At 42.2% G+C, this 144,179-nt stretch overlaps 3 protein-coding genes and 1 long non-coding RNA gene across 12 annotated transcripts in view; 3 read left to right on the top strand and 1 right to left on the bottom strand.

Moving 5' to 3' along the window:
- The window catches only part of LOC107389970 (muscleblind-like protein 2a), a 19,070-nt gene extending 11,957 nt beyond the window's left edge, over positions 1-7,113 (top strand). For 3 of the 7 annotated variants that reach the window (XM_015966418.3, XM_015966416.3, XM_015966414.3), the window contains 2 exons: positions 1-34; positions 2,219-2,450. The exon at positions 1-34 is cut by the window's left edge. In XM_015966418.3, the coding sequence (XP_015821904.1) occupies positions 1-34; positions 2,219-2,233 (49 nt within the window). In that variant the 3' untranslated portion in view covers positions 2,234-2,450. Of the gene's footprint in view, positions 35-2,218; positions 2,582-6,984 lie in introns of those variants that run through there. The other 4 variants (XM_015966419.3, XM_015966415.3, XM_070543990.1 and 1 more) reach the window with 2 other exon arrangements.
- LOC139062629 (uncharacterized) lies at positions 4,560-6,166 on the bottom strand. The gene is made up of 4 exons (XR_011516193.1): positions 6,028-6,166; positions 5,415-5,510; positions 5,245-5,332; positions 4,560-4,788 (listed from the first exon to the last, which is right to left on the bottom strand). It is a non-coding gene; the product is annotated as an uncharacterized lncRNA (long non-coding RNA).
- Positions 7,114-9,810: 2,697 nt separating the features above from the next.
- Positions 9,811-48,015, top strand: LOC107389972 (ras-related protein Rap-2a). The gene is made up of 2 exons (XM_015966421.3): positions 9,811-10,269; positions 47,604-48,015. The coding sequence occupies exons 1-2, from the start codon at positions 9,956-9,958 to the stop codon at positions 47,839-47,841; spliced, it is 552 nt and encodes a 183-aa protein (XP_015821907.1). The 5' UTR covers positions 9,811-9,955; the 3' UTR covers positions 47,842-48,015.
- Positions 48,016-59,339: 11,324 nt separating this feature from the next.
- LOC107389973 (FERM, ARHGEF and pleckstrin domain-containing protein 1) lies at positions 59,340-143,956 on the top strand. Of its 3 annotated transcripts, none has more exons than XM_015966423.3 (27): positions 59,340-59,561; positions 72,800-73,006; positions 112,442-112,546; positions 112,631-112,673; positions 112,763-112,841; positions 113,225-113,322; positions 113,578-113,692; positions 116,839-117,007; positions 117,103-117,198; positions 117,276-117,439; positions 117,539-117,607; positions 117,678-117,771; positions 118,892-119,105; positions 124,950-125,137; positions 125,211-125,300; positions 134,424-134,557; positions 135,264-135,345; positions 135,419-135,656; positions 135,743-135,873; positions 135,956-136,024; positions 136,298-136,387; positions 136,637-136,719; positions 138,729-138,841; positions 140,004-140,140; positions 141,170-141,277; positions 142,609-142,760; positions 142,846-143,956. In XM_015966423.3, exons 2-27 carry the CDS (start codon positions 72,827-72,829, stop codon positions 142,919-142,921), a joined length of 3,117 nt encoding a protein of 1,038 aa, XP_015821909.1. In that variant the 5' UTR covers positions 59,340-59,561; positions 72,800-72,826; the 3' UTR covers positions 142,922-143,956. The 3 variants fall into 3 exon arrangements, with proteins under 3 accessions (XP_015821909.1, XP_015821910.1, XP_015821908.1); XM_015966424.3 differs by lacking the exon at positions 140,004-140,140 and adding an exon at positions 139,054-139,217 and having other exon boundaries at positions 59,341-59,561; positions 116,839-116,986; XM_015966422.3 differs by lacking the exon at positions 140,004-140,140 and adding an exon at positions 139,054-139,217 and having other exon boundaries at positions 59,341-59,561.
- Positions 143,957-144,179: the final 223 nt, after the last annotated feature.

Below are 144,179 nucleotides of genomic sequence, written 5' to 3'. Positions count from 1 at the left end.
TGTCCCCTACGCAGCAACAGCGCCAGCCAATCAGGTTTGCTTCTTTTTAAAGCTTTCTGTCATAAATCCTTGAGCTCTTGATAAGTGCTTCGTCTCTAAATCAGGGGAGTTGCTCAATCAGCGTCGAGGTGCCCTGCTTGCTTTACAGTCATACAGCTTCATACCTGTAGATCTTTAGCACAGCTGCTTGACTGCATTTTATTTATTTTATTACAAAAAACTTACTGAGATTTCTTTCACTTGCAAAACAAAATGGCGTTGCATTTATTCTTTGTTGCATGTTTGCTTTGTTTGTTGTCATTTTGTTTCAGTTTTAAGGTTAGATTAGATTCCACCATTCAGGCGTGTGTGTGTGTGTGTGTGTGTGTGTGTGTGTGTGTGTGTGTGTGTGTGTGTGTGTGTGTGTGTGTGTGTGTGTGTGTGTGTGTGTGTGTGTGTGTGTGTGTGTGTGTGTGTGTGTGTGTGTGTGTGTGTGTGTGTGTGTGTGTGTGTGTGTGTGTGTGTGCATGAGGTTTTTATCACGAATAATTTATTATTTTAGTTTAATATTTCCAGTTTTCTTTAAGCTTCTACTTGTTTAGTAGCAATTTGACAACTGGAAAACAGAATTACATTCATGTGTCTTCATGTTTTTAAGCATGCAATAATCAATTACAGATTAATGGGTTAATATAGATTGTACAGCTCTACATGAATGGGATTAAGTCTAAATCAGAGGTGTCCAAAGTGTGGTTTCGGGCCGTGATTTCATGACCTGGCAGAACCAATTCATGTCTGAAACGTTCCCGGTGGGAAGGGACACACACCTAAATTTTTGGTAAAATACGTCTATTTTGTTACGTGCTGCTTACGCAGCCAGTGGAAAGGCTGTGTTATAGCGCATCGTCCTAGGCCGACCAGTTGTTTTGAGCCCACGTTTCATTTCGTGCTGAGTTGACTACTCACCCACCTATGCATGTGCGATTCAGCAGCAAACTGGATGTGGTGATGTAAATATCTTCTTTGACTGCAGCTAGGACCGGAGCTACAGCAGCGTGAGGACTGACCGTCTGCTGTGAGCGCTCTTAGATAGGAGCCCACGGCAGCACCGCTGCTCAACGATTAGAGTAGGAAGCTGTTTGCTTCGTGCTCACGCCCACTATTTTTTACTAACTTGTGGCACTTAGGAATGACTCCATGCCATTTAACGGGCCCGCCATGTCCGTGCCCATGGCCACGTTCCTGAGAAGGCTGTGTAAACTTCTCGGGCCTAGTGGTTGAGTGTCCGTCCTGAGACTGGGAGCTCGGTGTTCAAATCCAGTCGGGTCATACCAAAGACTTTAAAAATAGGACACTCCCCTTTAAGGGGTTGGATTTGGGGGGTTAAACCAGCAAACAGTTCCCGAGCGCAGCCGCTGCTGCAGCTCACTGCTCCCCACAGGGATGGGTCAAACATTGTGTGATGACCAATGGGACATTAAACACAACTTGGCCACACGGAGACGGGCTATCTCCACCCGGCTCAAGCTGAGCTGACCGAAGTGTAAATGTGCCAGTTGTGAGTTTGCTCGACTCCTGATTACATTTACAGAAAAGTTTCATTTTGACTCCTTAGCAAAGGCTGTTGGTGCAGATAAATTGTTTATTTTATTTCTCTTCATATTTTTATAAGTGTGAGGCCTAAAAAAGTGCAGAGAAAAAAAGTTTTCAATTGAAAAAGTAAAAAATACATTTTTAATTAGGGCAGATATATGAGATTCCATTCAGTCACTACATGCTTATTTATTTTGTGTATTTTTAAACAGGGAAAACAAAAAATTTAGAATGAAGTCATTTTAGCTTTTTGTTTATTAAAAAAAATTTCAAATGTTTCAGGCCTGCTAGTACTTGGCCCACTTCTGGAAACATTTGGACACCACTGAACCTTTGATGGATGCTTCTTTTTACTTCCCAACACCCTCATATTAAATAAAAAACATCAAAAATGCACGGGGTGCTTCTAGGGTGTGGAGCGATTGTGAGTACCTCCACTGCTCTTCAGTTTAGGGATACAAGCTTTACAAAAAAAACGTTCATCCTCCTGAGTGCCTCAGGTCCTTTTCTTTTTTGTTACCCTCATATTATAATTTGATGCCTGTGACTTTGGGTTTTAAAGAGCATGCGTGTTTTGTGTTTAAAAAATCATTTAAGCACCTTTTGTATGAAACTTTTCCATGACTCTCCTTTGCCTCTGCAACAGATCATCCTCAAGTAACCATCAGAAACAGAAGCCGGTGCCGTGTCGCTGCTGCCTCTGCTAACGGCCCCGAGCAGCCACTCTGTAAATATTCAGTAAACGTCACACACAACCTGCAACAGGCTGCATGCTGAGAAAACATCGCCACTGAAAAGACACGCCAGCTCAGCTTGGAGGGTTGCGTTGCAATCACAGAAGACTGTTGTAAGTGCATGCCTTGGCACCTGTGATGGCGTGCGTTCTTAGTAATAGTGGCTTCCTGATGGAGCCCAAGATTAAGCCATCATTTTACATTCTGTACAAGAGCCTGTTGAATAACAAAACATATAGCTCAACTATAGAGGCAACAAAGTATGTAGATTTAAAGAAGAAATGATGGTGGATCTAATCTGAGGACAGAAAAGATGTAAGAGGGTTAGATGTAAAAAAAATAATGTCACATTTTTGAGATTGTCCTTCTTGTTCCTTCCTGAATGTGTTGCGTTGTTCGCTGTTCCTCAAGATGAGATTTGAATAATGAAATCAAAGCCAGTGGAAAGCACTTATTTTAACTTTACTCATCATGTCATGAAGCTAGTTTTTATAGATATCCCTTTAAATAGCTCAGAGCGGTCCCCAGAGAACTGGATCAGTGCTCCACCTCTTGGTGTGCCTTTGTACTGCAGGTCCTGATGAGAACTCCCCAGTGGTTTAATATTGGACGTATTCATAAATAAAATTTAATTTTAACAAGTTAATACAACATTTAGACATTTTCTGCTCATAGAAAAAGTCACAGCAGATGTTAAACTCACTAAAGATGTTGTGGTCGTGTGGGCTTTATGTTGCAGTCAGGTGTCAGTACTGTATTATTTGAATGTTACAAGTGCCTACATGCAAATATGTACATGCAAATGAAGCAGATCTAAAAGAATTAGTGTAAAATCGGTTCATTTTTAATGTGCTAAAGCAGACATCAAAGATAAATGTCTTTTTTTTTTTTTTTTTTTGCAAGGCCATGGCAGTGCATTAGTAACGTTTGAGAATCTGATCAGATTTTAGTCTTAAAGGAGACATAACATGCTTTTAAGTTATTCCTTTTTACATCTAAATCATTCAGTTGGGGGTCTAAATACAGTGGAACTGCAGTTCTTTGGTCTGATTTCCTCATCATTGTTGCTCTACAGACCCTCATCTACCCCTGTTCTGAGGAGAGTCTTGAGAACGAGCCGTTTTTGGGTACTGTCTCTTTAAACTGGAGGAGGAGCTGTAAACTCCGCCCCCCTCCATAGTGCAGACCTGTACTCTCCTCCCCAGTCGGACTTTGTAGTTCTATAGAGAAATCATTATTTAGCATAGCAGATTTAGCATAGCATATTAGCATTTTTAAAACATGTGGGGAGGGTAGTTCATCAAGCTGTTTCAAGGCTGCTAACTCTCTCATGCATTTGTCTGTAGTCACACACACACACCCGTCACTGCCGACGGAGGGACCAGCTAGCAGGCACGTGCGCGCGCGCGCGCACACACACACACACACACAAGGAATGCTGCTTGCTTATTTATTTCTATAAAAAATGTTTTAAAAAATGATACAGCTCATTAAAACACCATTAAAAGAATACATTTTATTAAGATCTCTATCTAAATATATACATACATATAATTATAAATAATTTTATAAGTGGTCTTATTTTATATTGGGTGTCTTAATGGCTGAAAATGGATAAAAAGCAGTTACATTTTAATTTAAAGATTTGAGATTCGAGTCAAAAATAAAGAACATTCCTCCAAATGTTCTTTAATGTGATCATTATAATTCTAATGCTTACAACTTTGTTTTTATTGTCTGCAATGCGTAGCCTATATCTTTATTAAATGTGTTTAGCTGAAAAGTGGTAATTCTCTCTAATGTGTACAGAGAGGTGGACATCAGTGCTGCAGTGAAATTCCCAGGATCAGTCTGCTTTGCTAACAAATATAGTTAAATCTTACCTGCATTCTAAATAAATACCGTTAGGTGAAAACATCAGTAGGCATTGAGTTATTGATACAATCCCTAACAGCCAGAATGGAAGAAGTGCATGCTGGGTCATCCTGGATCTGAGCCTGTTCTGTGTATTTACCTACAGGATGCAATAAATGTCTACAAGGCTGAGTTTGGACCATTACATCTAAAAGAAAACATACAATCAGTGATTTTTTTAAATTGTTTACATTAATATACAAATGTTCTAAGTATTAACCTCACAGCAAATAAGTAGAACTATATAATAAACAGGCTTTAGTAGTTAAACAGGCGTTGTGCACACAGGTGCTTTGTGTCTCGGTGCTGGTGGTGTCTAGGTCTCAGAGTTCCTGTCCTCCTGCCGTCTTCTGTTGTCCTCAGGATACGGATTGATGTTTCCTGATGATGAGGGAGGGGCAGTATGTGGGCTTCAAACTGGTCCTGGATAACAGTGGGAGACCTCCGTTGTCTGAATACTGAGACCAGAGGGTTGGTGAGATGCAGATCTTCTCTACCTCATCTAGAAACGGAGTTGGTTCAGGGAAAACTTTTCCAAAGACCAGTTCCATGATGTCATCGCCATATTCTGCAATGATAGACGATAACTTTAATGACATATTTTGTTTACAAGCAGCTTTAGGAAAGTTGTTTCTTTAGCTTTCATGTTTATAGTCACGTTTGTGTTTGTTCACAAGTTCACTTTGCTGCAGTGACTTCATATTCTTACAAATGTAATAAAATAGTGACACTAAAATTATACAAATGATTCCTTATGAAAGGAAGCTCATTAGAGAGCAGCGCAGACAGACTTACTACATGCTGCAGCTGTTTTTACAGGCCAGCTGCTGCTGAATTTGGGGAAAGTTATTCTGCACACATCCAGATCAGATGGTCGATTACAGAAAATAATGTAATTCAATAATTTCTAAACAGATTAAACAAGTAAAACATCAAATAAATCACTCTGCTGTCATCAGACGGAGTGATTCAGGGGGTGAGGTGTTCTTAATGATGAGGGTGGCTGAGGTGTGTCATCACTCACTTTGGTCTGGTCCAGACCGTCTCTTTACTGGTGGGTCTCCTTCCTCAGTAGGTGACGTGAAATGCCAACATCTGAACGTTCTGTGTTCCTTAGAGGAGAAGAAAAGTAACATTAGCAAGCTGGCTAAATTATTTTTTACTAGCATCTCGGAGAAGCAGATCTTCACTTACCTAAACATCAGACCAGTTTGTCCCAGCTGAGCTCATCAGGGCTTTAGTCTGACAGCCTGTCAGTGAAACACGGCTCCAGTCTTCTGGATGTTGACTCTAAAAAGCAAAGGAGCATTTTTACTTTTGTTTTACAGCCGATTTTATCAGCTTTCCGACGCTCACGCTCATACAGACGGTGAGCTTTGCTGCGTCTGACTGATAAAGTTAGTTTTTATATCTGCAGTGAGACAAAAAACTAACCTCACTCCACTCAGAGATTGTTCTTTAAAACTATTAAATCCACTGTGTTGACGCACTTTAATGACTTTGTCACGCTGCATTTTAGCTGATATGGGACTTTATTTACTGGATGCTAAGATTACATCACACTCACGTAGAATAACACACAGGCTCTCTGCTTCTACAATCAGTGGGAGGTTATCATCTGGTGTAAAAGAAGGCGTTGATCAGAAATCACGTTTTATTCCACGAAAATCAGCAAAATCCACATTGATCTGGGTGCTAACTTTACTAGCGATAGCGATAGCAAGCCGGATGCTAACGCTTTAGTGCTGCTAATGCCCGTAAATCTAAAGTAAAGTTTGTCGACATTTTAGAGTGATATGAAGCTTACCGCTCTGCTGCTGTGTCCCGGTGCTGCCACATTCAGATGCAAATGACTCCTTTTAGATAGATGAAGCCCTCAGTACTTACTAGCCTGGAGACAGGAACGAACGAACCACGCGCGCGCGCGCGCACACACACACACACACACACAAACACAAACACACTACTTTTTCTTCTGTGTTTTTTTAGCAGTAGTGTCATCAGCTCCTGGGTTTAAATACTGCCACACCACCCTTCCTTAAAACGAGGAACAGTTTTGAGCTGTGTGTGGCTAAAATAACCAGACATTCTGCATTTTTCCAATAGGACTACAAAAAATCTTAGCGAGAAGAAAAAATGGCGGATTGGCTCTGTGTTTAGCCGAGGGCCATTACCATATTTGGTAGTTATCCTGACTAAATTAATTACTGACGTAATGGATAATGTAAAAACTGAACGGGTGGACAAATATGCCCAAAACTTAATTATTAAATATCTAAATAGCAACTCCAGTGAATAATATAAGCCTTTTTGCTCACTTAGACACTTAAAATGTGAAACACACTGTGTTAATGGATAAAAAAGTGGGTTTTTCATGTTATGTCTCCTTTAAAATGATAATTTCTCTGTGGTGTGGAAATGTGTGTGTGTGTTATCTTAAGAGCTAAAAACCAGTTTAACCTGTTTTTATTTCACTTAGTACCGGTAGATAAGAACGTTGGTGTGTACAAACCTTTACTTCAATGTTATCTTTTAAAGATTTAGCATTTGTTCACTTTTTTTCCTGTAGTTTGCTTTTAACGCGTCATCAGTAGATACTATTATGACTACACTTGCTTATTTTATTAGCTAAGGACACTTTTAAATGTATTATCTTACATTTTGAGATGAATGTAATTTATTAAACTGACTTTAGATTGGATAAGTACATTTCAAATACCTTTATCTGTTGTTTTAGCCTCTGAAAAGCTGTTTTTGTGTCCAGGGATTAAAGGTTGAGGAAGCTGAAAGCATCCCAGACCTGCTTCTGACTCGTTACGTGTCAGGGATCATGAACTGTTGCAGAAACAGGAACACAGAATGGCTTGTGCAGCAGTGCATTGCACAAATTGTATAACCATGTGATGCTAAAACAGTTTGTCATTGATTATTAATTATTATTTGTATAGCACTTTTCTTAAGAATGTTACAAAGTGCTTTATGAGAGGATAAGTGAGTTAGTTCAGATGGTTTATTAAAAGTATGACAAAAAAGTAACATTTAAAGTTGCTGCAGAAAGAAATCTAAAGTTCCTGTTATAGAATATTTTCCTGACTTGTTTAAAATGTCCTGCAATTTGCAAACCGAGATTCTCAAACTGAATTAATTTTTGCATCCGAATGGGACAAGTAACTAAAACAACCTTCCGCTTTCTATTTTAATTATTAACATAAAACTGAAAGTTCACTCTGTTCAGTAAAATATGACACGGCAATGCTCATTTCAAGTCTGTTGAGGGATGAATTTATAATCCAGCAGCTGTTTAAAGGTGATTACTTTAAATTTCAGCTGGTTTTTATTTTACATGCGCATGCTTAAGGTAAAATTCTGAATGTTTTACTATCTTAATGGTAAAACAAAATGGTTCATATTTCACTAAAAATGTAATAAGATTGTTTTGTAAAACTCACTGAGTGTCTGCACTTCTCCAACAGTCAGACGACTAAAAGGAAAAGACTTCTTAAACTCTGCCTTATCTTTTGGTCAGTTATAAATTCCACCTTGTTTCATAAAAATTCATTTTTCCTGAATATTTTAGATAAATTTTAACTAAGTTTGCGAAGATGATTGTATAACAAACACAAATAATATGCCGATATGTTGATAGGATTGTCCGTTGCCTATAGTTACAGAGTTAGCCGATTGCTGAAGCAGCCATGTTGGTGCCATTAGGTTCCATTTGATGTGAGTCGCTCTATGAATTTTAACAATATTTGTGCATAGTTAAACATTTCATGTGGACCGTTTTGTTCCTGTTAACTCTAAATTGTGTGAAATCTGATATACTGCAAATAAATAAGTCATGTAAAAGCAAGGGTGTGTGTGTGTCCTCCGCATGTGCCCTAGCTTCAAAATAATGATGCGCTCCGAGCTTCAGCACTCAGACCTGTGCACGCTGTCAATAGCAAGATATGTATTTGATCATTTTTATCGGTGTTGGAGAAATCTGAAGGTGGTGAGTCATTCTGGCAGATTGTAATTAACACCTGTCTCATGCAGGTGTTCTGACATTGCAAACCTCACACACAGAACATTGTGTATGTAACAAAATAAATAAGAAATGACTCCCATCTGAGCATTTTAGCATTATTATATTATTATATTAGCACACTGACGGTGGGACAGCATTCTAAACGTGTCAGGCTATTAACAGCGCGCTGAAGATCTGAAGTTCAGAGTGCTTCTGTCGGAGGTCAGACGCGGAACCACGGCTCACAGGTGCATGTGAGCACATCTGGGCTGGGCAGAAGTAATTTTACAACATTGGTTTAAATAGTGCCAATAACGAGACACAGTGACTTGAGCGGCTCATGGAGCTGTGCCGCACACACACACACACACACATACTGATTCAACAAGCGCATGCTGCGCTGTGCCGTCAGACTGAAGGAAGAAATTAGGGCTCTGGTTAAACGTTCCTGCTTTAAGAAAACCGTTAAATTGCATTGTTTATGTGCTACCTGGGCACTCTAAATATTGATTTAAAATTAAATCAAAGGAAATTGTAATGGTATTGAATGTTTATTAATTACGATTTCAAAAATAATACATAAACATAAAAATGAAAGTGATGGGGAAAAGGGTCGATCATATTTTTTTTAACCCTGTCTGTTGAGTGACTGTTTAGCGTGACGTCTGATATATATATATATGTATATATATACACACACATACATACATACATACAATGCTCGATACCAAGAGTTTTCCTATCAGTTTGTGAGAAAAAGAGGCCAGAACACAGAGGGTTAAGCAGCATCCATGAAGCATGCTCATAGTATTAACCAATGGCAACGCGAGGCGGCGTGGCCATGGCAACAGCATCCGGTGTTGTTTTCCTTTTTTTCTCTCTACTCTTGGATACGCATCCTGGAGCTGCCCTTGTGATTGGCTGAGCTCTCTTTGGATGTCACTGGGGCAACCGAATGATGGGAAGTTTAACACATGAACGGAAATGTCGGCGCTGAATCTCACTGGCTGCCTGTGATCGGCTCCCATTCGGCCTCCTGTGAGAAGCACAACTGCCGAGGCGACCATTGGGTTGTTCTTACGTCTGTCTCATGAAGGAGGTTCGTTTTTTTTTTTTTTTTTTTTTTGTATTGGGTACGGAAGCCGAGCGGGGACCGGCTGGTTTCGCAGTGGCCGCGGATCTCCTCCACCCGAGAGTATGGCGGCTGGAATCGCTCGGGATAGCGTGGGAGACGCGGAGGCATGCCCGAGAAGGCAAAAAAGAAACAAGAGGTTCCTGTGAGGAAGAGTCGGGGCAGTTTGAGTTTGTGTTTAGTTCTGGACTGGTGACAGTCTAGAGATTGAGCCTTTAGTTGAATCTCAGCTAAAGTGTGTGTGATTTTTTTTCTTTTTTTCCCCCCTCCAGCATCCTCGATGGAGCAAGTTTGTTTTTATGAAGCACACAGAGGGTGAGCTAAGCAGATGAAAACGGTATTCGTCCTCCTTCCTCTGCACGTTTTGGACAGCTGCAGTCCTCGTTTGCGCGTGTCGCTGTCAGTCTCTGGCCTGCAAATGGGGGATTTCTACCCAGAAATCCACGTCGGGGCACCGAGTCTTTGTGCTCTGCCATAACAGCTGAGCCACCGCGCGCGAGGCACGGGGACAAAAATGGGACGCGGATGGTGAACGCGATCGCTCATTTCAATGTCGCGCCGAGACTGATTGCCTACTGATTGATTGAATCCACAATGCGCGAGTATAAAGTTGTGGTCCTGGGCAGCGGTGGGGTCGGGAAATCAGCCCTCACTGTGCAGTTCGTCACCGGGACGTTCATCGAGAAGTACGACCCCACCATAGAGGATTTTTACCGCAAAGAGATCGAGGTGGACTCCTCGCCCTCGGTGCTGGAGATCCTGGACACCGCCGGTACCGAGCAGTTCGCCTCCATGCGGGACCTGTACATCAAAAACGGACAAGGATTCATCCTGGTCTATAGCCTGGTGAACCAGCAAAGCTTCCAGGACATCAAACCGATGAGGGATCAGATCATAAGAGTAAAAAGGTGGGTGCAAAACTAACAAATGCATGTCGGAGATGACATTTCATTCTTATTATTAATGACCTTTTGGGGGGTTATTTAGTTTCAGGGCCTGGTGAACTAAACCTCGCCTACAGCTGCTGTGCCTTCATCCTCTGTATCAAACAAGTGATTTTTCTAGACTTTATGCCATGTTTACCTTCAACAGGACTGATCCGAGGCCAGTCGCAGCATGGTAAATACACCAAGCCAGATGCTGCAACCGCTGCAAAAATACTCAGGAATACCCAGGATTCAATGCTACTGAAGCTCTGCAGAGAGCTTCAAGGAAAGAGCAGCTTTTGCTAAACTGTTGGGTTTGTTTGTGAGGGGGGGGGGGGGGGTAGTACCCGCCAGCCTGGTTCTGCTGAGGAAAGACCATACAGTTTTTAATCCCCACAGAAGGAGAAGGCAAAGATTGCCTGATGTGCCTGCACTGATGGTCCAGAAGTGATGTCATCACGGAGAGCTGCTGATTGATTCAGGGTTGTGTTTTGGTTTGCTGCTTTGTTCATGCTTGCCGGCTGACTTTGCATGATGTCATAAACCCTGCTGAGAGCTTAAATGTGCAGTGTCATGGATGCTCAAATGACCATTCCTGTATGAGCTCTGATGGTGGACGCATTAAAATCGGCTTATGCCTTGTAATATTTAGTGATACGGCTAATTAATTTAGATGATCCTCAGCATTTGGACAGAGCAGCTGAATCCAGCCTTAGTGCGCTGATTTGGTCTCAATTCTGACCACCCTGGAAAAACCTGATCTATTTTTTTTGTCTCCACAAAAAAAAAAAAAAACATTAACTAGAAGATGCCTATCTCTCATTTCAGCTTTTATCACCTCACTGGATTTTACAAATCCCACCAGCACCTATCTCCCCTTACCAATAATATTAATGTGTGGCTCTGTTTGAAAGAATGAGGCCAACATGTTTCCCCCACATGAGTTAAAAATACAGCAAAAACAGGGTATGTTCAATCTGTGAGTGTGTGTTTTAAATGTAGATGTGTGCATGATCACACAACAGATAGAGCCAGGCTGTTGTGTGTGATTTCACACCAAATATGTTGGAGAATCTGGTGGTGTTTTCTAATATCACACTAGAATTTATTTATTTATTTATTTATTAGTGGAACAAAAACATGAACATTTTACACACTACTCCAACACAGCTGTTCATTTTAAAACTCCATGTTTTGTGCAGATTTGAACACTTAAAATCTAAATTTAAGTGAATTTTTTTTGTTTGTTTGTTTTACCTTTGATCTCATGATGAAATGACCTCCTAACAAATGCGACACATATCCATTGGTAGTGTTGCGATTTACCTGTTTGTATGTGTTGTAAATATTCAACCTCTACCACACCAAATGTTAGCTATGTTTAGCTTACATGTACAGAACAGGCAAAAACATTATAAACACACTATAAAAGAATAAAGCAGCATGCGTGTAAAAATCAAACATAGTTTAAAAGTAGGGGTGGGAATTTAACGATTAATGAAAAATATTTATGCGTTAAAAAATTAATGCTTGAGCCCGAGCATTCCCCAATTGTGGGCCAAAGATTAGCATAGCCATTTATCCTCTATATATCAAAAAATAACATCAAGCACCATCTCTAAAGAAGCTGCAGAGCCTGGGCTACAAGACCATACAACCCTGTTTTACGTGCTCCAAACACAATTGATGCGATTATGGCAAATCACTCTTCAGAAAGAAAAGAAAAAAAGAAAAAATAATTGACTTTTAATTTTCTGTTTTCTAGTCGGTAGAAAGCATGCAGGTTGTAACTTTATTACAGCAGGAGGGACAAGTGGACATGCAGCATTCATCTTGTAACTCTCAGCAGAACTTCCCCTGAACTCTACACTAAACCTCTATTTAAATAAGCTGTGCTCTGCTGCCACCCAGTGTTCATTTCAGTACACAACATTTACAATGTTCCTTGTCCATTTTACACTTCATCAAAAACACATATACTGATATTTACACATTCCAACAAATCCTACAATGGTTACCTTTACAATGAGACCAAAGTAATCAAATAGACCAGAAATGTACTCATTTAAGTGCGGGTATGTCACCTGTGCTTCACTTACATTATTTTAATTTTACAAAATGCGTGGGGAAAATTGTCTTGAATGCTTAAAATGTGATTAATCAAGATTAATTAATTACAAATCTTCTGGTTAATTTGATTATTTTGTAATCAGGTCCCACCCCTATTTAAAAGATAACATGTTTACATCTACACAAACCCCTGTGCAAAGGTGCTGCAAACACTGGATATACTCCAATGATTGTTGCTATTAAAGGTGGAATCGACATTCTTGGAAAAAGTCACTCAAGCTACATTTTGAAAAACAATTCAAAGGCCCAACCTCTTTTCTGAGACTCCCCACTAGGGTCACAGAATGGGGCATTGAATGCAGAGCTGCCTAGTGTATTGGATGGAATGCCCGGCATTCCATCCAATACACTAGGCAGCTCGGCTCTGGCTTTGCTTCCTGTTCGGCTGCTCCAAGTCAAGAGCGAGTGATTTGTGCACATAGAGAGGTATTTGAGGAGAGGAAGACACATTCAAAGGAGCATTTTGATGGATAATGTTTGAATATGTTATTTTCTAGGATTGTACGTTTCAGATGCGATTCAAGTGGTTTAATTTTTTTGACAACATATTTAAATTATTGGATATCATCAGTATGGGAAATGTCTTTCAAGCACAATGCCCTAGAAAAACATCTCAGGCTCCACCATCAATTGGCATATTTGGCTTTTTTTTTTTTTTGTAGTTTTAATGTTCAGCCGCTTTGTTGAGACTTCTGTTAGTATCATCTCTGCTCCTGCTTCAGTTTTGCCACAAAGACACTGGTGACAGTTGCATCACAGAGAAATCAGAGAGCTTCATGATAGCATCAGAAAATTGGGACTTTTTATTTTTTTGTTTTTGTTTTGGAGACACTGATTGTTGTAAAGGTTGGACATGTCTGATATATTAAAAAGCTGAGGAAGCGTCTATGGTGGATTGTTCTTGTGTTTCGATGCCAGAACACTGATGACCCGTCACGGCCATATTGGCTGAGGTTAGAGGCACTGTTGTGTGTCGCTCTCATTCCGGACCCAGTCAGCATCCATCAGTGCCTGCTGATAGCATCTCAGAGGCCATGGGCACTCGTGATTACACCCTGGACTGCCCCGTATTTCTCCTGGATGTCATTATTCCTCCCTCTAGCTGCATTTCAGTTTACATGAAGCAAAGATTGTGATTGGTGAATCAGCTGAAGACAAGAGGTGAAACAGGGAGCCACATCAACCCAGGGTGATAGCTCTGCTGTCCAACAGCCATGCTGTTGATGCTGATGCAACTCCTGCTCAATGTGCGTTTTGCCATTTCAGCACCCTGAAAAACTTGTCATTTGATGGCTGTTTGATCTGTCATCTGGTTCAAAGGTCACGGAGCAGTTGCCTGTCTTTGTTTGTTGTGAAAAATGCAGAAAGCTAAAGGTCAGTAAAGATTACTTAACAGTTGACCTGGCACACAGATGCTGTGTTAAAGGCCTCAAGCTGTGTGCTGTGGTTCAAGTTAAACTTTTCAGGAAATGCCTGAAACAGAGCTGGAAACAGCAGGGTTTCCCTTACGTAGCCGTGGCAGCCCGCCACGGCTGAAATCCCACCGCCACGCCTACAAGATCCCAAGTTTTTTTTCTTTTTGTTTTTTTTTTTGCGCCGTTTCCCGAAGAAGCAGCGGGAACTACAATGTTGTCGCTTGTGATCACAGCCGGCGGGCAGCAAGCAGGGCAAGGTGAAGTTACAGCATAAGTTACTGAGTTTAAAATTAGGAAGGTAGCAGTGGATATAATGCTTTTTGGTTTACATGTTTCAATAGCATTAAGATAAACGAGTGTTGACGATCTTGACAGGGTTTCCTCCAGTGCTTATTAGGCCAGGTTTTCCTCCCCCCACCAGGCTAAGCATCACTTATTCATGTAAAAAAAAAAAAATTTTCATGTCTGACTTTAACCGCATCTAATACTGTATTACGGCGTGAGCGCAACAGCAACAACTAATGGGCTCGTCACACGGGAGGCGACATCGCCTCTGCTCCATTCATTTTCAATGAGACATGCGCAGCAAAGCGATAATCGCGGGTCTCTCTCCTACCAAGGGAAACGCGAAAAACGTGCGTGTGAAATTTTGCGCTCCTGCACGTGTCGTGCACGGACGACCCAGCGACGCGATCCCAGAAAGTTGAAACATTTTCAACTTTTCATCGCTGTCGCTCGGACGAGGACCAATCAACGGAGGTTTCATTCACTGACCAATGAGCGGGCAGGATGCTCCATACACCTCCGAGCAAACATGGAGGAGAAGTTGATTATTATTATGTTTTATATAGTAAAATCAGAAGTAAGATTTCACATAACTCTAGCAGCACCTTGTGAAACATCATATCTACCACTTTTTAAACTCTGAACCGCTTAAATAACCTTAATTCCCTCCAACCTGACACAGCCAAACAAAACAACGGAAGTTTCAATTTCGCCATGGAGCAGAACGCGTAGACTGCTTTGCCGCTGGCCGCTGCCGCGGATCGCCTCCCGTGTGTCAGGTAATAAAAGCCACAGCGACAAATTTCGCTGATCGCAGTCGTTTGTCCCCTCCCGTGTGTCGAGCCCATCATGTGAAATCTTACTTCTGATTTTACTATATAAAACATAATAATAATCAACTTATCCTCCATGTTTGCTCTTTGCTCCTAGGGGAAACACTGAACAGTCATACAGGAGAACCTGTCTAGCTTTTAATGGTGATACAGCTTCAGTCCAGACTAGAATGTCTCACCATTGCTTAGGAAAAGTTCAGATATGTTTCAAGATCACACAGGTCTGATCTTTCCAGTCCTTTGATTTATGATTCAGTGCATGTAAATGTGAAATATTGAAGAGAGAGTTCAGATCTTTTGAAGTGGGCTTCTCTGGGAATATTATGGAAGATTACTTCCTGATGCAGAAAGCTCTTTGAGTGACCCCGTTTTAAAAAAGTTGACTTAAGCTAACGCTAGGCTTAGCTAGGTCAAGAATGTTGATTTTTGTCATCTTTATGTAAACCTTTATGTGGTGATCAGCTTTCCATTAGACATGTAATTACATAGTAATATGTGGTTACTTGTAAGCAGCTAGCTGTTGCACTTCCTGTGCAGCCTGGGAGCACTTCCTTATACTTCCTTAATAAAGTATTTTTGAATTGAATTGAATAACAATCATTCTGTAATAACTGTCTACTATGAATTTTAAATAAATTTACAAGTTATTAAGTAGCAAAAGCATGAAGTGGTATGAGCTGATTTTTCAGACTGAGGTTAGTTTAAGATGGTGGCAATCCACGGTGGATTTTTTTTCTACTCTGAAACTAGCAGTTAGCTTGTCAGTCTTATCAAGACGAATTTATTTTACAAACTTTGTGGATGACTCAAACAGAGATTCTACTGGTTACTGTAAGTTATATTCTTAAAGGTAGAGTCTAAGGGGTATGTTGGCAAGAATCTGGTGATACAATATACATCAAAATTGATGGGAGATTATTTTATTTATTTAACTTATATTTTATGATAGAAACCGCTTGAGATGTGACATCTCATTTTCGAGTGGGTCCTCAGATCATACCACAAAATAGCAGATGAGACAGCAGAGTGATTACAACTTACAATTTTAGTCACAACATGATCACAATTCAAACAAAAAGAGAGGGGCGAGGAAAAGAAAAATTCCTGCAAAGCTTTGGCTCACCAATAATATTAGAGATGATAAAATTTATTACACCACTAAATACCAGATGATATTTGCAAGACTACATTTCCTTGGAACAGTGGTGCAGTAGTTAAAGCTTTTGCCTTGCAGCAAGAAGGATCTGGGCTCGTTTCCCGGCCCGGGATCTTTCTGCATGGAGTTTGCATGTTCTCCCTGTGCATGCGTGGGTTCTCTCCGGGTACTCCGGCTTCCTCCCACTGTCCAGAACCATGACTGTTAGGTTGATTGGTCTGTCTACATTGTCCTTGTGTGTGTGTGTGTGTGTGTGTGTGTGTGTGTGTGTGTGTGTGTGTGTGTGTGTGTGTGTGTGTGTGTGTGTGTGTGTGTGTGTGTGTGTGTGTGTGTGTGCGCGCATTATTGTTTTTTCCTGTGTGTCCCTGCAATGGACTGGCACCCTGTCCAGGGTTTACCCCGCCTGATTGCCCGTTGGAAATAGGCACCAGAAGAAGAAATTGGCCAGAAGAAATTATTGGCTTCGACAAGCAAATAAATGCAGAACTGAGACGGAGAGCATTGCGTCATCAGCCGCAATGCATGCTGGGATTCTGGTCGCTGTGATACTTTTTAAAAAAAAATTTATTAACAACTTTCAAACAAACAACCAAACAATTATTTTAAATAAAATTACAGTCATTGCTGCTTTGTCTAAAGCCTGGTTTATGCTTCTCCGTCAGCTCCGCAAGGGACAGACACGCACGGATTGACGGAAGCGTTTTGCTCTTTTACTTCTCCGTCTCCTGGAGAGTGTTGCAAAGCAATTCCCCGGCAGGACCACAGAGGGTGTAGCGCTGTTCTGTGGTATCCTGTCATGTATCGGTCCAAGATCGTGTGTTTATATTGTGTTTTTTGTGTATATAAGAGACTTTTAACACGGACATATTTGTCTCTCATTCTCCCACCGCTTCATGCGCTCCCCACCTCTAAACCCACGTTTCCTGTCATTTCCATCCACAAATAAAACGCTTGCTGCGCATCTTTTCACTCCTCCAGTCACGGGAGAATTAAACGTTCATGTTTTTAGAGTTTTTTCGCGAGGTATTCTTCAAGCTTCTCCGTGTCTGCCGCTAGTTATCCTCGGCTCTCTTTGCAATGGCGCCGCTGTAAACAACAGCGGCGTCCTGACCAACCACAAGCTTGCGTAATCCGTCTCGTTCGACGGATGTTTAAAAAAGTGGGCTCGACTCCGTATGTACTTGCGTGCCTGCCGGAGCCCTACGCAAGGACAGATAATGGTGTTGCGTGTCTCCGCACTGACGCAGACGGAGAAGCATAAATCAGGCTTAAAAGTTTCAGAGCATCAACGAACTGTCCTAAAATTAACAACTTTCATTAGAAAGTACATTTTTTCAATAAAAGCACTTGAGCTTTTTCTCCCGCAGCAATGAATAGTGGATAATACCCTTCACCAAAGTCAGCGGCGATTCGGACTTCGGTGAGGGGTGGATCAAGGGTGCAAAAGGGGTGTGATCAACTTCCGCATTTGAGAATTGAGACACCCAACGCACTCGCACCCCTTGCCGGGATCGTACAATTGAAGGGCACAAGGGAAGTGCGAGCATTGGGATTGGGCCTTAGACTCCCATTGTTGTCCGAATGAAGGCCTTAAACACTGCTGTCACCTAGCAGTTGGAGTTGGAATTGCACCACACAAAAGAAAAACAGTAAATAGTTTCATATAAATTCTCAAGAAAAAAGTAAATCAATACAGTGCCTTTTAATTTTGATTCGGGATCATTGCACAAAATATTGCGATATCTCAGTGTCATCTCTAAAGGAAGAGTAGCAAGGACCCCTCAGGAAAATGGCACATACCCAAAGCAGTGGTCCATCTACTTTTTAAATCCATTTTGCATTTGAGGAGAGGGTTAAATTAATACCGAGGTTTGCAAATTGAGCCTCACAAATAAAACAGCTGGATAGTCAGTTTGTTATCCAGTTGCACACAACCCAACCATCCGCTGTAAACATAAAAGTCCTTTCTGGTGGGGAATGTAAACATTTCTCTTGCTGCCCGGGGCCCCAACACAGCAGGAGATGAACAGCCAGGCCCACGTCTCCTTCTCTCTGACTGAATGTGTTATATGTTATATTACAGCTCAAGCATGCATACATTCCACCACCATCAAAGGAGAACACAAACCTCTGGGGAGGCTTGATGTTTCCCTGGTGGTAACGGTTTCATTTTTCAAAACTCTAATTAAAGCTACACTTCAGCTAATGCATCAAACTGCGCGTTTCAGGAGAGATTAGAGGTTGTTTAGCTGGCATTTAAAGGTACTTTATTAATTTATTTAGTCAAATAACTCTTTGAACCAAAAGTGTCAAGCTAATCCCACTTTGTTGTCACTCTCCGTCAAATGAAATAAGATTCTATTGTCCTTTCAAACTGACATAAGAACTGGAAAAGATGGGTATGAAATCCCTAACCAATGAATCAGTTCACAGTACAGCAGGTGTTTTCCCATATGCTACAACAGATTAGGTAATATTATTGGCCAATATTTGTGTCTTTATGTCCTTTGATTAGTGTTGATCAATGACCTCTAAGTGGAGGTTCCATTCTGGGTAATAGCTTCTTCACCTACCGAAGGTTTCTGCAGACACTGAAGTCACATAACTTCTGTTTGATTCTAAAACATCAGTGGACAGACTGATCGGTCAGCCATTTTTAATAATAATTTGCATTAGCTGTGCTAGAGTATTGTATTAAAGTAGGTTTTTATGTGGGTTCTACATTTGATGCTTAGTGGTCTTGACTTTCAACTTGATGATTGGAGGAAAATGACTTGTCCTCCCGTCTGCACGTCGATATCCATCGACTGCAGCACAAGTCCTATAGCCCTGACTAAATGAGTTGTAACGTGTTTTCATAGATTGTTTCATGACAGATTTTTTTCTTTATTGTTAATTCATTTTTGTCACCAAACAATACAGGTATTGATTTCCAGTCAAACTGTAGATTTTCCATATTTATTAGGAAATCCTTTGAGGATCTGGGTGATAAAACATGTTTTTAAATGTTACTTCTGCTAAGATCTCTAATGCTTTGTGAGTTTTTTCCGTTTGGGGCTTATCTTGATAGTCGAATATCTATTGATAAAATAATACCAGTTCTGTTTTAGACATTAGGAAACAAGGATATCCTGCTGCTGGAACCAAGTTTTGTGATAGCACTTCTAAATCAGGCTGTAAATTATTCAAAGCTAATACCTTTCAAGGCGCTAACCGATTAAAGGTTTTCAATCATGCCAAAGATGGAAAATGTTGTTGTCATTAACAGTTCGACTCTTCTTTTTTCTCCCAATACTCTCTGTGAATAAAATTCCAGTTAGATGATAGCGTTTTTAAATTTTAAAAAGTGCTTTATTTTGTAAAAGGATGAAATTCATGTCAGCACAATAACCTCTTGGTAGCTGGTGGCGCGCCAACGGAACTGCTTTTATACATTAGCTTCAGGGATAGATTAACAGTCTGTCAAGATCAGAAACCCTTTATCCCAAATGCTTTGGTGTTTCTTGGCCGGTGTTTGTCACTTGTGAGAAGCATTAGACTTTAAAGGAATCAAGGGAGTTGCAGAGAATTTGTTTTCATAATCTTCAGACAATCCCAAAGAGGCTCTCAGCAGAAATTAATCAATGAAAAGACTTTTTTTAAGGGCTCCTAGGGTGCAGCTCGTTTCCTTCCTCATCCTGAATCTGTTGGCTGGAATCAAACCCAGTAGCGCTCGTGCTACCAGGCTCCATCAGCGACGTTTGTGTGAGACGATCTGTATCATGCATTATAGATTAGATGTGTCTGGGTGAGCTTGAATGGATGTTTGCAGTCAGAGTGTTCCAGTGCCTTTCCGCATCAGCTTCACAAGCTGAAGGCTAAAGTGTGACAGGCTGTTTGTGTTGTTTTTGTCACAGCTCAAACACAGCAAGGCTCGGATATTTGTGTTTCTTTTACTGTATGTGTTTAAACAAGGGGGCGTGCGTCTTCATTTCCGTCACCGTTGGGTTTATGGTTGACATCCTTTATGCTCAGACCTCGGGAGCCTCCGTATCCGTGGCAGCCACAATGTCAGACCCCTGGGACTGTTGGGCTTCTCCTCTGTTATTATGACTAAATATAGATCCTGTGTTTTCATACCACATGTATTTAAGCCACATTTCTGCTGTGAGGAGGCTCAAATGAGCCAAACGAGGAATGTTTAATATGACCCATCATGGCGTGAGAGGGCATTTTTCTTTTCATAATAATGAAAAAGTGAAACAAGTTTGTTGTGGATTTATAAAAGAATAATAAACAACATTTTCATTCAATCAACAGAAAACTGCTATTTATACAAAGCTAAAACAATGTTTGTAGGCAAGGGACCATCTGGCCAGGAGTGAGGTTTAGACCACAGGGTGTTTCTGACCTCAAAGCCTGTCTTGCAGCACCAGTCTGAGTCTCCACAGAGGAGGATCTGTGGGAACGGAGATCTGAGGTGAAAGTGGGTGTCTTTGTCTCTGGGAACCTGAATATATTCCACAAAAACAAAAGCTCTCAGGGCAGATCTGAGGCTCTGTCAAATCTAAAATGTTTCCAGCTCGTAATGTTTTCAATTCAATTCAGTTAATTTTAATAGTGCCAATTCACAGCAAGGGTCTTCTCAAGGCACTTTGCAAAGTAAACATTCCAGTTACACCTACTTAGGGCATTGAGTTCAGTTCATTATTCCAATTGCAAGTTTTCTATGTAAGCAAACCCAGCAGATTACATCGAGTCACTGGCTTGCTCTGTCAGTGATGGGGATGTAAGAAAATATCGATATGGCAATATATCGTGATATTTTTTTCCTGGAATATTATATCGATATTCAAAAGCCGTGTATCTAATTTTTTGAAGAATGCACATGCAAACATTTGTGTATTTTCTTTTCTTTTGGTGCAATTCAAACGCCGAACACTAGTTGGCAGCAGTGTGCAGTGGATGTTGTTTCCACCACTGAAATGTAAATTCCTCTGCTATGGTTCAGATACCTCATGCAAAACATGTTGCGTATCAGTTTGGACTGTTTATTGAATATTCCTACAGTATATTCAGTAACAAAAAAATCGCTAATAGCGTCTGACTGAATGTATCGCAACATATCATCATACATTGTATCGTCTCCCCTGTAATGTATCGCCAGAATTTCACCAATACACATCTCTAGTCAGTAACTTTACGGCAATGCCTATACTAAGCAGTGCAGAGGAAATCTCCCCTTTAACAGGAAGAAACCTCCAGCAGAACCAGGTTCAGTATGGGCAGCCACCTGTTACGACCATCGACATATACACTGGACAATGCGTGTCCATAGGCTCCAATAATACGTTTCTAAGCCAAAATGGGAGGTGGCCACCACCGCCGTTTTGACCATGTCACAGGTTCCGTCAAGCCAAGACAATTCCAAAAAAGGGAAGAGAGGTGGAGCTAAGGGTGGTGCTGTAAGGCTGGGATCAAATGATGACACCCGTCAAACTGAAGCGATATAGCTACAAGCTAACCCAAAGCTAACGTGGAGGTGGGAGCTAAGCTAATGGAGGTAGCAACCTAGCTACAACCGGAGTTAACTGTGCACAATACCAGAGCTTCTGAGTCACAGATATGCTGGGCTAACCACTGGGTAAAACCGGGTGGAACACAGAGGTCTCCCGAGAGCTCCACAAGCCGGCAGCCGCACAGCAGACAAGCGCCGCTTCGATCAGAGATGCGCAGAGCTGCGGGGAGGGGACCATATGGATAGTCGGAACCCAACTCCACCAACATGTTATATTTCAACCCATTTTCTAAAGTGCAGCATTATATCAATGCACAGGGTTTTACCCTATTACATTTAAATTACATGGTTAAACAGTACATGTTAAAATCTAAGCTCAGCTAGTGCAAGAGCAGCAGTGACCTAAAATACATAAATATAATTTTATTTACCGAAAAAATGAAGTGGAGACTCCTTGGACGCTCTATTAGTGCAGTTAATACCACAGCAAGTCATTTTGTCCAACAATTGCACAAATAATATCCAAAAAGAATGCACAAACGCTACAACTAACGGTCTAAGTTCAGAGACTAAAAATCGTGTAACAATTTTCAGGCAAGGCCGAGGCTGAGGCCTTTCCCCGGAGCTAGCTCTAAGGTCACGTGGGTCTGATGCTCATTAATTATTCAGAATTTTAGGCATTTAATACACTTAAACAGAAGAGTGACAAAAATTCACCCCCCCCTCAGAGTTGTCATGAGTGTAAACTAGATCTATTAAACCAAAAACATGTTTTGGAACCAGGCTGTAAACATGTTTATTTCTGCTGTGAAATTGGTATTTTTAACATGAGAATTTGCTCGCTTCTGACACCAGCCCCCAGCGGATGACGGTGGAACTGCAATTATTCTCACTTCCGTGTTGGCTTCAATTTCAGACCAGTATTATGGGGGCTTGGTCACGACCAACTGGAGGTTTGAGAAGACATAGCAGATACACAAAAAATTAACAGTCCAACTAGTAGTAGCACTTTCAATGTTAAAGAAACTTAAAACTTGATATCAGGATAGAGAAAATGTTCAGTGGTTGGCAGCAGTGTGCCAACGGATGGCCCCCTACAGGAATGCCTGACCTGTATCTTCTCTGGAGAGAAAACATAAAGTTAACAGCTGAAATGACAGGAAACAATGCAGTTGGAAAGTAGTGGTAGAAGAGAGTAGCAGAGTGTGGAAAGTGATTGGCGGGTCCTTCAGCAGTCTAAAGCCTGGGGCACACAGAAGACAGTTGAGCTGCGCCACAGAAGCCCCGTGGTTTTGGGAAGTCAAATGGTCACACTAGGCCGCTGAACGCCATGGACGTCACTAGGATTGAGATATAGGGGGGGCTTAGCCCCAGGAGCTTGACCTCGAACGTTTTTTGTCACACCCTGCAAAAACTTTGTCAATTCATTCATTATCTGAAGAACATTTAACAAAACCTATTATTTTATCACTTTCTTTTCCTTTCCTACTTTTGTGCATTTTCTCTCTTCTTTTCATAAAAAATAACACTTAATCAGTTAATTAGTGGGGTCTATGTTGAAGAAAGATTTTATGTAAGTCCATTAAAAATTAGAAATGTTATATTTCCAAATAAAGCTATTCATTTCAGTCTACTGCACTTAACAGGGGGAAATGTTGTAGTCATTTATTTGTTTAATTACAACTTGTTTAATTATAACTGTTACTGAAATGTTACAATAAAGAACAAATGAATAATTGTAAAACTTTTTTTCTGCCAAATGAGTGTGCAGTTGACAGTTTTAATATATGAATAACACTGCTATGATATGGAATAAAGGAGTATATAATTAACTATTACAAGACAAAATAACAGTATATATAAAAATATCTAGCAAGTAGTAGAACTTATAATACAGAAAGTCAACTATACAGATACAACTTGACATAAGGTTGCAGGTCAGATGATAATTATAGTTTTTTTTTCTCAAGGTCTCTTACATGTTCACTCCTAAATAGAAAACTGTTCAATTTTGCTTGGGAACTTTGTGCTCAGGTAAATGCTCATAACGATGCACTCGCCCCTGTTTTCGCTGTAGATCACTGACCTTGACTATGCAGATCTCCTCAGCATCAACCACCTGATCTCTCTCCTGCTCCTCACTCACTCTCTTAAAAAATCTTCGTATATCCATCTAGCCAACACATTGAAAAACATTTTCAATTTCTAATGCCAAGACAAATGCTACTATGCCATTTAGTTTTCACTCACAATAACTGAAACAGCCATTGGTGGATAGATGGTACAGAATATGGACAACTGTTAGAGCCTAATATAGCCTATGTTTGGTTGCTCATGATGATGGCATTTTCCATAATGTCACATTAGGCTGCCAAAATTTATGTTAAAGTTAGACGAGTACAATATCTCCTTTCTTTCCCATAGGTAAACATAGGAAATATTAAGCAACTGACAACCCAAATGGAAAGAATTCATATAAACATATAGGTTTTAATATATGTTTTGATGTAGCTTTTGAATATATGTGACATATATAAAACTGGCTGTTTATTATAGATACATATATGTACCTATAATATAATATATATATATATTATAGAAAAAATATATAATATAGAAAAACGGTCAATAATATACACTTTCGGCCAGATTCTGATTCAGGTTTTTAGTGTGGAGTGATTTTTGTGCCACCAACTGGAGTGTGCAGTGATCAATCTGCAAGAGCACAACGTCGTATGCAGCCCTCTCTCTGCATGCTCAACTCCATCTCTGCCTGCACAGATCTCCCTGCTGTTGCTCAATTTGCAATTTACAAAGCAATATAGCCTCTCCGTCAGCCAATCAGAGAGCTCTCCATTATGCAATCAAACCATGTCCAGGAAATACTGGCAGGAAAATTGCACTTTTTTCAGATAAAGAGGACTTTATATAATTATATTTAATTAGGTTGATTAACCCTCCTCTTTTCCTGGGACATTTCCACTGTTCACTTCCTTTTACACATCAAGGGATCATTTATGTCTAACCAAACAGAGAAGAAACACTTCATATGTTGAAATTAAAAGTCATTTTTAACTGAAAAGAGTGCAATTTAACAGTTTTAGGAATAGGCAATGCGTCTTTTCTGGAAGTCAAATATGGTCACCCTAATCATGACACATGAATTACAACAAAGTATCTTGCAGGCAGTGGATGGTGACTGGTAGCTAACCAGCAGCAGAGAGCAGTTCAATAAGCTGTTAAATGGGTGTTTTCTGTAAAGCAGTGTTTCCTGGACATGCTTTGATTGGATAAAACAGAGCTGTCTGTGATTGACTGTTGGAGAGGCTACTTGTTGAGGAGAGCAGGGAGAGATTTGCATGTGCAGAATTGATCCCATAGAGAGGGCTGCAGCTGCTGCACACAAGCGCAGAGCAGGTTCTGTTTGTGCAGACTCATTACTGTACTCTCAAGTTGGTGGCATTAAGTCACTCAATGAACTGTCTGGCTGGTTAATCATGTCACTTCAGGGGAGTTTTCCGACCATTTTACTTGACATCAAAGCTTTTCATTATGGTTTGCGGCATGTAAACATGCTAGCGGAGTTAGCATTAGCATGTCGGTGCGGTAGCATTTTCCACTCTCGTCTGAACTATAACCTTGAAATGTTAACGGTGTGCTGCTGTTGCTGTCTTACCCTAATGTGATGTTGAGTGACTTACATGAGCGCTGAGCAGGGTTTGCTCATCGATATATAGGTTTTTCTGTATCGACCCGCCCCCTGACTTGTCAACAAAGCTGCGGGCTTAAGGAAGTGGAGGAAGTTCTTTCTTGATACTTCCTGTGTGCGACGGTGTAGTTCTATATTCATTAATTATTTCTGTTTCAGACTAAAAAACTCATGTACCAACTACACGTGTCGTGATTGTGTTCAGCATGTAGATGTGAACAAATAAAAAAAAGTTAACTGAAAAAAATAAAATAAACCAAAATGATAGGGGGGCTTGTGATTATTTTAGGGGGGCTGAAGCCCCCCTAAAACGGACCTAACGACGTCACCGCTGAACGCTTCTTGGAAAATCGCATGATAGTCACAACATCACGCGGGACTTGAGAAAAGGAAGCAGAAAGTGACTCTAGTTTGACTCTTTGTTTATACGTGATCAGATTTGCCATCGTGTTTTGTGAGACTCTAATTCATTAAAAATGGGTGAGTACGCTATTTATTAGAATGTTTCAGGAACAATAGTACTTTAAAGTTATCAATACTGTAATCAAGTAGCATTTATACGCTCCTCGTCCATGTTTTGGTTTTGGTGGTTGGATTTGTGCCGTAGAGTCGTCTCGTGTCATAATGTTTGTTGTAAAGTACTCCACAAGGTTGTGAACAGCCGCGCCATGGTGCTTGAAATAGAAGTGGTGCCTATCTTCAGCGGATCGGCGCTTCTGGGACGTGTCGTTGCTCTCCCCGTGTAGCCACTCTCAGTAACTATGATGGCTTCTTTTTAAAATGACGACGCGAGCGTGACCTGGTGCAGCGCATCTGTCTTCTGTGTGCCCCAGGCTTAAGCCTATAGCAGCAAAACTACAGAGAAAACTCACGATAGCCTAGCGTCTTAGAAGGAGGCATGTGGGTTAGAGAGAATTTTACTATTGGGCTGTACAACTCATCCAACTACTGGGCTAACATCACTGAGAAATTAACTACATATAAGCTCTATCAGCCCTTTGGTAAAGTGATTCATTTGATTCATTTGCTGTTTGTGTATTGAACTCTTTTTTTTTCTTACATTTTCTATTTTTTTGCACCAAGTATGTTGAGCAAATATGCAACAAAACCCTTCCTGTTTTGTAAAAAGTCGGGGAAGTTTATAAATAAAAATATAAATCACAAATTAACCAAAGTGGCAAATTGTGAATGAAATTCTTGACGGGGTTTCTAAAGAGTCTCAAAACATTTGTGAGAATTCTCACGTCCCTTGTTTAAGTTGCAGAGCCTCCCCTTTTGTTGTTTGCACACATTCAGAATTGAAATTGTCACAGTGAACTCACCTAGAACCCTTTGTCATTTGTAATAATTTAGCCACTAAGGATTTTAATTATATTCCATTTTTTTTCACAGTTGACCCACTTATTTCAGGGGCAGGTTGAATACCAAGCTCTCCCATAGATTTTTCACCTTTTGCGCTTTCTGACTCATGGGAACTACATGACCTGACTTTCATACATACAAAGTCGCTGATTCAAATAGAAAATATCTGTTTCCTAAAAGTTTGGTGTCTTCAACAAGTTTCAAAGAGTCTTAGCACATTTGGAATCTGACTCGAGAAATCTTTGAGATTGAAGTTTCTTTTAAGATCCCAATTATGTGCTTTGGCCTTGGACCCAATTAGACTAGCCACCAGCTCATCAAACCAGACAGAGCTAGAGCTGCAGTTTATGTTTGACCATGTGTGATAGTCACATCATAGGTCTCGCTGTGATGTCGTAGGCAAATTAACTCAATGTGTTCTCATCTATCTGACATGCGCTGAATGCAGCAATCCACCAATCACAGTTGTTCTTAATCAGTTCTGCAAGCATTCCATGACAGATTTGGTTTTATTAAAAAAAACAGTCCTTCTTTTCTGAATTTCATTGGCTATTTGATGTGCACTGTCAATCAACAATAAACTGCTGCAATTTGTTCGAGCTTTTGAACCTTTTGTCCCATCAGCCAATGGGTGAAGACTTTGCCTCCGCAAAAAGGGTAACCCTCCATCTATTAGATCAGGTAAAATTTCGTCGTGTCACGGCTGGAACATTTTCTAGGGGAAACATTCTATATTATGTTGGATCATGGACCTAAGACTTTTTGTCGACTAAACATATTTTGGAGGACACTAATTGGACTCACGGAAGAAGTCGTGGAGTTTAAGTATCTCGGGGTCTTGTTTACGAGTGAGGGAAAGATGGAGCAGGAAATCTACAGGCGGATTGGTGCTGTGTCTGCAGGGATGCGGGTGTTGTACTGATCTGCCGTGGTGAAAATAGAGCTGAACCAGAAGGTGAAGCTCTTGATTTACCAGTCGATCTACCGTATTTTCTGGACTATAAGTCACACTTTTTTTCATAGTCTGGCTGGTCCTGCGACTTATACTCCGGAGCAACTTATATACCAGATTATGTATACTGCGCTGCTGTGGACCAGCTCCGGACCAGGTTTCAGTTCCTCTGCCCCGCTATCACCTGCTGGAGCCTGTGGCGAGCTGCTGCGGGCCGGGCGGCTCCGACCCAGGAATGAGCTCCCCCTGTCCCGCTGGGAGGGTTTCAAACACCGCCATCACCTGCTGCAGCCTGTGGCGGGGTGCTGCGGGCCGGCTCCGGCCCGGGAATGAGCTCTCCCCGCCCGCTGGGAGGGTTTGAAACACCGCCATCCTCTGCTGGAGACCGTGGTGCGCTGCTGCGCCCTGGTTGTTTGTTCTGTTATTGTTACCTGTAGCCTACTTGTCTTGCAATGTGAAATGCTTGGTCTCAGATTTTGTAAGAAAAAAAAATGTCCCCCCAAAATGCAATTTATATTCCAGTGCGACTTATATGTGTTTTTTTTCTTCTTCATCATACATTTTATGGCTGGTGCGACTTATACTCCGGAAAATACGGTACGTTCCTACCCTCACCTGTGGTTATGAGTTTTGGGTAGTGACGAAAGAAGAAGAAGAAGAAAGTATCACTTCTATAGCGCCTCTCAAGATAAAAATCACGAGGTGCTTCACAAAAAAAGAAGTCAAAATGTTAAAAAGAATTTAGAAAATGTTTAAAAATATATTTAAAATGAGCAAAAATAGGCAGTTGTGATTTTTTTTAAATGTTACGAAAGAGAGTGAGAGAACAGGAAAGAGGGAAATCAGCGGATCCTGAGGAAGGTGGAATAGGAGGGGAGAGCAGAATAAGAACCAGATTGCAGATACAAATAGCTGAAATGAGTGTTCTCCACAGGGTGGCTGGGCTCTCCCTTAGAGATAGACAAAGAGCTCGGTCATCCAAGAAGGACTTGGAGTAGACCCGCTCCTCCACGCCGAGAGGAGCCAGTTGAGGTGGCTTGGGCATCTAGTTAGGATGCCTCCTGGACGCCTCCCTGGTGAGGTTTTCCAGACACGTCCAATCGGGAGGAGACCTAAAGGACGGGACACATTAGAGACTATGTCTCTCGCCTGGCCAGGGAACGCCTTGGGATTCCCTCAGAAGAGCTGGCCCAAGTTGCTGGGGAGAAGGAAGTCTGGTCCTCTCAACGTAGGCCGTTGCCCCCCGTGACCCAACTCTGAATAAGCGGAAGAGACTAATTGGACTCTTGTTGATGTAAAAAAAAAAACTGTTTATGTTTGAACAGACTTCCTCCATCCTTCTCACTTGACTCACGAGATCACAAGATCCCTTGAGAATTAAAGGTCTTAAACCAAATAGAAGAAAATCACCTTTGATATTGCTGTTTGATGCCACATATGATATTGTTCCTCTCCACTGTCAATGTTGCACTTCTCGAATGATGCAGGGAGTAAATAAGGTCAAGGTCACGTTTATTTCTAAAGCAACTTATTATTGCTTCCACAACCCAAAGTGCTGTACAACACACAAGATAACATAGCGAGAAAGTATAACTAAAAACCATAAATCCATAATAATCAGCAAGTTAGGATAAAAACATTACATCACACAATTATAAAATCAATAAAAATGAGAAAGAATGACAATGACAAAAATAAAATCATCCTACACAAAAGCCTGGTTGCAGAAATGAGTTTTAAGCATCCAGATTTAGAGAGGTCCGGATCTGCAGAGGAAGGCTGTTCCAGAGTGTAGGGCCGGCCACAGAAAATGTCCTATCTCCTCTCGTCTTTAGGCGATCGTTTGGAACTGACAAAAACTGTGAGAAATAAGTCGTTAGGTCACATGTATAGATGTAATCTACATAGATATGAAATAGCATTGCTGCAATGGACTTTTATTTAGAAAATTACTGGACTTTTACACTGAAACCGCATGTCATTTCCTGTTTAGCCCTATGATAACTGTGGATATTGTCACGTTGCGGCTGATTTGAATCACCCCCACAGACTGTAATGGATTCTATTTGCAGCAGCTGCCACTCTGTGCCGCTGATGCTTCCCGTGTGAAGTAGACGTTCATATAGCATTATATAGCAGCGTTAGAAGAAATAGCAAAGTGAATTTTTTCTAATATCATAGAGCCCTTGACAGAACTTTTCTCCAAATAGCTGTTGAGGGTCTGACCTCATGAGGAAATTACTATGCAGTGATTTTCTCCAAAATGACTGTGCTTAAATTGCTCTGAAAAGCAAATAATCACATCAGCGCCAAGAAACTTCATTTCCCATGATGCTTTGCACACGGAAGCATTGTGATGACGTCACCGCCTAGTACCAGAAACACGCTCTGCGCATGTGCGGGAAGCCGTGGAGCTTTTCCCGCGAACTAAGACCATAAATCTTCAGCAGAGACAAAGAAACCTCGTTCTTTTGCCCAGGATACCTGGCGGTGAGGACACGCTTGTCGAACGCTCCGACTTCTTTGAGCACGCGGAAGCTCTAAGAGCCAAGTTGAGCCCACGGGACCGCTGATCTGCTCGTTTCTGCTCCCCTCCAGCTGATGTTTGAGGACACAGAACCAGCGGAGGGAAACAACAACTCCATCCAGCTCTCAGAAACGCTGTAAGTTGTCAAACTCAGCCCAAAAGGAACTTCGTTTTCTTTGTGTCCAGCCGTGGAGAAACACTCGTGGAGCCAAACAACGGAGAAAGCATCAAACCGGCGGATGACGCTGAAAACTGCGGAGAAACACGGAGAACCGTCAAATCAAAAGGGGGAGGGACGCCTCGCTCTTTTGGTGATCAGAAAACTCATTTTTCTCTCATTCTTTTCTTCTCCCGTTTCCTCTATAGTCCAGAATAAGCAATAAAACCGCGCTATTGCTTAAAAAAAGTAGCTTCGTGTTTTCCTCTTTCGTTCCAAATTCGTCCTTCGGGTCATTTTGAAAGAATAAACTGCTTATTAATCATTGTTTGGTATCTTTAAATGTTCGGCCATGGCCAGGCTGATAAACTAAGGATATTAACTCGTGATTAATCTTTTGTGTTGTTGCATGATCCTTTGAAATGTTTTGAGTGATTTAAGGTTAAGTTACTACTGATTCTAAGTGCTTTGGAAGTTAAAGTGCAAGTTGCCACCCACACTTTAGCCAGACAAAGGAGTCAGCCATCTTGTATTCAAGACTCCATTTTGAATCCATACACACGCACACACACTACTCCTTTGTGAGAACAAAGGACCCCATTCATACATCCTACATACACACAAAACACCTTGAACATTATTTTGAATATACATCCTTTTATTATATCACATGGTTATTATTCATTTATGCCACTGTTTATTCATTTGACAAATTGTTAATTAAACGTTATAAAATTCAGATTTTCGTCTCCAGTAGCTTTGTTGTGTCGAAGAGAAGTCTCTGCTCCAAGGATTCTACGAACTTCAAGAAAGACTGATAAGAGTTTTGGATTCAATTTTTCCCCGGTTAAAGGGGAATGGTGCCCCGTATATCTAAGAATATCTTAATTAATTAATAAATCAGTAAATATTTACATATTTACAGAATTTATTGAAGAATCCAAAAGTAAGTTAACGCTTACGAATTGTTCGCTCCTAATAACCCCAACATAGCTATCTACAACATGAAAGATAATAAATGTTAAGAACTATTCCATAGAACCCCACTTCAAAGTTGAGTCGAATAATCTGTAGTTTTTCATTCAGGTAGCTTCTCAGCTCAAAGTGGAACTCTCATGCTTTTTGGTCACACACTGACCGACATCTGGGTTCAGCTCCTAATTCCCGGTAGTCCCTCTCGGCTGGCGAGCCGTTCCCAGGAACAGAGGGGAGTAGCTGAGATTAAAGTTCACCGGATAATGTATTCATGAGTAGATCAAAGTCTGAAAGTTCAAGCTTATTTAATGCTGAAAGCTGCAGCCCTAACCTCAGAAAGGGGCTCAGCCTGGAATCATATCAAAGCTGGTGCAGTGTCCCCCGTGTCTCCTCTCCAGCATTAGTCGTCTCCCTGTTGCAACAGCAAACAAGAACGAGGGTTTTTCTTTCTGTAAATAATTTACTACCATGTATATTTCATGCAGTGGGAGCAGAAAGTCAAATAATGATGCTGGCGGTGGCTCAGGTTAGTGTTAATGCTCACGTTTGAATCAAACCATGAGTCCCTGCCGCTTCGTTGTGCACAAACATGGATAAAAGAAACAAACTGTTGTTCAGAGCATGTGATCTGCTGCCTCTTTAATGCTTTTGGACTTTCTTATCTTTGTAATCTCCTCTGCTGTGAATAAACTCCCCTCATAGACCTGCCATGACCCCCACCATCCCGTTGTAAAATCCCCATGTGACTGCACTGCTGAGCCGCTCCTTTTTATAATTATAGTGCATCAGCCCATTTAATTGAACTTTCCGTCTTCTCTGGCTGTCCTCGAAGTCGTCCAATTCCACTGCAGTTTGTTGTGTTTCAGCAGCATGGCAACGAGTTCAGAGCCCAAAGGATTAGGGACAACTCCGACCCTCAGGGGTCACAGCTCTGCTGCCCATTTCCTTTAACACTTCTGGGTCAGGCTTAAATGATAAATGACCCGCACTTGTATAGCACCTGTTAGAGTAAGGACTCCAAAGCGCTTTACACTACAGTGTATCATTCATCCATTCACACACACACATTCACACACTGGTGGTGATGAGCTACGATGTAGCCAAAGCTGCCCTGAGGCGCATTGACAGAGGCGAGGCTGCTGAGCACAGGCGCCACCGGTCCCTCCGACCACCATCAGGAGGTGGGTTAAGTGTCTTGCCCAAGGACACAACAGCAGAATTCTCTGTCCGGAGCCGGGATCGAACCTACAACCTTCCCATTACTAGACAACTTGCTCAACCTGCTGCTACTGCTTAAGACTCGGGGCCTACAAACGCTGAAACATGCAAATTTAGTCGGCATTTGGCCTCATGGATGAAAAAGAGAATTTATTAACTAAGGAAACTGTTGGAAAACATTTTTTTCTCTTCTTTTTTTCTATAGATGGTTTTAAATGACCAACATGCCAGGTCTAAACAGTCAAATCAAATGAACTTTATTGTCTCAGTGAGATAATTATCCTCACCTAACAAGCTTCTACCATGCAAACATGTTTTTGAATGAAAGAAAATAGGGAATGTGTCAAAAAGCAAACATAAAGTGAAAGTGAAGATGGAGCAAACAAGACATTGAGCCGTTTGGATTTGACAGCTGTGTGCGCTGTATCTGAGGGTAATGGGAACGTGTGTTTAGGATTTCCTGAGGCGTCATAAATTTTGTGGAGAGACGGATAACTTTCATGGATGTTTTAAGAGTCAGCCCATATTTAATTAGAATAGAATAGATTTTGTTTATCCTGCAGTAGGGAAAGTCACTATTTAGGCAGACAGAATAAGAAATTAAAGCTGCAAGCAGCGTCGTTCGGCCCTCGCAGCTCCGCGCCGCTCCGGCCTGGCCGGCAGCCCTGGGCACCAGGGCACGTCCGCAGAACACAAACGTCGACCACCCCAACACCAGAAACGGCTAACGGCCACCTTGTCCGCACCTCACCCTGACTCAGCATCCCCTTTGAGCTCACCATTACATTTTATGTCTCACCACTAGGGAATCCTCTATCTTTACCACACTGGTGGTGTGATGACAGTGACCAACTTTAATGCTATTCTGACCATGTTTTTTAAAGTTATCGAAGGATAACGTTACCTAGGTGGCGCTGTGACCAACTACAGAAAAGTCCCATTGAGGTCAGCTTTGGTGACATTATATAACATTCACCAACCGTTTGTGCCTCATTGGCTAAAGGGCATGATTGTTCATTGCCATATTCAGTTTCGGGCAAATCGGAGGCCGTTTGTGGAAGTTACAGTCAAATGTAAGGTCATGGCGTCACGCCAGCATTCACCATGGCATCAAAGCCCCTCCCTTTCTGGAAAGCTATCAGATCTGAATGGTCATTAAAACATCATGAAGACAATGTATGACCTGAGTGTCATTTTCACTAAATTAGAGGGGACAAATATGGCCATTTCACCATAAAACAATAGACTTCCTGTTGTCAGGGGGCGGGGCTTAGGTGATGTCAGCTGTCCACATTGTCGTTGTCTTGAGATGTGGTCAGTGATCACACAGACAAAGTTTGAATTAGATCTGATCATGCACATGGGAGTTATTAAGTCAAGTAATGTCATGGCGAAAGGTCAAAGTTTGAGGCTTAGCCACGCCCACACCTTTATACTTATTTAAAATCCGACGGTTGAATTTTTTCCCCTTTGACTTAAAAGTACATAGCATAAGTTTGAAGGTGATCTGTGTAAAGGGCGACGGGCCATCAATGTCCAAACAACGTGTGCGAAAACCACTAAATCGAGTACTTGGACCAAAATGGCCGACCTCCTGTGCGAAATTTCGCTTGGCTCCAAGAGACTTTTTTGTAGGTCCAGAGACCCTACATGAGTGTACCAATTTTCGTAATCCTCAGTCAAACCTTGTCTTGGGGCTGACAGTTTTAAAGGTCCTAGGGGGCGATATTTCAGAATATAGGCCACGCCCACAAATCTCAGCTGCCCAATTCTATTGGGGGTCAGACTAGGATCACTCACCAGACATTTTGTGGCGATGTCACGATAATTGAAGAAATGAGAGGCAAACGTATTGCCATGGCGTGATGGCGAATTTCGCCATGCTCCCAAAGCCCCGCCTTTTTTCAAAACCTGCCAGTACTGTAGACCAAGTGACCTCAACTTGTCAGCTTTTATTTGCCAGAGATTGCTGGTGATTGCGTAAAAGGAGTCCAATAGGGAGCTGTGAAAAAAAGAGTGGCGTGGCGACAGGTCAAAGTTTGAGGCTTAGCCACGCCCACACCTTTATACTTATTTAAAATCCGACGGTTGAATTTTTTACTTTATGTCTTAAGAGTATATAGCAGATGTTTGAAGGCGATTGGTGAAAAGGGCGATGGAGCATCACTCTCCAAACAACGTGTGCGAAAACCAGTAAATCACGTACTTGGACCAAAATGGCTGACTTCCTGTGCAACTTTGCACTTGGCTCCAAGAGACTTTTTTGTAGGTCCTGAGACACCACATTAGTGTACCAAATTTCGAAATCCTCAGTCAAAGCATGGCTTGGGGCTGACAGTTTTAATGGTCCTAGGGGGCGCTATTTCATAAAATAGGCCACGCCCACCGGATGTTCACATCAAATTTTTTGGGGGGCTGGACTAGGATCACTCACAAGAGGTTTTGTGGCGATATCTTTAGAAATGACGAAATGGGAGGCAAACGTAAGGCCACGTCGGTACGCCTGACTTCGCCGCGCCGCCACAGCCCCGCCTTCTGGAGAAAACTCCCATAAAGTGACGCCAAGCAATCCCAACTTGTCTACAGTTACCTGCTACAAATATGGGGTGATTAGTTGAAAGGGCGAATTTTGGACAATTTCCCAGTAAAACTTGACCTTTTAAGGCCTGAGGGGGCGGGGCTTATGTGACATCATCAATCAACCATTCATTTGTCTTCGGGGGGCGATGACGATTGTCCATAGAAAATTACTTTAAATGTAATTCTTTTATTTATGAAATTAAAGATATTTGAATTTTTTTGGCGAGTGCTCGAACTTTGAGGCCTGGTCCCGCCCCTTCAGTATTTACGAAAAGTCAGTTTTATTTCTCATTTTAATCGTCCATCGCTTCTGTTCGATCGCACACTATTTTTGAGACAATCGTGCGAAAAATGACCAAACTGTTCAACCAAATATAGAGCCTAGAAATGGCCAAAACGGGGTAAAAATGGCCACTTTAGTCCAAAATGGCCGACTTCCTGTTTGATATTGACCATGGGTGCAAGAGGCTTTTCTGTGCGTATTGTTGAGTTCTACAGGTGTACCAAATTTCATCACTCTACTATGAAAAAAGGTCAATGCGGAGGGGTATTTTTAATTTTCCAGGGGGCGCTGTTGAAACATTTTTATACCAACTTTCATGTTGACAGTGAAATACGTAAATTTCACGCACTTTCTATATTGGGCCAGAATTTGGTGACTTTTTGGATATGCTAAGACCCCCTAAAGGCCACCCAAAGACGCGGAAGAAAAAAAAAGAAAAAAGAAGAAAAATTAAAGCTGCAAGCAGCGTCGTTCGGCCCTCGCAGCGAAGCTGCTCGCCCTCCTTCCGCACCCCCTCCGCTCCATCCCCGACGCTCTCCAAACCCAGCTCCGCGCTTCTCCGTCCTGGCCGGCAGCCGGGGGCACCAGGGAACGTCTGGCGGAACAGAAAGTCAACCACCCCGACACCAGAAACCGTGAACGGCCTCCTCGTCCACACCTTACCCTGACTCAGCATCCCCTCTGAGCCCACCATTACACGTCTCACCACTAGGAGATACTCTATCTTTACCACACTGGTGATGCGATGTTCAGTCTCGGGCAAGTCGGAGGCTGTTTGTGGAAGTTACAGTCAAACGTAAGGTCACAGTGTCACGTCAGAAATCGCCATGGCATCAAAGCCCCTGCCTTTCTGAAAAGCTATCAGATCTGAATGGTCATTACAACATCATGAAGACAGTGCATGACCTTAGTGTCATCTTGACTAAATTAGAGGGAACAAATATGGGCATTTCACCATAAAACAGTTGACTTCCTGTAGTCAGGGGGCGGGGCTTAGGTGATGTCAGCTGTCCACATTGTCACTGTCTTCAGATGTGGTCAGTGATCACACAGACAAAGTATGAAATTGATCTGATCATGCACATGGGAGTTGTTAAGTCAAATAAGGTAATGGCGACTGGTCAAAGTTTGAGGCTTAGCCACGCCCACACCTTTATACTTATTTAAAATCCGACGGTTGAATTTTTTCCTCTATGTCTTAAGAGTATATAGCAGAGGTTTGAAGGTGATCGGTGGAAAGGGCGAGGAGATATCATTCTCCTAATAACGTGTGCGAAAACCACTAAATTGAGTACTTGGACCAAAATGGCCGACCTCCTGTGCGACATTGTGCTTGGCTCCAAGAGACTTTTTTGTAGGTCCTGGTACACTACATTAGTGTGCCAAATTTTGTGATCCTCAGTCAAAGCATGGCTTGGGGCTGACTGTTTTAATGGTCCTAGGGGGCGCTGTTTCAGAAAATAGGCCACGCCCACAAACTTCAGCTGTCCAATTCTATTAGGGGTCAGAGTAGGATCACTCATCAGAACTTGTATGGCGATGTCACAATGACTGAAGAAATGAGAGACAAACGTATTTCCATGTCGTGATGGCGAATTTCGCCATTCTTCCAAAGCCCCGCCTTTATTCGAAACCTGCCAGTACTATAGACCAAGTGACCTCAACTTGTCTGCTGCTATTCGCCACTGTTTGGTGGTGATTGGTTAAAAGGAGTCCAATAGGGAGCTGTGAAAAAAAAGAGTGGCGTGGCGACAGGTCAAAGTTTGAGGCTTAGCCACGCCCACACCTTTATACTTATTTAAAATCCGACGGTTGAATTTTTTCATCTATGTGTTAAGAGTATGTAGCCGAAGTGTGAAGGCAATTGGTGAAAAGGGCGACGGAGCATCACTCTCCAAACAACGTGTGCGAAAACCACTAAATTGCGCACTTGGACCAAAATGGCCGACTTCCTGTGCGACAATGCACTTGGCTCCAAGAGACTTTTTTGTAGGTCCTGAGACACCACATTAGTGTACCAAATTTCGTAATCCTCAGTCAAAGCATGGCTTGGGGCTGTCAGTTTTAATGGTCCTAGGGGGCGCTATTTCAGAAAATAGACCACGCCCACCGGAATTTCACATCAGATCTTTTGGGGGGCCAGACTAGGATCACTCACAAGAAGCTTCGTGGCGATATCTCTAGAAATGACGAAATGGGAGGCAAACGTAAGGCCTAAGTGGTACGCCTGAATTCGCCGCGCCGCCACAGCCCCGCCTTCTGCAGAAAACTCCCATAAAGTGAAGCCAAGCAACCCCAACTTGTCTTCAGTTACCCGCTACAAATTTGGGGTGATTATTGGAAAGGGCGAATTTTGGAAAATTTCCCAGTAAAACTTGACCTTTTAAGTCCTGAGGGGGCGGGGCTTATGTGACATCATCAATCGACCATTCATTTGTCTTCGGAGGGCGATGACAATTGTCCACAGAACATTTCTTTAACCGTAATTCTTTCATTTATGAAATTATAGCAATTTGAATTTTTTTGGCGAGTGTTCGAACTTTGAGGCCTGGCCCCGCCCCTTCAGTATTTACGAAAAGTCAATTTTATTGTCTCATTTGAATCGTCCATCGATTCTGTTCGATCTCGCACAATTTTTGAGACGATGGTGCGAAAAATGACCAAACTGTTCAACCAAATATAGACCCTAGAAATGGCCAAAACGGGGTCAAAATGGCCACTTTACTCCAAAATGGCCGACTTCCTGTTTGATATTGACCATGGTTGCAAGAGACTTTTCTGTGCGGACTGTTGAGTACTACAAGTATACCAAATTTCATAACTGTACGATAAACTAAGCTTTATGGAGAGGGGTATTTTTCACTTTCTAGGGGGCGCTGTTCAGTCACTTTTTGACGAACTTTCACATCGCCAGTGAAATACGTAAATTTCACGCACTTTCTATATTGGGCCAGAATTTGGTGACTTTTTGGATATGCTAAGACCCCCTAAAGGCCATTCAAAGACGCGGAAGAAAAAAGAATAATAATAAGAAGAAACGGAGCAGATACAATAGGCCTTCGCAGCTTCACTGCTCGGGCCTAATTAAAGCTGCAAGCAGCGTCGTTCGGCCCTCGCAGCGAAGCTGCTCGCCCTCCTTCCGCACCCCCTCCGCTCCATCCCCGACGCTCTCCAAACCCAGCTCCGCGCTTGTCCATCCTGGACGGCAGCCGGGGGCACCAGGGCACGTCTGGCAGAACAGAAAGTCAACCACCCCGACACCAGAAACCGTGAACGGCCTCCTCGTCCACACCTCACCCTGATTCAGCATCCCCTCTGAGCCCAGCATTACACGTCTCACCACTAGGAGATACTCTATCTTTACCACACTGGTGATGTGATGTTCAGTCTCTGGCAAATCGGAGGCTGTTTGTGGAAGTTACAGTCAAACGTAAGGTCACAGCGTCACGCCAGAAATCGCCATGGCATCAAAGCTCCTCCCTTTCTGAAAAGCTATCAGATCTGAATAGTCATTAGAACATCATGAAGACAGTGCATGACCTTAGTGTCATGTTGACTAAATTAGAGGGGACAAATATGGGCATTTCACCATAAAACAGAAGACTTCCTGTAGTCAGGGGGCGGGGCTTAGGTGATGCCAGCTGTCCATATTGTCACTGTCTTCAGATGTGGTCAGTGATCACACGGACAAAGTTTGAAATTGATCTGATCATGCACAAGGGAGTTATTGAGTCAAGTAACGTAATGGCGACTGGTCAAAGTTTGAGGCTTAGCCACGCCCACACCTTTATACTTATTTAAAATCCGACGGTTGAATCTTTTCCTCTATGTCTTAAGAGTATATAGCAAGAGTTTGAAGGTGATCGGTGGAAAGGGCGACGAGACATCATTCTCCTAATAACGTGTGCGAAAACCACTAAATCGAGTACTTGGACCAAAATGGCCGACCTCCTGTGCGACATTGCGCTTGGCTCCAAGAGACTTTTTTGTAGGTCCTGAGACACTACATTAGTGTGCCAAATTTCGTGATCCTCAGTCAAAGCACGGCTTGGGGCTGACAGTTTTAATGGTCCTAGGGGGCGCTATTTCAGAAAATAGGCCACGCCCACAAACTTCAGCTGTCCAATTCTATTAGGGGTCAGAGTAGGATCACTCATCAGAAATTGTGTGGCGATGTCACAATGATTGAAGAAATGAGAGACAAACGTATTTCCATGGCGTGATGGCGAATTTCGCCATGCTCCCAAAGCCCCGCCTTTATTCGAAAGCTGCCAGTACTATAGACCAAGTGACCTCAACTTGTCTGCTGCTATTTGCCAGTGATTGCTGGTGATTGGTTAAAAGGAGTCCAATAGGGAGCTGTGAAAAAAAGAGTGGCGTGGCGACAGGTCAAAGTTTGAGGCTTAGCCACGCCCACACCTTTATACTTATTTAAAATCCGTAGGTTGAATTTTTTCCCCTTTGTCTTAAGAGTCTATAGCAGAAGTTTGAAGGTGATTGGTGAAAAGGGCAATGGTGTAACACTCTCCAAACAACGTGTGCGAAAACCACTAAATCGACTACTTGGACCAAAATGGCCGACTTCCTGTGCGACTTTGCACTTGGCTCCAAGAGACTTTTTTGTAGGACCGGAGACACCACATTAGTGTACCAGATTTCGTACTCCTCAGTCAAAGCATGGCTAGGGGCTGACAGTTTTAATGGTCCTAGAGGGCGCCATTTCAGAAAATAGGCCACGCCCACAAACTACAGCTGTCCAAATCTATTGGGGGTCAGACTAGGATCACTCACCAGACATTTTGTGGTGATGGCACGATAATTGAAGAAATGAGAGGCAAACGTATTGCCATGGCGTGATGGTGAATTTTGCCATGCTCCCAAAGCCCCGCCTTTTTTCAAAACCTGCCAGTACTGGAGACTAAGTGACCTCAACTTGTCAGCTGCTATTCGCCAGAGATTGCTGGCGATTGGGAAAAAGGAGTCCAATAGGTAGCTGTGAAAAAAAGAGTGGCGTGGTGACAGGTCAAAGTTTGAGGCTTAGCCACGCCCACACCTTTATACTTATTTAAAATCCGACGGTTGAATTTTTTCCTTTATGTCTTAAGAGTCTATAGCAGAAGTTTGAAGGCGATTGGTGAAAAGGGCGATGGAGCATCACTCTCCAAACAACGTGTGCGAAAACCACTAAATCGAGTACTTGGACCAAAATGGCCGACTTCCTGTGCGACTTTGCACTTGGCTCCAAGAGACTTTTTTGTAGGTCCTGAGACACCACATTAGTGTGCCAAATTTCATAATCCTCAGTCAAAGCATGACTTGGGGCTGACAGTTTTAATGGTCCTAGGGGGCGCTATTTCAGAAAATAGGCCACGCCCACCGGATGTTCACATCACATTTTGTGGGGGGCTGAACTAGGATCACTCCCAAGAGGTTTTGTGGCGATATCTCTAGAAATGACGAAATGGGAGGCAAACGTAAGGCCTAAGCGGTACGCCTGACTTCGCCGCGCCGCCACAGCCCCGCCTTCTGGAGAAAACTCCCATAAAGTGACGCCAAGCAACCCCAACTTGTCTTCAGTTACCCGCTACAAATTTGGGGTGGTTATTGGAAAGGGCGAATTTTGGAAAATTTCCCAGTAAATCTTGACCTTTTAAGTCCTGAGGGGGCGGGGCTTATGTGACATCATCAATCGACCATTCATTTGTCTTCGGAGGTCGACGACGATTGTCCTTAGAACATTTCTTTAACTGTAATTCTTTCATTTATGAATCTATAGCAATTTGAATTTTTTTGGCGAGTGCTCGAACTTTGAGGCCTGGTCCCGCCCCTTCAGTATTTACGAAAAGTCAATTTTATTGTCTCATTTTAATCGTCCATCGCTTCTGTTCGATCGCACACTATTTTTGAGACGATCGTGCGAAAAATGACCAAACTGTTAAACCAAATATAGACCCTAGAAATGGCCAAAACGGGGTCAAAATGGCCACTTTAGTCCAAAATGGCCGACTTCCTGTTTGATATTGACCATGGGTGCAAGAGGCTTTTCTGTGCGTATTGTTGAGTTCTACAAGTGTACCAAATTTCATCACTCTACTATGAAAAAAGGTCAAAGCGGAGGGGTATTTTTAATTTTCCAGGGGGCGCTGTTGAAACATTTTTTTACCAACTTTCACGTTGCCAGTGAAATACGTAAATTTCACGCACTTTCTATATTGGGCCAGAATTTGGTGACTTTTTGGATATGCTAAGACCCCCTAAAGGCCATCCAAAGACGCGGAAGAAAAAAAAAGAAAAAAAAAAAAAAATAAAAAAATAATAAACGGAGCAGATACAATAGGCCTTCGCAGCTTCACTGCTCGGGCCTAATTAAAGCTGCAAGCAGCGTCGTTCGGCCCTCGCAGCGAAGCTGCTCGCCCTCCTTCCGCACCCCCTCCGCTCCATCCCCTACGCTCTCCAAACCCAGCTCCGCGCTTCTCCGTCCTGGCCGGCAGCCGGGGGCACCAGGGCACGTCTGGCAGAACAGAAAGTCAACCACCCCGACACCAGAAACCGTGAACGGCCTCCTCGTCCACACCTCACCCTGACTCAGCATCCCCTCTGAGCCCATCATTACACGTCTCACCACTAGGAGATACTCTATCTTTACCACACTGGTGATGTGATGTTCAGTCTCGGGCAAATCGGAGGCTGTTTGTGGAAGTTACAGTCAAACGTAAGGTCACAGCGTCACGCCAGAAATCGCCATGGCATCAAAGCCCCTCCCTTTCTGAAAAGCTATCAGATCTGAATGGTCATTACAACATCATGAAGACAGTGCATGACCTTAGTGTCATGTTGACTTAATTAGAGGGGACAAATATGGGCATTTCACCATAAAACCGTAGACTTCCTGTAGTCAGGGGGCGGGGCTTAGGTGATGTCAGCTGTCCACATTGTCACTGTCTTCACATGTGGTCAGTGATCACACAGACAAAGTTTGACATTGATCTGATCATGCACATGGGAGTTATTAAGTCATGTAACGTAATGGCGACTGGTCAAAGTTTGAGGCTTAGCCACGCCCACACCTTTATACTTATTTAAAATCCGACGGTTGAATTTTTTCCTCTATGTCTTAAGAGTATATAGAAGGAGTTTGAAGGTGATCGGTGGAAAGGACGACGAGACATCATTCTCCTAATAACGTGTGCAAAAACCACTAAATCGAGTACTTGGACCAAAATGGCCGACCTCCTGTGCGACATTGTACTTGGCTCCAAGAGACTTTTTTGTAGGTCCTGAGACACTACATTAGTGTGCCAAATTTCGTGATCCTCAGTCAAAGCATGGCTTGGGGCTGATAGTTTTAATGGTCCTAGGGGGCGCTATTTCAGAAAATAGGCCACGCCCACAAACTTCAGCTGTCCAATTCTATTAGGGGTCAGAGTAAGATCACTCATCAGAAATTGTGTGGTGATGTCACAATGATTGAAGAAATGAGACACAAACGTATTTCCATGGCGTGATGGTGAATTTCGCCATGATCCCAAAGCCCCGCCTTTATTCGAAACCTGCCAGTACTATAGACCAAGTGACCTCAACTTGTCTGCTGCTATTTGCCAGTGAATGGTGGTGATTGGTTAAAAGGAGTCCAATAGGGAGCGGTGAAAAAAAAGAGTGGCGTGGCGACAGGTCAAAGTTTGAGGCTTAGCCACGCCCACACCTTTATACTTATTTAAAATCCGTAGGTTGAAATTTTTCCCCTTTGTCTTAAGAGTCTATAGCAGAAGTTTGAAGGTGATTGGTGAAAAGGGCGATGGTGCAACACTCTCCAAACAACGTGTGCGAAAACCACTAAATCGAGTACTTGGACCAAAATGGCCGACTTCCTGTGCGACTTGGTTCTTGGCTCCAAGAGACTTTTTTGTAGGTCCTGAGACACCACATTAGTGTACCAAATTTCGTAATCCTCAGTCAAAGCATGGCTTGGGGCTGACAGTTTTAATGCTCCTAGGGGGCGCTATTTCAGAAAATAGGCCACGCCCACCGGATTTTCACATCACATTTTTTGGGGGGCAGGACTAGGATCACTCCCAAGAAGTTTCGTGGCGATATCTTTAGAAATGACGAAATGGGAGGCAAACGTAAGGCCTAAGTGGTACGCCTGACTTCGCCGTGCCGCCACAGCCCCGCCTTCTGCAGAAAACTCCCATAAAGTGACGCCAAGCAACCCCAACTTGTCTTCAGTTAACTGGTACAAATTTGGGATGATTATTTGAAAGGGCGAATTTTAGAAAATTTCCCAGTAAAACTTGACCTTTTAAGTCCTGAGGGGGCGGGGCTTATGTGACATCATCAATCGACCATTCATTTGTCTTCGGGGGGCGATGACGATTGTCCACAGAAAGTTACTTTAACTGTAATTCTTTCATTTATGAAATTATAGCAATTTGAATTTTTTTGGCGAGTGCTCGAACTTTGAGGCCTGGCCCCGCCCCTTCAGTATTTACGAAAAGTCAATTTTATTTTCTCATTTGAATCGTCCATCGCTTCTGTTCGATTGCACACTATTTTTGAGACGATCGTGCGAAAAATGACCAAACTGTTCAACCAAATATAGACCCTAGAAATGGCCAAAATGGCTAAAATTCGCCATTTCAACCCAAAATGGCCGACTTCCTGTTTGATATTGACCATGGTTGCAAGAGACTTTTCTGTGCGGACTGTGGAGTACTACAAGTATACCAAATTTCATAACCGTACGATAAACTAAGCTTTATGGAGAGGGGTATTTTTCACTTTCTAGGGGGCGCTGTCCAGCCACTTTTTTACGAACTTTCACATCGCCAGTGAAATACGTAAATTTCACGCACTTTCTATATTGAGCCAGAATTTGGTGACTTTTTGAATATGCTAAGACCCCCTAAAGGCCATTCAAAGACGCGGAAGAAAAAAGAAAGAAAGAAAGAAAGAAAGAATAAACGGAGCAGATACAATAGGCCTTCGCAGCTTCACTGCTCGGGCCTAAAAATAATACAGGTAAATATACAAAGGCAGTAGACTATTATTGTAATCATCAGCAATTTGAAAATTGAAAAATATTTGTTTCCAAGAAGAAACCGCATATATAACACAGAACTACAATTGTGCATCCGGGTACTGCACACCTGCTGAATATAGCATTGATGTTAGCGTGTAAAAGGATAATGCCAGTACCAGTTAAGCTGTGGAGTCATACACTCTTACTGCTGTGGGAATGAATGACCTACAGGAGTAGTGTTCTCTTGTAACCAGCTGCTGCTCGTGCAGCGCCATCTTGAAAGAAATTAACAGGGTGGTTATAACGTTTTGGTCAAACTGCATAAACATTTTATAATGAAGTCCTTGTGAGATGGACCAATTCTGGTTTTGAGTGTGATTTACGGCTTTGCAATGGTGAGTTCAGGGACCAAATTATAAAAGTCAGTTTTTTTATATATATATAATTAATTTTTAACATTTTTTTTCCCCAGGTTGCTTTATGTTAGAATGACAAATCATATTTTTGTTTAGAATGTTAATTTGCGGTGTTGATGTGCTTTGGGGCAGGGGGTCTGAGATCTGAGGTTTACTTTAGAGATATTTTTGCTTGGTACAACGTTAACTTTGCTGTCATATTTTGCACAGAGTATCAATGATAGGAAAAAAGGGGATATTAGTGTCCCAAAATGATTTTTATATGAGGGTGAGACCCCACGTATCCCTATGGAATGTTTTTGGGGTTTGAGCACAGGGAGGGTGCTAGTTTAGAAGATGTTCTCTGAAGAGCAGGGTCTTCGGGAGTTTCAACAAAATTGAAAAGGAAGCCGCAGTTCTGGTAGCGCTTGGTAGGTCATTCCACATTTGTGGAACGATGCATGAGAAAAGTCTGGATTGTCCTGATCGTGGTGTAGGCACTGCTAGCCGACGATCCTGTGATGACCGGAGCGGCCGGGCCGAGACGTAAGCCTTTGCAAGAGGATTCAGGTAGATGGGAGCCGTACCATCTCAGACTTTATCTGCTAGTGTTAGCAATTTGAATTTGATGCGTGCTGCTAGCGGTAGCCAGTGGAGCTCAGTGAACAGAGGGGTGACGTGTGCTCTTTTTGGCTGATTGAAGACCAGACGCGCCGCTGCGTTCTGGACCATTTGAAGAGGTCTCACAGTACAGCCTGGAAGACCAGTTAGAAGGGCATTGCTGTAATCGAGGCGGGAGTTGACAGTAGATTGCACCAGGAGCTGGGTGGCATGTTGTGTTAGGTATGGTCTGATCTTTCGTATGTTATACAGCTCAAAGCAGCATGAACGAGCAACAGAGGCCACATGATCTTTAAAGGTCAGGTGTTCATCAATCACAACACCCAGAATTGGAGCAGCTTAGTCGGAATGGGGTCCAGTGGGCATGTAGTAGGGCGACTGCACGTGAGAAGCTTGGACACACAGTTCTCAGTGGCAGGGGCAAAAGAGGAAAATGAAGCAGTAGGGCCTGAGATGGTTGGGCTTGAATGAGTTTGTGGTAGCGAATGTTCAGGAGTGGCCAGTTGAGTAAACTGTTTGCTTATGGCTGCAACTTTGTCAGTGAAGAATGAGGCAAAGGTGTCAGCTGATAAGATTGTTGGTAGGAGGTGGAGATGGAGGGTTGAGCAGAGTTTTGAATGTTGAAAATAGTTTCTGAGAGTCAGTAGAGTGTGGAGCAGAGTGACTCGGTGGCATCATTCACTTCATAAGCGGAGAATGTGCTGGGAGATGGAAGAGTGGAGGCAACAAGAGAGGAGAAGTGGTTGGGTGCCAGGTTGCGGCGGAATGAGACCATTGGGGAGGAAGCAGTGGACTTCCCTTGTAGAGTCAAGCTGAAACGGATGAAGTAATGATCAGAAAGATGCAGCGGTGTGACAGAGATTGTGTCTATGGCACAGTTTCTGGTGAAAATGAGGTTGAGTGCTTTTCCAGCTTTGTGAGTTGGAGGACTTTGTACTAGTTTTAAATCAAATGATGACATTAGTGACAGGAAGCCTGATGAGCTGGGATTGTCCAGGTGAATATTCATGTCTCCAAGGACCATTGTGGGACAGTCGTGCTCAGGAATGGAGGAAAGCAGGGTGTCGAGTTCATCAAGAATGTCTCCCAGTTGACCTGGTTGTCGATATATGACAACCAAAAAGAATTTTTTCGGTACAGTTACCTGGATGGCATGGTATTCAAAGGAGTTGTATTTAGTGATAGGTAGAAACTGACTGTATATCCATTTGTTGGACATTAACTTGCCCGTTCCACCACCTCGGCCAGATGCACGAGAAGTGTGGGAGAAAGTGTGGTTAACTGAGAGAGCAGATGGGGTAGCATTGTCACATGGTTTGATCCAGGTCTCAGTGAGAGCCAGTGCATCGAGTGACAGGTGGTTTGCATATGCGTTAATGAAGTCAGCTTTGTTTACAGCTGATTGGCAGTTCCACAGTCCCATAGACAGGTGGATGTCTTCGGGGGGGAGTTGGTTTTAGCGAGCGGAGGCTTTGAAGGTTGCGAAAGCGGTTTGCTGTGTGTGACCTTCCTCTGAAGCTAGTGATCACAGGTAAAGGATAATGGCACATTTAGCTAGGTGTTGATGGAGCAGCGTCTGGGTCAAGTTTGTTTGCTCTGTGTACCTGCTCTGTGGACACGCACAGGTAGACACGTATGTCTTTACCCCAGAGTGTCTTCACACCGGAGGGACTGAGACACAAGGGCTGACGCTTCCGCTGATGCTTCAGTTATGCCACCAAACTTATGCTATGCTACTAGTTGGAAACAGGTGTTCATGCACCAGCTGATTGCAATGATTGAGACCTAGATCACCTAATGAGTGTTTTCAGGGAGGGGAGAAACAGCTCGTTCACAGCCCCTGATTGCTCTTATTGTTTTCACTTGGCCCAAACAGGAGCTACTAGACAACAGGATTACTCAAGATGAGTTTCCTTCTCTTTTCCCAATGGAAGATAGTGCAAAGCAAAAGTTTAAGAAGACAAAAACCAGCACTAACAGACACTCAAGGCCCTTCGGTGCAGATTCAAGTCAAAAGATACAAGTCTAAAGAGTTAGACTTTTATCAGTAAAAAGATATTGAACATCCATTGTTTACATTATAAGATTAACTGTCGTTGGTTTTAGTTTTCCTGATGTGCAAGGATTAATTAGTTGCTTTTTTTTTACTGAACAACTGATGACATTTCTCATAATCATGAGGTAAACTTTGTGTGCCCTCAGGTACGAGAAGGTTCCTGTGATCCTGGTGGGGAACAAAGTCGACCTAGAGAGTGAGCGGGAGGTATCGTCCGGCGAAGGTCAGGCCCTGGCCGAAGAGTGGGGCTGCCCTTTCATGGAGACCTCGGCCAAGAGCAAAACCATGGTAGACGAACTGTTTGCAGAGATCGTTCGGCAGATGGACTACGCCGCCCAGCCGGACAAAGATGATCCCTGCTGCTCCTCGTGCAATATACAATAGCCCCGGAGTGGGGGCTCCAAGAACAGACATGGCTAGTCTGCAGGGACGATGCTCCTTTGACTTGCAGCGGACAGATGCACACTGAAGACACACACATGCCAGTTAAATTTAGAATAAATTCATGGTTGAATGCAGTGGAAATTAGCTCAGCAGAGCAGAAAAGCTGCAGTGAAATGATAATTAGTAATGACAAGTGAGTAATGCATACATTTTGATTGAGGAAAACCAGGAATTTGCCGCAAGAGAAATAGACAAACGGTACAAAGGAACATGCCCTCACCTTATTTTGAGCTTTTTTTTTTTCAGTGTTCTTTTTTGTTTTTATCACTTCAGTTATAGAGGAGATAAATCTTCAAAGAACAACAAATTTCTATCTCTACTTTCACACTAATGCATTTCTTATTACCACGCCTTTAATGCAGGTAGCCACCTCACATAAATCCAATAAAGAAGTCATTTCAAACGAGTATAGGGGTATTTGTGTCAAATTTTCCTCCTGGTTTAGTTGGTTTTGTAGTAGGTGGAAGGGTTTTCTTCTCATTACTGAACAGAAACAGAAAGGTGACCTGAAAGCACCTCCGTTTTCCGTTACTTTTGCAGTTGATCACAGTGGTAATGAGAAAATAGACAAGTCTGTAACCTCCTCCTAACATCAGTGCAGACACCTCTTCTCTATTTTCTCCCAAAGAGGAATAACAGCAAACCTTTCTCACATGTCCTGTGACTCTGACCACCGATTCATGAGAAATAATATAACGGCTGGTCCATCTTAAAGGATAATTTAACTTTTTTTATTTATTCACTCAACATCATTTCTCCAAACTTTATTTAAGAATGGGGTACATTTAAAGTGAAGATGCCAACATTTGCACCATTATATCTTTCTCCTTTCTAATCAGTATAAATGTTTTCAGAGTGTTCAGATGAGTAGTTGTAATAAGGCAGTGGATAATGGTGAAAATGGTAGTGTAAATAACCTGTAATGAAAGTGCCAGCTCATCTGAAGACACCGACTCGACACGTGGGACTCTACGCATGACTAGAAAAACAACAAAGGACTCATATTGTATGAGATGAAAATAGGCTATGGAATAAAACACATCTGGATCCGGAACGCTGTTTTAAACAGCACATCCATGTTGCCACGGGAACCAGACTTTTCCCCCCGTGTGACCATTTTCATTGTTGGTTTTCTATTTTTTTATGTGACCATTTACTCCTAATCCCTCTATGATTGGTGACACTGTTAACATTTGACACCTCTACAATAAAAGTGCATTCAGCACTTGGAACAACTGGATTTTTGTGTTTTGTGGACATTTTGCTCCATTTCAGATTTTGTTGACTTGTACTGTGCAGGTTATGTGAATGCTCCCTTGCGCACTCAAGGTAAAACCGCCTTCCTTTGGCATGGGCATGAAAATCAGCAGGGAAATAGTCGTGAGTTGGAAGGTGTTGACTTTGGTGGCCGGAAGATCTCTCCGCATCCCAATCCGCACCTATGGTCATGAGCATTGGGAACTGACTAAGAGAACGAGATCACTGATCATGTTGAATCTTCTCCAGCAAGCAGACCCTCGTTCCCCAGTTCTTCAGCCAATAAATTTCAATAACAAATATGATTTAGTAGCTTCGGCTGACTTGATTTTTTTTTTTTAGCAAAAGCAGAGAAATGGTACAGGGACTCTGGCCTGGACCCTTGAAAACCACCCTAGTGGTAATAGATCAAAAGGCCCCTTAAACTTCTGCGTACATTAGCTATCATATTCTAGGCTCCTCCCATTCAGTGGAGAGAGCACTCCTATCAATTGGCTCATTTACACTATAGGGAGCCTAAAGCCGGGTGTACACTGTGCGACTTTTTCACTTTTTTGAGCCGATATTCCACTCGTGCGACAATCCACAAGATGGGGGTGAGTTCTGCGCTGAGCGTCGTGTAGTGTACAGGAGGTTACGAGAGGCGATTAACACCACGTGACCAGCTACCGATCAGCAATCGTGAGCTCGCACGGACTTCTGGCGTGTTTGATATTTTGCTCGTCCCTTGTGAGGGTATCGCACTGTTGAAGCGGCGCTGCGAGCAGCTGCGACCCAAAAAGTATCAGAACCGCTCACGGCGCATGCGCAATCCTGCATCAACACCGCTCGCCCGCTATTTCCCTAATAACACACGTTGTTCTTTTTATTTCTACACGTTTTTTTACTCACAAAGATTGTGAAGAAAGCGTGTTTGTCGTGTTCACGTCAAATTAAACTGATCACAAAACACAAATTTACTTTCTTTATTTCGTTTTCCTCATCCAGCCCCCATAAATCCCTGTGTGTCCTCCTGCAGCACTCCTGAAGGACAACAGGCAAAACAAGACAAAAAAGTCAGAATTTCTAATTCTGCATGTTATGTGCCATGGATTTCACATATGATGTCCGTGAATTTTAAAGACACATTTTGATACCAAGAACACGCTTATTTTCGAACGGGGGAAACGTAATTTTAATTTTTGTGTGAAAATAAGTCCAGAACTATAAATGTGCATCACGAAAGTGACGTCATCGAACCAGACATGCAGAAAACAGAGGGAAAAGGGCTGTAAGTTTAATGAACTTTACATCCTTCCTTCAGGAAGAAAAAAACCACAATAAATCTGACCATGTGATAAGTAGCAGCTACGCTAGAGAAGAAATTCTGTTGTGACGTCCTATATGCAACGTGCGGATGTCCGATTTGTAGTCAAGCTAATTACGAACTTTTACAAGCTGATCAGTCTCAAAGTACATGACTGGCGTGGGTGAAACACCCTTCATTAATTTTTTTTAATAGAAGTGTAACGCGTGATCCAGAGCGTAAGGCAAAGCGGATTAGAAAATAGCTCTTTTAGCCCCGTCGACTTGCATTCCTTTTTTCGTTCTTCCAGGGACCCATGAGCCGACCGGAAAGGGAGGAGACTTAGGCTCCCTGTGGTCAGGGCATCTTAGGCCGGGCGGGGACAGCACACCCTCGCTCGGTCAGGTGGTTTACACAGCCTTCTCGGGAATGCAAACATGGGCGAGGACGTGGGCGGGCTCTGCTAAAGTAGTGTGGAGAAGTCTGTGGTGTTGCTCCTGAGTGCCACAACTTAGTAAATAAAAGCGAGCGAGCGCATTGTTGCTTGAGACTCTGACATGAAGCACACAGCTTCCTACTTTTCTCACTGAGCAGCAATGCTCTCATATCTAAGAGAGCTCACAGCAGATGGTCAGTCCTCAGGCTGCCACAGCTGGAGCGACCGGTCCGGGCTGCAGTCAGACAAGACGTTTACCCTGCTGTGTCTAGTCTACTAACTCATCACATGAGCCTCCGCTAGCTGATTCTTCCTGTGCCAGTCAAAGGCTCCCACTTGGTGTGTGTTTTAATTGTGTAATCAACAGAAATTTTTGTGAGCTTATTATGTTTTAAACACTGAGATGTTTATTTAAAAGTTTAATTTGGTCAAAAATTAAATTCTAAATAAATAACAGCAACAGGAAACTTCCTGAAGAAACTTGACTGCAGGACATTTTACTTTTAGCCAAGTCGCCTCACAGGTTCCCGGTTTTCTGGAGCCTCTCTACGTGATGTTTGTATTTTTGTCCCTGCAGACTCCACCCACAGTCCAAAAGTTTGTCTCTGTGGTGAACCACTGACCTGTCCAAAATGTGTTTCACTGGCTGTCTTCTGAAGATGGACACCATCAAATTTGTTTTTTCGACAGTTTAAATGCAGCATGATTAATTGATGAGCAGAGAGTAATATAATGGTTGCCGAGTCCAGGCCTCCTTCACTGCCTGGGTTTGGCGGTCTGTGTCTATAAATAGCGTCCAGCACATCGTACCACTTCCATGTACTTCACCCATTCCCACTATGGCCATTGCTGTCTGTAACTTTTCTGTAGTGGGCTTTTATTTTTTTCAGCTTCGCACGACACTGTTCGGACGTGCACTGAGAAGCTGCCATGCGCTGAGAAACTTCTTTAAAGACTTTCTCATTTCTTATCATCCCATCCAGCTCGGCCTGAATGTTGCTATCTCCGATGATGGTGAGGAACGTTTGAAGCTCCACATTGGACCAGAAGCTATTACTTGCAGGCATTTTCGCACAAGGAGTACAGTCAAACACAAACACTGGAACTCTGGGATTGTCGCGGGTAGTTACGTAGTCTCTCCCCCAATCAGAGGGCTAGACCTTTTACGCTGTGGCTCCGCCCAGACCAAAAATCTCTGGACCCACAACAGAAGGGGTCCGGCTCTGGCCCGCTACTGGCCCGGTCTGGGTAGGTTTTCTGCACTGATTTAACAATCGAAACAAAATATTTAGCGACCCGATCCTTCCCGTTCCATGCCAGTTTGGGCGGTGGAAAAGACCTATAATAAGACAGGGAGGCTAGATAACTCTGAGCTGGCGGCAGGACAAACCTTCCTCCTGCAAATCCAAATAGCTCAGCAGGTGGCCCCAAACCAAGTACCAGGCTGTGATTTCCCACTTTTTCCTCAGTTTTGACACACAAACACGTTTCTGAGCAAATTCTGTTTCTTAGCATGTTATTTTGGATCCAGATCACTGGATCATAAACAGAATCCTCCGTCTCCCAGGTGATGAAGCACAAAAGTTATGTTTACAGCAAATGCATGTTTATGTTAAGTTGTAGTTGTTGTTTTTTTCTTGCAGGGGTCAGAAGATCGTTTTTATGTCACATGCATTTCTTTAAAAATACAGTTTTTGATCAAATCAAAGTCTAGTTTGAAATGAAAACAAGACAAACACAAAAGTCTGGCATTATTCAAGCTATGCAGGTTCTGCAGCTGCCTCCTTCACGTTGGTTGATAAAGGTTTAACAACTTTGTTCTCACATTCACAGTCCCAAGATCTCATTTTGAGAGAAAAAACAAGTTACGGATGTTTAAATGACTTGATTTTGCTTCTGAACCAAAGAGCTGGGAGAAGACAAAAGTCCCTGATGTTCCCTTGGACCTGATGGTGATGGGTCTCTCTGGGGTTCATTAGGAACAACAGAAGCTCTCACTCACTCTGCTGCAGGATCATTTGCACTGGTGGTTACATATAGTCACATAAAATAGAAAATCCCTGCTGACTAGTGGAAGAGGTTTAATGAGAATAGATTACAGAGTGCTTCACAGGGTTTGGCCTAACAACGAAAATAAAATTCTGACACTTCTCAGACAAGTTGTTGCAAAAGTGCCTCTGAAGAGAATGAAAGGCAGTACCATGAGATGATGGATTCGCAGCAGGATGCAGAATGAGAGGTAAAAATAAAAATTCAGCTTTAAAACAACCCCGAGCCTCACAAGAGAGGGAGTGTGAATTGAACCGGCGCTGACTCACTGTTACCTGTTCTCTATGAACGCCAGGAGCTCCGTGGCTCAGACACGGGCAGCTGCTGCGTGTTTATTCCACCCGAGATCCTCCGCATCAACATGTCAAATGTCGAGATGAAAGAGAAGATCTGCATGAGTCACTGTCTCCATCTTACCCACCCCGTCACCTCTCCTGTCTGCAGCTTTCCCCCACTGGGATTTCTGTGTGGGATAACAGCAGCTACAGACCGTGACATAAAAAAAAGGAAAAATGTCATGTCTGTCGCTTTTTTGACTCCGGGGCACACAAGTTCAAGAGGCTGTTATTCTAGGGGGCTGAGGAACACCCTGCCAGCACAGCACTTTCAGGGATAAAGGAGATCCCAAAGCACAGAGCAAACAAAAGGGTCTTTAAATTGCTTTAATCCCCTCATTGATCACTGGAGCATTAAAGTCTCTATGTGCTACAGACGGGGGAAATTAGACTTTTGGGCCATACAGCTCTGAGAAAATCAATAGGAAATGATGTAGAGTAAATATATATCTATTAAAATAAAAAAAGTTTATTTACAGTTCATTGATGCCTCATGTTGTCATTATGGTTGGATCTTGTTCTTTCAGCCCTCCTCTGATGGCTTTTTATACTAAAACACAGAGTTTATGGGCAGAAACAGGATGAAGGAACAAACAAGCAGAGGGTTTAGGCTTGAAGTCATAATTACACACAGGTTCTCTGCAGCCAGCAGCTCTCCTGATGAAACTAACAGCTGATTAGTGCTTCCACTCGTGTCCAGCATTTATACTGGTGGTTTCCAAAGTTGGGGTTGGGACCCTGGGGCAGTTCTAAGGCGGGTCCAGGGTGGGCCAGTGCTTGGACTGCCCCTATTGGCCCCCTACTGAGGGCGGAGCCTAAGCGTTGACAGATTTTTTGTTAGATTTAGTGAAATGCGAGATCTGGATCTGAAGCATGTGAATACATTTATATGAAAATGAAAAGTTACCTTGAGACAAATGCTTTCATGTTGTAGCTGAGATAGATAATTACTATTTTTGCTAAATATTTATGTTTTGAAAACTCTTGAAATGCTGTTGGATCTAAAGCAACTGAATTATTGTTATATTGTAACACTTTTTAAAGGCTTGTTTGTAAACTTTTCTTACAAGGGTGCCTCACTAACAAAGCAGGCTGGGGGGTGGGGGGGGGGGGAGAATTGAACCGGCGCTGACTCACTGTTACCTCTTACGTTGGTCTAGAACCTCCCCTGTTGGGACCCCACTAGAAAGACCAATAGTTGGGTCTTCATCTTCAGGAATTAGGATAAGCTGCATTAGAAACTGAGTTCTGATGAAATATTTCTTCCATAACTGTAACAATAAATTGACAAACTAGTAAAATGACAGTTGCCAACAGGCTGATATTATTTTTTATTATCTTTATGTTTAACTTATTCACTAGTGATGTGTTAGTTCCACTGAAGTGATCCTTGGGATCGCTGGTTGCCTTAACAACCACTTTTTGGTCAGAATATTTTTAAGTTTTGCTTCTTTGTGATTAGGAGACTCTGGGGATGGTTGTAACACTTTTTGTTTGACCAAATGTAACTCAGTATTTGTAGAGATCTCAAATTTTACCACGTGGTACCCATATTTGTCAGCTACAAATGACATGCATCTGGGCTTTTATCACATCATCACAGGTTAGTTAAAATAATGTTGAATACAGAGAGGTATGTTGTTACAACCTACCCCAGTACCATGGTGACACTGCTTGGGGATGGATGTACCAGTTTAAATATCATGCTTAAAATTGATCCACAAATGTAGAGAAACACTGATTTATGGGCTTCCTAGGCCCAAAATGAACAATAATGACATTAGATCCACACTTCTCTTGGCTGTAAGTGATCAAAGTGCTCCAACCACACAATGCAGACACTTTCATTGTCGTCTGATAAGTCGGCATCTTCTGTGTCCTCAACCCTAAAAGCCTTTTGATTGTCATTTTCTTTTTTTAGCTTTTGTAAAGTTGAGACCAGTGGGAAATGTTAACATTGGGGGACGTTTGAGACACAATTTTTAGATCTGTTACAACCCACTCCATGCCAGGCTGCCATTAAAAAGCTAACTATTTTTTAGCATTTAGCTTCACTAGTGCAACACATCAAATTAAACTATAGAGAAACTACTGCTTGAGTTCATGCAAGTCAAACAGTTGGAATTATTACCCAATTGGCACTTTATATGAAAAAATATTTGTAATGAAATTCTTACTTTTTAACCTGAAAATTTTATATATATATATATATATATTTTTTTTTTTTTTGCTCCATGAGTGAATGTTTTCAACTCAGAGACATGTGGCTTTGCTAGTGTGGTTAATGTGCAAATGGGCATAAATTGTATTCATGACATCACCATAGCTTGCTTTTGATTGGTCAAACTGAGAGTGTTACAACTGTTACCCCTATTTCTACCAAGAAAAACAATGTTAATTATTATTATTATTAAGAACTAAAACATAATGTGACATTGAAATCATAAAAAGTCATTAATAAAACGATGTTTAATCCTTCTCCATATCTCTTTAGAGGTAAACAGAAATCTAAAGGTAAGTGTGTGTGATTTTGCTGCCTTCATACATTCACTGAACACAGAAGAGGCTGCTCTTTATTATTTTCTCCTTTAAACAGATCATGTGATTCATCTCCTTTTTTCTGTTTTTTTTCTTTTATGGAGAGACGGGAGCTCCAGATGCTCATGTCCTCCCTGAACCTTAGATGGTCACTCCCAAATTCCTTCCTCTGCTAAGACCAGCTGTAACAACTTCCTGCCTCTCATCACATCCACCTAAACTCTGCTCTGCTGGCAAAAATGAGAAGTCGAAAAGCATGAGCATCACCTTCTAAAACGAGATCTAAATGCCACAAGACAAACTCAACAAAAACACCTGCTGACAAGACAAGATCTGAATGTATTCACTCTCTTATAAACAGAAGTTACCGAAAATGGAATAAAAAAGCTAGAAATAAATGCTTAGGGTAGAGAATCCTTTATATGCCAAAGAAAAAAGACTCAAAATGTCACACTCTAATCAGCTAATCAATCCAAAACACCTGAGAAGGGTTCCTGAGCCTTTAGATGGTTTCTCAGTCTATGTTGCATTACTGAAATAAATGGACTTTTGCACCATAATTCTGATTTGAGTTTCATCTGTATTTCTAAGTATTTATTTTGTATGTTTTTTTTTTGTTTACCTTTTAATCGTTTTCACTCTTTACTCTGTATTTTACTCTCCTCTTAGCTCCTGTTGTGAATGTGATAGCTGCTGTGACACCTACATTTCTCCATAAGGGACAATAGACATTCTATTCTATTCTATTCTATTCTATTCTATTAGTGTCAAAATGGCTTAATGCCATCAACTCTGGTATCAAAACTGATGACTAAATAATAGTAGATATGCATTTTTTTTTTACTAAATTTAAACAAAAATGGTTCTTAAAGAAAACACTAACTCGACCAGAGAATGCTGCTGTTTTGTGAAGTGCCTTGGGGGGTTGTAGAACCCTAAGAAGGCATTATACAAATACAGGCCATTTACTAAATTAATAATGTGGGTTTGCATCTGACCAATCAAAAGTGCTGCAGATTATTTGCTTTTAAAGTCAATAAATGCAAAATAAATGGATTTTAATTAGGTTTGACAAAATGCAACGATGACAGCTAATGGTTTAAATGTTGTTATAAAGTCCAATTTAAAAATGCACAAATGCTATTGACTGTGATTCCTTCTTTGAATTTGTTTACATTTTAATCAGTTTTTTTGTGCCTGAGGGAACAATAATTTTACGTATTGATGGTTTTAAATACAGATCCACATAGAAAGAGATAATGTCTGCAAACAGCACGCTGATCTGAAACCCCTGTAGAAACGACTGGGGGCTTATGAGAGGGTTAATGTTGTATTTGCAGCACGTTTAACCCTCTCATGAGGGTTTTTGTAACTATCACGGTTACAGTGTTGAAGTCACAGTTAATCATATGGTTTGACTCTTTCCATCTCCTTATCTTGAGCTCTTCTTTTAAGGTTAATTACTTCCAAACATGTTAAAAATTATAATTTTACCCCCAAATTCTCAGATTATACAAGAAAATTAATCAATATTTTGTTTATTTATCCATTTAATACCCTTTTTATTTGTATTAGTAGTCAAATATGTAAATGAGCAGCTAGCTCCTAGGATTCAGATTTTTCCCATCCTATATGGTGATCAGCGTGAAGTTAAATTGATTCCATTCACTATTACATAAGTGGATAAGAGAACATGGCACCAGATATTGATTGCTTACATAACTAATCCAAACCAGCATTGTCTCTGATCCATTTTCTTTTCTTTCCTCTCTTCAGCTCACATTCATTTTCACGCTCTCGCCGGCATCTTTAGCTCAGCACACAGCAGCTCCAGAGGGCCCTGTGGCGCTGCCAAGACGCCATCTTTGGTCCCACTCAAGTAAAGCGTAGGAGACACGTCTTCCTGCCAGTGAGGGAAGGTGGGTGAGCAGCAACATGAAAAGAGATGACTAAGGAAGGGGTGTTGCGGAGGCACACATCTGAGCCAAATAGCCCCAATAAAAAATGGAGACGAGGAATAAAGAACATTGCATGAACATAATAACGTCTTATTAGTTGCAGGACATAAGAGTCAGTGGGACAACAAAACAATGTTTAAAGCAACTGCAAACGTAGGAAAGCCAAGAGATTTCAAAAGATGCATATCTGAGACAAAGAGACATGTCTCCAAAGACATGAATGCCAGTGACAAAGGGGACACAGAGATGCAAAACAACAGCAAAGAGACAAAAAGACTAAATACCAGACACAGAAAAAAGAAGACGAGCTGCATGAAGACATGCAAATAAACCCTGGGTGTGCCGTCTTTACAAGTCTGTTCAGGGACCTGCTTTGTCACAATCTAACTGACTCTGACATTGCTTGTAGGCACATACTTCACTGAATAAATTTTAGGTTGTAATTTGCGCAAATTGTTTTTTTTTAAGTTAAACATAAATCTGCGTGGTCAAATGACAGAAGTGGTGCTTTTGTGGCAGATTTTTACCCAATCTTGATGCTTTTATTTGCAAATCAAGCAAGTTTAAACTTTTTCACTTAATTTGCTGCAAGCCAAAGCACCCTCCAGTGGACCCTGACTAAAAAGGCATTATTTTGTAATAAAATATGAATGAACTTTTTGTGCAGGAAGAATGCACCTGAGTGTTGTCTAGAAATGATGTTTTGTTGCCAGTCTTGACCTAAAAGTCAGGGTGAACAAATCAGAAAAGTTTGCTTAAGGAACAGACCACACACAGACACGACCACTCCCCCGCCCCCCTTCCATTCCTCCTCTTTCCCACTACTCCAGTCCAACACACAACGTAATGTTCCGTTGAAATATTCTTTAAAAGTAACTGTTGTGTTGTGTGATGTGATTGCATGAATAATTTGGTCATGTTAGCATGGAATGACGTCATAAGATTTCACTTTTTGATATTTTACTGTCACTTTAGTGAAAATAAGAGCAAAAAATATTAATATTATAGAAGAACTTGTGTGAAAGAATAATAATAAATATAATTTTAATAGTGTACATTTTATTATAAAACCATTTAACATTAGGAAAAGCAAAAATAAATTCATGTTTCTGCAGAGCTTAGATAAAGTCCCAATAAACTCTGAAAATGCATTACATAAATTTACTGACACAGGATTCTGGTTAGATTTGTGTTCATTATTATTCAGTAAGATACATCATTAGTTACGCAACAATAAAATCATTATGATCACATGTTAAAAGCAAAAAAATAAACAACTAAATAAACAAATAAACAATTTTGAACAAAGTATTTATTAAAATTTGACATTTTTTCTAGATTGAATTAGTTTTTATTTGATGTGTAAAAAGCTTTGTTCAAATATAAATACACTACATTTACAAGTTAAGGGAAATTTGCGATTTTCTGTAAAATACTTACTTTTCTCGTAAAAAAAAGAAGTTTTAGTTTCGTTCCATGAACGCACCACGTTCGGATGTGTGGCTGTAGTTCTAGAAGCGGCCGCTGGGTGGTGCTGTTGCACCTCTGCGTCCTTGCGCTGTAGCGAAGGTAGAGGTGCTGCACCTCCTTCATTGAAGGGGAGAGGAGCTGCTGTGTAATCCGTCTCTCCGCGGCTCAGTCGTCCGCCATGGCGACCGGAGGAAGCCTCCTGTCCGCAGCGAGCTGTGTTTAAAACCCAACCGGGGTTTATTCTTCTTCTACGGTTGAACGTGGATGTAGGAGCTCTATTCAGCTGTGGGAAACACTTGGAAGAAGCTCGCATTAGGAAAGAAGAAGAGGGGGTAAGCAGCAGTCCTCCTTCAGTCAGTGTGCTCTAAGATGGGAAGTGATTCAACTTGTTTGAGGAGATTAAGGTTAAGTCTTGGGAGTGTTTCCCCGTGTTGTTGTGGATTTCTGATGAAAGAATGACTGTCATCGGTCCTGTAGAGAGAGAGCGAGTGAGTGAGAGGGTTGGTTGCATCTTACTAATTTTCTCAGCAGACGCTGCAGTCAGGTTTCGTTGCTGTAAATATGATTTATGCCTCCCAGCTGCATTTAAATGACCTCCAGGAAGCGTGAGGTTTTATATAAACAGCTTCCATAGCGTCCAGGTGAGTCCGAGCAGAACCCTACCTGCTGATGATGATTACAGCTGCCTGCTCCATTAACCCACATTACCTCAAAAACATGTCAGGAAGCACCGCTCCAAGTGTCGGATTTTCTTTTTCATTCCTCAGCATATTTTTTTTACACCTAATTTTGCAGAAACTCCATCATGCATGCAAGTTGGCATTCCTTTTCACTTCCTAGACACACGTGACCCTATCAGGAACACAGGAGAACTTCAGCACAACCTGCCACACCCTGCGACCTGTGGCTGAATTACAGAGCAGATTGAGTTTTTGTTGTTTTCATGGAGCTTCTCTCAGGTAGCCAAGCCTGTGGCCCTTCAGCTGTCACTAAAGGCTTCCAGCTGTGCAGCAGAAGGCCCCAGCTGAGGGGCCCCTGCACACAGAGGAGCCACTGTTAATAAAACCCAGCTCCACGTTGAGCACATGTGGGGAATTTCTAGCAGAATAGTTCAAAGGCAGGGGTGAAACACTCAGGAGTCTGTAAACGTCCCTCTGGTATTGTACACTGGGCCACTCTGGGAACAGGATCTGCACAACTGGTGTGTGTGCGTGTGCGTGTGTGTGTGTGTGTGTGTGTTTGGCCCTGAGTTACCCATTCACAGTGACACACGCACTCATGACTGCTTGATTCATGATACTATGTGTGTGTAAGGGGGAGGGAGGGGTGGAGGGCATGTGTTGGCTGAAATAATCACTGTCTACTCTTACACTGTTTCACTAGCGCTTTGTTTAAAGAGTGTCCGGTTTCGAGCCACGCATGTGCAGGTCATGCAGGACGGGAATTTACGGACTCGATCTGGCACAGTTGGCAGTAATCAAGTCGATGTGGGACACTGTGTGGATAAGGGGTCCAACTTTTCAGCTTTTCAATCAAGGCTCCAACAACAAGGTCATAAAATACCAGGTTTTAATTAAAAATGTTAATTAAAAATACCCTTTTTCTCATTCATGACCCCACTGACAGTAGTGGGTCTTGGTTTAATCAACCCAATGGTGAGTTTGTCTGTTTGCAGCTGGAAAACACAGATATTTGCTCTCACTGCTCTGTGATGACAGTAAACAGGCGGGTGCAAATGATACAATGTGCTCTGAAAACCAGCTGGTGCTATTTTTGGTTGGATTTCATCTCATTTGAGTGTGAATGTTTTGAATTTTGCATATAAAAAAGACATTTCCTGATAACTGTCAACTAAGAATCAAATATTTTAAATCGAAACCGTAACCGGATAAGGGCGGCTTGCCAACTCCGGGTTGGGAGAGAGGTCCTGCCTTAAGTGGAGGAGTTCAAGTATCACAGAGTCTTGTTCACGAGTGATGGATTGGGGGAGCGTCTGTCGTGATGCAGATGCTGAACCGGTTTGTTGTGGTGAAGAAGGAGCTAAGCCGGAAAGCAAGGCTCCTGATTTACCAGTCGGTCTACCGCCCAGTCCTCACCTGTGGTTATGAGCTTTGAGTAATGACCGAAAGAACAAGATTGCGGATACAAGCGGCCGAAATTAGTTTTCCCCGCGGGGTGGCTGGGCTCAGCCTTAGGGATAGGGTGAGGAGCTCAGACATTCGGGAGAGTCTCTGAGTAGAGCCGCTGCTCCTCCATATCAAGAGTTGAGGTGGTTGGGGCATCTTGTTAGGATGCCTCCTGGACACCTTCTCAGGGAGGTGTTTCAGGCACGTGCTGGTGGCAGGAGGGCCCCAGGTCGACCCAGGACACGTTGGAGAAAGTACATCTCGAAACTCGCCTCAGGGTCCTACCAGAGGAGCTAATGTAGGTGGCGGGGGAGAGGACGCTCTGGAACTTCCTAGTTGGGATGCTGCCCCCGCGACCCAGACCCAGATAGACGGAAGAAGACGAGAGACAGGACAAGACCATTACTTAAAGGAGACACATTATGATGTTAAAATTGTTCAGTGGTTCATAAAAACATTTTTACAAAGTCCTTTGAACAAAATCCCTCTCACATGGAGTGATTTCAGCAGGTTTATTCTTGACATTTTCAGTACCTTCCAGAATGTTTCAGGGCCCTGTCACTTTAAGAAAAAAACCTGGAGCTGGCCATCCCCAAGTATCCCGATTGGCTGCTATAAGCTGAGATGCTCTGATATCCGAGAGGGGCCCAAAGTGGAGCCACTGCTCCTCCAGCATCAACATATTATGCTAATTTCCCTGTTGGTGTCACCATTAACAGGGACTTTTTTTAAACGGCTTATTTTAGGCACTTAATTCCTGAAACCAAATATTAATAAAACGAATGGGCAGTTTTTGTTTTACGTTTGAGTTGATTCTAGAGGTAGTAGACCCGCATGTCAGCACAAATGGATGCATAAGGTGAGTTTTGCATAATATACCCCCTTTAAAATGAAATACATAATTTTTTAGTCAGTTTATAAGAAAAAAAGCTGGACTAGAACAATGGAAAATTATATTTCAGTTACTGACAATAAGGAACAGAAGGGTTGGGTAACTTCTTGATGTTTCTGTTTTTTCCATATTGCTCAGCCCTAATTATAAAATATCTATAGTATCTTTTTTATTCACCGCTCTCGGCTCGTGTGCTGTGTTTGACTGGAAACTTTATATGTCTGTTTTAAACATCAGTCCAGCCAAAATGACAGTTTAGTGTATCCGCTGCCCTTGGCCAATTTTCTACAAATACTCTACATAATTACATTATCCACTGGTTCGAAACGCCTGCTTCAGCGTTCGGCTCAAACTTGGCAGCAGTCAGTCACCTCTGCAGCGGCTGAACGACTGCTTTAAAGTCTCCGGATGACATGGATGTGCTGGAATGTGTGATGGACTGCTAATCGTGGGCCTTGAAGGGATCTTGTTGTGCATATACAGATGGAGTGTGTGTGTGTGGCCAGCTTGGATGTCACCCTATAAGAACCCATCTAGTGAAAACACGCACGTTAGGAAAATCCAGATTTTCTCAGTGTCCTTTTCAAATGATGGAAACATTTAAATTTAAGTTGAAAAGCAAAGTTATAAGACAACAAATTCACCAACTGACATTTTTTGGCTACAGAAATGTTTAACTAAGGCCCTGTCCACACGTAGCCGGGGATCTGCCAAAACGTAGATATTTTTCTACGTTTTGGCCTGTCATCCACACGAAAACGGAGTTTTTTCACACGAAAACGGATCTTTTTAAAAACTCCGGCCAAAGTGAAGATCTGCGTTTTCTCCGTTTTGGGTGTCTGCGTGTGGACAGACAAAACCGGAGTTTTAAGGTCCGCAACGTCACTTTACACGACAAAAAAATGCTGACATCACGTGCGCGACCTGTTTTTACACTAGCCGACAGCATGGATGCCCTCAGAGCTGCGCTCGCTTTATCAATTGTCCAAGCGCTTTTTGCTTGTTTGTTTTTGCAAGCGGAATTACTGCTCCTTGCGGAAGACCACAGACGAAGGACGAGGTTAAGAACGGGGGAAGTACTGCCGCCTACAGGTCTGGCATGTCCTTAACAATGTATTTATCCGGGTACTTGTGGACGGAGTTTGTTTTTAAAACGCGGTGGTGTGGATGCAAGTTTTTGGAGGGGCGGATATTCGTTTTCAAAAAACCCGGCTACGTGTGGACTAGACCTAAGCCTTGCCTTGAAGGAAGTTGAGTGTTTGTTTTTTTTGCTTCTACTTTAGAGGACTTCCCCACATGAAACATGACTGGTCCGCAACAGGGAACAACACAATAGTTAGCTGAGTATAAAGATAAGACTCTGAAACTCATCATTTCCCCAAAATACATCAGGTGTTTTTATGGTCATAAAAACTGGCTCCCAGTGTCACCTCCGCACCTAGTCTACTTATAAGAGAAGAAAAATACGTGAATGGGTTCATCCCATATTACAAACAGGAAAATAAATGGTGAATGTGAGACCACACCAACAATCAACTCACGACAGTTTCCCATGCCGCTGCCTTTTTGTGACGATCTCTATATTCTTTTGTAGAAACGTTGTAAAGCTCTGGGAAATCCGACTTGAAATGTATTCACTTTTCCTCAGTTTTTCCTTCATGTTTGCCCAAAAATGTATTGAGAAGCGTGCTGTCTGCTCATTGGTCAATCAACCTCCACTGATTGGTGTTTGTCCAAGCGACACCGAAGAAAAGTCGAAATTTTCTCAACTTTCTGGTATTGCGCCGCTGGCTCGCCTGTGCACCACACATGCACGAGCACAAAATTTCACATGTAATTTTTTCGTGTGTCGCTCAGCAGGAGGGAGGACCATGATCACCACTTTGTCGTGCACGTCTCATTGAAAATGAAAGGAGGAGAGGAGATGTCGCCTCTTGTGTGTCGAGCCCATTATCTGTGTGTTTTTCGTGCTCGGCCGGCAGTCCTTTTGGAACTGCTCTCCAGCTGTCCGCTTCATGTTCAGTCGACCTAACACACCCACTATGGACTGACTGGCCAGCTAAAGTTCACGCCTACTTACTAGTGGAGACTTCTAATTGGCGGGTGGGATCAGCCAGCGGCAGCTTCCCACTTGCGCGATTGATTATCAGTTTGGATGCAGTGGGGTGAACATCTTCTCTGACTGCAGGTCAGACCTGCTGCTCCAGCCGAGGGAGGGCAGACTGCTGTGCAACACCACTGCTCAGTGAGAGAATGGGAAGCTGTGTGCTTCATATCAGAGTATCCAAAGCCACACTGCTCATGGCTGCTTTTGTTTACTAACTTAAGGAAGACACCAAAGACTTCTCCATGCATCTTTTGCCCCGCTTCACATGCTCAAAGACATCCACCCTCCAGAGAAGACTTTGTGAACCACAGACATTGTGATGTGAACCAAGCCCCCACAATGCGGGTCTGAAATTGAGGCCAATGCGGAAATGAAATAAATTGCAGTTCCACCCTCATCCGCTGGGGGCTGGTGTCAGAAGCGAGCAAATCCTCATTGACTCCCATGTTAAAATTACCAATTTCACAGCAGAAATAAACATGTTTACAGCCTGGTTCCATAACATGGTTTTGGTTTAAATGATCTAGTTTACACTCATGACAACTCTGAGGGGGGTGAATTTTTTTCTCACTCTTCTGTTTAAGTGTATTAAAAGCCTAAAATTCTGTATAATTAATGAGCATCAGACCCACGTGACCACAGAGCTAACTCCGTGGAAAGGCCTCAGTAGAGCCTCGGTCTGGCCTGGAAACTGTTCCAGGATTTTTAGTCTCTGAAATTAGACCAGTAGTTGTGGTATTTGTGTATTCTTTTTTGGATATTATTTGTGCAATTGTTGGACAAAATGACTTGCTGTGATATTAAATGCACAAATAGAGCATCCAAGGAGTCTCCACTTAAATCTTTTGAAGGAAAATTATATTTATGTATTTTAGGTCACCACCGAGCTGAGCTTAGATTTTAACATGTACTGTTTAACCATGAAACTTGAATGTAATAGGGTAAAACCCAGTGCATTTAACATAATGCTGCACTTTAGAAAATGGGTTGAAATATAACACGTTGGTGGAGCTGGGTTCCAACTATCCATATGGTCCCCTCCCTGCAGCTCTGACCGCAGCGGCGCTTGTCGGCTGCCGGCTTGTGGAACTCTCGGATGGAAACAGATGTCTTCCACCTAGTTCTCCCCAGCGGCAGCTCTGCGCATCTCTGATCGCAGCGGCACTTGTCTGCTGTGCGGCTGCCGGCTTGTGAAGCTCTCGGGAGACCTCTGTCTTCCACCCGGTTTTACCCAGCAGTCAGCCCGGCGTATCTGACTCAGAAGCTCTGGTGTTGTGCACAGTTAACTCTGGTTGTAGCTAGGTTGCTACCTCTGTTAGCTTAGCTCCCACCTCCGCGTTAGCTTTGGGTTAGCTTCAGGTTAGCTTGTAGCTAGTTCGACGGGTGTCGTCATTTGATCCCAGCCTTACAGCCCCACCCTCAGCTCCCCCTCTCTTCCCTTTTGTGGAATTGTCTGGGCTTGACGGAACCTGTGACACGGTCAAAATGGTGGTGGTGGCCACCTCCCATTTTCCCTCAAAAACATGTTATTGGAGTCTTATGGAAACCCATTTTCCATATATTTATATGTCGATGGTGTGAATGAAACCTGGTTGTTCAGGGGCAAACCGATCAAAGCAAGACCGGGCCAGGCCGGGCCAAGTAACCGGAGGGTCTCGTCTTTTACAGTCATTGGGTCCCGACAGTTAATGGCGATTGGACAAATAATTTGGCGATTGGCTGAGCCCTTTTGTTTAAGGGCAAACATTTTAATGCCAATGATTAGTCTTGAGCAGGGCCGTACAGAGACCTTTGGCGGGGCGGGTGCTGAAAGTAAAAAAAAAAGGGGGCACTTATAGAGCAATCCAACAAGTTAGAAAATTCAGATAATGAGACCCTTGGGTTCAAACAACATAATAAAAATATATCAATTAGTGTCATAAGTGTTAATGTTAGTTCATAAATAATAGTTTTAGTTTTTAAAGCTGACTTATATCTAGAGCTGTTACAACCACATTTTTACCCCTGATCCGAGTCCAAGTTGTTTGATTTTTGATTATCTTCCAATACTGAGTCCTGTTCTGATACCAGGTGGTGATGCAATGCATAATAAAAGAAGAAATAAGTCGTCCTTCTGTCTGTATTTGTCATTTTGTTATTTTAGCCTGAAAAGGTCACTCATTCAGGAAGTACATTTAACAGTATTCAAGATAATTTATTGCTATTGCACATGTGTACAACCAAAGATATTTTGTGCCTACTAAAGAAAGCTCTAGTAAGAGGTAGTAAAACAAATGCACCACAGAAAATTATCCAGTGTGATCTACAGCTATGTTAGCTGAGATCTTTTTCCTGTCAGTAGAAAATTCTTGATCCCATTCCATGTTCTCACTGAACTTAACACTAAACATGAGAGCTCTGCTACCAACCTAACAACAACACCCTTTACACAAAGGCACCACCATCCCATACGTGGCAGGAGTCTCAGAGATCTTCTCCAAACACAACATCCCAGTAAACTTTAAACCCAACAGCACCCTCAGACAGAAACTGGTCAATCCTAAAGACAAAACACCCAAACAGAAGCTCAGTGGCATTGTTTATGCAGTCCAGTGTAGTGAGGACTGTCCAGGTGTTTACATTAGAGAAACTAAACAACAATTACACAAGAACATAACACAACACAGGAGAGCCACCTCTTCAGGTCAAAACTCTGCAGTCCACCTTCACCTGAAGGACAAGGGACACAACTTTGAAGATAACAAAGTCCACATTCTGGACAGGGAAATTGATGGGGAGAGGAGTAAAAGAAGCTATGAAGCATGTTTGCTTAGTCAAACATGGAAAACCCACTTTAAATAGGGGCGGGGCTTAGATTTCACCTTTCCAGCACCTATAATGCAGCTTTGGATCTCATTCCTAAGCAGTTTCAGTCTAGGTCACACCTTCCTGCATCTAGTCAACACAACAACTCCCTTTCAATAGATGCTAACGACTCATCAGGATATGGAGAGGCGGGGTACTCAGAGTAGTTTCTATTCGTTAAATAACAACAGACAGCTACAGCTTATAAGCTTGGCTCTCCGATATTCCAGTTCGAACTGACAAAGCTCCTCAGAGGAGAAGTGAAACGTTTTAAAGAAACCAAAGAAGTCCACTTGCCTTCATCTGAACTCTTTGGAGTAATAGCCAATAATAAAAAAAAATACATAATAAAGTCATAAAAGGTATATAATTACCGTAAATCCTCTAATACAGGCCGGTATTCAATTAAAGGCCGGGTCTCCAATATTGGCCGGTGTCGGAGTCAGCGGAGGCAAATAATGGCCGGTCTCTTATTGTGGCCGGATGGAATGTGGTAACAAGCAAGTATGAGCGTCCCAGCGGCAGGGTTATAGTCCCCAAATCAACCAGCAGGAGGCAGCAGGGGTTCACGCAGACCTTTATTAGGCTTTTTCTTCAATGCTTTGTAACGCTACAGACACGATCCTCTATCACGCTCCTACCACACAGAGTCACGGTGTCAGTTAACCATGCTAATTCAACCCACTCCACAGAACACACATCACCTTCCCTGTGGCTTACATAACACTCACACAACAAGCAAATCAGCACATAGGAACTAGCAGAACGATAGGAAACACATATAACACAATACCCAGAATGCACCTGGCTTACAACCCCAGCCAGGTCATTACACTATCAAGTTCAAAGAGAACGTGCTGATTATGCTGCAGAACACTCTGGAGAGCAGCAGTAGGGGGTGTATGAACTACAGTAATCCCTCGTTTATCGCGGTAGATGCGTTCCAGACCTGGCCGTGATAGGTGAAAATCTGCGAAGTAGGGACTCCCAGCATGCCCCTCGCGGGGATTCCCTCCACGTCGCACCTACGTCACAAACCACGGCTATAAACGGAAGTCGCCTTTCCAGCTCAGTCATCATTTCTTCAGATTCATGATCAGAGTTTCCAACCTACCAATCAATCCAACGAACTATCAGCTCATAGTAAGTTATCTTACTTACTTCTGGAAAGCCCGGCATTTCCGTGTCACTTCGTTGACGCTCGAACGCTCGGGGGTTTCCTAGAGCAGCCGGCGTTTCACCGACGCTATCACTTCCGCGTCTGTGAATCCACGCTCCCTATTGAATTATCGTATGATCACATTCTCTGTGATCAGCAACGCGCTGTGCCGGACCGTAGGTACTGACACGCGATCGTTCATGTCGGTTCATTTCCTTTAATGTTTTCTGTCTTTTATTTGCGCCTGAAGTGTATCGCTGCTGTGGAGCGGGGCGCATCAACTTGTCCTCCGACGCACAGATCACTGATGCGGCCGGCAAGCAGGGAGCGCTCCGCTGTTTTCGCGGTCGGTAGATCTGCCTCCTGAGCACGGCCACAGTAACAATCAGGTGTCACCACCTCAAAAACTAATTTAACACGCGATCGTTCATGTCATTTCATTTCCTTTAATGTTTTCTGTCTTTTATTCGCGCCTGATGCGTTTCGCTGCATGCTGTGGAGCGGGGCGCTGCGGGCATCACCTTGTCCTCCGACGCACTGATCACTGATACGGCCGCCAAACAGCGAGCGCTCCGCTGTTTTTGCGGTCGGTAGATCTTTTAGAACTGCAGTTCAAAGGTAACTCATGAGGTGAATATATATGAACCCAGGCAGCAGTTTTTCTTTAGGATTGAGAGGAGATGCAGGAAGATAATAAACAGACAGGACAGAAAAATAGTCAAATAAAAACAAGTTAGTTTTTGTAGCTGCTGTTGCAACAAACAGACACCACTGAAGGTCATCAGAAGTGAGGAACAGAAAATGAAATAATTATTTTAATGTTTAGAGCAGCAGGAACTCCGAGAGGCTGCAGGCGCATCAGTGAGTTTGCGGCTGCTGCGCAGGGGGAGGGGGGAGAGGGCTGAAGCAGGGGGAGGGGGGAGAGGGCTGAAACAGAAACTACCGTTGTTAAAAGAAATGTGTTTAACTTTGAAAATGTGGGCGCACTTTTAATTGTCAAAAACTCCAGCGAACCATTAGTTCATTTTGCTCAAATAGAAATAGAGGCCTGCGTCTAATACTGGCCCTCCTTCCAATAAAGGCCTGGAGCTTGATGAGCTTGAGTCAAATACAGGCCCGGGCCTGTATTAGAGGATTTACGGTATGCTCACATTCACTTTTACCATCTCTTTGTGGGAGGTGGAAAATTTATCACGGTTAACCCTCTTATGACCATAAATATAACAGGTTTATTTTTTGTTTTTTGTTTTATGGCTTTAAAAGTGCAAAATGTTTGTAACTCTGCTCCTTTTTCCAGAACAACCTCAGCTTTCAGTGTCTGGTTTGTATTTAGTGTTTATGTTTATTGAAGTCCGTAAAACTGCAGCTTAAATGAAAAAAAAAAACAGTTTTGAATTTTCTTTACATTTATTACTAAACAGGAACTTCTAAATGGCTTGAGCAAACTATTTCAAAAGAACTACGGTATTTAAACTCAGAACTGCAAACACTCAGAAAACAGTGTGACCCCTGGCCTCGTGATTACTAGTTTAATGACTGTTCGTGACCACAGGTCTATGCTCTGATCCAGAGAACGGGATAATAAAAACTAGGTATCATAAAATAACACTCATAGGCTACATCACAACTGTAGCTACAGTTCTACCAGCATTATAAAGATCAATAAGCCAAATAAATGGTTAAATCTAAACATTTCATTACAAAAAGTCAACTAATAAAATTCTGCACTGATAATATATTTTCAGCTTAATAAATACTTAGTTTAACTTTAAATAATGCTGGAATGAAGCTGAATCTTCCATTTAGTAAACAGTTGAGTATTCAATAAACCAGTGTGACTGTAATCTGTCCCTCCTCATGTCACCATCTACACAAACAGCCTTCTGGGACACCTGACCAATCAGGTGGATTTTATTTGTGACTTTTCCATAACTTTATAAAAGTTGCTGATGGAGATGATCAGACTATCTCCTCCCTTTGGTTCTCTGCTCTCCCGTCGCGGTTTGCTCCATTTCTTTCTGTGACGCTGCAAAGCTGGTTTCCCTCTAATAGCGATTTTTGAAGTAACGTGAATTACATCATTGAAAAACTCGTTTTATGTACTTTTAGAAATTGTTTGAATTATTTTTATCCGATTAGTAATTCAGAAGTTATGACCCGGAGAATCTAGAGTGAGAAACATCTGTGATTCTTTGTTGTGCGTTTCTTCAACACTTCAGGAGAAGTCTCCCTCATGTCCCATTTTCTGTCCTAGTCATGCAGCTACCTCACTGCTCCACACACACTAACCACGGACTCAAAGGCACGTAAACAAAAGCTCTGATATTAAAATCCATCTAGCTGACCTGAAGCAGGCAGAAAAAAACTTACAGGTAGATGAACGCAGACTCCTGCCCGCAGGCAAAACACTGGTCTGTCGTCTCCATGGCTGCAAGGTAGAGCGACAGCAGAGAAAACCAATCACACGTTAGTATGATGCGGCAGAGCCAATCAGTGAGCTTGGAGGTGGGTCTAAGGGAAAATAGGCTTCAGTTTGAGGCGGCTGCCTCCGCATGGTCCTAGTGCCTGATATGTATCACAGTATAACAGTTTTGTACGGTAAAATCTGACGAACGACCGGAAAAAGGGCACTTTGGGCACTTCGGAAAAAAGGGGCAGGTGCTCAATTTTGATCTTTTTCTGCAGCGGTTGTAGCGCTTTTCAGTGCACCACAGCTGTTACAGTGCCCCTATAGTGGCACAACGCTGCTTCTGCAGTAAAATAACATCCATATAGCTGCGGGCAGAGTGAAATCAGGCTGGGGCGGCACAAAAATAGATGGAGGCAACTGCCACGCAAATCTGAACGCAGGAAAAACCTTGCATGTATGCAGCTTATAGGTGGGCCATCAGATAGCCAATGAAATTCGACAAGTTTCATGTGGAAACCTCATGGCCTTTTTCTGCAAACCGACTTAAGAACAATTGCGGGGGCTGCCTGGTAGGGTCTGGATCCCTGGGCTCTGTCGGGTCCCCAGCAGGGTTGGTTGCCCTTGGGTCCCAGGCCGCTGTGTTCTGCGCTCGGCCAGCTCTGGGGTGGGCGGCTGCATGCTATCTCCCGGGGCTCTGGTGGCTGCTGGTTGTGGCTCCTGGTGTAATCCTTTGCGCCTCTCGGGAGGGGGGTTGGGGCTCCTCTGACAGCGTCTCCCTGGGGTTTAGTTCAATGTAAGTAAACTAAAGTGCTTTAAAAAAAATACCATGACCTCCAGAATGCGCTCATAAGCAAGCAATCACAAGCAGCGCTGTGTATTTGATGCTAATCGGTCCGTTGCGCAACAATTTCTGAGTCTGACGGACATTTCAGCTGTCATCCCACACTCTGTTTACTACTTGTTCATAAATGTAACGGGCGTAGGACTTAAGTTGTGTGTGTCAGAATTATATACAAAAGAGTAGACGGGAAAAGCATTATTATTTATAGAGCGAGGGAAAATGTCTGTGTGCATCTGGGAGGGTTGGTTTCCAGTTAACCGGCTATTAACCATCTTAGGTGTGTTCTTGCTGTGTCGTATCTCTAATTCCATGCTGTAGTTCTTTTTTTAAACACGTCAGCCTGAGGAAGTTTGCAGCCGCAAACGAAACGTAGCGGGAAAACAGGTAAACAAAACTGCTCCGTGTTTAAAAAAAAGAACTACAGCATGGAATTCGGCTATTAACCGTTAAGGGGCGTCAGTAACCGGCTAAAGAAAATTTGAAAAACGTACATCCCTATGGACAGCACTGCCGCTTTGCTGTGACTTATTTGGCCTTAAGATGTGGATGTGGATAAATCTGGACCCCGCCAGCCAAGGTGTCTTACAATTGGTTTGACCCTAGGTACATGTAACTGTAAATGTAATTGGTGGATATCATTCCTCAGACTCCCAAACCTTTTATGAAAAATTGTTGTTCTTTTTTGTCTCTTGAGGATGAGATTGGAAGAAAGAAATACAGGTTGTAAAAAAACTAATTTTAACATTATTCAATTTAAATATTTTTCCTCTTTTTTTGGACTTGTGTAACTCTGAGACCTTTATTAAATCCCATTTGTAGCCTGACTGTTCGTCTTTGCCCTTTCGTATGTATCCCAGTCAATTGGCACTGAAGCGACTCTTTGATTTTACTCTCCAGCCTTCTGATTCATTTGTCTAAATACATTAAGCCTGACCTGCACTTTGAAATCAAGAACATACTAGGGTTTTTTCACAGTAATTGAGTCTCCTGCTGGCAACAATTATCAGCCATTAGTACTGAGTGCAAATACTGAGTTTGCAATTACTCTGTGTGATGAGGAATGCCGAGCAGCCTGTTTTCTGGACATTAATGCATTCTTCATGCTGTTTTAATCCTATGTTACTGTTACAATGATTAATTACAACTTCCAAACCATTTTAACGTCTGTTTTGTGTTTTCATTTCGGTGCAGGCTCAGTGTTGAACAGCGCAGCCAGCCATGGCCGAGCCAGACCAAGAGTTGAGCTCCCCTGGAGCAGGTCAGCGTCTCGGAGCCCCCGAGACTCTTGGCATCAGTACATTGGACCCAACGCACAAGCCTCCAGCCATGCCCTCCGGACGCCACGTCACCATCAGGGTCCGCATGTTGGACGACACGGAGGAGCTTTTTGACATCTCGGTGAGCTGCCGCCTTGTCTCATTTTTTATTACTGCAACATGGGAACCATCATTACTGCAGTGCAGCCGGCAAGCGTTTTCCATTTCCAGCACGGCTATAGCAGATTAGTTGCAGGTTGGCATGGCAACTGAATGTTGCATGCATGGATGAAATTGAAGGAATCCTTTTAGAGTGATGTGAGTGAGTGCTCCTCTAGTTTGGTGCCCGTTCACTGGTTTCTGCTCTCTTTAAATTGTCTCAGATTTTCTTTACTGTTGTGGTGTTTTTCTGACGTTTCTTCCTTCTGACATTTGGATATTTATTATGATGATTGAAGGATAAGACGATAGGTGGAGATCAACAAGCTCGTAAGAGAGTTAAAAATAGCCAAACACTGATATTTAAAGGATTACCTTCCTTATAATCTCAATTTAAACTCTACGGTCTGAGTTAGTGTTCTGGATTAGAGAATGCCGAACCAAAATTAGATATCGCTGTATGTGAGCGCTTTAAATGAGCATTTTAGGGGTGGAGTGTTGAGATTTAATGCAAACAATCAGCATTTGTCTCTAAAGCGTTATTATGAAGAACATGTGCTCTGTGAGTTGTTTTAAAGCAAATCTACCTTTCTTCTGCTTTCCTAAATGCTGAGATCAACAAAGTAATCCGATGCTGAAAATAGTTCCCTACAGATCTGTGACTGATGCTGCTTTGGTTGTTCATTCTTTTAAAAGTTTGTTGATGAGTAAAAATATTCAGAACTGGAGAAAATTCCAAAAAAGTACTTTTTGGGGGAGGTGGGCGCCTCTTCCTGGACGTTTCCTTAACCTTTAAAGGTAGATGCAACCACACCAAGGTGCTTTTCTCTGTGCATGCAGGCTAATCTTTTTAGTGGTATCCTGTGTTGTACTTAATACTTAAGGCTTAGTAGATTCTCACAATAAAATCCCCTTTAAAGGCTCTCATTTTAACAGCGTAATTCTTTGTGTGCTTTGTGTCAGGTGAGATGTTAAAGGAAAGTTTCTATTTTTGATTTATGAAGGAAAGTCTCCAGCTTTTATTTAGTAACAGGCTCTGATATCTGTTGAGATTATAGATGTTTAACTGGGAAAACTATGCATCTATTACACAAACTTGGGCTTTTTTTTCTTGAAACTTTACACAGAAACGTAAAAACACTGATTTTGCATCGTTTAGTGGTGCTGACGGTGAATCCGTTTTTCGCTCCTATGCAGGTTGTGCTGAAACAAGCTGAAAATGAGGCTTAAGAGAGGGTAACAAAAGTCCCCCCTGCTAACAAAAGACTTCATTCATGCTCAATTTAACACACATTATGTCCTCTATCTCAAGTTGGCACTGGAGGTAACCACCAGGGTTTGATGGTGTTTTCACTAGAGGTGTCTGTGGAGTGTATTTCTTCAGCCGTTGGCTCACATTCAGGGCGGAAAGATCACTTGAAAAAGCATAATTAGAGTTTTTAGTTATAGTGGGAGTTTGGTTTAGTTATACTAACTCATGTTCCTGCTGATTCTAGTTTCTCTCCTGTGAATTTCACCCTGTAGTTGTCAAAACTTGTTTTTCCGAGCAGTTATCCAGCCTTTCCTTTAACAGGAACGGGTTTTATTGTTCTAGAAGTGGTGTTTTGTGTCAGATGTTTTTTTCTCTTTAAGCCTCACCTTGTTACTGACACCAAAGGCTTTAGTTCCTTTCCTTCTGTTTATCGAGGGCTGAGTTTCCACCTCAACGGGCAGAGTTTCAGATGGTCGGGGAAACAAAAATGGGCCATTGAGCCATCTTGTGGGTCACATACCATGCTGTGGCCTACTTAGCACTCTGGCTTTGAACACATTTGAGTTGATGCTGATGACATCTGAGCATAAAAGCATGCACTGATTAATTAAATCTCCTGCCGGAGTCCAAATTCTTGTCTGATTGGTTGTTTTCTATAAGTAATATTTCTGTTATTATTTTTGCTGGTACAGAGTTCAGTAGAGCAAACACACTGATTATGTCTGCTCTGATGTTTTGATGCTGTTGGAAACGCTGCAGTAGTTGTCGGTGAAGAGAGTGATTGTGGATGCAGAGGTTAAGAGGTGGGGGGAGGGGTTAGTTAAGACTAAAAAGACTGAATCCCATTTCACCCCATCCTCTCACTTTTTAGCCCCGCCCCTGTATTTTACATCTCCATATGTGTGTGTGTGTGGGGTTTGGGGTGGGGGGGGGGGGGATCCTTGACTTTTTCTGATGCAAAGTAAAACCAAAGAGGCAGAATTTGGAGCTTAATGGTCCCTTTTCATTACTCAACCAATTTCAGTTGAGAAACGGCTCTACTTCGAAAAATAACGCGATGAGGACGACATGATAGCTGTGTTGAAAATTTTACTTTGTCTGTTTTTGTCAGACTCCTCTTCAAAAGGCTGTTTTTTAATATAAATACTCAAACTTCCAAATTTGTGTTCAGTCTAAGGTTGGACAATTGGATGGATAATTCCACCGTTGGTGATTGACCAAGCCCTTCGCCGATCCTTTTTTATGAACGATATATATATATATATATTTGCCTATGAATTAGTGTCGTGGATGGGACATTCCACATCAAATCAGCATCTTCTTTGCTACACTTGTTCTATATACATACACATCATTTAAAAACTTAAGATTGTGATTCCAGTGATATACGGCAATCAAGGTCTCGACCATACCTTTAGACACAGTCGACACTTTTTTCAAACAACTCGGAAATTCTAAATGATTTCTAACGCACCGTTCTAACCATCATCATTGACAGAATAGAGCCGTACCCAAACAAAAATGGCCTTTTTACATTCAGAAGACCAATAAAATAGTTGGTTCACAACAACTCTTGTTTCATCTTTCAAACTTTCCCTGAGATGTGTCTTTCATATTCCTTGTTAGCATCCAAATGTTAGCTTCAAACTTTTGGGTGATCTTCCCAAATCAATAGGTGAAGGGCTACCCACTCTCAGCAGGGGCAAAATCATTATCTATTGTTGGACAAGTTCAAAGTACCACCCTCTATTATTTTAGTAGAGGGAAACAAATGTGGCTCTGTTTGTAGTTGAATGCATATCACCAAGCATTATTTAACAAATATTACTTGAACACTTTTTATACATTGCCTAATCTTAGTTCAGTCTTTATGTATGTTGTGGTCCACAAGCTGAGTCATAATAGGAAAAGGATGTGGGCAGCCACCAGTAATCGTTACCACTAGTACGTAGAGCTTGACTCTGTTCGTCCGTTTCCATTTCATGGTTGCTGCCCCTTTTACTGCGGGAAATGCAACAACTGTCTCTGACTGGAGCAACCAGTGGCTCTGTCCTGAAGCCAGTGTGTTTGACTTTAATGTCCGCAGCCTTTTATGCATCTCTTCTTTTCAGAATCTGGCAAAAAGCCACGACAAGGCAGAATGTTCTACATTGCTACCATGTCCTCCATTGATGCGTCTTGTACAGATAACCTCACGCTAGATTTGTCTTACGTATGATAATTTCTTGCTACTTGCTACCACTAAAACAATTTACCAGTTGTAATAAATAAAACGCCTGAACCGCATAGAGCAGAGTCAAACCATGCTGAATAGTGGAAAACCTCCATTAGACTTATATTTTTTCAGAGGCACACTTTGGATTGAAGTCATTTGAGCAGTTATAATATTGAGTCGAAGAAAGGGTCAGGTCGGTCAGGGTATTATGTTTTGTTTATGTATTTAGCAGACGCTTTTGTCCAAAGCGACTTACAAGTGATAATCGGCATGTTGCCCTTGAGGCTAACAACAACAATAACAACAACTTGACATCAATCATGGAGAGGAGGGAACAAAGGAGTGGACTGTAGAGGGGGGACTGGTGCAGGGAAGGTGCTAGTTTAGAAGATGCTCTCTGAAGAGCAGGATCTTCAGGAGTTTCTTGAAAACACTAAACCTGTACCCTTCGCCTATAGAGCTCCGGACGTCACGTGATTCTCAGAGCGTAGGCGCCATGCTGGCAGGCATCAATGTAAACAAAATAAACGAGACCGGCATGGATTTTACTTAGTTGGAGTTTACTTCACATTTTAAAACCGAAGATATTGTTTTATTTACTCAGAAAAGAAATAGACTAAACATCTCCGACCCTTATACCGTGCCCAGGGGCGGATCTACAAAATTATTGATGGGGTGGCAGAAGAGGGGCAAACATTTTTCTAGGGTGGCAATACACACACACACACACACACACACACACACACACACACACACACACACACACACACACACACACACATAATATTTCACTGCACTGAGATATTGTACTTTGGTTCTATTGTTCACTCAGAAACACATTTTCCTTTTTCTTTTCCCAGTATTTACATATTCATTTGTTTTGGGTCCTCATTTAATAAGCTTAAAGGCCCATCACAAAAATAATACACATAATAAAATTATATCCTTCCTACAACAGCTGAATGCAGCAGTTTCCATGTTGCTCAGCAAAACTATTTACACATTCATCAAGATCCAAAGATTTTGCCCATTTTGATTCAATGTACAGCCTAGCTTCATAGTCTTTTCTCTGCCAAAGCAGACTGCAAATAGGTCTTCATGAGCCCGAGAATTGAAAAACTTTGATTTTTCTTGAATTTATAGCTGCCAGCTGGGGTGGCAGCAGGGGTAGCAAGGCTTTCTTTTAGGGTGGCAACTGCCACCCTATGCCACCCTTGTAGATCCGCCCCTGGCGTGCCCCTGGGATACTTTTTAAAACACTGTTGGAGCGGACCCTTTACCGGATTTGAGATACCCTGACATTTAAAATTTCCTTATTAGTTTTCCCTTGTCCTACTCCGGAGCATCTCTAAGAACACACAAAAGCCAGGAGGGATACAAATGGAATCAATCAAGGTTACGTAAACAGCAGCATGCATAAATCATGAATGATTAGGCGAAGTTTTACGTGATATTTACTTATTGCTTTGAGCAACAAGACAGAAAAAGTCACGTCAAAATAAGTTTAGGAAGCCCACTAAGAATCATAATAAAGCATTTAAAATAAATACCATATACAGTTGAGGAAACGTTGGTTTAACTACCTGATATGAAGTGGTTGCTGCATAAGCGAAAACCTTTACTCTCAGGATCCCACAGCTTCATTTTAGCCCGGTCACTAGTAGGGTTGTCACGGTATGAAAATGTAACCTCACGGTTATTGTGACCAAAATTATCACGGTTTTCGGTATTATCGCGGTATTTTTTAAACGGTGTTGCATATGTTCAGAAAGCATTGATAGTCCTGTTCTACACAAACTGAAATAGTTCTGAAAAGGTTTAACAGTGTTTATTAAACCTAAAATAACACAAAGCCTTAGCAAAAGTGCAACTTTTCACAAGTAAAGGAACAAATAGCTTCTTTTTCTGGAACATGTTACAGTAGTCAGTGCAGGTTTAAATTATACAAATCCAAACATTCAAAACATAAACAATATGTAAACAAATCAAAGAAACACCACTTGTTTTCTCATATACTTGTTTTCTTCATTATCAAAATGAAAATCTAAAACTCCAGTCCACACTTGACTTGAGCACTGTACAAGTCAACCTTAAAAAAAAATATGTATTTAAAATAATTAGCCACTTTAAACAAATTACTAAAATAACTACTACACTGTGTAATAAAATCCAAATGTTCAAGTATAAATGGCATTGAATAAGTAAACAAATCAATGAAAAGGAACTAATTGTATATTTCTCTTCATCATCAACAAATAAGATGCTTCATCCAGCAACAGGGTGTCCGTGACACGGTTTAAATGCTGGCAGAGGACGCTGCGGCTGCAGTATATAGTGACTCGTTGCATTCTCCCTCAACCAAAAGTCCTCACGTCATGCATTTAAGCTAAAATGCTAATGTGTTAACTTACCTTGCACTGGCTGTAGAGACGTGGGTGATGGTCACTCAGATGTGCCATTAGATTCGAAGTGTTGCTGCCTTTTGCAGACACTTGTTTCCTGCACGTCCTGCAAACGGGATAGCAGTCTTCTATTAACTGTCCCTCAGCATTTTTCAGAAATCCAAAATATGCCCATACTTCCGATTTAGTCTTCTTTGAGGGCTGATGGATGTCCTGGGTGCTGCCGTCTCCTCCTTCGGCCATTATTTCAGCTTCAAAGTTTTGGTGCCGTTGCAAACTAAAAAGTGCGTGTGCGCGCCGCGGGAACTTCAGCTGAAGCGACGGTGGCTGGTAAGGGTCACCGCGCCGAAACTGCGGCCACGGTAAACCCACCGAGATAATTTAGTTTTTTAAAAACTGGACGGTTATTTTTATTGTCAACTTTTTTACCGGGATTTACCGCTATACCGGTTACCGTGACAACCCTAGTCACTAGCGCGTTTTATTACGATGATCCAATGTTTGCTGTGTTCTGGATCGTGGGGTTTTTGGCTCTTCCCTTATCCCATCTGCTTCTGTTATAGCATCCTGGTGCACAACAGGTATCTACCACATTTCCTGTTTCTAGTTTGGGTTTTCTGCAAATAACTAGCCCAACTGCGGGCAACTGCCTGCCAAGATGGCACAGTTCGATTTGAACTGTTGCATGCCGGGAGAAACAACGTCAACTCCCGGAGCTCTATAGTCACAACAAGATTTAGATCATCACCTAAAGAAGGCGATCCCATATACAAGCTTGCTCCATAGATTGGCTTGGTTCCATCACCTAGGGGTTTGCTCTAAAGCCTGAATTTATGCTTCTCCGTCTGCGTCAGTGCGGAGACACGCAACGCCATTATCCGTCCTTGCGTAGGGCTCCGGCAGGCACGCAAGTACGTACGGAGTCGAGCCCACTTTTTTAAACATCTGTCGAACGAGACGGATTACGCAAGCTTGTGATTGGTCAGGACGCCGCTGTTGTTTACAGCGCCGCCATTGCAAAGAGAGCCGAGGATAACTAGCGGCAGACACGGAGAAGCTTGAAGAATACCTCGCGAAAAAACTCTAAAAATATGAACGTTTAATTCTCCCGTGACTGGAGGAGTGAAAAGATGCGCAGCAAGCGTTTTATTTGTGGACGGAAATGACAGGAAACGTGGGTTTAGAGGTGGGGGGCGCATGAAGAGGTGGGAGAATGAGAGACAAATATGTCCGTGTTAAAAGTCTCTTATATACACAAAAAACACAATATAAACACACGATCTTGGACCGATACATGACAGGATACCACAGAACAGCGCTACGCCCTCTGTTGTCCTGCCGGACAATTGCTTTGCAACACTCTCCAGGAGACGGAGAAGTATGAGAGCAAAACGCTTCCGTCAATCCGTGCGTGTCTGTCCCTTGCGGAGCTGACGGAGAAGCATGAACCAGGCTTTAGGGGAACCGCTGCTCATCTGCATAAGAAGGGAGTCTGCTGAGGTGGTTCGCTGCTTCCTGGTCATCTCCCTCAGGAGGCATTTTTATTAAAGTTTTCAGTCCTTCGGTTTTTAGCCAATTTGAGCCCATTTTGTATCTCTGTTATTGTTCTCATTTTTCACATCCTAATTGTAATACAACTGAGCCAAAACTCTGGATTTACTAGTCTGTGCACGTATCCACTCATGACCTCAAGCTTTGGATTATATTTCAAGGGAGAAGATGATTCATATCAATGGCTGAAACAGGTTTACCCAGCAGAATTGGTGAGATTACACTTTTCAGTAATCCACAAGTAGCACAGGAACAAAGTGCTGGTCTGCCACACAGAGAAGATCCAGGTGGGGTCGGAAAGAGGTCCAGCAGGCATGAGAAGCTGCACAAAGTCTTGGGCTGACCCAAGATTTGCTTGAGGGATTTAATATTCCAGCTAGTCTGGAAACAGCTGCAGCATCTTGTTGGAAACAAAGAGTTAGTTTATATTTTCAGTGGAACTTTGCAATTAAATGGACTCAAATCTGATTTGCTGACAAGATGTTTGGAGCTGGAGGATGTGGATGCTCTCAGTATCAGCTTTTGATCCGTCCCCTTAGATAAACAAGTAAACAGGTTACTGAGCCCCTCCTATAATTGTTCCAGCGTAAATACACGGTCTTTTCCTTCCTGGTTTAAAGTGGCAGAAACTTTAGAACCACTAAAGAGATATAAATCAGAATTTAGAGACGGAGTTGAAGAGGGAGGAAGAATCTGGGACTGGCTAGAGCGTTCTTCTTACTTGGCACGTAACCATCTATATTTAACCTACTGGGAGTCCCAGAAAAGAGATTCGGTGCTTCCGAGTGATTTCTGGTTTTTTCTCTCGCATTCCCATAACTCAAACATGCTCAAAGCCTGAATCTGCACAGAAAAACCAGGGCAGCAGGTGCCACCCAGCCTAAAGTGGGCTAGGTCACAAGAAGAAGGACATTTATCCTTTAGAGCCAGACTCACAGCAATCAGAAAGGTTCACCATCATCCCATCTCTCACCACTTTCCTCCACATATGCTGGCTATCGTTCATTCTAAAAGACGGCTCTAGTTTTCAACTGAAAAGTTTTAGCTCAAAAGCTGCCAAATTGAGCAAGTAATCCTCGTTATTGTGTTTAAGAAGGTCAGCTGGCCATCTTTAATTAGGATAATGTGTGCAATTTGCTGACATCAAGATGCAGTTGGTGATATTTTCCTGATCAGTGATGTCATATAGGCCAATAAAAACATATTTTATTGTTTATTGTAGATTATAATTGCTTTCACAATCTCAAATCCAAATATTCATCATGTTTATCAGTTTTTAGTTGTTTAATGGAATGATGACCTTATTTTCTGGTAGGGATGGAAGAACATGTCGATATGGCGATATATTGCGTAGTTTTTTCTTGCGATATGGCGATATATTGCGTAGTTTTTTCCTGCGATATTATATCGACATTCAAAGCCATGTATCGAACTTTTGGAAGAATTTACATGCAAACATTTGTGTATTTTCTTGTCGTTTGGTGCCATTTAAACACTGATGGCTAGTTGGCAGCAGTGTGCAATGGGTTTTATTTCCACCATTGAAATGCAAATCCCTTTATTATGGTTCAGATACCTCATGTTAAACATGTTACACATCAGTTTGGGCTGTTTATTGAATTTTCCTACAATAATTTCAGTCTAAAAAAATTGCTAATATCATTTGGCTGAATGTATCGGAACATATCCTGATTTACCGTATCCTGCATCGTGATACGTATCGTATCGCCAGAATTTCACCAATACACATCCCTTCTTTCTGGTATTTTTCTCTAACTGTTGTTAAAACAAGCAGCTCTATATAATGTTTATTTGCATACAAATGACTCTTTTAGGGAAAAAAGTGATAAAATAGTTCCTCAGGAAAGCAGTTAGCATAACTGTTTTTCAAGCTCCCATTTGCACGGCAAAGCAGGTTTATGTCACTGAATTCCAGTATGCACTGAATGCTTTTGTTGTATATTTTCACATTTGGTATGAAAATGAAGCACAGCTCTGAAGGAGGGAGATATTTTAGTATCAGTTTGTGTAATCCTGTTAAAGCTGCGATGTGGATGTGATCATCGTCCTCACTGTCTCCCATGGCTGCAGGGGGAAAACTGACAAAGGTTGCTGGCTGAGTGATTTGGGCGCAGAGGAGGATCTGGCTCCAATTTTTTTTATTTCTTGAGGATCTGTGGTCAGGGGAATGTGAATGCAAATTGGATTTGATTGGATGTTGGAGAATTCAGGGGAATAATCAAGTCTGTCTTTTGCCATGTCATTATGTCAGTGAGTTTCCTGTCTTTCTCCTTTAGACGTGTTCTGCGTGAGCAGCAGTTACATCTACTGAGATTAACTCAGGCTTTGACCTTTTCTTACGACTCAGTTGCTTCGGGTCTTTGAATCACATTTTGAAGATGAAGAATGACTGTGGATATTTCTCTATCCTGTTAGAGTGAGATTGTCTGAGCAGAATTGTAAATGAAAGGATTGTTGGTGACGATGTTCAGATAAAAAAAAAAACTTTTTTGATTTTGAGATTTTTCTCACCAGAGAAAGTGTTTGCAGTCTGGTGCCTGTTAACAAATGTTTTCTTAAAACGCAAACTTTTTTGTTCCTTTTTAGGGATGAAAGAAAATATCAATACACTGAAATATGGCGATATTTCGTGTTTACGTTGAGTTGTTATCAAAAAAGCAATGTACTGTTTTAAAGGAGACTTTACATCAAACATTGCTGTGCTTTTTTTGTGTGGTGCCATTCACTCAACTGCTAGTTGGCAGCAGTTTTTACCGCCATCATTCTGATGGAACGAGATCTTGCAATAACACTACATGTCTTGGTGTAGATTCACAGTCCATAATAATCTTGGGAGCTTTAATAGAAAACAGTTGTACTTGTCTGGTTATCTCTATTGATTCACTCAAAGGACAAAAGCCCTGTTTCCACTAACCAAACTTCTGGATAATTTTATGTTTATGTATTTAGCAGACTCTTTTTGTCCAAAGCGACTTACAAGTATTTACTGGATATTTGCAGCATTTGTCTATTTCATTGGTCCAGCCTGACGGGACCACTTTTGGGCCATTTCAGGCCTGGAAAATGGTCCCTGAAATGGGACAAACCAAGTACCAGCATTGGGTAGGGCTGGGCGAAATGGCCTAAAATCAATATCACGATATATTGAGGATTTCACCTCCATAACGATAAATGGACGATAACTACGGGTATGCGCAGAAACAAAAGTTGTCCACTAGATGGGGCTGTCACATGTATCACGTTGAGTCACATTCTTACGTGACTCAAGGTGGTACAGCTTCTTGAAGAGACATGAACGTTGCCAACCTACACACATCTTTTCATTTTTTTATCTAATTTATTGATGTGGGAAAAATTATCTTGATAAGAGTCAAACATTTTGGTAACAATAAACTTTCAATTTATTGCCCAGCCCTAGCATTGGGGTACTCAGAAATGGCCCAGTTGAGTTGTTGGGCTGGACTTGGGGTTAACTCATGCTGATGGGTTGTTACTCAGTCGGAAATGTTATCGGCACACGTCACAAAACAACCAATGTTTGTGGAGTTGCTGGTGAAGTGGAATCAAAAGAAAAGAAAATATTTAGCATTAACGCTACTTTAAAATTGCAGTTTCTAAATTCCCAATGCAGAAAAATGCAGTGGAGATCCTCCTACAATAATATAATAATTCACAGCACTTTGTTGTTTCCTACAGAGTGCCATAAAAACGGAGGTCCTCCTGATCACAGAACGCCACTTTTTATGTCACACAGCTGTTCTCCCCATCCCCTGAATGGATTAAATTTTGGTACACAGAAATAAACATTTAATGTTATCAATGCCACCTTTTGGTGTTCATCATTAATGTCCCTTGCTGCCAAAATAGTTCCAATATGCTGAGGTCTTAGAAAAGGTTCATTTTGTATGGAGACACAATGGCTGAGGGGACGATTGATCGTTATTTTTCTGCCAGTATTCATCCAGTTCAAAACTGCAAAACAGCAGCTTCACAAAAGAATGGCACAACCTTGAAGAGCCAAAACATTTCAATCGGATTTATTTATAAAGCGCTTTTCAAACAAAATGCTACTCAAAGTGCTTTACAAAATGACCCCAGATTCCCATAACAGGTTAAAAACATTAACAGACATTTGCAAGCACACGCACACGCGCACACACACACACACACACACACACACACACACACACACACACACACACACACACACACACACAAGTAAAAATTATATTTGGCTGAGTCCAGATGAGCCAAGTAAGGTAAGGCAAGAAAACGCCATCAGAGGAGCCGTCTGCCCCTGCAGCATCAGGTCTTCCACACTAAAGCCTGATTCATGCTTCTCCGTCTGCGTCAGTGCGGAGACACACAACGCCATTATCTGTCCTTGCGGGCCTGCCGGAGAGCTCCGCGAGGACGGACGGAGTCCAGCTCTCTTTTCTAAACATCCGTCAGTCGAGACAGACAACACAAGCTTGTAAGTAATAAATAAAATCATATAGACAGTAAAATAATATTAAATAATAAAACTGCTAAAATATAATCATGCAAAACATGCAAAGCAAGTAATAAAATATAATCATGTAAAACGAGGAATAAAACTGTAGTAAATATTTAGATAAAAGCTAACCTAAAAAGATGGGTCTTAAGCCTGGACTTAAAAACATGAACGTTCTCTGCGGCCCTGAGGTCCTCTGGCAGCTCGTTCCAGAGGCGAGGGCCATAACACTGGAAGGACGCCTCGCCGTGAGTGTGTGTCCTGACTTTAGGGATGACCAGGAGACGCCTGCCAGAGGAGCGCAGAGGCCGTGAGGGTTCAAATGGTAAAAACAGTTCTGAGAGATAAGAAGGCCCAAGACAGTTAAGACAATTAAAAACCATTAGAAGAACCTTAAAATGGATCCTGAAACATACGGGGAGCCAATGCAATGATTCTAAAACCGGTGTCATGTGCTCCCGCCTCCTGGTCTTCATCAGGACACGTGCTGCCGAATTGTGTAGAAGTTGTAAGCCTGAGATGCTCTTTTTAGGAAGACCAGAAAGCAGGGCATTGCAGTAGTCTATCCTACTGGTGATGAAAGCATGCATCAGCATCTCCGTATTGGCCCGAGAGAGAATGGGGCAGACTCTGGCGATGTTCTTTAGATGATAAAAACTAGGGATGCACCGATGGATCGGCATTTGATCGTAATCGGCCGATAGCGCCCCTATCAGTTTTGATCGGAATATTCAAAATAGATCAAAGCAGACTGATCAGGTAGGGTTGCCACGGTAACCAGTGTAGCGGTAAACCCCGGTAAAAAACAAACAAAAAAAAGTTGACAATAATAATAACCATCTTGTTTTTAAAAAAAACTATATTATCTTGGTGGGTTTACCGTGGCTGCAGTGTAGGCGCGGTGACCCTTACCAGCCACCGTATCATCTGCTGAAGTTGCCGGCAGTACATGCACGCTTTGTTGTTTACAACCAAAACTTTCTTGAAGCTAAAGCTGAAACAATGGCCAAAGGAGGAGACGGCAGCGCTCAGGAGGACATTTTTTTATCCCTCAAAGAAGACAAAGTCGGAAGTACGGGCATCTTTTAGATATTTGAAGAATGCCGAGGGAGTTTATAGAAGACGGCTATCCTGTTTGCAGCACGTGCAGAAAAAGTGTCTGTGAAAGGCAGCAACGCTTCAAATCTCATGACACATCTGCGTGACCATCACCCACAACTCTACAGTCAACGCTATCTTGTAATTTCCATTTTGTATTTTGTAATTTGAATTTCTTTTATTGTTGATTTATTCAATATATTTACATACAACTGTACAATGTTCAGCGCTTTGGGCTTCCTGACAGGGTTGCGGAAGGCGCTTTATAAATAAAGATTTGATTGATTGATTGATTGATTGAACGCAAGGCAAGCTAACGTTAGCGCTTTAGCTAAAGTGCGTGATCCGAGGTTTTGGGTTGAGGGAGAATGCAACGAGTCGCTATATAAAGCAGCCGCAGCGCCGCTACCTGCATATAAACCGTGTCACGGACACCCCCATGTTGAAATGACGCTATGCATTACGGGGCTCCCAGGGGCAGATAGTCTCTCTCCGAGAATAATTATGAATTTAACAATGATTACTGCCTGATGACATTTTCCCCACATCTGCAAAGCTCACCGGAACACAAACCGAGGACAATATTTTCCTGATATAGGGTTTATTACTCAAGTAAGGGTAAAAAAAAAAAAAAGTATCATTAGAAGGCTACTTGAGTACTGAGTATCATCTGATCTAATATTTTTAAATGATGACATCAAACAGACAAAAAATAAGAAGTTATGGGCAAATATTGGTATTTTAAAGACTAAAGTGAAAAAAATGTCAACAAATAAACAACATAATTACAAAATAACACATTTTAGGCAAAATTTAGACACAAACTGAGGACAAAATTTCCTGACAAACAGGGTTTATTGTGTGAAAATGTAGCACGTTTAAAAAAATACCGCGATAATACCGAAAGCCATGGTAATTTTGGTCACAATAACCGTTGAGTTAAATTTTCACACTGTGACAACCCTAATACAGACCATTTTAGATTAGGTTACATTTCCTTTATTCCCAGATTATGTAGTTTGTACCACTCATTATAATGTTGTAGAAAATTTCTGGCCAATCCACGTGATCGGTATCGGTGATCAGCATTCTTTGATATCGGTATCTGTGATCGGCAGCAAAAAACCTGATTGGTGCATCCCTAATAAAAACCTATTTTTGTGATATTTTTAATGTGTGGGATAAAAGTCAGCTCAGAGTCAAAAGTCACACCCAGGTTCTTCACTTGTTCAGATGGATTAAAAGACAGAGATTGTAATTTTGGTAAAAGCTTCTCTCTCTGGGCCTCAGGACCAATGACTAATGGGCCATTCCCATCTGTACCGGGTCGGCCCGGGCCGGGTAGCCCCAGTCGGCCTCAGCCTGGCCCGGTTGATTCCACACATCCTTTTCTTAAGCCCATGTGGGCTGATTCTACCCACCAATCAGAGGCTTGCTCTAATGGAAGGTGTGAATTTGCTGTCAGCAGTGGGTGTGTTGGCCCTGGTCGGCCTGAAGCAGACCCCCTAGAGAAGAGGGCTGAGAATGAGCCTTGGTTGGCCCGGAAAAATACCAGGCCACCCAGATATGAAAACAACCTACGCTACCCGGCCCGGGCCGACCCGGTACAGATGGGAATGGCCCATAAAACTTCAGTTTCGTCCTGGTTGAGCTGGAGAAAGTTCTCTGCCATCCAGGATTCAATGTCTAAAATACAGTTAAAAAGTGCATCCATTGACCGAGAGTCATCAGGAGACACGGAGATGTACAACTGTGTATCATCAGCATAACTGTGAAAGTTGACCCCGTGTCTCCTGATGACACCGCCAAGAGGGAGCATATAAAGATTAAAAAGCACTGGGCCTAAAATTGAACCCTGGGGCACACCACATGTAATCCCATGGACCCTAGAGGAACAGGTATCCAAACTCACCATGAAAGTCCTGTCTGTGAGGTAGGATGTGAACCATCTATGTACAGCACCAGAGAGGCCGATCTGTTTTAAATTAGTTAAAAGAATAGTGTGGTCTACTGTATCGAAGGCAGCACTTAGATCCAGTAGAACCAACACTGTCAACTTCCGTTTATCATAATTTACTCTAAAATCATTTAAAATCTTCAGAGGAGCTGAACACCTGAAGGACTAAGGTCACTCATTTAACAACAATAGTGTACATATTTTGGACAGACAGATGGTTTGAGAGATGGATAAAGGAAGCCATCAATGTGAAACGTGAAAAACCAACTCTGAACACAGGAGGTGGCTTCGGGGTTCATCAAATGCAGTTTGACTTGTTTCCCCAGGAAGTTCACCAGAACTCACACCTTGAGACATGTGACCAAACCTGTTGGTGACCTGTTGGGACAGTCAGCACCAATATCAGAAACTGGGAACTGAACAGAGGGTAGGACCAGAGACTCAAGTGACCTGGTTGGCCTAATTAGTATGAACAATGATATTGTTAGTGGCCTCTATTGCCCCATTGGTGTCTTTGCTTCTGACCACAACAAATAAGCCCTACTATTCTAGAGCTGAAGAAGCATCTTAAATGAGATGTGAACCATCTTCAAGACATCCAGACAAGTTCAACTGTTTTCAAATAAAAGGTTCTGGATAACACCGGACATGTCGTAGAAGTGTCTGGCCCAAGTTTTTCAATTAAATTCTGTCTTCAAAATTTCAAAAATCATTTGCCTTTTAGTATTATAATATATGGTATGACCCCCCGTAATGTGAAACAATGAATTGCCTGATTCTTGCCAATACACACCCTTATTGGTCTTCTTAAATTCTGTCTTTTGATTGATTATTGAAGTCATTGAAAAGACATTTGTTCGTTTTTTGTGCCCCCATGGAGAAATGCTTGTTGTTTATCACTACTCTTTCTGCTGCAGTGACCTTTCAGCTACAGGCAACGGCATGTTCTAGGTCATAGTTTAGATTCATTGTCCGAGAATATACATCACAATTAATTTCAATACTAGGAGTTCCTGTTTCAAAAGGGCAACTATAAGCATGCTGTGCTGTGTGAGGGGTTGCCATGGTTACACATTGATATGGATGAAGAGCGGATGAGCGGGTTGCTTTTCTGCAGACTCCTGTCTTCCACTGATATCTGCTGGTGAGGAGTGGAGGTTGGGGGTGGAGGGTGTCTGCACCCCGCTGCACATCTTTTATGACTAACCTATGCAGACACCCCTCCCCATCCTCTGTGTGGTGCATGAGGGTTAGGGGTTTTGTTATCAGATCTACTGACTTAAAACATGACAATAACTTTATTATTAGTTTGTCAGCTGTTTGACCCAGTTGTTCTTTGTGCTCTGTCTGGAAGAAATTGGCATGTGTGAGCGGATCGTGTGTCTCTCTGTCACAATAGACACAGAAATAGAGAAATTATGATTCGAACTGAATCTGAAAACCAAGTGTTCAGCGATGCTGGCATCCAATTTTTGCATCACTATTTGATCAGACTGTGTGTTCCCTCTGAAGATTTTCTCATACGTTCCTCACATGAACTCTCAACCCTTGGTTGCCATTCTCTCATGGCATGAAATTGAAATCCTGCTGGGGGATTTGGTATGGATGAGGGAGGTTAGAGGGTTGTTTTCCCACGTACGGAGTCATTTTCATTCCCCACATCCTGAAATGAAACTGGGATCTGTACGAAATGAAGAGCTGATCGCAAGAAAGATCCACAAGAAAATCAGCTGGGTGCCTCATTGTTTGTATTAATTCAAACTATGTACATAAAGAGACCAAATTTATGTTCAGTTGATGCACCAAAACGTCCTCTAGTGAAATATGTTATTTGTAGATTTCTAGTGACTGAGAAACCACTTTTATGAAAAAATGTATTAGGGATGTGTACTGGCAAGAATCTGGCTAAACGATATATATCACAATACAGGGGAGACGATACGATACTAAAAGCCAGATAATATATTTGCAATTTTTAAGCCCAAATTTAATTGAAAAACTCTGGCTAGATACTGCCAAGGGTTATTGATATATTGTCGTTTCATCAGAATGCAGGTGGTAAAACTGCTGCCACCTAGCAGTCAGAGTCTAAATTGCACCAAACAAAAGAAATCCAGAAAATGTTTACATGTAAGTTCTAGAAGAATACATTGCTTTTCCTATTTTAAATAATTTTCTTGAGCCAGTATGTGCTAAAATGACCCTTTACAAAGCAATGAAAAGTCACCCTCTGTGGCCAGAATACCGCATTTGCAACTTCAGAGTGCCGGTCCGGTCTGTTGGACTTGGAAAAAAGTTGAGCTAACATACATGGCACAGCAGTCTGCTTCTAGCATGTTTCCTGCATGTTTTAGATCACGGACACAGCTGATTTGTTTGATTTGGTTCTGAGTCACCCCAGTAGAAACTAACGAAGGCTGAGGAGACATTTGAGCTGTTAGATTAAGGTGTTCAAAAGACGAACGCACAGGGAGGAGAAAAGTTTTGCTTTTGGTTCTTCTAAACAGACACTAGGGGTGCTAAAAGTAAGCAAAACTGCCAAGTGTGCCTTTAATCCTCCCACTGCCCTCATGGGTTACCCCGTCAGGAAAGTTGACCATTGAGGTGGTGCTCACTCCTCACCCCTGCCACGTGGACCTCAAGGGATAAACCATCAACCCTGCTCAGTGGTCAACTTTCCTGGCGGGGTCACCCATGAGGGCAGTGGGAGGATTAAATAACATGAAACTAAATATTGTGATATTTCAGTGTGTCAGTGTTTTCTTATATGCCTACATTTTTCCTGAACATTATGAATAAACCAGAATAAAAAATCAGAAACTATTCAGATTACAATTGGATGTTAGCCAAAATCAGAAACAGGAACCGTGCGGTTTACGTTTACTTGTGCTGCCATAGATCCACCAGAGTCTGTAGAAAATATTAAATAGGTAAATTAATTTAATTAGGTGCAAGTGACGCCACTGATTCGCTCAGGATTTCATTTCATCCAGGCAATAAGACAACTGTGTCACAACAGTTTCTGCTGTTAGTCCAGTGGATTAACTCTGAGTAAACACTTCTTCACAAATATCACCTGCACATAACGGAAAAGGATTTATCTCTAAAATGTCTCCAGGTCTCGGATTGTGGAGACTTAATAACTAGATAGTTTGCACCGCAGCTGTACGGTGGAACTCGGTTGTAGGGTTGTTTTGACCATACATATCTCCATCAAATGCCACCAGTCGGCTCTCCCTGCAGCCCAAGCAAACAGGCGCCTGCTGTCACACAGCTGTGCTAGTGTGATTCATTCCCCCAGCATTAATAACAATAGGTCCCGGAAGAACAGACTGGTGCAGCAGTCAGTTGAAAGCTGCCACTGTCATCTCATGTCTGATACTATATGCTGCACCGCTTTCTATACCTTGCTGCACAAGGGCTTTGGGGAAAACTGGTGCCTTTATAATAAATATTGTTACTATGGTAACTGAGAAGAGATGCATCTTTGTGGAAGATCCTCTTGTTTGTTTGTAGCAGATACCAAGAGTGCGCAGGAGCCCGTTAACCTTATTTGGGTTTTAAAAAAGGGAAGAGCAAGAAGGTGATTCCTCCCTCTTCTTCTGTCAGATTATTTCCTTTCCTCTGGGTTCATTTACATACACCTTTCCTCTAAACGCGGGTCTGTAATGCAGCCGCCTGATCCCTTCATTAAGCTCTTGACCTGTGGTGCTTTATCATTATGAGTGAGGCTTATAAGGGCAGATAGACATCACAGTACATGATGGGTGCAGCCTGCAGATTCCTTGTGATGCACTAGCGGTCTCACATAGAGGCAGCAAAGGCCGCACAGCAGAGCTGTCCCGCTTTAATAAATCATTAATTTCTCATTGCGATTCTGGAGGCTAATTTGCATGTCAGGACCCACTCGCAGCGTGTTATCGTGGGATTACCCTCATCCTGCAGCGTCGTATGTTATCTCACGTCTCTGGCTTCATCTTTGCTACTCTGTGCTCCTCAAGTCAAAGCGAAGGACTTATTTCCTGCTGATCCTGATAAGTAATTAAAGCAGAAATTTCAGCATTTCGCCATGAGGATGTGTTCGGCTAGTGAAGTGAAGTCAATCCCTTGACGCTTTTTTTCTTGACATGGAAAATTCCTTTCAGAAGCACCGGTGCAGCTGAGTTTGCCTCTCTCTGCACCCTGGCTATAATTGAATTTGGGGCCTCTTGGTAGGTAGAGGTGACGTGTGGGATGGAGATTTGGTGGGAATGAAGCAGGTTGAGGAAGCGTGCACGCACGTGTGTGTGTGTGTATGCGTGCGTGCGTGCATGTGTGTGTGTGGGCAAAAGGAAAAAAGGAAAAGAGGGTCTCAAATAAGAAATGTCGGTTGTGTGTAGAAACACAGGACAGGTGGTCCTTGGATAAAACAACTTTCCCATCAGAGCAGAAGAGTCCATCTGTCCAAGATTTAAAGCTAAGTCTTTACACTTGTTTGTTATGATCTTATGATCTTTAATAGTTGTTTTGTTTTTAATCAATCAACAAAAGTAATTCCAAAAATTAAAAAAACGACAAAAGTTGAAACCAAATTTCAAACAAGTGCAAACAAAAATAAATTTTAAACAAAAATAATGATAATCTCAAAACTCAAAAATTGTAAATTTATTGTAAGAAACATAAGATGTCATAAAGAGCTGGACTTTAAAATAATTACTGATTCAGCACCTGCGATACAACCCCAACCCAATGCAAATGTGTCTGCATTGTAAAGGAAGCCGTGTGGTCCACGTGTTTGCTTTGGAACACAGGGAAGGTGAATTCACGCACGTACAGTTAAAGAAATGTTAACCACACCATGCCATGGTTACATACAAATCCTCCACCCTGGTCCTGGAAAGGCCACTATCCAGCACGTTTTAGTTTTAGCCCTACTTCAATACACCTGATTTCAATCATCAGGTAATTAACAGGCTTCTGCAGAGCTTCCTGAGCTGCTGTGTTGTTGCAGAGACACAACTAAAACATGCTGTCCCTCCAGGTCCAGGATTAAGAACCACTGTTCTAGATCTTTTCTAGCTGGTATGCGACGTATGCCTGCGTATCCCTCAGACTACACAACTGCATTTACTGTTCATAACAATATTCCATTTTTCACCTTTGTCTTCTGTCCTCCGCAGTATGGATGGGCGCTTAGTGACAATAATAATAAACTAGGGTCACTTCTGCAATGCCGGCCAATGACGGGAGGTCTTTCATCACCCACAACAATGCTTTACCCACTCAATACAATTTCATTTCTGAGAAAAATATTTAGAGCAAAAAAAGAGATGCACAAACTAAATGTCTGAACACATTGTTTTGAAAGCAAACATTTTTATTCATTTTATGTGTAATCCAACCTTAAATACACAATTTAAAGTTTTAGTGGTAGCGCGACTCATGTTGCGAATGACGGCAGTCACCAATTCTTGTTATGTGTCTTACCCACGTATGTCTGATCTCTGAATTGTGTGTGCTGAAACTGAATTTCATTTCTCTGTATGTCCTGCACATGTGGTAGAAAATGACAATAAATGACTTTGACTTTAGAGGTGAGTTATCTTTTTGTTGTATAAATGTCTGAAATTTGGTTTCACTTGTTTATCTGTTTTTTGTTTTTTTGAAGCACTTTTTTAATTAATAAAGAAAAAACCCCACTGTACTCTTAATACATTTGGGCTCTGTTGGCCAAAATCAAGTCCAGCGTTTAAACTAAACTCAGATTTTATAGTTAATCCTCATTGAGGGAATATCCTGTAATAGATTTCAGAGGTTTAACACCAGATAATTAATGTTTTTACGCAATCATTTAAGGTTTCACTAGTAATTTCTTTCTTAATTGTTTTTAATGTCAGATCTTATTTTATTTTTAAATGGCTTGTCCTTGGTGCCAATGGCTTTTAGAACAGTAGTATCCTCATCCACAGATTTAAATAAGAGGGTTAGGTTGGGCGATTGTGATCCTGCCTTTCTGTCCAGTTAGCAGAAATGTGATCACCTCTGCAGTGGTGCATTTGGCGTTTATAAGCTGACTTTCTTGTTTTTATCGTCCTCGTGGAGACACAAGTCTGTGATTTTAATATCACTCAGTTGCATAATGCCGTTTGAAGCCATTACCCACTCTTCTTGTCCGGATCTTCATTCACATCAGCTCAGCTGGCTTCTTTTAAACAGAGAGGCAGCATGGTGGCATTTAACCTAATATAGATGTATGCGGTTAGTGAAATGACTCTTGAGTGACCGTGATGTAAGTAAAGTCATTACATCGCAGAGCCAAATGGAAACCACGGGGTTTGAATAATAAGAGCCTTATTGGCGGCGAGAGGCTAGGGCTTGAGGCGGAGTTTGGAGTAAAAAGATGGTGTGCATTTTTTGTGCAACCATACAGTTTTTAGTCTTGAGTTAGAAAAAGTTTTATTTTAAATAAATGTTTTATATCCTTTTGGGTTGACGATTAGAATGCCTGTTTTTTCCTCATGAAACAATTGCAAACTCATGCATGTAATCATATCCTGATGGATTGTGTTTTCGGCTGTTGTTTTTGTTGTTACGTCAGCAGAAACCACCAGAAATAAAGCATTTTTTAGACTGCACAGGTGTTTGAAGATGAACGAATCAGATTTCTAGTACTGAAGGTGTCTCCTTGCAGGTCTGGACAAAACAAAAACCTGAATTATTACTTTTTTTGCATCTTCTTAAACAAAGGTGCATTTCTGGTCTCCTCAAAGCAAAAACATATTGATTTTGTTCAGTTATGTCTTTGCTCTGGGTATAGGATTCTACTGTGTTGTGATTGTTACCAGAATAAAACAGGAATTCAAGTGGCTGGTAAAACTAAAGTAATTTGTGATTTTTAGAAATGTTATTCATCTATCATCCTACCAGTTGACCTATCTATTGACCTATCCCTCTTTCGACTTAACAATCTATCGCACTTTTTATCAGCCTGTTTATAAACCTATCCATCGACCTATCTATCGATTTATCGATCTATCAACTTTTTACCTACCTACTTACCTACCTACCTACCCACTCACTCACTCACTCACTCACTCAATCTATCTACTCACTCTATCTATCTATCTACTCACTATCTATCGACCTATCTAACCTTTTACCTATCTGTCGACCTATCTAACCTTTTACCTATCTATCGACCTATCGACCTATCTAACCTTTTACCTATCTATCAAATTATCGATCTATCAACTTTTTACCTACCTACCTACCTACCTATCTACCTTTTTACCTACCTAACCTTTTTACCTATCTATCAACCTATCGACCTATCTAACCTTTTACCTATCTATCAAATTATCGATCTATCAACTTTTTACCTACCTACCTACCTACCTATCTACCTTTTTACCTACCTAACCTTTTTACCTATCTATCGACCTATCTAAAGAATTATTAATCTATTGGCCTTTTTATCAACCCATTTATCGACTTAACTATCGACTTATCGACCTGTTTATCAATCTATCGTATTGACTTATCGATCTATAGATGCAATATAGTTACATTTATAATAAAAACTAATCATGTTGGTTTTCACAAATGTTTTCAGTTGTTCTAGCTGCTTCAGATTCACACCCAGGTGTGAAAACTGAGATATACCTCAGGTAAAACACAAATTATTAATAAAGACTTCATAAAAACAGAAAACCCCCTCCAGAAATGACAAAACTCTGAAAAATGCATCAAACATCTCCAAGAATGAAGAATTTGCAGAAATACCTCGAATTACTCGAGTGTCTTTGGGTTGTTTTTGTTTCTTTCAGGACAAAAAAAAATGTGATTTCCATATTCGCCATGGTCCCCTTAAAGAATAAACAGAAGTTGTTGGTTGATTGATGGATTTTTAAGATGTTTTGAGCAGGGCAGCCTTTCTTCATAAATATGGTTTCCATAGAGATCTTTCCTGGTTTTAAACAACCCATCACTGGGCCCTGAGCGGGTTCTGAGGAACAGTAAACCACAGTTGGACCTAGCGTTTGCTTCCTTAGGCTGAATTTCAGCACCACACACCTCAGAGAGCTCCTGTTTTAAACCTCCCACTCACCGAAACACTCATGTTAGCCCCTCATTCATTGTTTATGAATTGTTAAATTAGTCAGAGAGGGCTTTTTCGCTCGCTGAGAACACTTAAACCCCAGCACGCCAAACCATGAATCCACCCCGCTCATTTCCAGCATCTGTGTTTTAAAGCTTCTCAAACCACACAGATAGGAATGGTTTGGGGTGTGTTTGTTAAACCTTGAACAGCGTGTGGAGTTTTCTCTATTTTAATTTCCAAAAATGCTGGTTAGGGTCAGAGTAATTACAAGATTATTTAAAAAATGAATAAGTTGAGCCATGCTCAGTAGAACAGATGTTGCATAAGAAACTTGAAATCTAATTTTAATGCAGTGATTATTACCTACAAAATTTTAACTTCCGGTACTTGTTTTAGCTCCAGATATTTGCATTTGTCTCTTTTACGGTAATCACAGATTTCTTGTCATGGTTAATGGTTGTGCTTCAACTTGAACCTGGGGGCTTGCAGATCTATGACAGCTGTCCTTGTAAAAGCTGCCTCTGTCGACTGAGTTAGTCCACCAGAAGCTTCGAATGTGATATTTCATCTCAGAACAAACTCTTCAGAAAGGCAGGAGCTAATGGTGCGCTACGGGGTGGATGGATTTATCAGTCGGCTGATATTTGTCGTTTTTATACATGTTGGTCTTTAGTAAAGCCGATTTAAAGTCAGGCCCATCTTCGGACAGCCTTGTACTGTTGCAGAATTTAATCTAAAATGTATTTTTCCGTGTACTAATAACATCTGCCTAATAGATACTCTAAATTAACTTTATTTAGGTGTCTGACTGAGTAGTGCACAAAGTTAAGATCTATCAGTTAGTTAAATTCAGAGTTCAAAAACTGATTCAGCTTCAGAAAGTTTGTGTGTGTGACATTTTAGCACGAAAATAAGGTGGAAAATGTGTAGATATTGGCCATGGAAATCAGCCCACAGAAACAAGCAGCTACCATTGTATCTTACGTATCTCCATCGGCAATAGTAAAAACCAATATCAGTCGACCGCTAGCATGCTGCAAAGGAACCCAGCTGCAGGGTGTTGTGCCAAAAATGGTTGGAGGTGTTTTACTTTATGCAAATACAACATAACTGGATCAGCAATCAGATGCGTTCCTAAAAAACACAATAAGATTGGAATCCTGACTTGACCGTAGATAAAATAGTTATAGTTAAGCGTTGGTTTCAACTGAAAATTAGCAAACATTTGCAACATTTCAAATTCACATTTGACATCTCTGTCCAGTCAGATAATGGCTCATTGAACAACCAGACTGGGAAAGCATCAAAAAAGTTGCTAATTATTATGTTAGTAATTTACTCACATTTCTAAGCAGTAGAAAAGGGTTTCTTAAATTCATAGAACTGAAATCTGTCTTTTTTTTTTTCCTATTTTTGTTCTGCTGGATGTGGAAAGAGCTGCTGCTTTATCCCTCCGATGCTGACAGTATTTCTTTCATATCTAATCATTACATACTTTGTATTCAGTAGACATCTGTCCAAGGTGTGGTTACCCCAGCCTACAACATTTGTGCATTTCAAATTGAGAGTGAAACCTTGGCAGCTGACCTTAATCCTCCCCTCCTGGAAGTGCAGGCACCGTCCAAGGCTTCTGTCCCTGCTCTGCATGTTCGGCTATATTCTAACAAGAAAATTGCACCTGACTGGCTAAAGGATGATTAGAGCTTAAAAGTAAAATTTAAAAATGCCAAGAATTTTCCTTATTTCAGCTTTTTTTTTTTAAATACATTTTTAAATATTTTGAATGGGCAGGATGCATCACATACCAGAAATCTGAATGGGGTTGTCTTGTTTACTAAAGTGTCAGATTATTACATCACAGCCACCCTCATCAGTGCAATTACCCGACCACATCACAGGACTTCTGGATTTGCTGCACTGAAGGTTAAGTAGTTTTAAGGCTAATCTCAGGAAGACAAATTGATTGGCCTCACTAGTGAAGGAGCATGTGCGGCTGTCATTATTTATTACTGAGGGAGATTATGGCTGAAAGAAGGGACCGGCAGCTGAGCAGCACCAACGGGCTCCTGGGGGAGCGGTCAGCTCTTAAACACCTCACAAGCTCCAGGGTCTTATCTTCTTTAGCGCGTCCCTCTCCAAAAATAACCACAGTGGTCTCCACCGAGGTGGCGTTTGAGTGTTGGTGGTAGGTCACGGGGAGATAGAAACGTGATTCACTGGGCATTTTTCCAAGCTTAAACATTTAAAACTACTTAAAGGCAAAATATTTTAATAACAGCATCCCCTGTTAATGCATTTTCTCTTTCTCATTCTGCACCTAAATAGCATGGTGCTTATGCAGAGCATCTGCTCTTACACCCAGGGTGGAACATTGTTTTATTGTAAATTAACATACCGTGGATATTAGTTTTTTAACTTGAACCGACCCCATCTGTGTTTTGCATCTGATTAATTTGTGCATACTTGAAGCTGGCCTAGTTTTCCAGGCTTTGAACAAGTCTTCCCCGTTTTCAACATTTAATAGTTTGCTGTTTCTGATGTAGAAGCTGAATATTGATGTAGAGATGAGACGCTGTACCTGATCTGGAAGCCTCTCCTGCTTTGTTCTACTTTAGCTCTGTTCAGTTATTTATTTTCTATGTGGTAATGAAAAGGTCCTATGAGGAATTAGTGTAGACTTTTCAGTTTGTCTCATGTTCTCATGTTTCAGTCTGTTGGAGAGTAACTCACACAATAGGTTTAAGTCTGATTTTTGATCTTTTGATGCATTTCTAGTACTTCCAGGCATCAGTATTTTTCACTCTAATGGTGCATAAAGGCTTAAGGAGGATTAAAACACTGAAAACTGTTGTGGTAGAGCACAGGAGCGAGAGAAATACTCAATTGCATTGTATTTATAATAAATTAGATTTTTTTTCAGGCTTTCAGGCTTTTTTTTTTAATTGCCCCTCAGGGATAAATAAAGTTTTTTCTGATTTTGGTTCTGATTTAGAAACAAGAAATTTTCTTGTTTTAGCATTTCCACTGCAGCCTGGGGCACTTACTGCAGTGATGTCATAATATGCAGCATAATGCAGCTCAGTGGCCTGGTGATAGTGTCCGCCCTGGGACTGGGACATCGGGGTTTAAACCTCGGTCGGGTCATACCAAAGACTTTAGAAAAATGGGACCTGATGCCATCCTGCTCGACACTCAGCTTTAAAGGGTGTGATTGGGGGGTTAAACTACCAAATAGTTCCCGAGCGCGGCCACAGTTGCAGCTCACCACTCCTCCAGGGTATCGGTCAACTGCGGAGAACAAATTTCGCACACACAACAGTATGTGTGATAACTAACGGGGCTTTAACTTTAATATTTCTGCAGAATCAACCATTTAGTGGAAACAGTCAGTGCGGTTATAGAGGCAGTGACCAACATTTAAGTCGATCCAGGTCGATCTTATGGTAATAAGCTGGGAGTCTATATCCTAGTTTACATGCACACTGGAAAACAGAACTCTCAAATAAAGTGTGTTCCAATCCGGTACAGTAGGTGGCGACATGCCCGCTTTCATGTCAGCATTTTCACGGTTAGCCTATAGGGAGCCTAAGTCACGCCTATCTACTTCTGGACCATGGTTCCCCGGAAGAACGGAAAAAGGAATGCAAGTCAATGGGGCTAAAAACGCTATTTTCTAATTGCGCTTGTTATGTGCCATGGATTTCACATATGATTTCCGTGAATTTTAAAGACGCATTTTGATACCAAGAAAGCGCTTATTTTCAAATGGGGGGAAACATTATTTTAGGTCTTGTGTGAAAATATGTCCAGGACTACAAATGCGCGTCACAAAATCAATCAGTCAATCAGTCAATCAACCAACCAACCAACCAACCAATCAATCAATCAGATTTTATTTATAAAGCGCTTTTCAAGCAAAGTGCGACTCAAAATACTTTACAGATTAAAATGACCCCAAATTCCCATAACAGTTTGAAAACATTAACAGACATATGCACACACACACACACACACACACACACACACACACACACACACACACACACACACACACACACACACACACAATTGTCAGTAAAAAAAATATTTTCAGCTGAGTCCAGATGAGCCAAGTAAGGTAAGGCAAGGAAACTCCATCAGAGGAGCCATCTGCCCCGGCAGTATCAGGTCTTCCACACTAAGTCAGGGCGCTCAGAGGAGGAGGAGCATAGACCCCCACCTCCATTTAAACACTACACTGACCAGACATGGAGAAAAACAAGAGGGAAAAATGGCTGTAAGTTCAGCAAACTTCAAATCCTTCCTTCAGGAGGAAAGAAACACCATAAATCTACTATAACAGGGTTTTTCCTGGCTCAAATTAAGGCAGAGGTGGTACCACCCTGACCATGCGCCAGCACATGCATACTCTGTGCATTCAACTGCCTCACTTATTTAAGGGCAAAATATTATAAAAGGCTCATTAATATGCATTAGATCAGTGTTAGTTCCCTTTTTCCCATTTGATGTTTATAGTTAAAAATATTTTCAAACTTTATTTTTAAATTTAACTATTTTCCTGTCCTGTCGGTCTCTCATCTTCCTGCATCTCCTCTAAATTCTCCAGAAAAACTGCTGCCTGGATTCTTACTTTTTCACCTCATCAATTACTTTTGGGCAGATCAAAGGGATCTCCTGACCGCAAAGCGAAGTGCACGTTTCGATGCTGCGTCAGTGAGGTGAAATCACTGCAGCACACGATGAGCGGCACACGTCAGGAATGATTAAAAGACAGAATACCAGAGGATTTAAACAGATATGAACGATCATCTGTTAATAATAATGTTTTGTTGCACGACCTTGAGAATCTATCGTGCGCTGTACGCAGCAGACACACCAACGATCAGCGCTCTGCATCCTCTCCGCTCAACAGAATCCCACTACGCTGAGAGTCCATAAATATTCTAATATAGGTAGAAACTGGAGCTTTCCCTGAAAGATATCTAGCCCCCATAACTCGATCCCTGCTCCTGGATGAGAAACCGGACATTTTGATCAATGTAGGAAACCCCCGCCCCAGACAGAGAGTAAAAAGTGGACATGTCTGGGGGAAAGAGGACTTATGGTCACCCTACAATAGCACCAACCATAGATATGTACCAACTAGCGAGAAAGGCCAATTTTGATCTTTTTCTGCAGCGGTTTTAGCGCTTTTCAGTGCACAGCTGCTGTTACAGCGCCCCTATAGTGGTGCAACGCTGCAACTGCAGTTAAAATAATATCCATATAGCTGGGGGCAGAGTGAAACCAGGCTGGGGCGGCACAAAAATAGCTGGAGGCGGCCACCACGCAAATTTGAACGTGAGAAAAACCTTGCATAAACCATGTGGTAAGTAGCAGCTAAGCCAGGGGAGAAGAGATAATCAGTGCGTTTACATGCAGCCAGTAACCCTTTTAAAACCCGAATATTCACAATAACCCAGTTCCGCAGGTCCATGTAAACACCGCCAAAAACCCGGATATGCTCATAACCAGTTTTTTAAAACCGGGTTACTACACCTGGGGTAACCCTTTTCTAACCCGAATGTTTGGTCGTGTAAACGCACATCGGGATATCCCCATCAAAGCGTGTGTTCTGCACATGCTCTGTTCGCAAGGAATCTTGGTCTTTTGAGTAGCGAGACGTCTTGTATGCGCCAGAACACCGGAAGTAAACAACAAGTTGGGAGCAAAATGGCGAGTCGCGGCACAGCACCACACTTTTGGAGTGATGAGGAAACTAAAGCACAAACAAACGCGGTCACTATCTCTTCCGAACTGAGAAACATGTTGTTGTTTTCACGGATACCGGAACAAGAAGAACCGGAAATGAGGCATATTGCGTCTGGACGTAGTCCATACGTCTTGATGCTACCCCATCGTCCGCATTTAAATCGGGTTATGCAAGTTAGGGGTAACTCTTTCTATTTATGCTTGTAAACGGGTTATTCTGATCAACACAGAAACCCGAATACCGACCTTAACCGATCATAACCCGGATATTGGCTGCATGTAAACGTAGTCCATGTGGTCACGTCATATATGTGACGTGCCGATGTCTGATTTGTAGTCATGCTAATTACAAATTTTTACAAGCTGATAAATCGTGTGACAGGCGTGGTCGAAACACCCATCTAGTTTTCATTTAAATTGCAGTACAACATATGTGTGATCCAGGGTCCAAGGCAAAGCAGATTAGAAAATAGCTCATTTAGCCCTTTGACTTTGACGGCTCCCTATAGCAACACAAGCAGTAAACAAGCGCATGCAGTAGTGAAGGAGACAGAATTGAAACAGAGTATACACAATAGCTGAAGGAATGGACAACAACAACGCCAGCACAGCTTATGTGGTTCGTACTCTCCTGTTTGATGGTGTTACGCGTTTTACTTTGGGGCGATGATATTAATCAAATGACTGCTTTCTCCTCACTTCCGTAACGTAAGCATCTAACCTGTAGAGTTTGGCTAAACCGTTTACATGCAGAATATTATCGGATTGCTACCTCATTATCTGGGTGCTTCAGCTCGATTAGAACCAGTCCGCTGTCAGCCAGACTAACACGTTTACATGCATTTTTAAAAAGGACGTGAGACTTTTTAGGGCAATGCTTCAGTTTTCATGTAAAACGCACTGAGTAATTCAGTTAGCCACTATCCTGCACGGAGTGGTCATTAGCTTGTCAATCTAGGCAGAATTACCGGTAATATATTTATTCAGAATGAGTTTCTTACAGAGACACAAAACAGTGGAGTTCTGTGAATGATAATTGTTGAACAAAAAGCAAATTAAGCAATTAAATCAGACTGGAAGTGTTGTTCTAGACCAGTGAGGTTCACTGTCATGATTCATGCTTCCTGCTAAATGTGCAGCACTTACTCTGACTCTGTAGTGTAACATTTTGACATGAAGATCAATGAATACCATCTTCCAGTTCATAGAAAAGGCCTCTGACACATTTTTGCTCTGAGATTATCTATGAAAGTCTCATTTTTTGAGCTGACCTTGTTGGAGCCACGTCTCAGTTGCACTTAATTAAACTCCTAATTAACCTATCTATCGTCTGCTCATTCAGAGCACGACAGGGTTCTCAGCTGCAAGAGGAAAGTCTTGTTCAGCAGGTGGTGGCCTACCTTAAAAACAACACAAAGTTGTTGTTTTCTTTTTTAGGTCATATTCACTTTATAATTCCTTTTATTCAGTAAAATCTGTGGTCCGTAGTGTAACATCATCAAGGAAAAGAGATTTTCAAATGTAACCAGAGCTATAACTCCACCCCTGTTCCCCTTCTCCTTCTCAAAGGACCTAAAAGCCATGCCTCTTACCCTAAGGACAAACTCCACCTGCCGAAAGGGAAGTCAACGCGGAAGTGACAAACATTGCGGTTCCCCCCTCATCCTCTAGGGGCAGGATCCAGAAAGGAGCAAGTTTACATTCTGGTTCAAAAAACATTTTTAGGTCTAATAGGTCAAGTTTACAGTCATGGCAACTCTGAGGGGGGTGAATTTATTTGTAACTCATTTGTTTAGGTGTAATTAAACCTTGAAATTGTTAATAATTTGGGGCATGACCTTTTCATTCACAGGTAGATGAAATGTCAGTGCTAGCAGCTTGCTCCCCAGTTTACTCCAGGGAAGACCTCAGCATCCTCATCAGTTTTGAACCCTTGTAGATCACAAAGCTCCCTCCATTTTTTTAAAGGCAACCTTTTCATAGTTTTAATTCCTTTTCTTCAGCCATTATGAGCTAAATTTACCCTTTACAGTGTTAGTGAAATGTCACTCAGACACCCACCACCCTCTATGACCGGAATATTGCACTTGCAACTTCAGAGTGGCGGGCTGCCACCTGTTGGACTTAGAAAAAATGCAACTTACATGCCTGGTACTGGAGTCTATATTTAGCACATTTCCTGCATGTTTTAGGTCGTGAACACAGTGGATTTGTTTGAATTAGTGATGAACCGCTCCTCTAGAAACTAATGAAGGCTGAGGAGACATTTCAGCTGTTAGATTAAGGTGTTAAAAAGATGAAGGCACAGTAAAGAGATAAGTTTCACTTTTGGTTCTACTAAACAGACACAATTAGGTTATTTAACAAAAAAATTAACATTTTACCCTGGCTTTAAAGCAAACCTAATATTAGCTGAAACAATATATCCTCATATGGCTTGGGATTTGTCCAGGATTCCTCCAGACTAGAGGCCGACTGGTATATTCATTTTTTTTCTATATCTGCCATTGGCCAAAATTATTTTTAAAAGCTGATTTTTTTTAATTAGGCACCTGTGTGGCCAACTGCCGCCACTACTAGGCTGAAGAAAGGACCCAAAGGACCCCAACACATCGTTTATTTTTTTACTTTTTTTATTTTTGAGTTTTTTTTTTATATTTATAAGTTCAATAAATATTAAGAGATTTATTGACTTATTTTATTTATATTGCACACGGTGAGTGTTCAGTTGTCTTTCACAATCAATGTGCTGCTAAAACATTTATAATAATCAGCTTTAGATATTGGACATCGGCAACAAAATTATTTAAAAATTGGTATCGGCATTTGCCTTACAAAAACTCATATCGGTCGGCCTCCTCCAGACAATGGGTCCTTATGCTTCATATTATCAAACTCTATTCGGGCTGACTCTTTTGTAATCTGCCCTAGTGGCCATCAGAGGAATACCCCCTTTTGGCACAGCTACACAGACCTTTGGAACATTAATAATAGTGTCCTGATCATGTTGTATTATTCAGGTTGTAATTCTGCTAAACTAATTGGCGTCTAAGTCAAATGTGGACCAAAACATCTTCCTTCTGGGGGACAGTAACTCTAAGCTATGAGAGGATGTGCAGAACGGTTTCAGAGTTTGAAGTAGAAAAAAAGAGTGCAGTTGTTAAACCCCTTAAAGCCCCCTGGTTATTTTAATAATGTTTGACTTTCAGCTCAGATACAACAGCATCTTGGATTGCATCAGCATGTGTAAAACGTGGCTTTCTCTTTGCAGAGCATGCTTGTATGATGGGTCAAATCTCTGTTGCTGCATTTTTTTTACTGCATCCATTAGTGATGCACACCCACAACTGTTGCATCCATCTTCAGGTTTATGGCCCACTGACTAAAAGTTGGAGGTCTTTGCACAACTGCTCGCAGCTCCATGCTGTTACATATTCAGCAGCACAGCAGGACACTTAATTATCCTTTATGCTAAATCAATATGACTCAAGCAGGCTGGACTCCAGGGAGGGTACGGAAGACTAATAATGCAAGGGTTTAGAGGAGAGGGGGATTTGGTGAATTTAGGGGGCATTATTTTCATGGTTGTCCTCTTGGGCCTGGAGGCTGGCCCACTGTGACGGAATGACTCTGACAGCTGTGGCAGCCTAATCAGCACTTTTTTCTCTTGGTTTTGTGGGTGTTTTTCTTCTTTAGCAGAAAAATTGCAGAATTAAATTTTAAATAAATCATTTTTCTTGCAAAATAAAAGGTAAAATCCTTACAATATAAATTTACTGGAATAGGAAAAGTGTTTTTGCTTTGATATCTTTCGTATCTGGGATGTTCTGAAGCACATTGCTGTGGGCACACATCTGTATGCGAATTTGCAGGTTTATCAGTGGGTTTGTTTCCCTCCTCCCATCTTTATGTCAGCTTTGTGCTGGAGTCGAGTCACCCTGGGAACTTCTGCAGTGCATGACCTGAATCTCAATGTGCTTTAGCTGCTGCTGACCTCTCTGTCCTACCCTAAGTGCATGTATACCTGCTTCTCCCTACACATGCCACACATGCTATTTAGAGCTATGAATAGCCGGTTGCTTTTCTAAACCCACAGGAGGGAAGGCTGAAGTCACTGAGTTGTGTCTTTACATGTGTTTTCAATAATGGCACAAGGAGGATGCAGTGTGGGAATCAGACTGCCTGCTACTGAAAACTGATCTGTAGTCTCAGCGCTGTTATGAACAGTGGAATCAGAGAAACCAGGAGGAAATTAAAACCATCCAAAATCGTTCCTTGGGATTTTCCATGAATGCACCACGTGTGACGGTGCAAGGTCAGCTTTCAGGGTTGGTTGGTGTTTGTTTTTGCTTAGAAAGGCTTGTGACAATTCCTTTTGCTGCACATATTGGTTTTGTACACCATCACCACAACAGTTGTCATTTTTGTGTTACAACTTCTTCACATCTCCTTATGGTCTCTACACTATGTGTTGCACATATAAATAGAGCATTGATTTGTCTGGTTTGGCTGAGTCGATTTCTAAAAATCCCACTTTTAAGCAATTTCATCAGGCTGTAAAATGTATTCCAAACTTGTAAAGGCCAAAACTAGCAATACAGGGGATTTCTGTTTAGATTGGTGTTATCATACTTGTTGCTGTACCACTCCTAAACACTAGGCTGCATTGTGTCAATGATATGAGACTTTGAATGGTGAGTTGGAAGTTATTTAGAATTTTTAAGGGTAACAAAAGCATTTACAGTGTCTACAGTTATGGTTGTATCTTTGAATGCCATTCATCATTGGAACCACGAGAAACCGAACTTAATGATGTGATGATTGTTAACATGAAAGTTTGTAATTTCACATCCGACAGACAAAGAAGGGCTCAGACAACTGCAGATGGTCGACAGACTCATCCAATTGCCCAATGTTAATACTGCCCTTGCTTATTTCATCCTGCTACACACAAATATGTTGAGATTTTGTGTAAGTACACTCATCTTTAGCCAATTTTACAGTTGTGATATGGCACCACCTCAAACAAAAGGGAATTTTTACAGCCTGAAGGGTCCAATTAATGTACTCTAGTGAAATGGTTTGCCCACAACATGTCTTACGTAAACAATTTAACATATTTCACTGATTTAAACATTCAACATTTCTTTAGATGTGTCTCTTTCTCACGGGTGAAGCGTTATCTCCTCTGCTGAGGCCAAGTCATCAGCTATTGTCCCGACAAGTCAGGAGTACTGCCTCGTTAATCACCTTTGTAGCTCAAACAATTGAGGTACAGTGGTATATTGTTCATTTAAGGTGTGGTTATTGTTTCTGATTATAATCTGTCACTCTTGAGTTTTTCATGCAGGCTGAACATGAAAATAGTCTCCTACACTTATCTCCTGCGTTAGCATCTGATAGAAAATAGATGGTGAAACTCTAGGATTTGAAAAGTCTGACAGATCTACGTCACACTGTCACTTAACATTCACAGACTCACCCATCTTGACTCGTGATGCAGAAGGCTGTCGTTTGTTTAACATCCAGTAAACAGCAGAGGACATCTCGACTAATAAAAGCTAACCATTAGCATTAACAACTACACCACACGGCAGAACTCCTCAAAAGCTTGTGTTATTTGTGGAGATTAAACATCAACGTTGCAGACAGAGTCAGTGGTAGAGTCACGCTGCCGTTAGCCAGTCCGAGGCGAAATATCTAAATACCAGGAAATGGGAATCCAAATCTTGTCGTCCGAAGCTCAACTCTGATGTGGCCCACTTCAAGTTCCTGAAACTGGTGCACCAGAGTTTTGTTTGCCCAGAGTAAGACTTACAAGGCATTCATTCCATATTTATGATGCATCAAATATTCAAATATATTCTGAAGAAAACAAAGTCTTACGTGGACCTCTTGTGGTCTGCTTCCACAAACTGAGTAGGGATGATTGTGATTGGTGGGTTTCTGCATGTGGTGTGTGTCAGGCCCACAAATCGTCTAAAGGTGACCTGTGCAAAATTATTATCATGATATTTTTGGACTGATGAATATCACATGGAACATTGTTTTAGATCGCCCAACCTTAGACCGTATTCTATACATCATAATCAGTGATTAATTTTTTAATGGAAATTAACCATCCAGCATTTTACGGTGCCATTTATAACGGTTCCCAAAATTACCATTTTATTTTATTCTCCTTCTTTGAATCATCAACTGAAAGCTTTTTCCTGAGACGTTACAGTTTTATGTTCTGCTAGGATAAAAGTGAACCAGCAGGTGCAACAGGAATAGCACAAAACCAACCCATTAAGGCTCTCCTGTAACAACTTTGCTCTAATGTCAGTGTCGGCCCTTCCAATGCACCAAAACCAAAACATTCATCCCAAACATCACTCCCTTTTGTTCTTTTGTTTTATCTGATGCCTAAAGGCATGGGCTGCCTGTTTGTTACCCATGGCACCCTCCCCCCAACTCAGCACCCCCCTGGCTAAAGTTTGGCAAGCTCTGCCTGCCTGGTGTGGCTTATTGTAGGTGAAGTGAAGCATATCAGCATCTCCTGGAGGGAGCACAAAGCTGTTGTGCACCTGACCTTTATCGTTTTCTTTCTGCTTCTTCCTGATGAGCTAACTAACAAGGATTGGGGTGGTGGAGGGGGTTATTTAGTGTACCCTGGAGTGAAAACCCAAGCAGACATGCACTCAGACATTGCTGTCATCTTTATTTAGCCTTCTTCTGTCAGTCTGAGCAAACAGAGGTCAGCGTTGTGACGCATACACGCCAGCGTGTACACACATGTAAACACTCCTCAAGCCTCTGTCCAGACCCATCGGGGCCAGACGGACTCTTCCTGCTGACTCAGGACGCATCACTTACTCTGGGATGAACTAATTCAAGTGAAACTAGCTCTAATGCTTTAAAGGATGTAACAGTAAAAAGTCGTAACAATTCAGATTAATAGCATTTTTTTGGAGTTCTAAAGGAAATGTCAACTGCTCAACATGTTTCTCTAAGATTGTAACCTTTCAAATGCTTTACAATTGGAATTAGTTGAGTTGTGTGTGTTTTAGGAAAAGAAAATTCAAATACACGCATTCTTTTGATTTATTGTGCTGGTTTATATCTGTCTGACTGAACGAAGGGGCCGTAGGTGCTCTTCTAATAACAAGAACATGAATGCTTCTGTGAAGTCAGACAGGCAGAGTAAATTACCTTTATGCCTTTTATAGCTCCAGTGACCTAAATTAACTGAAATTGCTAGTCAGCCGTACTGGCGGCATGCCTCTTAAAGGGATGCCAGTGGTGATTGGTCCAGTCCAGGACACCACCTTTTATTATACAAACTAAATATGTGACACTTAACATAAACAACACCAAGTTATTATCCAAAGAAGCCAAACAAGAAACCGGTAATTTTACCTTTAAGAGTACTCCAAACCAAGCAAACTAAGCTTAGTTTGAATTGAGACTTTTCAGGATGAAAAAATTATGGCTAGAAAAATGATAAATGACTTAACCCTAACCCATGATGCAGGTTCAAACACCTTGTTGATCCGAGATAGAATGGATGGCTGCAGTCCTTCAGATTTCACCGGTCAACCATGAAGTTTCCATAACAAATTTTTTCCAATTTAACAGATTTGTAAACACGTCCCTGATTTAATGGGTGGTTAGCTGCACATTGATGCAAAAATGAAACGAGGCATCATCATTTTCCTTTTAAAGCTGCAATAGCAAATCTACAAAACAAGCTAGCTTTTAAACATAAGCACGGCCCCAGAACTCTCACCCCTGGGCCACACACCCCTGATGTGAACGTGCATTGTCACAGTAAACGAGATTGTGCCAAACACCAGCCGCAGTTTTCTAGAGTCAGAACGTATTTTGTTTTCGTTGACTTCAGATGGTGTTTTTCTTTTTGGGACTCGGGTAGTTTGTCCTAAAGTTGAAGTGGTAGCAGCTGTCTCCTCTGATATTATTGAGCGGAGAACCTCTCACACCAGTGGTGTTCTGTCACTAAATGTGCAAGTCCAAATGGAGGACCCAGGTACATCCGAAAGTGGTTTTGTTTCGAGAGACAGACGACCAGATGGCCGATCTTTGGTTTCGGTCTGAGGTGTTTTATTGGCTGAGGTTTATAGGCAAATGTGAAAGAACCCATCCATCCATTTTCTGAACCCGCTTGTCCACGTAGGGTCGCTTGGGGGGGGGGGCTGTCTCCAGCGGTCAATGGGCAATCAGGCAGGGTACACCATGGACATAGAGCCAATCCATCGCAGGGCAACACAGAGACACACAGGGCAAACTCACACCTACGGACAATTTAAATAGACCAATTAACCTAACAGTCATGTTTTTGGACTGTGAGAGGAAGCCGGAGTACCCGGAGAGAAGCCACGCATGCACAGGGAGAACACGCAAACTCCAGAAAGATCCCAGGCCGGGAAGCGAACCCAGGACCTTCTTGCTGCAAGGCAACAGCTCTAACCACTGAGCAGCCAGCCAGTGTGAAAGAACCATTTCAATATATGTATATTTTTTTATTCTAAACAATATATTTATAGCTATACTATCTTAGAATGTTGTTAAGACTCTTGAACAAATGTTTTAAGCTAACTTGTTTTGTAGATTTGACGTTGTAGCTTTAAGGCATTTTCTGCCATATTGATATCTTCTTATGGATTTCAAAGTACCGTAAAGTCTATAAAGTACCACGTGGTTGCACTACAAATCTTTTAGAGTAAAGAAAGACCTTTATCATTTAACCTCGCCATCAGTCTTGGCGACTTTAACAGTGGTCCATTTGTGTTGGTTGCAGCAGTGTCATGTGGCGGCAGCAACTCCAGTCTGTAAAAAGGCATTAATCAAGCACTGTCTGCCTTTAATCAGCCTTACCCATCTCTGAAAAAGCAGCCTCAGTGTGAGATAGAACTCCCCCTTCATCCTTCTCTGTCTGATTCTGGTTCATCAGCTATTCTCGTCATTAATCTAGTTACTTTCCCCTTCCTTTTTAAGAACAGATGAGGCTGGGTATTCATTCATGAATGTATTGGTTAGTGTGTGTGCGTGCGTGTGTGTGTGTGTGTGTGAGGACTGATTTGTCTTTCCCTCAAGCTGTCCTCATCAGCCCTGTCACCATATGGAAACAGCTGGTCCCCAGTGGTGGAAAGCACTCAGCCCTGCACGAAAACGTCATTCAGCAAGTTAGAAATGCAAACAAGAAAAAAAACGAGTTTCTTGCAGCAGCATGCACCTCAGCAAGTTGCCTTCATATTGTATAAAAGTAGAGTAAAGACAGACAAACATACTCAGACACAGCCCTGGATCATTATTCAAGCCGTGGGGGAACGTTTTCTACTACTACTACTCTGTCGCTGAGACATGCTCTGCACTAGTGCTAGCAAAGTCACGAGGAAGCAGCCAGGCAGCAACGCTCCTGCTGTGAGAGCTCTGTGCTGTCTGGGTGTCTGTAATGGAACTCATTCTGTGGAAATCCCTGACATTAATTTGACCTTAAATGGGAAAGTTACTCATCCTTAAAGGATGTGGTGGGCTTTTTGAGGTTTTCTGTGTTTGTCATGTTTGCCATTAAGTTGCCACTCGAGTCTTCTCAGTGTTAGTGTGCTGGGTGAATGAGGACAGACACGGGGAGGGGAAATCTTTATCCAGTACTGAAAGGGGAGCCAGGTCAAAAGCTGCTGCAACAGCCATGACACTGAAAGAGGTCCACCAACGTCTGGATGCTGCAGGGTGAATTTTCATTGGCCGTGCTATAATGTGTTCCATTTACTTTGGAAATTATAACTTAAATCTTAATAAAGTTTAAAACCACAGTATGTCGTGGCGGATGTCTGCTCGTACTGATTCTGGTTCTGTTGGGGGTTTCTTCCTGTTAAAGGGGAGTTTTCCTCTCCACTGTTGCTACATGCTTGCATAGTACGGGGATTGTTGTAAAGTCACCGACACAAGTCAAATAAAATAAAGCAATTTTCAAAATATAATTTCGTTTTATAAATAGTTCTTCTGATTCTTTTCATTTTTGCATTTTAGATCAATAACCTTCTAATCGATGTATTATTAATTATTGATACATCAATATAGATCGATAAACCAATGAATTGTTATACTTCTACTAATCTCGCTGATTACGATGCATTTTTAAACACCAGCTAAACAAAATCTATAATAACAAAATTGAGAGTGGTTTAAATAAACAAACACTGAACGAAGTACCAATTACATGCAAGGCAGCCATATTGGATCTTGAGATGAGGACTTGTGAGAAACCTCTGGCCTTTCCAACTTCCGAGCCCCGGTGGAATGCACCATCAGGCTGTGAAGATAGCAGAGGAATTTAAGCAGTAAATGCAATCATTTATGTTGCTAACATTCACAATCATACGGTTTCACCATGGGTTTGACAGGCACACAAAGAACGGTTCTGTTGCATTTTAGTGGGTTTTTTGTGATAAAAGCATATCGGGGGTCATTGGGTCAGCCTGTGGTTACTGGTTGTAGATAAGTGTATAAGATACCAGAGAGTCATTTGACTGAAACAGAAACCGTTGCTGTTTGTATTATTTAAACTTAAGTTTTTTTCTCTTTTGTTCACAGCAAAAAGCCTCGGGCAAGGTGCTGTTTGACCTGGTGTGCTCCCACATGAACCTAACTGAAGGTGACTACTTTGGCTTGGAGTTTCAAAACCAACAGAAGATGATGGTGAGAAATGTAAAGTCAAATAAAACCTCCTCAAACATTCAGAGTTGTTTTAGTAATAAAAAAGCCATTTTTATTCCTGCACAGGTCTGGTTGGATCATATCAAACCTATTATCAAGCAGCTAAAACGTAAGTGTTTCAGAATGCTTGCAAATTCTATATTTCCTGTAGAAATTATAGAATAAATCGGTGTAACTTGGGGGTTTTTTTCCTCCCAGGACCAAAACACACAATTCTGCAGTTCAGTGTGAAGTTTTTTCCCCCAGACCACGCACAGCTGCTGGAGGAGCTGACAAGGTGAGCTCCTCTTCAGATCCTCTAACAGCAGTCATCTCGGCACCACGTTTCTCCTCCACCTGATTCACATCCACACCCGAGTTGGTGTGAATGATCTCAGCTGGATAAATGAAACACGTGCTCCGATTCCCCTGAAAATTTGTCGTCTTCTCAGTCGTCATGGCTGCCGTGTCTCTGATTTAGCTCCCTGGAGATTAGCGTGGTGAAGCTAATGATTTTCTGGTTTCCTGTTTGGTAATTCCACATGTGCCGCATGTTTTACAGACACACTGGTGAAGTAATCGATTAGCAGGCTGCAGCGCTTGCATTATTGTTCATGACTTAATCTGTTGAGAATGAGATGTTATTTGACGGATGTTTTAATTGTTTTTGTTTGTGGTCAGGTACTTGTTCGCCCTCCAGATCAAACAAGATCTTTCCTGCGGTCGTCTGACCTGCAACGACACCAGCGCAGCGCTGATCGTCTCCCACATCATCCAGTGTGAGTCTCATTCTCATCTGATAAAAAAATGCACTGCTCCTTCTTCTACGCAGAGCTTATCATCAAACATTGTCATAACCCACACCGCACAGCACTGCAAATTGATTATCTTTGCGTTGCCATGGAGACCTGTCAGGCAGATCCTGAATGTAATCTTGCAGAGCTGCTTCAGAGCAGCCATTTGTGATCAAAGTGTTTTTCTTTCTTACAAAAAAGGAGATTTCAAACATGTTTCTCCTCTTTTTCACGTCTCAGCTGAGATCGGGGACTTTGAGGAGAGCCACTGCCGGTCGCACCTCCTCAACAACAACTACATTCCAGATCAGATGCCTCTGATTGACAAGATCATGGAGTCTCACTCAAAGCATTTGTGAGTTTCTGAGCTCAAACACTTTGAACCTGCTCACAAGGTCAGCAAAGCAACGAGCTGGCTGCACATTATCCTCCGCAGGCGTGAACAGGAAGTGGTGTTGCAGACTCTGTTATTGTCCCACTGGGATGTTTTATTACAGAGGTGACACATTCAGGAAAGCAGCTACTGGATGAATGTTTTTTTTTCTCTTTGTCATATCAACTTGGGCTAGCCAAGGCTCCTTTTAGCCACGAGGCAACACTGGCGCTAAAAACTCAGATTCAGTCTATTTAAGGGCGACTAATGCAGAAGTTTGTCATTAAACTTGGCTGCTTCTTTCTAATTTAATGCTTTGGGGAGGATATTACTGGAAAGGCTCCAGATCTCCTCACACCATCCTCCATCAGTGCATAAGTTATTCACACAGCAGCAGCAGCTTTGCCAACACTCGCCCTCCTCTGCGTCACTCTGTCATGAACACACAGTGGGCGGCAGCTGCAGCATCAGAGGAACTCCGTTAGATTTGACTGCTCTCTTTAACTTTCCTGCTGATAACTGGAACCGCGGTTCCTCTAACTGGGCGCCATGGCGACTTAAATCTTTTATTAAGCGCCACCCCCAGGAAGCAGGAAGGCTTATCTACTGATAAGAATTTGGAAACTTGGTTAACATGTGCAGCCCTTCCCCAAAACTCCCATGTCTGTTCCTGAAAGTCAGATTAACGTTGCGAACCTGGGCGCCGCTGAGTCTTTCGCCTTGGTTAGTGGGACACAGAACAGGCTGATTAAACAGGTTTATTCTATTTGAGCACTATGGTTTCTCTTGATTTTAAAACAAATTGTGCATTTTTTTGTTTCTTGTGTCTGTGTCTTTTACCCATATTGTGGTAAAATCTAGCCTTGAAGCCATAGCAGTAGCAAACGATTTAGCTCTGCAGGTTGGTCTAGCCGTGATCCATTGTAGCCTCAAGAAGTCTACCTCGCCTAACCGAGCCTTTCCACTGGGTGTGTAAGCTGCGCTTGACAGATTAGACGCATTTTACCCTCGAGCTTCCTTCAGACCGGGAGCGTTTTAGATGTAAAGCGGGGGCGAAAGTATTCCATGCAGCTGGTCCCGCGACATCAGGAAATCGCAGGAGAGTTACAACACCACGCATGACTTCAGAAGTTCACTTGCAAGGAGAAAGATGGCGGCATGTGTCCAAAAGGTCTGTGGTTTATTTTCTGGTCCGTTTACTTCGCAACGGAGGTTTCTCAGGAAATCATATACATTTTTTACTAGTTAAGCAACTGGAAATCTGCACCTGACTTTTGTTTTGAAAGTTTTCTGCTTTTGTGTTTGACTTCCTGTCTGACCCGATCTGAACTGCAGAGTTTGGCGCATTCTGGAAGCGTAGAGCATAAAAAAAAACACATAGATTTGTAATGTAACCCTACGCTTCTGGGATGCGTCCACAATGTGACGCTTCACGGCCAATGGGAGGAGGGGTACGTTTAGACCGGGCCAATCACAGTGCTCTATAGGTGTAGAGACATGGGGCCGGCTTAGCATCTTTCAGCAGAGTTTGATTTGTTTTTTACGTTGACAGCAGAGCTGCGACAGAGGAAAACGGTAATATCGGTAGCTCAGGAACGGCACTTATTTAAAACTGCGTTGGCGTCAACTTTGGACAATTGAGACGTTGGCTTTTTGTTGAGACATGAGCAGATAGGTACTTCTTCCTCTTGGACTTATGCAATGGTGTATGGTGGACGATCCAATTGACTTTACTGTAACAATGAATTCTTCACATTGTTCGTTGTTCTGATTGGTCCTAGCATTGGTCCAATTGAGAGCAGAGACACACACACACACACGCGGGGGGGGCGACGGTGGCACAGGAGTTAAGTGCTCGCCCCGTAATCGGAAGGTTGCAGGTTCGAGCCCCGCTCGGTCTGTCACTGTCGTTGTGTCCTTGGGCAAGACACTTAACCCACGTTGCCTGCTGGTGGTGGTCGGAGGGACTGGTGGCGCCAGTGCTCGGCAGCCTCGCCTCTGTCAGTGCGCCCCAGGGCAGCTGTGGCTACATTGTAGCTCATCCCCACCAGTGTGTGAATGGGTGAATGACTGATTGTGTTGTAAAGCGCCTTGGGGGTTCCAGGACTCTAGAAGGCGCTATATCAAATACAGGCCATACACACACACACACACACACACACACACACACACACACACACACACACACACACACACACACACACACACACACACACACACACACACACACACACACACACACACACACACACACACACACACACACACACACACACACACACACACACACACACACACACACACACACACACACACACACACACACACACACACACACACACACACACACACACACACACACACACACACACACACACACACACACACACACACACACACACACACACACACACACACACACACACACACACACACACACACACACACACACACACACACACACACACACACACACACACACACACACACACACACACACACACACACACACACACACACACACACACACACACACACACACACACACACACACACACACACACACACACACACACACACACACACACACACACACACACACACACACACACACACACACACACACACACACACACACACACACACACACACACACACACACACACACACACACACACACACACACACACACACACACACACACACACACACACACACACACACACACACACACACACACACACACACACACACACACACACACACACACACACACACACACACACACACACACACACACACACACACACACACACACACACACACACACACACACACACACACACACACACACACACACACACACACACACACACACACACACACACACACACACACACACACAAGCTCTGTTTATGGGTCCTGACCAGACTATATATCTACATGCTCATGATGGCTTGCCAGGCTAGCTAAAGTCTGCATTTTTGCAAGATCTTACAATATTATATTACATCAAAAACAATTATTCTTTGTTAAAAGACAAAATAAATGTCTTTATGATTTATTTAGCTGTTAAATCTATATAAAATATTCTTTAACTGTGATTTGTTTCCCTTCTTTTGTTGTAGAGGTCAGTCACCAGCAGAGTCAGATTATCATTTATTAGAAGTGGCTCGCAAACTGGAAATGTACGGGATTCGGCTCCACCCTGCCAAGGATCGTGAGGGCACGAAGCTAAGTCTGGCCGTGGCGCACACGGGTGTCCTGGTCTTCCAGGTTAGCGGCGCCGATCTGCAGGTTGTAATCCAGACATATGTTACATATCTGCGTTTCATTGCTCATATTTGTGATTATGTCTTTGAAAAAGTTGTTGAAATGTTGACATTTTTCAGGGACACACGAGGATTAACGCCTTTAACTGGTCGAAGATTCGGAAACTGAGCTTTAAGCGGAAACGTTTCCTCATCAAGCTAAGGCCAGATTTGAATGTATGTGTTGCTCGATCCTCCTTTATTAACACAAAATCCTTCAGGATTTTATGTGACGTTTTATTGTCCCTCTTCAGAGTTCTTATCAGGACACGTTGGAGTTTCTGATGGCCAGCAGGGACTGCTGTAAAGTCTTCTGGAAGATCTGTGTGGAATATCACGCCTTCTTCCGCCTCTTTGAGGAACCCAAACCCAAACCGAAGCCTGTGCTCTTCACGCGAGGCTCCTCCTTCAGATTTAGGTATCATAAGGCTGCTCTCCTGCAGTGCTGCAGGCACGTACTCGTATAATAGTCTGCTCCGGCTCCAGCTGAAAAGCTCATCATTATCTCTCCGTGCAGTGGTCGCACACAGAAGCAGGTGATTGATTATGTGAGGGAGTCCGAGTTCAAGAAGATCCCGTTTGACAGGTAAAGGTTACAGATGTTTTGGTTCAAGAAAAATGATTCTGAAGTTGTCTAACGCTGACCTTTAACCCAGGAAACACAGTCGGGTCCAACACAACACGCGGGTTCAACTCAACAGTCGCCCGTCACCGTTGTCTTCTCCTCGCCATCGTGAAGTGCCAGTGGAAGTGAGTCTTTATTTCTATTAACATCCAGTCAGTGTGAAGTTCCCAGTCCACTGATTTCATTATCATGTTCTGTTTGACAGCCTTCCAGTTAGTACATCTAAATAAATGTTTCAGGTTCCTTCTGAAATTTTCACATTTCTCCAGTGAAGTTCTGCGCTTTAATCCAAAAACAGATTATATGCTCTTCTCCTGCTGACTTATCATGAATAGTTTTCAAATTAGCAGCACAATCAGCGCAGACGTGTATCAATTTATCTGCGGCGTTAGTGAAAGTTCAGACCGGTGCCTTAAATCTCCCAACATCACCCATCAGATCGCTTCAGTACTAAACAAAAGCCATTTAAAGGTAGGGTCAGAGTTTAATGCTTGTTCCCGAGGGCTCCGTTTTACATTTTCAACTTGTTGTTGACACCTTTCTGCCATAATTCCTAACGTAACACACCTATGCAACCGTATAACAATTTAGTATGCTAGCTAATATAGTGTAGTGTTTAAAAGACGAAGAGCTGTTTAACTGCAATGTCACGACAGCTCGGCACCACCAGCAATCTGGGAAACCGCACAAACTACTAAAACATCCTCTGACTCGCACTCCCCTCTTGAACGTTTCCCGCGCACATGCATTGCCACGGCAACAAACTGATGGACAACTCTTCCAGCCGACAGAAGCTAGGCTGCATTCACAGGCAGCAGGTCCATCACCTAAACATTTCCCAACAAGAACAGAACCAGACTCTAAACAGAAAGTGTAAACAACTCGCAAAGCGAGTAGATCATTCACTCCATTACACTGGCTATCCTGGCTCGGGCTTCACTTCCTGTTCAGTTGCTCTTTGTAGACAAAATGCAGTTTGTCCACAAAGAGAGGTAAAGGCAGAGGGGGGAGGGACATTCAGAGGGCAGTTTGATTGATGGATCATCATTAACAACAGGATGTTTACAATTATCAGATGAGGGTTTTTTAGGATAGCTTGTTCCAGAGTCGATTAAAACTTTTCAATTTGTTGAAAGTTATTGGTTGCCATCGGTATGTGAAGAGCATATATGACCAATAATAGTCCCCAAAAATGTCTCCTACTGTCCTTTTAAAGAATCTGTTATAAATGTCTCTTGTTGTCAGAGTGGTGCTCCCGAGGACAGACTCGGCTCTCCTTCTCAGCATCATTGGAAGGAATCGGCGCTGGTGAGCGCAGAAGACCCGTTGGCTTCACGGACAACAAGGGCGAGCCCCTCCCAGCAGAGAAACGGCCACGACGACAGGAAAGGATCCATGTCCAACACAGATGAGACGAGAGGCCCAACACGACAGACTCTCCTGGATCCTCTGAGCCAAGGTCCAGCATGTTGGGCTGCCACAAACAGCCGCTCCACCTTCAATGGTTCAAACAGGGAATTTAGCAAGAGCAGGGACAAGGCTGGTGTCACTGATCGTGGTTCTAAGGAGCAGGTCGTGTTTGGCCGAAGCTCTGGATCAGGAGCCCAGCTGGAACAATGTCTAGGTAGAATGCAGCCTAGGGGGTCTCCTCTCCCTTCTAGAGCATCACTCGACATGAACTTTGACCTAGATCAGGGCCTCAAGGGGTCACGTCAAAAAGGCGATAATAACAAAGAGAGGCAGAGCAGCAGCTCCCTCTCAGGTCCACATAAGATGGGTTCAAGGAGTTCTGTCACCAGCCCCCTGCAGGTTTCCTCCCTTCCTCAGTCCGAGCAGAATGGCTACGTCCCCCGGCTCTATGACGACGGTAGATGCTCCCCTCTCCCAAGCCGATCGTCTCACGCACAGAAAAGCCATAAACGGCATCATCAGTTTAATGCAACCCCACACCAGGGTGCATTCCCACCCAGTCCAGAATCACATCCTGTCATGTCCCGGGCTGAGCGTATGGCTGTTCTGGAGCGCCGCATGAAGGCTAACGGCCTCTCAGCGCCAGGCAGGTCCAGGCCCAGTCAGAGGCGACAAGCACATGCTGGCGGCACACACATGGGTGCCGTTCAGATGAGCGAGGACTTCACCACCAGTGGTTCTGAGTCCAGTGAGTCTGAAATGGAGAACAAGGGTGCCTGCAGCAGCCCTTTGAGTGGTAGTCCGGTCGAGGCTAACTCCTCCATACCTAGGAATAAGTTTTCCTTTGGCAGCCTCCAGCTGGACGAGGATGCAGATGAGGATGGATGCCATAACTTCAGTGATGAGGATGGTGGACAGATTTTCAGCTGCTGACGCACAAAAAACAGGCAGAAAAAGTTTGCAAGATCAGTTTCGTGACCAGATGGTTTGGTTGTGTAAATCCAGCAGCACTGATGCACTTTATAAAACTCCGTTCAATCAGTGGGTTCGTGGGGCATTCATTTATTTTTGTGTAAATGCGTCTAAGCTGGTGCCTTGTTGGGATTCCACACTGGATACATGTAGATGCTGCAGTAACACTGCGGCTTTTTGATATTAGCTTGAAACATGAGGATAATTCAAACCTGCGGCGTTAGTGAAAGTTCAGACCGGTGCCTTAAATCTCCCAACAGGGAATTCTGTAAACGTTCGTGAATTTATCCAGGCTGGACTTGATTTTTATCTTTAAATCTTGAACTATTTATCGACATCTTGTTTCGTAATTATTTTCTAGGGCATGGCAGTTTGAGACTTTTATGGGTTTGCTATGCAGTTATATTAATCTACAGCAGCTTTTGTTCTTCACCAACTTAAAACACTTTATAATTATTAAGCAATAACTAGAGGTGTGCGTTGGCAAGAATCTGGTGATACGATATAAATCACAATACAAGGTAGATGGTGTGATATATTGTGATAAGGAGAAATCTAGCAATACCTACGGGTTTCCTGTTTAAATTGGTGTTGTTACATATTCTGCAGTCTCCATCCTAAACAGTAGGTGTCGCTACAGAGAAATGATCACAGCTGCTGGAGTGGCAACAGGAGTGTATATTAGAAAGAATCTGGCGATGCCATATATTGCGAAACTAAAAGCCAAAAGTTAATTGCAATTTTTAAGGCTGAATTTGGTTGGAAAACTCAGGTCAGACGCTTCTAAGACACATCCAGGTTTATCGCGAGATCTCGTTCTGTCAGAATGAAGGCTGTAAAAACCACTGCCACCTAGGAGTCTGAGTTTGAATTGCATCACACAAAAGAAATACAGTAAATGTTTGCATGTAAATTCTAAATAAATAAAATGATGCTTGTAAATATCAATTCAATGTCACAACCCGAAATATTGCAATATTTTCAACAGGAAAAAGGCACCAGGTTAGGAAGGGTTTTACTGGATTCTGTTGCTGATTTAGACGTCGGTGTGTAGGTCAGATTGGTGTGAAGGTGGTTTGTCTTTCTTATACTGACATTTTCAAATTTCTGAGTCCTGCATGAGCTACTTGGATGTTGTTCTTAAACATTTCTGTCATCTCAATAAAATGCACTGCACTTTTATGTTTTTCTTCATTTCTTTTGCACTTCTCTTATTGTCTGTTTAATCCGTGTAAAGACAGCAATAACCTTTATGTTGCATTTCTGGTTTCTTTTCTTCAGTTTTACTCGTGAGAATGATTCTGTTTCATCTTGTCTGATTTCTTCTCACCTGTGACTACATGTAAGCCTGTTCTGTTGCTCAGTGTGTGTGTGTGTGTGTGTGTGTGTGTGTGTGTGTGTGTGTGTGTGTGTGTGTGTGTGTGTGTGTGTGTGTGTGTGTGTGTGTGTGTGCATGCATGCATGCTCCCTTTTCTGCAGCGATCCATCTCACTGTTAATTCATCCGGAGTAAAGAGAACATCATATTGTGGACGTTTGGGAATTTGCAGAAAAATAGAAGCAGCTTTTAGTACCTGTGTGTGTTGCGTACTTGTGAAAGGCAGTTTAAGGACAACGCCTCAAAGCACGGAGCCTCTTAGCTCATCCATCATAGTCAGCTGCGTTTGCAGCACTCCTGAACATTTCACTTCAAGAATCCACATCATGGTTTTGATATTAGAGGAGCTGTTAGATTACATGTTTTTAGTGGCAAGTGAACAAAGCTCTGCATGAATGATCAGAATTCTCCCTGAAAAAGAAGAGATATAGACACTGGATCACGGCAGCAACGGGAAAGCACAAACATCTGGCTGGAATTTTTACAGAAACGTGCAGTTTTAATGAACTCAACACTTCTATCCTACCAACTCTTTGCATGGTCAAAAATAGTAAGACTGTGTGTGTTCTCAACCACTGGTGTCCTTCAGGGTGTGTTTTTCTGTGCATGCTGTCCTAAACCACACGCTGCTCTCTGCATGTGCTTTGCTGTATGTACTGTATAGGTGTTGTGCTAAAGTCTGGAATCCTTCCTCAATCCTTTATATTTGCATCAAACACATTTTTGTTTTGAAATCTTTTAAAATAGTTTTGAGTGATTACTTTTTGTCTTTCAGAAATGTTTGGCCTTCAGCTGGTTTCTCACTTATTTTTCAATTTAAAATAAATATTTAGCCTAAGTGTTTGCTAACTAGCTAGTGTCTTGCTAGCAGTGACTTTGTTAGCAGCAGCCTGTCACAAGGACACAATTTGTTCCCATTTTCTGAGAAACGTCGACTTCTGACTATTTTATGGGGATTTTTCAAATCCATTTGAAGTGTATTAGGTATACACTTAGGATACAACAATTAGGATCACAACATGCCCTATAGGTTATAAATTGTAAGTCGCTTTGGATAAAAGCGTTTGCTAAATGAATAAACATAAAGAATAGATGGTTCAAGTATGGAAAAAGGCTGCACCCATCTTTTAGCTAGTTGGCTAGTATTCTGCTATGCTAACTTTGTTACCTGAAACCTGTCACAAAAACACAATTTTTACCCCCAAAAAAACAAAATCTGATGCATTAAATTTAGTTTTTGAACCAAGTGATTCCCTTAAAGTGTGCACACAGTTAGATAGTAAGCTGACTGATAACAACGATGAATGACTTTCTGACAAGTTTTAAAAAGCCTGAATGATATTGATCAAGCCTATTTCAAAACAGCTGCTTGTTTATCTGAAGCAAAATATAAAGAATTTAGGTTCTCTGCTGGTTATCTCACTCCTGTGTAAATTGACATTGGGTCAGTATATGTAGAGTATTAAACTGCATATTAACATGGGACACGTATAGCTTTGTGTGTTTCAGATGACATTTTATAATAAAAAATGACTGAATCAAAACAAGATTTTAGTTCAGAAAAATGCAGCAGTTATTTTAGAGGTGTGTGTGTGTGTTCTCCCTCTTGTGTAGCTTTGCTTGTTTATAGCTCTCATTTGTAGCACCCTTGTAGATATCTGCTTTATTAGTGCTAAAACTTAATGTTGTGCTTGTTTGTGGTCATATAGTTACTTTTTTTTAATTGTGGTGACACACCAGAAGATGGTAGAGTGAGGTGAGCATGTTTCTGCTCTGACATACTGTCGTGAGTAACGCCGTCTGCGTTGATGGCACTAAGTAAGCCTCTCATCCCCATCATCCTGCAGTACGGGCGTCAGCTTGTGGTTTAAAGGCTGCTGGAGCTGTCTGGACTTCAGAGTGAGTCATGGTTGATTTCTACCCTCATCAGGCCTCCTATAGATTTCCCTCAGTGTGGTTTTAGTGTGTGTCATTGTGACCTGTGGGTCAAAGTGTATTCATGTTTGCTGTGGCCAATTTAGGGTTTCATTTCCTTCGGCAACAGCATTGATTATTTTATTATTTTTGGTGTCTGGATGATAAAACTAATAGTTATTATTTAAGGTTGGATATGGAACACGAACACCAAAGCGACATCTAGTGTGTGGAGGGTGTAGTTGCAACGATAGAACAAGGTTTCCAGCCGTCGGGATATACATGAAATTATTTATTTGGGTCCATCTGTTGTAGGCTTCACCTAAACTCACTCTGGTTTTAGATCTTTTATGGACGCCCCTCTTCTGAGAAGGATATCTTCTGGGCTCAGAAGCAGCTGCTTGACTTACACAGTCCCCCATTTTCCTCAGCGACAGCCTCACTGTGCCATGGCTGTGTGTCAACATGCAATGGTGCTCTCCATTGGCTGGTAGATGTAAACATAAACTCAGTGTCATCCTGTCAATAAATATTTGATTATTTTTTAATATAGCCTTTAAAGTAAACACTTGACCTTCTTTCTGCACACCTATAAACGTCCCGTGGAAGTATTTTTTTTAATATAGTTTTTTTTACAAATTGTTCCATATTCAACCTTTAACACTGGATGATTTTTGAAAAATATTTCAATCAAAACAACAATATTAAGAAGGAGAAAGTTTTGTATGGTGTTGAACAAGCATCTAGAAACTATTGCTGGACTGGTATATTTGAATGAAGGAGTCATTGTAGACTGGCATTATGTAATGGTCCCATTCAGTCATTGCTATGTTCATTTATCTCATAAAGCAAGATGTGAGTTTAGCCCATAATATCTATGTCAACAGCTCAGGCTTAAGAAGTCCTGCCTACTCCCCTGCACATGATCAAGGTGTGTGTGTGTGTGTGTGTGTGTGTGTGTGTGTGTGTGTGTGTGTATATATATATATATATATATATATATATATATATATATATATATATATATATATATATAATGCTAAACATAATAGATAAATGAGGGGTTGAACGTGCAGCAGAAAGGTTAGGACTATAAAAATCAAGTCAAAACCTGAAAAAAGATACTCTGAAATGTTTTTTATTAGTTTTTAATTTAAGGTGGCAAGGTTTAAAATGTATTCGGCAACCAGCCACCAGGGGGCGAGGTTTAGTTTTAGTTTATAACTTTAAGTTATATTCAGACATTTAGGTAATGAGAATCGTCCTAAAATCCTTGTACAACCCTCATGACATTTATTTAGACAACAACCAAAAGTTATCAACAAACCAGTCAGTCGATTTAACATCAGCACCTGGAATCTGGAAGGTTTATTAATCAAAAAAATTATATTAGTTTCTGGAGATTATTACTTATCTTAAGCATCAATCAGTTGTGTTTTTTCTTCTTGAAGATAAATTGGATTAAAAATGTCTTTAAATGTTGGAAAACTGGAATCTTTTGTCCAGTTTAAAGTGTCTAAAGCATCGACAGTAGTGAAATCCTTTCAGATTAGATTATGTGTGCAGCCATATCTCAGCTGTATTTTATGAAATGAACACAAACTGACATCAATCTGTTACCCCCGCCCAGGTGTGGGTTCTAACAGCCCTCACCTGTCCATTTCCTCTGGACACCCCCTTGGGATGGTGAATGGTCAGAGGTCCCTGGAACTATGCAGCCACAGTCCCGATGGCCGGCAGCCCTCCCCGCTCACCAGCCCGCTGCTCAACGATGCCTGCAGCGTTCGCACCGACGATGAAGACGAAGTCCGAAGGAAGGTTTGTCTCTATTTTTTCCTTTAATAACTCTTCAATGATAGTTCACTAGTTGAAATCTGGACTCTGGTTGCAGAGGTTCCCCACAGATCGAGCCTACTTCATCGCCAAGGAACTGTTGACCACAGAGAGGACGTACGTGAAGGACCTGGAAGTGGTGACCGTGGTAAGATGACCTGCTCCCGTCTTCTGGGGAGAAAAACATTCATTATTCCAGTTAGCTGCAAATCCCAGAAATGGGCAGTGATGCACAAACACTATGATAGAAGCAATTTTCTTTATTCCTTTGAGCTCTGAAATGCATTTATCCATTCCACACCAGGTAGTGAATTCTAAATCTGGTTTGTGTTTACAATTGCTGATTTAGTCGAAGTACGTTTGGTTGCATTCAATAACGTCTTGAAGGAAACAGGAGATTAAAAGTGCAGGGATGCACTAGACGTGTGGATGATGATGTTAGGATCTCTATCTTTCTTGGCTTGTGTTACTTTGTTCGGCTGTGTGTGTGTGTGTGTGTGTGTGTGTGTGTGTGTGTGTGTGTGTGTGTGTGTGTGTGTGTGTTAATTCTTCCCATTCACTGCTGCCGCTGTCTTGTTGACGGTTCAGGATGAAGTCATCTGAACAACAGCTGGGACTTTGTCTCCAGCCCTTCTATAGAAACTAAAGTTTCCCCTTCCCGTCAGCTGGATAAAGCTGCGTCCGTGTGCTCAAATCCACATTTTCAGTCAACCTGACTTAATGGAACAATGTCAGAGCAGCTATTCATTTTTCTTGTTTTTCTCTGCCACTTTAGGGATTTAGGAGTTGGTTTATTGCAGAAAAGTAAAGTTTAATGCTTTAAGACAAGCTCCTGTATTCCTCAATTAGTTTTCAAACTTTAAGAACCCTTTCCTTTTAGTTCTCAGTTTTATGCTTGATTAGTCTTTCACACCTGTTTCTAATCACTTGGTTGTTTTTCCTTGAGAGCAAAGGGATGAAATGACTATTTAATAAATGTGAAACAATAGATGAGTCATGCTTTTCTTTTTAAAAGCTGAAGCTGGCCACGCCCACCCACAAAAATAAACAATAATGAACAAGAGTCTGCTTCTAGTTCTAGACCTGCAGAAAGAGAAAACAAAATGGGACACAACAACAATACAAGATCTAGCTATCACTGTGTCAACTTGATGAAGAAATATATAATCAACATTGTTTAACTGAACAATCACACGATAATAAATCACGGTGCATTTAGTGCCAACCACAGCCTTAAGACATGTGTTGAACGTGCCCAAGTCCATATTTATGAGAGCACCATGTGAGCACCTGTGTGTGTACACGCGCTTGTTTATGTAAGGGGTCTCTATAAGAGCATCCAATAGAGAATGTGAGGGGCCACAGATCTGCCCCCTAAAGATGTGCAGGAGACGGAGGAAGCTCCAAGTCCCAGAGATCCAGGAGCTGCCCCAGAGCACAGGAACCCCGGGGAGACTGCGACCAGAAAAGCCCCTGCCCCCCTCAAGAGGCAGAGGATTGCCCCGGGGGACCACAACCATTAGCCGGCAGAGTCCCGGGAGATATCGGCGGCAAGCCCACAGGCCCGCCCGCAGCCTCCCACCCCCTAGCCGGCCGAGCCCGGGACCCAGCGACCCGGGACCCAGGGGCGACCACCCCTGCCGGGGACCCAGCAGAGCCCAGGGACCCAGACCCCACCAGGCAGCCACCGGGATTGGTCAGGCAGGCGCCAAAAATCTTAAACCCCCTGAACTGGGAGCCACGAACACTCAGGCAGACCAAGGCACCACACTCCACACCAGGTGTGGCAGGGGGAGGGAAGATGAAGATGTATAGCATCAAAAGAAGTCCCAGGAGAAGGGAGGAGTCAAAGGCCTCACCTGACATATACAGTCATACACAGACACAATCACACACTCCCTCCCTCATGCTCACACATACACCTACAACCAAAGACTTACAAAATGCATGCTTGACACCCACTCATGCTCCCCATACACACCCTATTCACTCTGGTCCCTGTACTGTTGCGCATGGGGTACAACCATTACCGGTTCCCAGAGTTCAACCCTTTCTGCTGGGGTGCTGATGAGCAGGCTCCCCCGCCCAACGCTGAGCACAGCTACCCACCACCCTAGACCCTAACCAGACGGCCGGATCTCCCTCCTAGCCTCCAGCCCCAGGAAGCCAAGCGACAACAGATGCGTGCTAAGACCCCCTAGTCTCCCTCCGCCTGCTCCAATATGGTGTTAGTGAGTGTTGATGAGGTGTATTCCATGGCTGTGGTGAGCGGGCAGTGCGGGCATCATCTGGCCTTTGCCAGCTGATGCCACCACACCACCCCACTTGCACCCACAGCCCTCGGTGTCTAAGTGCAGTTTAAAATTGGAAGTGGGCACCGGCACTCGGGAGGAAGCTGAGAAATCCCCCTGCCAACTGCCGTTGAATGTGCTCACTCCCAAGGCCCTAAGTGTGTGTTTGCGTGGAATGTCGTTGGTGGAAGTGTTTAAGGTGCAAATAAAATTGGGGGGCAGGTTGCCACAGGAATGCGGGAATGGGGTCCATACCCGCATTCCCTGACTTGTCTACCCCCCAAGGTCCTATGTGCATGTTTGTGTGATGATGTGAAGGAGCAAGAGGAGAGAAATGTGTGGGGCTGGGGGGGGCTGGTTGGGCTTAGCCCTCCAGGGAGCCAGCTCCCCCCACTGGCCGGCCCCAATAGGCACCTCTATTGTCAAAATGCCACCCAGGGCATGGAGACCCCAGCCCATCCTGCCAGGGCCCAAAGCAGCAGCATCACAGTGCCTCACAAAGTCTGATGGCACCAACCCAGCCCCACCCCAGCAGAATATCTACACCCATCCCTGCATTTGCACAACTTCCAGATTATATAAGACATAGGACATCCAGGTACGGTTGGGTCCTCCCCCTCCTGGGCTTCCCCCTCCCTCTGGGATGGGACAGCAGAGGAGCCAAGGTATACTTGAGGCCCCTGAACCCGAGCCAGGCACTGCTGCATGTTCCTGCCTTCTTCCCGGCAGCATACATGTCAGGACCCGACCCCCAAGGCCCCGCCCAGATCCCCACATGGGGCCGGCCACCCCCACACCCCGAGCCCCCAGGCCCCCACCCAGACCGGCCCATGGGTAATGCAGCTGCTGGGCAGCGGCCCTATGGCCACCGCCAAGAGCTCCAAGAAGCCCCACTCACAATCGCCAGTAGTCCACCCCCCGGGGCAACCCAAGCACCTCCAGAGGGGAGCAACAGCCCCCAGTCCCAGACACCCCCAGTGAACCCACCTCCAGGGAACTTCCGGATACTCCAAACTCAGACCCTCCACCCCCTCACCCATATCATCCCGCAGGACAATATCAATGATCCCCATCATCGCTATGTGATGGAACCGATCAAAGGAGCCCAGAGAGATTGATTTGAAGTCGAAGCAGAGGTTATATCAAGTGTAATATGATCTAACAAAAGATTTCCATACTGGTTGATACAAAGAGTATCTCTATTTTTCCAAATCAAGAGGATACCGTAAATCCTCTAATACAGGCCCGGGCCTCTATTTGACTCAAGCTCATCAAGCTCCAGGCCTTTATTGGAAGGAGGGCCAGTATTAGAGGCAGGCCTCTATTTCCATTTGAGCAAAATGAACTAATGTTCATTGGAGTTTTTGACAATTAAAATTGCGCCCACATTTTCAAAGTTAAACACATTTCTTTTAACAACGGTAGTTTCTGCTTCAGCCATCTCCCCCCTCCCCCTGCTTTAGCCCTCTCCCCCCTCCCCCTGCTTTAGCCCTCTCCCCCCTCCCCCTGCGCAGCGGCCGCAAACTCACTGATGCGCCTGCAGCCTCTCGGAGTTCCTGCTGCTCTAAACATTAAAATAATTATTTCATTTTCTGTTCCTCACTTCTGATGACCTTCAATGGTGTCTGTTTGTTGCAACAGCAGGTACAAAAACTAACTTGTTTTTATTTTGACTATTTTTCTGTCCTGCCTGTTTATTATCTTCCTGCATCTCCTCTCAATCCTAAAGAAAAACTGCTACCTGGGTTCATATATATTCACCTCATGAGTTACCTTTGAACTGCAGTTCTAAAAGATCTACCGACCGCAAAAACAGCGGAGTGCTCGCTGTTTGTCGGCCGTATCAGTGATCAGTGCGTCGGAGGACAAGGTGATGCGCGCAGCGCCCCGCTCCACAGCATGCAGCAAACGCATCAGGCGCAAATAAAAGACAGAAAACATTAAAGGAAATGAACTCACATGAACGATCGCGTGTTAAATTAGTTTTTGAGGTGGCGACACCTGATTGTTACTGTGGCCGTGCTCAGGAGGCAGATCTACCGACCGCGAAAACAGCGGAGCGCTCCCTGCTTGCCGGCCGCATCAGGGACAAGTTGATGCGCCCCGCTCCACAGCAGCGATACACATCAGGCGCAAATAAAAGACAGAAAACATTAAAGGAAATGAACCGACATGAACGATCGCGTGTCAGTGCCTACGGTCTGGCACAGCGCGTTGCCCCCCCCCCCCACCCCCCCCCCCACCCCCACCCCCTGAGCGCAGGAGCTTGTCACCTGCTGACAGCAGGCTGCTGTCTTTTCCGAGGGCTGCATCTTGCCGGTCATTATCACGTGACAGCGACTAGTCGACGACAGGCATAAAAAGTCACTATAGTGAAGTTGACTAGTTCATACACCCCCTACTGCTGCTCTCCAGAGTGTTCTGCAGCATAATCAGCACGTTCTCTTTGAACTTGATAGTGTAATGACCTGGCTGGGGTTGTAAGCCAGGTGCATTCTGGGTATTGTGTCATATGTGTTTCCTATCATTCTGCTAGTTCCTATGTGCTGATTTGCGTGTTGTGTGAGTGTTATGTAAGCCACAGGGAAGGTGATGTGTGTTCTGTGGAGCGGGTTGAATTAGCATGGTTAACTGACACCGTGACTCTGTGTGGTAGGAGCGTGATAGAGGATCGTGTCTGTAGCGTTACAAAGCGTTGAAGAAAAAGCTTAATAAAGGTCTGCGTGAACGTCTACTGCCTCCTGCTGGTTGATTTGGGGACTATAACCCTGCCACCGGGACGCTCATACTTGCTTGTTACTACATTCCACCCGGCCACAATAAGAGACCGGCCATTATTTACCTAAACTAACTCTGACACCGGCCACAATTGGAGACCCGGCCTATACCGGCCTGTATTAAGAGGATTTACGGTAGTTTTCTTAGCGATGCATATGGCAGTCAGAACCACGTGAGCCGAAGATGTTTCAATCGGGACATCGTCCAGGTTTCCCAGTAAACAAAGAGAGGGGGCGGTTGGGATATGACATTTCAGACACTTTGACAGGTCTTCACATACTCTACCCCAAAATTCCAGGACAGGTGGACAAGTGCATGAATGTAATTGTCAGGAATGTTGTTTGTGCAGTGTGTACAGGTGTCAGATGACACAAACCCCATCTTGAACATCCGATGACCTGTATGGTGTACTCTGTGTAGAATTTTGTACTGAATTAATTGTCAAATTGAAGTGTCTGATCATTTTAAAAGTTTTTAAACAAGTTTGGGACCAGAAGTTCTGGTCAAAGCTGACTGATAGATCCACCTCCCATTTTTCAATAGGGATTGCCATTCTATCGTCTATTTTGGACAGTGTCTTATATACTGTAGACAGTAGTTTGGGGGGTTGAGATTATAGAAGTCAAATACCCTTGGTGGTGTTTGTAATTCTATTTTATTGAGCTTAAATTTTTGTTTGACTACAGATTTAATTTGGTGATATTCTAAAAAGCTATTCTTATCTATTCCAAATTGGGAGACTATTCTATTAAATGGGATGAAGTCCAATCCTTCATATATGTGTTCCAGGTGTAGGATTCCTTTATTTTTCCAGTCCAGAAGGTTCATCATTTTGTTATTTTGCAAAATATCAGGATTATTCCAGATAGGTGTGCATCTGCATGGTATTAGTGAAGACTCTGTCATTTTAGATACTCCCACCATGCTGTCAGAGAGGTGCTGATACTAATACTTTTGAAGCCTTCATGTTTTCTTATGCTTGAACTAATAAATAGTAAGTCTGAAAGCTCTATCGTATTGCAAAGTGGCTGTTCTATGTCTAACCAGGACTCATCTAGTGGGTTATCTTGCAACCATCTTGGTATATATTGCAGCCTGCTGGCTAAGAAATAATAATAAAAGTTGGGTAGATCCAGTCAGTCCTCCTTTGTCTTTGGTCTTCTGAAGCGTTTTTAAGCTAATTCGTGGAGGTTTATCCTGCCAAAGGAATTTGGTAATTGAGGAGTCCAGAGATCTAAACCAGTCAGCTGGTGGCTTGTTTGGGATCATTGAAAATAAGTAATTTCTTCTGGGTAAGACCATCATTTTAATTGTAGCAACCCTCCCCATGAGTGATATCGGTAAGGATTTCCATCTTGCAAGATCATCTTCCACTTTCTTTAAAAGTGGGATGTAGTTTAGTTTGGTTAGTTTGTAGTTTAGTCTGCCAACTTGGGAGAGACATTAATTCCCAGGTATGTGATATTCCCTGACTCCAATTGTGTATTAAGTAAATTGACAAAAGAGAAATTAATTGGTAGAACTGTGAATTTTAACCAGTTTATAGAGTACTCTGAAACTTTTGAAAAATAGTTAATCAGTTCTATTGAATGGGAGAGAGAGGATTAAGAATTCGGGAGAAAGAGTAAAACATCATCTGCATAAAGACTAATCTTATATTTTATTTTCTTACACTTTATCTCTTTAATACCTGTTGTTTGCCTAATTGCTGCTGTTAATGGTTTGATAAAGATAGCAGACAGGGGGAGAGTGAGCATCCCTGCCTGGTCCCCCTCTGAAGACAGAAGCTAGCTGATATTTGGTCATTTGGCCTGACACGTACAGTTGGTGAACTGCATAATGTTTGTAGCCAGTTCATGAAGAAGTTCCCAAAACCAATTTATGTAAAGTTGCAATCAAGAACTTCCAGTTAACTCTATCAAAAGCCTTTTCTGCATCTGGAGATAATATACTAGTCTCTATGTTTCTACTGTAAGAGAAATCTATCAAATTAAGTTATCTACGTGAGTTTGTGGATTACTGTCTACGCTTGATGAAACCAGTTTGGTCAGGGTGTATTATGAAGGGGGTTACCTTCTCTAATCTTTTTGCCAGGGCTTTACAAATAATTTTGAGATCAACATTAATAAGAGAATTTGGGCGATAGCTGGTAGGAAATGCAGGGTCTTTGCCTGATTTTAACAAGAGACTAATATGGGCTGAATTCATGTTTGGCTGTAATCTGCCACTCTCTTCGATTTTCCTCACCATTCTGAAAAATGTTGGAGCCAGAATGATCCAAAATTCTTTGTACAACTCTGCTGGAAATCCATCTGGACCTGGAGCTTTCCTATTAGTCATGGATTTAAGGGCTTCCTGGAGGTCAGCTGATGTTAGTGGCGAGTCCAGGACTGTAACTTGGCTGTCTGATAATTTAGGAAGTGTTATCCTGTCAAGGAACTCATTGATCTTGTTATCTGATGGGTTTATCTGTGGTGAGTACAAAGTTTGGTAAAATTCTCTGAAAGTGTTGTTTATGCTTTCAGGGTCATAAACTATATTCCTGGTTGAGTCTTTAACAGCAGATATGGTAGTTTTCTCTTTATTTATTTTTAATTGGCTAGCCAAAAATTTACCTGATTTATTGCTATGTTCAAAGTTTTCTATTTGTAGTCTTTGTGCTAAAAATTGTGTCTTTTTGTCAATAATTCCATGAAGTTCTAATATAGCTTTACGTAATTTGCTCAGTAACTCTTCTTCTGTGGATGCCTCTAAAGACTTAATGATTTCTTCTAACTCCTGAATACGTTTGTTTTCTGTTTTTTTCTTATGTGATGAGAAAGACTTTATTTTACCTCTCATCACTGCCTTTCCTTCCTCCCAGAGAACAGATGCTGATGTTCCAGGCAGGTCATGTTCTAAATATAAAGCCCACTCCTTTTAAAAAAAATTTCTATTAAACCTTTGTCTTTAAGCAGTGATGTATTAAACCTCCAGTTTTCTTGGTGGGATTGTCTTCTTGTTTACCAGAGTTAAAGAAACCGGAGCATGGTCACTGACAACTATGGGGTGTATCTCAGTGTCTGAAATGTCAGCCAACAATGAGCTGCTGACTAGAAAATAATCCAAACGCGAATGAGAGTGATGGACGTGTGAGAAGAAAGTATATTCTCTACGGTTAGGATGAAGAGATCGCCTTGCTTCACAAAGCCCATAATCACTCATGTACTGTTTAACTATGTTAGTGGATTGCCAATTGCGCTTAGTCCCAGCTGTACTGAGCCTGTCTGTTAAAGTGTCCATCCAAAAATTAAAATCGCCTCCAAGTATAAGTGGACAGTCCAAGTGTTTGGAGAATACAGAGGAAAAAATTATGAAAGAATGAAGGGTCATCAATATTTGGACAGTATATTATAATAATAATAATAATGCATTGAACTTATATAGCGCTTTTCTAGACACCCAAAGACGCTTTCACACACTCTCGCATTCACACACTGCTGGTGATGGTAAGCTACTTGTAGCCACAGCCGCCTTGGGGAGGTCTGACAGAGGCGAGGCTGCCATTTGGTGCCGTCGGCCCCTCTGACCACCACTAACGCAGGCAAGTTGGGTGAAGTGTCTTGCCCAAGGACACAACAGCAGGATACCCCTGGCTGGAGCTGGAATCGTACCCATGACCCTCCGATCATGAGGCAACCTGCTCTACCACCTGAGCTACTGCTGCCCCAACTACTGCTGACAATACATAAGCTTTGGCTCTGTACAGATATTTTTAACATTATAAATCTACCCTCTGGATCAGAAACTGTGTCCAATACTGTGAAATTGATGTTTTTGTGTATTAACATAGCTACACCTCTTTGCCTAGAGTTATAGCAGGCAGAGAACATGCTGGGAAACTCAGTTGTTTTAAGTTCCTGAAATTAAAAATGGGGACCTTTTCAAGTGGCTCATTTCAGGCACTTAATTCCTAAAACCACATTCACAAAATGTTTGGAGAGTTAGATAGTAGAGACCCACATGGCAACACAAAAAGATGCAAAAGGTAAGTTTTGCATAATTCCTCCCCTCTAGATTGTGTAAGCCCAGATCCACATTGAAGGTTTTGACAAGAAAACTACCACACATCTTCAATCCAGTTGAATTTAGTGTGATATGAATCATAAAAAATATATTTTTTGCAGTATTGCATATCACTCATGTCCCAATGCTTTTCCCAGTCATTCCAGAGTGCTGTGGGACAAGACGAGGCAACCCCGGACTCCCTGAAGAACACTGTCCTATCCACCTTCGAGCCTCTGCACAAGTTCCACGCTGGTTTTCTCAGGGAGGTGGAGCAGAGGCTGGCCCTGTGGTGAGCCTCCTTTCTGTTCTTTTATTTATTTTTGTAATGACTTATTTTTATTGGCACGCAGCCTGAGAGGGTGACCCAAATCCCTTTAGGTGTCCCGAGGAGCTGCCATCTCCATGGCAACACCACAACTGGCCTTTTCTTGCCTGTGGGTTTGTGCTGTCTTTAATGATGTTGTTCTTTATCAAACACCCACTGACATGCTTCTCCCCTTACGCACACACACACCTCTGTGTTAGAACATTAAAGCTGAAAGTGAAACGCTGATAAAAGCCATATTCAGACATTAATGCAAATCATCCTGAGCTTCGATCTCTCTTTTTTATAGCTTTGCATATTCAAACATATCTGGTTATTGTTCATGTAATGTGGAAACTATCATTTGGAGGTGAGGAGGGGCATGTTTATGATTTAGAATTATGAAAATATATCCTTAAAAGGTCCAAAAATGGCATTCAAACGCTCCTCCGTCAGGCATGTATGATTTAACCTCAAGGGAGACACCTGCTGGTGGATAATGAAACTTTTACAAAGTTCATTTTTATTAATAAAATACTTAATTGAATAATCTCTAACGTTTGTGTTGTCTAATTAATTGATTTACCACCTGGAATGATGTTAATTACATTAATGGATAATTATAAGAGAAATATGTTTTTAAAGGAGAAAAGGCACGCTGAGCCTTTTTGGTGCTGATTTTCTGTTTTAGGGAGGGGCGTTCCAATGCACACATTAAAGGAGACTACCAGCGCATTGGAGATGTCATGCTTAAAAACCTTCAAGCTTTGAAAGTGAGTTAAAACTTAGTGCATTTTTCTTGACCAGTGGTGTATCATTAATCATGTATAACATATCTGTCGGTAGCCTCTGACAGCAAACCTGCACAGGCAGTCTGACATCCTCCTGGAGCTGGAGAAAGCTTTCAAAGCGTCCCGCCGGTTGGAGAATCTGTGCAGAGACTTTGAGCTGCAGAAGGTCTGCTACGTCCCCCTAAATGTCTTCATCCTTCGACCTCTTCACCGACTCGTTCACTACAAGCAGATCCTAGAGCGCCTGTGCAAACACTACCCAGCCACTCACGTGGACTTCAGGGACTGCAGAGGTGATGCGCTCTCAGTTCGTCACTCCCCGCAAAACAGACATGGCCTTTCTGTGTGTTTTAATCACCTCGCTTTAACTCACCTGCAGCTGCTCTGGCGGACGTGTCCGAGGTGGTGGATCAGCTCCAGGGCAGCCTGATGAAGATGGAGAACTTCCAGAAGCTCCTGGAGCTGAAGAAGGATTTGCTTGGCATCGACAATCTCGTTGTTCCCGGTCGGGTGAGTGTAAATCAGTTTTACTTCTTTAGACGACTTGTCGCAAGTCTTGATAAGCAAACAAATGTTTTTATTTAATTTCCAGGAGTTCATCAGGTTAGGCTGCCTGAGCAAACTGTCTGGAAAAGGTCTACAGCAGCGAATGTTTTTTCTGGTAACATCCTCTTTGTTTACTGCACTTTGTAGTAAAACGGTGATCTGAGCAGGAAAATAACATCCATTTCACCTGTGTACGAAGAGTTATGCTTTAACACTGCTGTACTTGCATTGTTTTTTATTAAACGGATTTAGTGAACTGCTTGTTTTTATTAAAGCATGTGATTCACAGGACTAGTGATTTATTTCTGGGTTAAACAACCTCCAGGCTCATTGGTATTCTTCTGGAGTAGCCATTTACATTTTTCTCTCTCTGTTTCCTTGGCGACAGTTTAATGACGTCATTTTGTACACGAGTCGAGGGATGACGCCAACCAATCAGTTCAAAGTGCACGGGCAGCTGCCGCTCCGTGGGATGACAGTGAGTGTCGCCCAGAATGATGAATGGCTGTCACCAGTTTGTCATTACTGTAAATGAGCCTCAGACAACTGAACCATAGCTGTCGGTACCACCCATAACACACACACACACACACACACACACACACACACACACACAGAGTCAGATTTCCCTTTTCTTTGTAACTCCTTCCTTCTCTCCCACTCTGTCTATTTTTGGTCCTCTGTCCCAGATTCTGATGCTCTTTCATGTTTTCTGTGTTTGTTGCAGATCAGAGAGAGCGAGGAAGAGTGGGGCGTGCCTCACGCCTTCACACTGCTCGGACAGGGGCAGTCGGTGGTGGTGGCTGCAAGGTAGGGCCCAAAACTCTTTATCTGTACAGCTAAAATCCACCTGAGAGATGCTAACAGGTAGCACAAGAGTTTAGCCTGTAAGGGCTTCCTTGCTCCACTAGTCGCTGTAACCAAGGAGTGATGATATATTTGAGCAGCTCTTCTCTAGATCCCATTTGAGTTTTAGTGACCAGGGGCCTCGTTTATAAAACTTGCACAAAACAAGTCATTTTCTATGCAATCTTTGTGATTTATGAAGAACTTGTCAGGAAAATGGGCTCAACTTTAAGCAAACTCGGACCCTGGTTTAGGTACACTTTGGAGACGGGGGGACTGGCAGTGCAACTGGTGAGAGAAGCCAAACTCGTCGATTTAAGACACATTTACAAATTTGTAGTTCCTCCCTCACACACACACACACACACACACACACACACACACACCAGTCACACCTCACCCCGTCTCTGAATGGATATGAAAATGAGGACCTGAGTGAAAAAGTACACTACATTCATTTATCCATCTTCAAATTACTTATTGGTGCTTTGATTGTCTGACACTCGCTGCAGTGAGTCGTTCCAGAAAACTAATAAAAGTTGTGTTCTCCCTCAGTTACAGGTGAATAAATGTCCATTTGGTCTGACTTCTTCTGCGAGACGTTCTTTAAGCTCCTCTGCTTCTGCTGCTACATATCTTCAGCCCTCGTTTTATGTTTTTGAGGGAGCGGCATTGCTGTTGACAAATGTAAAGGAAGTGCCGCCCTGACCACCAGCAGGCTTGCAGACTTTGTGGCTTTCGACAGACATTTAAATTATTGGGGATTCTCCGTCACCCCCTTACGTAAATCCCTTGCATCGGCGCGTCATGGCATTCATTCCTTATTTGCCACTGAGCTGACAGATCAGGCTTTAGCCAACAGGTAGGCTGATATTTGTTTGATCTGACAGACAATAAATACCATTTCCTGCCTAAAGCCCCTTTGGGTTGAATTAAATGTCTTCATTAAACGTTCCCCTTAGATCTGGAAAAGCTCAGTGATCCCTGGCACCATAATGCATCATTAAAATGATTATTGCCATCTTCCTCTTTGCTTCCTTCATATCTGACCACTTCTTTAACGTTGTTGTCCTTTTGTGTCTGCCATGATCTCTCCATCCACCACACTCGAGAGCATTCACTGCTGCAACAATGTTACACCGCTCGGAGGCAATTAAATGTTCTCCTGTGCCTCTACCTCACCCATAAGCACGTCGATTTCAGTCTCAGTAAAACTGTGTTTTCTAGACCTCTATGTCACCATGGTTACCTGTGAAATGCCACTGATCAGCACATGCACATATTGATTATCTATTTTGCGTTGATCATTTATGACAGTAACTGGGTGTGTGGGAGGCAGGATATGATCCTGAGCACATTTTTGGACGGTGTTGTTGAAAAAGCAGAAATTGCATGCGGCTGTGTGAAAGCAGTGTTTTATAGCTTTGAACATTTACATTAGTCATTTATTCTGAGCTTAAAGAGCAAGTCACCCCCTACCAGAGTATTACTCCGCTCCCACTTCCTGTTTGAAAAATGCAACAAATGCTGTTGCCTAGCAGACCGAGAGGGCGGAGCCGCTAACAAATACACACACTCTCAACATTGTGACATCATAATCTACCATCTAACATCATGGTGTACCTCTTAGCCAATAGCGATGGCAGATTTAAATTCAAATGCAGTGCAGAGTTTTTACCTGACAACGGCACAACACTGACAGTTTTAGGCAGAAAATTAAAATTTTAACTAAAATGCACTAAAGTGCTAAACTATTAACTACACGCGTCTGCAGCACGATTAAACACACATTTATATAGTTTATCAGAAAAAAATAATTGATTTGACAGTGACTTGCTCTTTAAGTAGTTTTAGTGAAGATTCTATGCAAAGTTTTATGAATGAGGCCCCAGTACTGTAGGTTAAATTATTCTAGTTTAAAACTCTGATGTGAACGGCCTTTCTTTTATTTTTCCACCTGTTTTTTTTCCTAGTTCTCTGACAGAAATGGAGAAGTGGATGGGGGACATCAAGATGGGGATAGAAATAGCCAAAACCAGCAACGGGCCTTCATCCGAGCTGCTGACCAGCAACCTGACGGACAACAGTAAGTTGCATCATAAACATAAAGAAGGCTGTGAAATATTACATTAACTTTTTTGTACTAAATAAACAAAGGAGACCAAATCTAAACCCCGCCTGGACAGAAGGTCCTGACTCGTGTTGGTTTATGTGTGATCTGACGCTGTCTGTGTTTTAGTCCTCTCCCCTCACCACCCTGATCGTTGTCTAGCAGTAACGACCTCCTGACTTTCCCAGAATGCCCGGAGGACTCCTTGGCTGAGGCAGAGTCTGAAGATGACATGGCGGCTTCGCACACCTCGCTGGAGAAGCCCACCCATCACCGTGGTAACACCATGGTGCACGTGTGCTGGCACAGGAACACCAGCGTGTCCATGGTGGACTTTAGCATAGCCGTGGAGGTACCAGCTAAAAAGCTCAGAGCTGCCCTTTTTCGTCTTGCCCCGCTGTTCTCCTTCCTCCTCTGTTTTTGAGTCTGTGCTGTTTCTGAATTCACTCTGACCTCTCACCTGGAACAGTGTCCTCCTGCTGCACCGGAGCTCAGCTTCTCATCATAATTAGCTAAACAAATGGTGGCTTGCTGCAGTTTCCATAGTACATTTCCAGTAGTTTTTAAACTGGAGGCAATTCATGAGTAATTTGCTGTAATCTTTCTATTTATGTATCTAGTATTGGGGTAATATTTAAACCCCCCACCCCAGTGAGCTACATTTATAGCAACTTAAACACTTCCTGGCCTTTTATGATTTCTAGGTATTTCAGGTATTTTGGTGCCATTTGTTTAATGTTCGATCTGTTAAATTCTCCACGTTCAGTCCCGGTGAGGTCACGGTCTCAACCAGCCAGCCTAATGTTTTAATCTAAACTCAAATCTGCTCTTCTGTGTGCATCTGTCCTGTTTTTTTCTCTCCTTCTGGTTTTTTAACTCTTCTGTCACCTTTAGAAACGGAGAAATCAAAATGTTCTTGAACGTCTCGCAGAATTTATTCTTGTGACGTAGCGTCCTTCCTCTGTAGCTGTAATGACGTCCTCTTCACAGCTTTGCCTGGATACCCTGTCTGCCTTCGTGTCAACCCCCCTCTCGGCTCTCACCACTGCATGCCCGTGTGTAACCTACTCAGTTTCTGTGTTTCTGTCCCTCCCTCCCTGTCTGTCTGTTCTTTCTCTTGTGCATTCCTCCCTGGTAGAGGAGCCTAGTCCAGTCTGTGACAATAAGGCCCCCAAGGTGGGGCCGGCGAACGGCCAGGGACCGGTTCCTCTGTCTGTTATCTGCTGGTACCGTGTTCAGAGCCTCTCCTTTAGTGAATCCTGCAGGAGTCCGGAGGTAAAGGAGTCAGGCAGACAACAGAGGCCCTGCTTTTGAACAGTTTTACACAATTAGCTCCATTTCAGACTCTTTAAAAATTCAGTATTTTTTTTAAATAGGAATTTTTTTCTGCTTCAAACCCTGAAAAACTATCAATTGTAAAAATAATATTATGAGTATTTCTGACTAAAAACTTCTTTATAATGATATCTAATGGAAAAACCAAAAGAGACTGAAACACAAAAGTGTAAAACTTGAAAACCTCCTGTCAAAACGTTCAGTGTATAGACATAATTGCATTTAAAATGGAAGTTTTTTAATTAATTTTAATTGGTTTAATAAACTAGAGATACAAAAACAAATGTACTGTAGGATTACTGAGATAAATGAATAAAATGGAAAAGTGTATGCTGCCCTGAGGCAAAATTGATGAACGTTCAAAGCTAAAATACAATAAATTTTAAAATATGTATTTTTCTGCATCAAGCCCTGGAAAACTCATTTTATTAAGAACTACCAACTCAATCATATATGATTGGAAAAACATTGATTTTAAAAGATTGAAATAGACTAAAGTGTAAAATTTGTGTCAAAACTTACATTTTATTACTATAAATGCATCTAAAATTAGGTATTTTGTTTTATTTTAAGTTTATTCATCGGTTCATTAGACAACTAGATATCCAAAACACATTTACTCTAGTTTTACTGAGATAAAGAAAGAAAAAGCTGCAGTTAAATGGATGTTTATAGCTAAAATACAACAAATAATAAAAAAAACACAACAATTTGATGCTTCATAATGTTAATTGTTGTTAATTGCTTCTCATGATCTTCTCTTATTAATAATTTCTTAAATTTTTATTGACATTTGCATTTTATTAGAAATGTATTTATATAATTCAGTGTTCTAAAGTCAAATAATAAAGGTTTATTGGACAATTAATTTTCATGTTTTATGGATAAATAAACAGATATTTGTGCATCTTGGATTTTATAACATGTTCTGTGTGTTTTAGAAATTCAAACTTATGTTTTTAATCCTAGAATCAGTTGTCGGGAAATTTGCTGAGGAAGTTCAAGAACAGCAACGGCTGGCAGAAGCTCTGGGTGGTCTTCACCAACTTCAGTCTGTTTTTCTACAAGTCTCACCAGGTGATGAGCAAACACACGCCCTGCTGTTAGAGCAGCGCGTCCCCCACTGTCTCCCACTGTCCTCATGCTGTCCTCCCTCCTCCCAACATCACACCTCGGCGTGGAATATCAAATCTGTTTGTCGTGTCAGACACTTTCCCCACACAGCTTTTCATCTAGCTCTCTGCTGCAGTCAGAGACTACATCTGGACTTAAATGTCCTCTAAGTGTTGTTATTTGAGAATAATGAGCAGGTTAAAGGTTAAAGAGTGAAGTCTGAAGACTCACGTGTATGGGGCGCCATTTGTAAAGTTAAACACTTCAAAATAAACGGGTTTATTTTGCCAGATTTTTATAAAAAATGTTAAATATAAACATTTAAAATCTAAATTTCAATAGAAATCTGAAGGTTTTGAAAGGAAAAGCAAACTTAAGACTGGTGTGAACCATTAAAATCATTTCAAAATAAAAGCAGGACTAAATTATACCTCTTAAATATAACTGCTGTGATTTTTACTACAAGTACAAAAATGCTGTATTGTACGAGTAGATTTGTAGGATTACTTTGGTTTTATTCATTTAAGAAGGGCATGTATGGGGGCACCATTTGTAAAGTTATACACTCAAAAATGAATGGTTTTATTTTTCAGATTTTAAATCATAATAGTAATATTATTATTATATTAAAATAATAAATAATAATATAAAATGTAAACAATTGAAATAAAATATTAATAGAAATGTGAAGGTTTAAATAAAGCAAACTTAGACTGCCGTGAAACATTTTAATAATTTCAAAATAAGAGCAAGATACAAAATTAGATGTCTATAATGTGACCTTGATGTATTTATAGTACAAGTAAAAAATGCTGCATTGTATGAGCATATTTGTAAGAATATTTAGGTTTTATTAGTTTAAGAAACCGTTCCTCTCCAGTTGCTCTGTATGGGGTGCCATTGTAAAGTTATACACTCTGAAATGAAATGAATGATTTTATTTAGTCAGATTTCAAATAATAAATTGAATTATAAACATTTATAGAGGAATCTTAAATAGAAATGTGGAAGTTTTTAATAAAAATTCATTTAAACTGCTGTGGACCAAAATTATCCTTTCAAAATAAAAGCAGGGCAAAAATTAGATGTTTCAGAACTTTAGTGTGATTTATAGTACAAGTACAAAAATCCTGTATTGTATGTCCAGATTAGGTTTTATCAATTTAAAAAAGCGTTCCCTTCCAATTGTTCACATTAAAGTTTGTGTTTCCTGAGTTTTTATGGAAGACAAACTCCGAGCTGTCTGCAAAAACATGGTGCCCGACGTTAAATTCCTTTTCCTAATCTTCCCTCAGGATGATTATCCATTGGCCAGCCTTCCTCTGCTGGGCTACTCCGTCACTGTCCCCTCAGACAATGAAAACATCCACAAAGACTACGTCTTCAAGCTGCATTTCAAGTCTCACGTTTATTATTTCAGATCAGAGAGTGAATACGCCTTTGAGAGGTACGGTCGCCACATCGACTTTTTCTTTAGCATCTCTGTGGTTTTGAATCATCCTGATTAAATGAAAAACCTTCTCTTCCTGCAGGTGGATGGAGGTAATCCGCAGCGCGACGGCGCCCTCGAGTCTCTCTCAAGTCCTGAACAGCAAAGATCCTCACTGATCTGGCTCACCTTGTTTTACTCAACACCCCCCCCCCCCCCCCCCCCCCCCCCAATCGACCTCCTCATGGGTGGAATCCGCCGGTCCTGATCCTCTGCTCCTGGACTCTTTCTTTTCATTACAACACAGATCTGGGACATTTCTACACATTTCCATGCACAATTTGGTGCTTTAAAAAAAAAATTAAACACTTTAATGGTGACACGTCCGCTGGTCTAGACTGCTTCAGAGACTCGCATTTTTACTCCCGAAACTCTGAAATCCTATTTTTACGGATGTCATTTTCTACTGTTTTCTAATGGTCTGGACCGCCTCTATTTTTTATTTTTATTTTTTGTCTGGTTTTACATTTTGTCACCAGCTGTTTTTATCAGAATATATTTAATCTTTTCTTTATCTTTTTTTTTTTTTTTAGATTTTTAAAACCTCACAACATTGTCAAACGTTTTATTTGTTGACTTAATTTTTACGCGAAAGCAGCTGTTTTTGAAAACGTCCAGCCACTTTGGTGCCAAATCAAGTTTATAGGAACTTTTTAATGTCATTTTTGTTACGGTGGGACGTAGGAGGATCCTCTGCGTCCAGCTGGGTTAAACAGGCCACCCTTTAACTCTAACACACCTGCATCTGCACAATGTGACCTTGTAAAAACAAAAATATTAATGAGAAAAAAGTGAAATATTTTACTACCAAGGGTAGCTGCCATCGTCACTGATGCTGTCTTTAAAAAGTAAATCTATTTGTGCATACTTTAATTTTTTTTACTCAAAAGTTCAGCTGTGTGAGAAATGATGAAGGAATGCTTCATTGAAAGCTTTAAAGATTGTGAGAATTCAAACAGAAATGTGCTGAGCTACGCTGCCACTTGTCTTTTTATGGGTTTAAATGAACGGAAACATGCATTTGACACAGTTTTGCAGTGAAGCATTATGGGGTGAAAAACTCAGCTCTGCTTGGGGTTGAAGTGTTTTTTGCTTTTTTTCAATGAAAGAAAGCTTTTTGGAATTGAAAGCAATAAAAATGTAATTTAAACTGATTCTGTGCTTTTTCTTTGTTTGTTCAAAGATTGTGTTTCTGTGTGAGACCTGCAGGTGGCGGTATTGATTTAAAAAAAGCAGCTTGCATCAAAAAGTTTAGGAAATCTAAATGAACTGTCATGTTTCTAGTTGATGTTAACTGGACATTTTACTTCCCATCTAAGGATCTTCCTCAGCTCAAACAGAAAAGGAGAAAAACTCCCAAGACTTTAAACTGCAGCT

Source organism: Nothobranchius furzeri, chromosome 14 (genome assembly GCF_043380555.1).
Source record: "Nothobranchius furzeri strain GRZ-AD chromosome 14, NfurGRZ-RIMD1, whole genome shotgun sequence".
Lineage (NCBI taxonomy): Eukaryota > Metazoa > Chordata > Actinopteri > Cyprinodontiformes > Nothobranchiidae > Nothobranchius > Nothobranchius furzeri.
This window is presented reverse-complemented; position numbering and strand designations above follow the sequence as displayed.

Excerpts from the sequence above, each read along its gene's own strand:
- LOC107389972 (XM_015966421.3), top strand. The coding sequence starts at position 9,956 with ATGCGCGAGTATAAAGTTGTGGTCCTGGGCAGCGGTGGGGTCGGGAAA. Across the intron at positions 10,270-47,603 it reads CAGATCATAAGAGTAAAAAG|GTACGAGAAGGTTCCTGTGA; the intron begins GTGGGTGCAAAA and ends GTGTGCCCTCAG.
- LOC107389973 (XM_015966422.3), top strand. The coding sequence starts at position 72,827 with ATGGCCGAGCCAGACCAAGAGTTGAGCTCCCCTGGAGCAGGTCAGCGT. Across the intron at positions 135,657-135,742 it reads GGACTTCAGGGACTGCAGAG|CTGCTCTGGCGGACGTGTCC; the intron begins GTGATGCGCTCT and ends ACTCACCTGCAG. Across the intron at positions 136,388-136,636 it reads TGCCGCTCCGTGGGATGACA|ATCAGAGAGAGCGAGGAAGA; the intron begins GTGAGTGTCGCC and ends TGTTTGTTGCAG.